The sequence below is a fragment of the Triturus cristatus genome, chromosome 1_1, assembly GCF_964204655.1.
Source record: "Triturus cristatus chromosome 1_1, aTriCri1.1, whole genome shotgun sequence".
NCBI classification, from domain to species: domain Eukaryota; kingdom Metazoa; phylum Chordata; class Amphibia; order Caudata; family Salamandridae; genus Triturus; species Triturus cristatus.
In genome coordinates, this window is record NC_140579.1 from 606000790 (window position 1) to 606144968 (window position 144179).

Here is a 144179-nt window from a genome sequence, read left to right on the forward strand (position 1 = left end):
AGCATTCTCAACCCCAGGTGGGCATTATCAATTTTTGGTGATGCCCTTTGGTCTGAAGAATGCACCTGCCACCTTCCAAAGGTTGGTGAATCAAGTCCTTACCGGGTTGGATGACTTTTGTGCAGCATATCTTGATGACATTGCTGTCTTTAGCTCCACCTGGGAGGATCACCTGATCCATCTGAAGAAGGTACTTGAGGCTCTGCAAAAGGCAGGCCTCACTATCAAGGCTACTAAGTGCCAGATAGGGCAGAGTAAGGTTGTGTACTTGGGCCACCTTGTAGGTGGGGGCCAAGTTCAACCACTGGAGAGTAAGATACAATCCATCAAGGACTGGTCCCCTCCAACCACCCAGACTCAAGTTCGAGCTTTCTTGGGCTTGACTGGGTACTACAGGAAGTTTGTTAAGAACTATGGGTCCATTGTGACTCCTCTTAATGATCTGACATCCAAGAAGATGCCCAAAAAGGTTCAGTGGACAGTAAGCTGTCAAAAGGCATTTGATGACCTGAAGAAGGCCATGTGCTCTGCACCTATCCTGAAAAGTCCTGACTACTCCAAAGAGTTTATTATCCAAACAGATGCTTCTGAGTTGGGTGTGGGAGCTGTGCTGTCACAACTTAATGTAAATGGTCAAGACCAACCCATTGCTTTTATTAGCAGAAGGTTGACCCCCAGTGTAGGAGAGTAGGGTTTGCTATCCTATGGTCACCCCAAATTTTTGCTTTTTGCTTCACTGGTTTTTGACATATTGAGGCTGTGGGCCTGCCAATCAGACCCCCAGCCTGCTGTTCTCTCTACTAAATTTACACTATGCACCCTAGGTGCATAACCAATTGGAAGTGGATCACCCTGTGAGCCCCTGTACCCGTGTACACTAGGTACCCAGGGCATTGGTGTATCTAAGGCCTACCAGGGGCTGAAGCATGTATTGTGCCACCCCTGGCCTGGCCTAACAAATTTGACACAACTGGCTGATCCCTCAGCTGGGGTAAGTTGGTGTAACCACCTCTTACTTAGGTGTAGTATACCTATACCTAACCTTAAATGGGACACCTGCTAACCTATAAGTCACTCCTATGGCAGGCCTTAACAATCCTGAAGGCAGAGTGCTTGGTTCCATGTGAGATGGTGCTCTGGCATGAGCTGAGCCTGTCTGCAGTGGTCGGAACCACTTCCTTCTACTGTTTCCAGATATCGTCATACCATATACTCTTAAGTGCATTATGAACCTCGCGGTTAAATGCTATATTTGGTTTGGCTTTATCAAACATGTCGAGTAAGGTGTCATTCGAATTGGAATACTAACCCCTCGCCAATTCTGGCGACGGGGTTAGCATTCCACCCTTCTAGAGGGACACGACATGTACAGTACCTGAAACCCGGGTAAAATCAGACATAGCCTCAGCTCCACAAAATGGATGCTGCCACCACAGACACAAGTCTGCCCTCCTGCTGCTGGGAGTCCTTCCAGCTTGGGAGGTGTGGACAAAGGGTTTCCTGCCAGGGGAGGTGCGTGCACCACCCCAGACAGGATTTTGTGTATTGGTCAGGTAGGGCTTGAAAGAAACCAGACATGCCTGTGGCTCACAAGGAGCCTCGGTGCATATGCCAGTTCAATCCGGTCCTGGGGCACACCAGTCCCGAGCCTGGGGCGAGCTGGACAAAGGATTGGGGGTGTAACCACCCCCCTTCCTGGTCCCACCCTTAGGGAGGGACCTAGCAGGTAGTCCGGCCCCTAGAATCCGCTTAAAGGTAGGAGCTGTGTCCTAAGACTTCAGACATCCTGGAATCAACTTGAAACTAAGAAGAAGACGGGAACTTTGACATTCTGCTGCACAGAAGACTGAAGGAAATCTCCCCTGTGGTCAGGGAGTGACCACCTTGCTAACGCAAGCACCATCCAGCGAATCAACGTCTGCTTTGCCGCCGCCTCCCGCCTCCCGCCGGAGCCCAGAGACTGACAAGACCTGGACCTCCAGACCTCTCACCGCCCGATCCACAGTCCCTGAAAAGAGGAGACCCGTGGAGGCAACGAGACACGTGGAGCCAGCCATCTTGAAACGACCACGACAAGCTGCAAGTGCAACAACCGAGGCTCCCTCCAAGTTGTGCTTTGGGATCTGAGAAGCCCAACCCTCGAGCAGCATCTGCACCAAAGGTGAGCCCTCCAGCATCTCCACGATCTGCGTGGGGCCCTTCTGCATTTTGCCACTCGATGCGCCTAACCGGTTGCTGGCCCGCTGGCTAGTGGCCATCTTGGCGACGAACTTCAAGAACTACACCGCTGGTCTGGTTGCTCCAGACTGGCCCTTGCTCCCCTTCAAAGGAGCAATCCCTCTGACCTTGCTGGTCAGAACCAATCAGCTTATTTCGTTTTCCACAACAATTTCTTTTGCCAAGGCTTGTTTGCTTCGATCAAGTCGCCGACAGCGCCGACAGCGAGAACCTGCGTGGGACAGCTCGTGAACCGACTCCTGGACGTCGTCGACCTTCAGGGACCACGTGGCTGCAGAGACAAGCTACACCTTTCTTCCTGTTTGCACCCGACATCGCCTGGTACCCACCTGGTGCCACGCTGGTCACTGGCTAGTGACTGTGAACACTGTCCCCTCTGCTTACAGGTCTTCTACAACTCCGATCCACTCTTGGATCCACCGCATCCCTTCCGGACCGACCGCCTGCAGCATCTTTGTCCACAGGCTCCATTGAACAGATAGAAGAAACCTGACGCACTTCGAGGCCTATGCACCTGCTTCCTGTGGGTGAGGTAAAGCTGGCATTCCGGTGCCCAAGTGTAGAGAATCATCTCTAGTGTCTGTGTTTCCAATCTTGAGTTCATAGTCCATCCGGAAGATCCTTTTTGCAGTAACTTTGTAACTTTTACGCACCCATTGAAAACCTATGGGAGCACGCGTGTGACTATTTGCTCTGCACACGCAACCCGTGGACCTCCTGGTCACTAACTGAAGTTAGCTCCTTGTAGGCCCAGCGATTCTAGAGGCCCTAGGCCTTTTCCCTTTTCTGTTCGTGGTACTTATACCACTATTTTAGTATATGGTTTGAGCGGCCACCAGGGCCTATCCATATAAAGTGCAACTTCTGTGTATTCTACTGTAATCTTGTTTGACAATTTGTGCTCCTGTGCTCATAAAGAGACTAGGGGTTACTTTGAGAAATAAATACATATATATTTTGAATATATATCTGTGTGGTGTCCTTTCATTGGTATAAAAGGGGGTTGCATTTGGTAAAACAGCTTGCTTAACACGTTTCACGAGTTTAGCCTCAAAGACTGCTTAGCCTACGCTACCACTAGGGCAGCTGGTCCAAAAAGGTTGACTTACAACCACACCATAAGGGTTGCTTGGCATGGTACAAGGTGGTCACTTTAACTAGTGAACATCATATACCAGGCCAACTTCTCACATTGATGAGCAGCGGTTGGATTTGAGCTTGCTGTGTTTTACCATTGTAATCTCTTGGTTACCAATTGAAAGATCACATAGGTACCTGTAGGTACATATAAAACAAGATTAGATATACTTAAGTTCTACTGAACTTAGTTGTTGTAGAGCAAAGGGAGTAGCACACCCTGACTACAACTACTAGATAGGTTTAGTAGGTAAACCCAAGTGTAGGTAGATTGCAACACATCCACCCACACTTAAGAGCAATGGCTGGGGCAGAGGGGTCCACTGTACCCATCTCTGTTGAGAGTGACCCCCAGAGGGCACCATCCATCTTTGCTACCCTTAATCAAAATGAGCTCAGGCAGTTGGCAAATATCAGGGGCCTTAAACAGCCCAAGAATCCTACTTCTGCTGAACTCAGGGAGCTTTTACAGGCTGATGAAGATCAGAAAGCTCTCAGGAAAGCCTCCCAGTTAGGCCCCTTAGGGACAGGAACAGGAGGCCCCCCTTCTGAAGATGCTACTGAAGTACCCCTTTCCAATAGCCATCCCTTAGATGAGAATCATACTACAGAGGAGGAAAGTGGTGGGGATACAGAAGGTAGTGAGGATGAATGGAGAAGTAGCCCAGTGCCAAGTGTTATACGTGGCCCAGCTAACTTAAGGCTACTGGGGACTGACAATGGGATCACCCCATTGGATCTCCCTAGTGGACTTAACCAGGGGCTTGGGAGGCAAAGGAATCACTCAGGTGACTAATGCTTCTCATGCCTCTAGAGGCTCTCAAGGTCACTCCAGGAGAAGGATGACCACCCCTCAGAGGAGGGAGCATGAGGCCAGGATGCAAGAAGCCCAGCTGAGGATCAGGAAGCAGGAGCTGGAAGTAGCCCTGATGGAAGAGAAACTGAGCAAAGCTAGGCAGCATAAAGAGAGTGGGTCTATACCCACTGGTGGCCGCATTGTCCCTAAGGACAAAGATAGGGTCTTTGACAATAGGAACCTGTCTAAGGTTGTGCCCCCCTACAAAAGTGGGGATGACATCCACAAATGGATGACTGCTCTTGAGAGAGCCTGCAAAGTGCAGCAGGTTCCTGAAGACCAGTGGGCAGCAATCCTCTGGCTCTCCTTTGAAGGAAGAGGCAGAGACAGACTCCTCACTACTAGAGAAGAGGATGTCAGAAATTACAGAGTCCTGAAGAGTGTCCTAGTTGATGGGTTAGGCTTAACCACTGAACAGTACAGGTTAATGTTCAGAGACACCCAGAAGACACAGACTCAGGAATGGTCTGAATACATTGAATGTGCCACTAAGGCTTTGGAGGGTTGGTTGCTGGGAAGTAAGGTATCTGATTATACAGGATTGTACAATTTGATGATGAGAGAACAGATTTTAAATAACTGTCAAAACCAGCAACTGCATCAACACTTGGTTGACTCTGATCTGACCTCTCCCCAAGAATTGGGAAAGAAGGCAGACAAATGGGTCGGAACCAGGGTTAAGCAAAAGAACCAGAACCAGGGCCAAGGGGGTGATCAGAGGAAAACAGACCAAAAGGGTGGAGATCAGAAATCTAAAGACCAGAAGTCTTCAACAGGGCCCCAAACTACTGCTAAAGAGGGTGGGTCCCAGCCTAAAGGGAAGAAGAAAGAAGGTCAAAAGAAACCCTGGTGCAATCATTGCAAGAATACAACTCACTGGACTAGTAATTGTAAAAAGGGTGGAGCCCCCAACACTGTTGCCCCTAAGGCACCTGCTCCCAGTACTACTGTTAGCAGTGTTGGTCCCCAGACAAAGGGTGTAGTGGGAATCACTATGGGAACTAAAGGAGATTCTGACTTAGACAGAACCCTGACACAGGCAGTCTTGATCTGTGATGGGGACATTGATTTGTCCCTGACTGTGAGCCCCAGTAACCTGGGCAAGTACAGACAGACTCCTTTAATTAATGAAAAAGTGGCTCAAGCCTACAGGGACACATGTGCCAGTGTCACTATGGTGACACCAGGCATTGTTGACCCTGGACAGTACATACCAGGTGAGAATTACCTGGTGACCAATGCCAGCAATGCCACTACTTCACATAGTGTGGCAGTTGTTAACTTCTCATGGGGAGGGGTAACTGGCCTCAAAAGGGTTGTGGTTAGTGCAGACCTCCCAGTAGAATGTTTGTTGGGCAATGACCTAGAGAGTTCTCTATGGTCTGAAGTGGAGTACAGGACACATGCAGAGATGTTAGGTATATCACCACATGTCCTTGCTGTGACCAGGTCACAGGCCAAAAAGTGCCTTACTGAACAACAGGTCTTGGATCCTGGAACAATGGACCAAGCACCTACCAAGAAGAAGAACAGGAGGGTCAAGGCTGTGCCTTCCCCCCTGCCTCAGAGTGATGATCAACCTTCCCAGGAAGCTGATCTAGAGGACCCTGAAGGAAGTGTCCCTGAAGAGCTTGAACCTGATCAGGTTGAGTTTCTGGGGACAGGGGGACCTTCAAGGGCTGACTTGAGGCAGGCTCAGTTATCCTGTCCCTCTCTTGAACCCCTCAGACAGCTGGCTGCTGCTGAGGCAGCTGGGAATGCTCAAGGTACCCATAAAGTGTATTGGGATGATGGGCTCCTTTATTCAGAGGCTAGAGACCCCAAGCCTGGTGCAACCAGGAGGTTGGTTATATCTCTGCAATTTAGGGGCTTCCTTCTTACCTTGGCCCATGATATTCCTTTAGCAGGACACTTAGGCCAGAATAAGACTTGGGACAGGCTTGTCCCTCACTTTCACTGGCCTCATATGAATGAAGATACAAAGGAGTTTTGTCGTTCCTGTGTGACCTGCCAAGCCAGTGGCAAATCAGGTGGCACAACAAAGGCCCCCCTAATACCACTACCTGTGGTGGGGGTCCCCTTTGAAAGAGTGGGAATAGATATAGTGGGTCCCATGGATCCTCCCACTGCATCTGGGCACAGATTTATACTGGTGGTAGTGGATCATGCCACCAGGTATCCAGAGGCAATTCCCCTTAGGACCACTACAGCACCTGTTGTGGCCAGGGCCCTGCTGGGAGTATTCTCCAGAGTGGGGTTTCCTAAGGAGGTGGTTTCTGACAGAGGTACCAACTTCATGTCAGGATACTTGACAGCTATGTGGAAGGAATGTGGTGTCAACTACAAGTTCACCACTCCTTATCACCCACAATGCAATGGGCTTGTTAAGAGATTCAACAAGACCCTAAAGGGTATGATCAAAGGATTACCTGAAAAGCTCAGGCGAAGATGGGACATTCTTCTACCCTGCCTTCTGTTTGCTTACAGAGAGGTCCCACAAAAGGGGGTTGGCTACAGCCCCTTTGAATTGTTGTTTGGGCACCCTGTAAGAGGCCCACTGTGTTTAGTGAAGGAAGGATGGGAGTTACCTCTCAAAAAGCCTAAACAAGACATAGTGGACTATGTACTTGGTCTCCGCTCCAGGATGGCTGAGTATATGGAGAAGGCATCCAAAAACCTTGAGCCAAGCCAGGCCTTACAGAAAGCTTGGCATGACCAAAAGGCTGTCTTGGTTGAGTTTCAGCCAGGACAGAAGGTATGGGTGTTGGAGCCATTGGCCCCAGCAGCACTCCAAGACAAATGGTCTGGACCCCATACAATCCTGGAAAAGAAGGGAGAGGTCACCTACTTGGTGGACCTAGGAACTCCCAGGAGCCCCCACAGGGTACTCCATGTTAACAGGTTAAAATCATATGTTGACAGGGCAGACATGGGCTTGCTCATGGCTACAGATGAGGGACAGGAGGAAGAGAGTGACCCTCTCCCAGACCTGTTGTCTCAGAACCCTGAAGATGGCTCAGTTGAAGGAGTGACCCTTGGAGGCAACGTCACTGCCCATCAGCAGACTGAATGTAGGCAAGTTCTACAATCATTTCAACATCTGTTTCCCTAATACCTAGCCAAACTGACTGGTGTACCCATGTGGTGGACACTGGTGACAGTCTGCCTGTAAAGAACAAGCTTTACAGATAACCTGACCACGTCAGGGACTGTATAAAGGCTGAGGTACATAAAATGCTGGAATTAGGTGTCATTTAACCCTCAGAGAGCCCCTGGGCTAGCCCAGTGGTTCTGGTCCCCAAACCTCACACCAAAGATGGCAAGAGAGAGATGTGGTTCTGTGTGGACTACAGGGGTCTCAATGCTGTCACCAGGACAGATGCACACCATATTCCAAGGGCACATGAGCTCATAGACAAACTAGCTTCTGCTAAGTTTTTGAGCACATTTGACTTAACAGCTGGCTATTGGCAAATCAGATTAGCTGAGGAGTCTAAGGCCAAAACAGCATTCTCAACCCCAGGTGGGCACTACCAATTTGTGGTGATGCCCTTTGGTCTGAAGAATGCACCTGCCACCTTCCAAAGGCTGGTGAACCAAGTCCTTACTGGGTTGGATGACTTTTGTGCAGCATATCTTGATGACATTGCTGTCTTTAGCTCCACCTGGGAGGATCACCTGATCCACCTGAAGAAGGCTCTTGAGGCTCTGCAAAGGGCAGGCCTCACTATCAAGGCTACTAAGTGCCAGATAGGGCAGAGTAAGGTTGTGTATTTGGGCCACCTTGTAGGTGGAGGCCAAGTTCAACCACTGGAGAGTAAGATACAATCCATCAAGGACTGGTCCCCTCCAACCACCCAGACTCAAGTTCGAGCTTTCTTGGGCTTGACTGGGTACTACAGGAAGTTTGTTAAGAACTATGGGTCCATTGTGACTCCTCTTAATGATCTGACATCCAAGAAGATGCCCAAAAAGGTTCAGTGGACAGTAAGCTGTCAAAAGGCATTTGATGACCTGAAGGAGGCCATGTGCTCTGCACCTATCCTGAAAAGTCCTGACTACTCCAAAGAGTTTATTGTCCAAACAAATGCTTCTGAGTTGGGTGTGGGAGCTGTGCTGTCACAACTTAATGTAGATGGTCAAGACCAACCCATTGCTTTTATTATCAGGAGGTTGACCCCCAGGGAGAAGAATTGGTCAGCTATTGAGAGGGAGGCCTTTGCTGTGGTGTGGGCCCTGAAGAAGCTGAGGCCATACTTGTTTGGCACTCACTTCAAGATTCAGACCGACCATAAGCCCCTCTTGTGGCTAAATCAGATGAAGGGTGAAAACCCCAAACTGCTTAGGTGGTCCATTTCCCTACAGGGGATGGACTTTACAGTGGAGCACCGGCCAGGTACTGACCATGGGAATGCAGATGGTCTCTCCAGGTACTTCCACTTAGGACATGAAGACGAGACTGGTCAAGACTAGTTTAATGTCCCTGCGTTTGGGGGGGGGTTGTGTAGGTGAGTAGGGTCTGCTATCCTATGGTCACCCCACATTTTTGCTTTTTGCTTCACTGGTTTTTGACATATTGAGGCTGTGGGCCTGCCAATCAGACCCCCAGCCTGCTGTTCTCTCTACTAAATTTACACTATGCACCCTAGGTGCATAACCAATTGGAAGTGGATCACCCTGTGAGCCCCTGTACCAGTGTACACTAGGTACCCAGGGCATTGGTGTATCTAAGGCCTACCAGGGGCTGAAGCATGTATTGTGCCACCCCTGGCCTGGCCTAACAAATTTGACACAACTGGCTGATCACTCAGCTGGGGTAAGTTGGTGTAACCACCTCTTACTTAGGTGTAGTATACCTATACCTAACCTTAAATGGGACACCTGCTAACCTATAAGTCACTCCTATGGCAGGCCTTAACAATCCTGAAGGCAGAGTGCTTGGTTCCATGTGAGATGGTGCTCTGGCATGAGCTGAGCCTGTCTGCAGTGGTCGGAACCACTTCCTTCTACTGTTTCCAGATATCGTCATACCATATACTCTTAAGTGCATTATGAACCTCGCGGTTAAATGCTATCTTTGGTTTGGCTTTATCAAAACATGTCGAGTAAGGTGTCATACGAATTGGAATACTAACCCCTCGCCAATTCTGGCGACGGGGTTAGCATTCCACCCTTCTAGAGGGACACGACATGTACAGTACCTGAAACCCGGGTAAAATCAGACATAGCCTCAGCTCCACAAAATGGATGCTGCCACCACAGACACAAGTCTGCCCTCCTGCTGCTGGGAGTCCTTCCAGCTTGGGAGGTGTGGACAAAGGGTTTCCTGCCAGGGGAGGTGCGTGCACCACCCCAGACAGGATTTTGTGTATTGGTCAGGTAGGGCTTGAAAGAAACCAGACATGCCTGTGGCTCACAAGGAGCCTCGGTGCATATGCCAGGGACCTAGCAGGTAGTCCGGCCCCTAGAATCCGCTTAAAGGTAGGAGCTGTGTCCTAAGACTTCAGACATCCTGGAATCAACTTGAAACTAAGAAGAAGACGGGAACTTCGACATTCTGCTGCACAGAAGACTGAAGGAAATCTCCCCTGTGGTCAGGGAGTGACCACCTTGCTAACGCAAGCACCATCCAGCGAATCAACGTCTGCTTTGCTGCCGCCTCCCGCCGGAGCCCGAGCCCAGAGACTGACAAGACCTGGACCTCCAGACCTCTCACCGCCCGATCCACAGTCCCTGAAAAGAGGAGACCCGTGGAGGCAACGAGACACGTGGAGCCAGCCATCTTGAAACGACCATGACAAGCTGCAAGTGCAACAACCGAGGCTCCCTCCAAGTTGTGCTTTGGGATCTGAGAAGCCCAACCCTCGAGCAGCATCTGCACCAAAGGTGAGCCCTCCAGCATCTCCACGATCTGCGTGGGGCCCTTCTGCATTTTGCCACTCGACGCGCCTAACCGGTTGCTGGCCCGCTGGCTAGTGGCCATCTTGGCGACGAACTTCAAGAACTACACCACTGGTCTGGTTGCTCCAGACTGGCCCTTGCTCCCCTCCAAAGGAGCAATCCCTCTGACCTTGCTGGTCAGAACCATCAGCTTATTTCGTTTTCCACAACAATTGCTTTTGCCAAGGCTTGTTTGCTTCAATCAAGTCGCCGACAGCGCCGACAGCGAGAGCCTGCGTGGGACAGCTCGTGAACCGACTCCTGGACGTCGTCGACCTTCAGGGACCACGTGGCTGCAGAGACAAGCTACACCTTTCTTCCTGTTTGCACCCGACATCGCCTGGTACCCACCTGGTGCCACGCTGGTCACTGGCTAGTGACTGTGAACACTGTCCCCTCTGCTTACAGGTCTTCTACAACTCGGACGTAAAAGAGAGAGAATTCCCATGCTCATACAAATCCTTGTAGTGGACAAAAAATTATTGACTGCTCTAATATATAAAAAAAGGGTTTTTATTTTGACAAATATTTTTCTGTGATCCTATATTCATAAAAAGCTATCATAACATATTCATTGTGACACAATCATTAAAAACATTATACAAGTCATTCAATTAAAAAGATAAAGACAATGTTACAGAATTACAATATTACAAGAATCCAAAGATGACCAGCATCATGGAGACAAACATATACGTAAGACACTGATTATGTTCTTTACCAATACACATCCATTGGGCTCAGCAGTACAGTTTATAGTTTCAATTTTGTACTTATTACTCTGTGCTGGTCTCAGGATTGTGTTTCCAGTAAAAGGCGTCGACGCGTTTCGATGGCTTTACCAAGTTACTGCCATCTTTATCAAGACAAAAATTTGTTGCTGTCTCCTGTATTCTTGAGTAGGTTTCTTTTATTCCTAAATGGAATAAATATATACTTTATTATAAATAACAACCATTACTCTTTACAAATGGTGTTAACATTGTTCCCTATATACTTAGATGAACCCTTATTCATCATATCCGGGTGCCATCTTGTTTTATTGTATCTGGGGAGGCAATGAATCTTAAAGCCTATCTTATTATTGAGATACTAGTTCTCAAGTGTCCTCCAATCTTATTATACCCAAAACACCTTATGTTATATTGCATGGTATTGCAACTATCCTGAATCCACTATTGTCCTTACAGACATTGTTTAAGTTAATTAGATATAACTTTAGGTTTCAGGATTGCTTCTAGCTCACCTTCTTTATTGATGGAAACGATATATGTTTTTCGATATATGGGTAGACAGATAAATAGTGTCCTCCGTTCTGTCATACGATCTTCTGATATGCTCAAAATATTGAATAAAAACGTCTTTCCGTGCTATAGTGATCTGCGTATCAAAAGAGGGGTATAAATGAAATTAGCTAATTGAAATACACATTTCTATATCTTTAAAACAACTGTTTTAGATAGTCTTACAGTGGTTTTTTAATTATTCTCTCATGCGGTTCATAGTTGAAAATTACCTCACATGTATGATGAGACCGGTTAATTATTGCCGGTTTTCTTTTCCTTGGATACGTATTAGTGATACCGAGTGACCATACCACCTCGGGGCCCAACACTGCAAGGTTCAAGTTCCTCCTTATTACTCGGGTGGGTCTAAAACAAAACAAACGTACAGTGTCTAATGAGTTTATCGCCTCTCGTAGGGTAGTGACACAAATACTCTACTCCTAACAGAACATCCATGCTATTTCGCCACTCCTTACCTTTGCTTTAATCTATCGCGGGTTCACGGCAGTCTCTGTTTTCGGTTACAATGATTCCCGTTAACGTTATCTTGCCTTCCGTATTTAGCTTATGTGTCCTATCATTTAATTGGGTAGATTAGACACGTGATGTGAGTTTCCCTGTATGCGTATTCGATAGGTGCTCGCATTAATGCATCACCACATGATTTTACGCGTTCCTATTGGGTTGTCTGCCCCCACGTGATATCGATGTTTTAAATCTATCTATCTTATTGGACTTTGGGTAAATAAGTGAATACATCACCGCATAGCAAACTCGTTCTCAACGTTCCTATTGGGTCATCTGTATTTACGTGATGACGATGTTTTTAATCTGACCATTCATATTGGGCTGGTTGCTCGCGTCTTTTTTTACGGCCTCTTGTTTGTGTATACACCGAATGTATACCTATTGTCAATAACCCAACTTTATTGTTAAAGTGCACACATACAATGTGAGTTCTAGTCTCTATTCGATCTACATTTTTGTGTACAACAATTATGTTTTAATGATCCTCCCAATGTCGAGACATAATCACAGTTACCACGCGCTATTCCAATATACTTGCTGAAGGGCTCCATATATGTGCTACATAATTATATTTTCTGTGTCTCTATCAAGTCTGTGTCTGATTGTCAATATCATAACTTTATCGATAGAATCCACACATACAATATAAGAACCAGATACTATTCGAAATGCATTTATATTGCAGCAACTTAATACGTGTTCCTCATGATGTCCAAAAAATGTAATTGCAATTTCGACGCGTTATCCAATTATGCCCAAAATACCCAAATACGTTGTAAGAACCCGAGTCTGTACGGTATGCATTTCTTTATACAACAACTTGATACATAGTCATCATGGTGTCAGAATATAATTGCAATCTTCACGCATTGTTCCAATATGGTAAATAAAGGGTTACATCTTTAAGGTACATCACTCTGGTTTTACACTCTATTCCTGTTGGAAATTATCACTCAAAATTGTACAAACATACTGATATAGTCGAATGAGAAAAATTCAGATATTCTATCTTGTCCTATGGCGTTTTTAGTAGAGTTATGTTATATTCGATTACTGTCCAGATATGCTGGTGACCGTATCCTGTCTGATTGTGCCTATAGGTATTCCACTTTTCAATATTTCATAATTAGCTTCATCCAGTCTTCTCTAGAGTTCAACCCCTTTTCCACTGTGTTCAGGTGGCATATATACCACTGTTCTCTTTTCTTTCTCACTGCATCCATATCACCTCCTCGTCTACTCATTGTAATTTTCTCCAGTATGAACCATTTAAAATCATTACAAATATGGTTCAATTTGCAGAAATGATCTACTAGGGGAGCATTGTCCTTTTTTGTTCTAATAGCGGACTTGTGTTCTAGGAGACGCACACGAAGTTCCCTACTGGTTTCCCCTACATAGCCCAATCCGCAGGGGCATGTTAGGAGGTAGACAATATTTTTGCTACGGCAGTTGTTTAATGTTGTGGTATTTAGATATTTGCCAGCAAACATCGTGTTTCTACCTTCCAAGCACTGGGCGCATATAGAGCATGTTCCACATTTATTATTGCCTCTTGCTTTCTCACCCCCTAAGGTGATTTGCTTTTCTGCTGCTCTTGGATAGGTTTTCACTAGTGAGTTTCTTATGGTTTTATTTCTTCTAAAAGAAAAGAGGGGTTTTGGTAACTGTGTTTCTGTGCCGTAGTTCAGAATCTTCCAGTTTCTGTTCACAATGTTTTTAATTTGGTTGCTTATATTAGAGAATTGAGTTACAAAGATCACTTTTCCTGTTGCTAGATTGTTTTTACTGATCTTAGGCTCAAATAAGCTATCTCTATTGTAGAACCTAGCCCTCTTCAATGAATTTTTGATCAATTTATTAGGATATCCTCTTGCTCTCAATTTTGCCTTCATGGTCTCTGCATGTAGGTGAAAATCTGAGATACTAGTACAGTTTCTTCGCAGTCTAAGAAATTCCCCAAAGGGGATATTATCTTTCTGTGAATGGGGGTGGTTGCTATTATACTGTAAGAGGGTGTTTTTATCCGTGGGCTTGGTAAAAAGTTCTACCTGAAGCTCACTGTTAATCTCCTTGATCTTAATATCTAAAAATTCAACACTCTGGTTGCTATAGTGAGCTGTGAATTTAAGATTAGGATCACCCAGATTTATCCATTCTAGAAATTCTGATAGCATTGTGCTGGAACCGTTCCATATGAAAATGATATCATCTATGTAACGGTGCCAGCACAAAACATTCTCAAAAAATGGGGCCATCTCATTAAATATATTGCGTTGCTCAAAGTCACCTACGTACAGGCATGCCAAACTGGGGGCGCAGGTGGCCCCCATACTGGTCCCTTTTGTTTGTAAATAAAGTTCATCTTTGAAAAGAAAAATATTATTTTTCAATACCATCTTCACGCAGGACATGATGAAATCCTTGTTACCCCCTTGAAGATCTTCTTCCTCTAATATGGTAGAGATAACTTCTATGGTATTATCTTGGGGGATGTTGGTATATAGGGCTTCAATATCCAGGGTGACCAACAGTTGGGTCACCCCGTTGAAGCCCTGCCCCTCAAAGATAGAGATGGCGTGAGCCGTATCTTTCAAGTATGACCTTTGTCTCTGCACTATCGGTCGCAAAAAGAAATCGACATACCTACTCAGTGGTTCCAGTACGGATCCAATACTGCTAACAATGGGCCTCATGGGTGGATCATGTACATTTTTATGGATTTTAGGCAATCCATAGATTGCCGGGATGACTGGATGTGAATTCCTAAGGAATTTGTATTCATTGTCACAAATCCAACCTTCCTCTCTTCCTTTTGTTAGGAGGGTATCCACTTCTTTTCTCAAAACCTCTTTTCTGGTGTTTTTAATGCGCTGGTAATGTTCTTTGAGTCCAAAAGTTTTCTCATTCTCATTTCGTAATCTGTTGAGTCTAGAATTACTACTCCCCCGCCTTTATCGGCTGGTTTCACTATTATGTCCACACAATCTTGTAAGTTTTTCAAGGCCTTTCTCTGGTTAATAGCCATGTTATTGTGGATATTATTTCGTGTGGTTCTTTTCATATTTTTTATCTCCATTTCAACTATTTTTTCAAAAACTTCCACATTTTTATCAACCTGAGCCAGACTGGGAGTAAATGTTGATTCAGGTTTAAAGCCAGATACATTCGAAACAGTGTTATATACTTTATCTTCAAAAAATTTATTTAAGCGTATTTTTCTGAAAAACTTTTTTAAATCACTTTCTAACTCAAACATATTATATGGAGCCGTAGGTGCAAAGCTAAAGCCCTTTTTAAGTACGTCCTGTTCATCTCTGTTAAGGGGTCTTTGCGATAGGTTTATAATAGGGAGTTCATCTACCAACACCAGAATAGAGGTTTTGAGAAAAGAAGTGGATACCCTCCTAACAAAAGGAAGAGAGGAAGGTTGGATTTGTGACAATGAATACAAATTCCTTAGGAATTCACATCCAGTCATCCCGGCAATCTATGGATTGCCTAAAATCCATAAAAATGTACATGATCCACCCATGAGGCCCATTGTTAGCAGTATTGGATCCGTACTGGAACCACTGAGTAGGTATGTCGATTTCTTTTTGCGACCGATAGTGCAGAGACAAAGGTCATACTTGAAAGATACGGCTCACGCCATCTCTATCTTTGAGGGGCAGGGCTTCAACGGGGTGACCCAACTGTTGGTCACCCTGGATATTGAAGCCCTATATACCAACATCCCCCAAGATAATACCATAGAAGTTATCTCTACCATATTAGAGGAAGAAGATCTTCAAGGGGGTAACAAGGATTTCATCATGTCCTGCGTGAAGATGGTATTGAAAAATAATATTTTTCTTTTCAAAGATGAACTTTATTTACAAACAAAAGGGACCAGTATGGGGGCCACCTGCGCCCCCAGTTTGGCATGCCTGTACGTAGGTGACTTTGAGCAACGCAATATATTTAATGAGATGGCCCCATTTTTTGAGAATGTTTTGTGCTGGCACCGTTACATAGATGATATCATTTTCATATGGAACGGTTCCAGCACAATGCTATCAGAATTTCTAGAATGGATAAATCTGGGTGATCCTAATCTTAAATTCACAGCTCACTATAGCAACCAGAGTGTTGAATTTTTAGATATTAAGATCAAGGAGATTAACAGTGAGCTTCAGGTAGAACTTTTTACCAAGCCCACGGATAAAAACACCCTCTTACAGTATAATAGCAACCACCCCCATTCACAGAAAGATAATATCCCCTTTGGGGAATTTCTTAGACTGCGAAGAAACTGTACTAGTATCTCAGATTTTTACCTACATGCAGAGACCATGAAGGCAAAATTGAGAGCAAGAGGATATCCTAATAAATTGATCAAAAATTCATTGAAGAGGGCTAGGTTCTACAATAGAGATAGCTTATTTGAGCCTAAGATCAGTAAAAACAATCTAGCAACAGGAAAAGTGATCTTTGTAACTCAATTCTCTAAAATAAGCAACCAAATTAAAAACATTGTGAACAGAAACTGGAAGATTCTGAACTACGGCACAGAAACACAGTTACCAAAACCCCTCTTTTCTTTTAGAAGAAATAAAACCATAAGAAACTCACTAGTGAAAACCTATCCAAGAGCAGCAGAAAAGCAAATCACCTTAGGGGGTGAGAAAGCAAGAGGCAATAATAAATGTGGAACATGCTCTATATGCGCCCAGTGCTTGGAAGGTAGAAACACGATGTTTGCTGGCAAATATCTAAATACCACAACATTAAACAACTGCCGTAGCAAAAATATTGTCTACCTCCTAACATGCCCCTGCGGATTGGGCTATGTAGGGGAAACCAGTAGGGAACTTCGTGTGCGTCTCCTAGAACACAAGTCCGCTATTAGAACAAAAAAGGACAATGCTCCCCTAGTAGATCATTTCTGCAAATTGAACCATAATTGTAATGATTTTAAATGGTTCATACTGGAGAAAATTACAATGAGTAGACGAGGAGGTGATATGGATGCAGTGAGAAAGAAAAGAGAACAGTGGTATATATGCCACCTGAACACAGTGGAAAAGGGGTTGAACTCTAGAGAAGACTGGATGAAGCTAATTATGAAATATTGAAAAGTGGAATACCTATAGGCACAATCAGACAGGATACGGTCACCAGCATATCTGGACAGTAATCGAATATAACATAACTCTACTAAAAACGCCATAGGACAAGATAGAATATCTGAATTTTTCTCATTCGACTATATCAGTATGTTTGTACAATTTTGAGTGATAATTTCCAACAGGAATAGAGTGTAAAACCAGAGTGATGTACCTTAAAGATGTAACCCTTTATTTACCATATTGGAACAATGCGTGAAGATTGCAATTATATTCTGACACCATGATGACTATGTATCAAGTTGTTGTATAAAGAAATGCATACCGTACAGACTCGGGTTCTTACAACGTATTTGTGAATTTTAGGCATAATTGGATAACGCGTCGAAATTGCAATTACATTTTTTGGACATCATGAGGAACACGTATTAAGTTGCTGCAATATAAATGCATTTCAAATAGTATCTGGTTCTTATATTGTATGTGTGGATTCTATCGATAAAGTTATGATATTGACAATCAGACACAGACTTGATAGAGACACAGAAAATATAATTATGTAGCACATATATGGAGCCCTTCAGCAAGTATATTGGAATAGCGCGTGGTAACTGTGATTATGTCTCGACATTGGGAGGATCATTAAAACATAATTGTTGTACACAAAAATGTAGATCGAATAGAGACTAGAACTCACATTGTATGTGTGCACTTTAACAATAAAGTTGGGTTATTGACAATAGGTATACATTCGGTGTATACACAAACAAGAGGCCGTAAAAAAAGACGCGAGCAACCAGCCCAATATGAATGGTCAGATTAAAAACATCGTCATCACGTAAATACAGATGACCCAATAGGAACGTTGAGAACGAGTTTGCTATGCGGTGATGTATTCACTTATTTACCCAAAGTCCAATAAGATAGATAGATTTAAAACATCGATATCACGTGGGGGCAGACAACCCAATAGGAACGCGTAAAATCATGTGGTGATGCATTAATGCGAGCACCTATCGAATACGCATACAGGGAAACTCACATCACGTGTCTAATCTACCCAATTAAATGATAGGACACATAAGCTAAATACGGAAGGCAAGATAACGTTAACGGGAATCATTGTAACCGAAAACAGAGACTGCCGTGAACCCACGATAGATTAACGCAAAGGTAAGGAGTGGCGACATAGCATGGATGTTCTGTTAGGAGTAGAGTATTTGTGTCTCTACCCTACGAGAGGCGATAAACTCATTAGACACTGTACGTTTGTTTTGTTTTAGACCCACCCGAGTAATAAGGAGGAACTTGAACCTTGCGGTGTTGGGCCCCGAGGTGGTATGGTCACTCGGTATCACTAATACGTATCCAAGGAAAAGAAAACCGGCAATAATTAACCGGTCTCATTATACATGTGAGGTAATTTTCAACTATGAACCGCATGAGAGAATAATTAAAAAACCACTGTAAGACTATCTAAAACAGTTGTTTTAAAGATATAGAAATGTGTATTTCAATTAGCTAATTTCATTTATACCCCTCTTTTGATACGCAGATCACTATAGCACGGAAAGACGTTTTTATTCAATATTTTGAGCATATCAGAAGATCGTATGACAGAACGGAGGACACTATTTATCTGTCTACCCATATATCGAAAAACATATATCGTTTCCATCAATAAAGAAGGTGAGCTAGAAGCAATCCTGAAACCTAAAGTTATATCTAATTAACTTAAACAATGTCTGTAAGGACAATAGTGGATTCAGGATAGTTGCAATACCATGCAATATAACATAAGGTGTTTTGGGTATAATAAGATTGGAGGACACTTGAGAACTAGTATCTCAATAATAAGATAGGCTTTAAGATTCATTGCCTCCCCAGATACAATAAAACAAGATGGCACCCGGATATGATGAATAAGGGTTCATCTAAGTATATAGGGAACAATGTTAACACCATTTGTAAAGAGTAATGGTTGTTATTTATAATAAAGTATATATTTATTCCATTTAGGAATAAAAGAAACCTACTCAAGAATACAGGAGACAGCAACAAATTTTTGTCTTGATAAAGATGGCAGTGACTTGGTAAAGCCATCGAAACGCGTCAACGCCTTTTACTGGAAACACAATCCTGAGACCAGCACAGAGTAATAAGTACAAAATTGAAACTATAAACTGTACTGCTGAGCCCAATGGATGTGTATTGGTAAAGAACATAATCAGTGTCTTACGTATATGTTTGTCTCCATGATGCTGGTCATCTTTGGATTCTTGTAATATTGTAATTCTGTAACATTGTCTTTATCTTTTTAATTGAATGACTTGTATAATGTTTTTAATGATTGTGTCACAATGAATATGTTATGATAGCTTTTTATGAATATAGGATCACAGAAAAATATTTGTCAAAATAAAAACCCTTTTTTATATATTAGAGCAGTCAATAATTTTTTGTCCACTACAAGGATTTGTATGAGCAAGGGAATTCTCTCTCTTTTACGTGGTTAGATGACCTTATTTCCCTTGTGAATTCTAAGGGGTCCCTCTCATTTATTTTACTACTTCTACAACTCCGATCCACTCTTGGATCCACCGCATCCCTTCCGGACCGACCGCCTGCAGCATCTTTGTCCACAGGCTCCATTGAACAGATAGAAGAAACCCGACGCACTTCGAGGCCTATGCACCCGCTTCCTGTGGGTGAGGTAAAGTTGGCACTCCGGTGCCCAAGTGTAGAGAACCATCTCTAGTGTCTGTGTTTCCAATCTTGAGTTCATAGTCCATCCGGAAGATCCTTTTTGCAGTAACTTTGTAACTTTTACGCACCCATTGAAAACCTATGGGAGCACGCATGTGACTATTTGCTCTGCACACGCAACCCGTGGACCTCCTGGTCACTAACTGAAGTTAGCTCCTTGTAGGCCCAGCGATTCTAAAGGCCCTAGGCCTTTTCCCTTTTCTGTTCGTGGTACTTATACCACTATTTTAGTATATGGTTTGAGCGGCCACCAGGGCCTATCCATATAAAGTGCAACTTCTGTGTATTCTACTGTAATCTTGTTTGACGATTTGTGCTCCTGTGCTCATAAAGAGACTAGGGGTTACTTTGAGAAATAAATACATATATATTTTGAATATATATCTGTGTGGTGTCCTTTCATTGGTATAAAAGGGGGTTGCATTTGGTAAAACAGCTTGCTTAACACGTTTCACGAGTTTAGCCTCAAAGACTGCTTAGCCTACGCTACCACTAGGGCAGCTGGTCCGAAAAGGTTGACTTACAACCACACCATAAGGGTTGCTTGGCATGGTACAAGGTGGTCACTTTAACTAGTGAACATCATATACCAGGCCAACTTCTCACACCCAGAGAGAAGAATTGGTCAGCTATTGAGAGGGAGGCCTTTGCTGTGGTGTGGGCCCTGAAGAAGCTGAGGCCATACTTGTTTGGCACTCACTTCAAGATTCAGACTGACCATAAGCCCCTCTTGTGGCTAAATCAGATGAAGGGTGAAAACCCCAAACTGCTTAGGTGGTCCATTTCCCTACAGGGTATGGACTTTACAGTGGAGCACCGGCCAGGTACAGACCATGGGAATGCAGATGGTCTCTCCAGGTACTTCCACTTAGGACATGAAGACGAGACTGGTCAAGGCTAGTTTAATGTCCCTGCGTTTGGGGGGGGTGTTGTGTAGGAGAGTAGGGTCTGCTATCCTATGGTCACCCCAAATTTTTGCTTTTTGCTTCACTGGTTTTTGACATATTGAGGCTGTGGGCCTGCTAATCAGACCCCCAGCCTGCTGTTCTCTCTAACTAAATTGACACTATGCACCCTAGGTGCATAACCAATTGGAAGTGGATCACCCTGTGAGCCCCTGTACCAGTGTACACTAGGTACCCAGGGCATTGGTGTATCTAAGGCCTACCAGGGGCTGAAGCATGTATTATGCCACCCCTGGCCTGGCCTAACAAATTTGACACAACTGGCTGATCACTCAGCTGGGGTAAGTTGGTGCAACCACCTCTTACTTAGGTGTAGTATACCTATACCTAACCTTAAATGGGACACCTGGTAACCTATAAGTCACTCCTATGGCAGGCCTTGACAATCCTGAAGGCAGAGTGCTTGGTTCCATGTGAGATAGTGCTCTGGCATGAGCTGAGCCTGTCTGCAGTGGTCGGAACCACTTCCTTCTACTGTTTCCAGATATCGTCATACCATATACTCTTAAGTGCATTATGAACCTCGCGGTTAAATGCTAGCTTTGGTTTGGCTTTATCAAAACATGTCGAGTAAGGTGTCATATGAATTGGAATACTAACCCCTCGCCAATTCTGGCGACGGGGTTAGCATTCCACCCTTCTAGAGGGACACGACATGTACAGTACCTGAAACCCGGGTAAAATCAGACATAGCCTCAGCTCCACAAAATGGATGCTGCCACCACCGACACAAGTCTGCCCTCCTGCTGCTGGGAGTCCTTCCAGCTTGGGAGACGTGGACAAAGGGTTTCCTGCCAGGGGAGGTGCGAGCACCACCCCAGACAGGATTTTGTGTATTGGTCAGGTAGGGCTTGAAAGAAACCAGACATGCCTGAGGCTCACAAGGAGCCTCGGTGCATATGCCAGTTCAATCCGGTCCTGGGGCACACCAGCCCTGGACCTGGGGCGAGCTGGACAAAGGATTGGGGGTGTAACCACCCCCCTTCCTGGTCCCACCCTTAGGCAGGGACCTAGCAGGTAGTCCGGCCCCTAGAATCCGCTTAAAGGTAGGAGCTGTGTCCTAAGACTTCAGACATCCTGGAATCAACTTAACCACAAAAAGAAGACGGGAACTTCGACGCTCTGCTGCACAGAGGACTGAAGGAAATCTCCCCTATGGTCAGGGAGTGACCACCTTGCTAACGTAAGCACCAACCAGCTATTGAACGTCTGCTTTGCCGCCGCCTCCTGCCGGAGCCCGAGCCCAGAGCCCGACAAGACCTGGACCTCCAGACCTCTCACCGCCCGATCCACAGTCCCTGCAAAGAAGGAACCCGTGGAGGCACCGAGACACGTGGAGCCAGCCATCTTGGAAGACCGACGACAAGCTGCAAGCGCAACAACAGAGGCTCCCTCCAAGTTGTGCTTTGGTTCCTGAGAAGCCCAACCATCGAGCAGCATCTGCACCAAAGGTGAGCCCTCCAGCATCTCCACGATCTGCGTGGGGCCCCTCTGCACTTTGCACCTCGACGCGCCTGCCCGGTCCCTGGCCCGTTGGCTAGTGGCCATTTTGGCAACGAAACTTGAAACTAACGACGCTGGTCTGGTTGCTCCAGACTGGCCCTAGCTGCTCTCCAAAAGAGCAGCCCCTCTGACCTTGCTGGTCAGAACAATCAGCTTTCCTCTCTTTCCACGACTCCTGCCTTTGCCAAGGCTTGTTTGCTTCTTTCGAGTCGCCGACACCGCCGACAGCGAGAGCCTGCGTGGGACAGCTCGTGACTCCTGGACGTCGTCGACCTTCAGGGACCACGTGGCTGCGGAGACAAGCTACACTTCACCACCTGTTTGCACCCGACATCGCCTGGTACCTACCTGGTGCCACGCCGGTCACTGGCTAGTGACTGTGAACACTGTCCCCTCTGCTTTCAGGTCTTCTACAACTCCGATCCACCCTTGGATCCAACGCAGCTCTTCTGGACCGACCGCCTGCAGCATCTTTGTCATCAGGCTCCATTGAATCGATAGAAGAAACCCGACGCACTTCGAGACCTATGCACCCGCTTCCTGTGGGTGAGGTAAAGCTGGCACTCCGGTGCCCAAGTGTAGAGAATCATCTCTAGTGTCTGTGTTTCGAATCTTGAGATCGTAGTCCAACCAGAAGACCCTTTTTGCAGTAACTTTGTAACTTTTACGCACCCATTGAAAACCTATGGGAGCTCGCGTGTGACTATTTGCTCTGCACACGCAACCCGTGGACCTCCTGGTCACTAACTAAAGTTAGCTCCTTGTAGGCCCAGCGATTCTAGAGGCCCTAGGTCTTTTCCCTTTCCTGTTCGTGGTACTTATACCACTATTTTAGTATATGGTTTGAGTGGCCACCAGGGCCCATCCATATAAAGTGCAACTTCTGTGTATTATAACATTGTCTTGTCTAACGATTTGTGCTCCTGTGCTCATAAAGAGTCTAGGGGTTACTTTGAGAAATAAATACATATATATTTTGAATATATATCTGTGTGGTGTCCTTTCATTGGTATAAAAGGGGGTTACATTTGGTAAAACAGCCTGCTTAACACGCTTTAACGAGTTTAGCCTCAAAGACTGCTTAGCCTACGCTACCACTAGGGCAGCTAGTCCGGAAAGGTTGACTTACAACCACACCATAAGGGTTGCTTGGCATGGTACAAGGTGGTCACTTTAACTAGTGAACATCATATACCAGGCCAACTTCTCACAAGGCCCGACCGCCTAAAACTTCTGCGTGGGTTCCCCCAGGTCTGCGTCACTCCAACTGACTAAAAATTTTTCCCTCCCTCTCTTAAGTAGCCCTAGGTCAGGTGACCACTCTCCAAGGCAGCAAAAGTAAAACCCCACCTTTCTTCTAGAAGGTTCCAGCACATTCCAGGAGCTTCCCCACTCTAGGTATAGGACAAAAAAGGCAGGCTGGTGTCGCATTGTTGTAGGGTCCCAGCCAACTCCTGGCAGCTAGGGTGCTACTAGAAAGGCCACTCCGCAGTAGCAGGGGCCTGTGGCAGCCATCTTAGGGGAAGAGAGCACCTGCACCTTAACACTGATTGGCAATGAAAAGGCGCCCAGAGACCTAAGTCCAACGCAAAAAGGAGGGTGGAAAAAAAATGAGGCAAGGGCAAAAATACAAGGGAAGACCACCCTAGGGCTGACAGGTCTAACAAGCAGTGTGCGGCGTGCAGCAGTGTGTGGCATGCAGCAGTGTGCGGCATGCAGCAGTGTGTGCCATGCAGTAGTGCGGCGTGCAACAGTGTGAGGCGTGCAGCAGTGTGTGGCGTGCAGCAGTGTGTGGCGTGCAGCAGTGTGTGGCGTGCAGCAGTGTGCGGCGTGCAGCAGTGTGCGGCGTGCAGCAGTGTTTTGTGTCGCATTGTACGGCGTGCAGCAGTGTGCGGCGTGTAGCAGTGTGCGGCGTGCAGCAGTGCGGCGTGCAGCAGTGTGAGGCGTGCAGCAGTGTGAGGCATGCAGCAGTGTGTGGCGTGCAGCAGTGTGTGGCATGCAGCAGTGTGCGGCGTGCAGCAGTGTTTTGTACAGCAGTGTGCGGCGTGCAGCAGTGTGCGGCATGCAGCAGTGTGCGGCGTGCAGCAGTGTGTGGCATGCAGCAGTGTGTGGCGTGCAGCAGTGTGTGGCGTGCAGCAGTGTGTGGCGTGCAGCGGCATGCAGCAGTGTGTCACGTGCAGCGGTGTGTGGCGTGCAGCAGTGTGTGGCGTGCAGCAGTGTGTGGCGTGCAGCAGTGCGTGGCGTGCAGCAGTGTGCGGCGTGCAGCAGTGTGTGGCGTACAGCAGTGTGTGGCATGCAGCGGCATGCAGCAGTGTGTGGGGTGCAGCAGTGTGTGGCGTGCAGCAGTGTGCGGCGTGCAGCAGTGTGCGGCGTGCAGCAGTGTTTTGTGCAGCAGTGTTTTGTGCAGCAGTGTGCTGCGTGCAGCAGTGTGTGGCGTGCAGCAGTGTGTGGCATGCAGCGGCATGCAGCAGTGTGTGGCGTGCAGCAGTGTGTGGAGTGCAGCAGTGTGCGGCGTGCAGCATTGTTTTGTGCCTCAGTGTGTGGCGTGCAGCAGTGTGCGGCATGCAGCGGTGTGCATTAGTGTGTGGCATGCAGCAGTGTTTCGTGCAGCAGTGTGTGGCGTGCAGCAGTGTGTGGCGTGCAGCGGCGTGAGGCATGCAGCAGTGTGTGGCATGCAGCAGTGTGTGTCGTGCAGCAGTGTGCGGCGTGCAGCAGTTACGTGTAGCAGTGTGAGGCATGCAGCACTGTGTGGCATGCAGCGACGTGCAGCAGTGTGCGGGGTGCAGCAGTGTGCAGCATGCAGCAGTGTGCGGCGTGCAGCAGTGTCCGGTGTGCAGCAGTGTGCGGCGTGCAGCAGTGTGCGGCGTTGTTCTGCTTGATTTTCCCGGCCTTCTTGTGTTAACAAGTGATTGAATGTGACTTCAGTCTCTTACCATTCAAGCCTAAGGGTTAGAGTAGTGAATGGAGCCTATTTACTAGGCACTTCGACATGATTCTGTGCTCTTCCCCATAGATCAGGGCTTGCACACATAGCCTAGGGGATAGATTTGTTAGTATTAGAGATAACCTGTCCTGTAGTGAGGGTATTTCATGGAGCTGTGCTGAATTCAGGCCTGGTAGGCCTCAAACGGGAGAGACTCCATCTTTCTTTCTGCTCCGGCAGCTTGGGATGCTTCTAGGTCAAAAGTAATGTTTTAGTTATGAGGTGTTATTCGTTTGGAGAGAACCGGTTCAGGCCGGCCCTTATCGAAGGATTGTATTTTTCTTCATGCCGAAGACACTACATCAGGCCGGCCGGCTGGGAACGTGTCCTTGGTACGGGGAGGTACAAGAATTTGGTGGGCGGCAGGTTACGGGCCGGAATTTTCCATGAGGAAATGCACCTCTATATTAGTGAAAGTCTGAGGCAGTTACATGTTCAGTCTGTAGGCGGCATCTTGCCGTTAGCAGTAAAGCTACTACTTATTCCAGGGAAGACAGACGCCATCTTGAAGGCGGAGAAGAACCGAGAGACAGATGCTTTCCTAACAGAATAGCCAGAGAGGAGAGAGTAGCCGATAAGGAAGAGGTCCCAGTGACTCGGAGAAGGGTGATTCCAGGCGAGCCGAGGCACAGACGAGAAGGGAGCCTAGATGACCACTGAGTGCAGGCTACATACTACTAAGGTGATGTCGACCCTTTCTTATTAGAGTGTACAACTTAATCTTTCACTTTTCTTTGCAGGTTATGTGTTATGTCGTAATGTTATGTGATTGTGTATGTAATGAGTAATAAAGTATCCAGTTTGTAGTGAACCAACATGTGCTGCGTGTTCTTGTATAAGAGGGTAGCCTATTCTTCTGGTCAGCTGCGGCTACATGAACAGATGTTAACCCTGATCAGGTAAGTGGTAACTGAATAGAGGAAAGAGGAGCCCCTCGAACCTGAGAACAGGCTATGCCCGAACTGGCAATCCTTGTGTGATCTGATGAATAGTGAGACTGATTCCCTTTTTGTATGTTATGGTGATCATAGGATGAACTATCGTATGAGACTGCCGTCTAGGTAGAGAGGTCTGGATTCGTAGGGGATCGCGAGGCCGCCAATTGTGCTGAGACTGCCGTCTGGGTAGAGAGGTCTGGGTTCGTATGGGACCGCGAGGCCGCCACTTGTGATACTGTCGTATGAGACTGCCGTCTAGGTAGAGAGGTCTGGATTCGTAGGGGATCGCGAGGCCGCCAATTGTGCTGATACTGTCGTATGGGCAGAGAGGTCTGGGTTCGTATGGGACCGCGAGGCCGCCACTTGTGATACTGTCGTATGGGCAGAGAGGTCTGGATTCGTAGGGGATCGCGAGGCCGCCGATTGTGCTGAGACTGCCGTCTGGGTAGAGAGGTCTGGGTTCGTATGGGACCGCGAGGCCGCCACTTGTGATACTGTCGTATGGGCAGAGAGGTCTGGATTCGTAGGGGATCGCGAGGCCGCCAATTGTGCTGATACTGTCGTATGGGCAGAGAGGTCTGGGTTTGTATGGGACCGCGAGGCCGCCACTTTTGATACTGTCGTATGGGCAGAGAGGTCTGGATTCGTAGGGGATCGCGAGGCCGCCGATTGTGCTGAGACTGCCGTCTGGGTAGAGAGGTCTGGGTTCGTATGGGACCGCGAGGCCGCCACTTGTGATACTGTCGTATGGGCAGAAAGGTCTGGATCCGTATGGGATCGCGAGGCCGCCGATTGTGAGGTCTTGGTATGCATAGTAGGAATCCCCTGTCCTTAGGTGATAGGTATATGTGGTTGCAGGATTGTAAATAGGTTCTAGGGAGGGGGTAACGTTCTGGCTGGGTTAGTGAGGCTCTGATGAGCGGGTTCTATCTGATCCGAAAACCCAAGCAGAACAGGCGTGCAGCAGTGTTTCGTGCAGCAGTGTGCGGCATGCAGCAGTGTGCGGCGTGCAGCAGTGTTTTGTGTCGCATTGTACGGCGTGCAGCAGTGTGCGGCGTATAGCAGTGTGCGGCGTGCAGCAGTGCGGCGTGCAGCAGTGTGAGGCATGCAGCAGTGTGAGGCATGCAGCAGTGTGTGGCGTGTAGCAGTGTGTGGCGTGCAGCAGTGTGCGGCATGCAGCAGTGTGTGGCGTGCAGCAGTGTTTCGTACAGCAGTGTGCTGCATGCCGCAGTGTGCGGCATGCAGCAGTGTGCTGCGTGCAGCAGTGTGCGGCGTGCAGCAGTGTGTGGCGTGCAGCAGTGTGTGGCGTGCAGCGGCATGCAGCAGTGTGTCACGTGCAGCGGTGTGTGGCGTGCAGCAGTGTGTGGCATGAAGCAATGCGTGGCGTGCAGCAGTGTGCGGCGTGCAGCAGTGTGTGGCGTGCAGCAGTGTGTGGCATGCAGCAGTGTGTGGCATGCAGCGGCATGCAGCAGTGTGTGGGGTGCAGCAGTGTGTGGCGTGCAGCAGTGTGTGGCGTGCAGCAGTGTGTGGCGTGCAGTAGTGTGCGGCGTGCAGCAGTGTGTGGCGTGCAGCAGTGTTTTGTGCAGCAGTGTGCTGCGTGCAGCAGTGTGTGGCGTGCAGCTGTGTGTGTCATGCAGCGGCATTCAGCAGTGTGTGGCGTGCAGCAGTGTGTGGAGTGCAGCAGTGTGCGGCATGCAGCAGTGTTTCATGCCACAGTGTGTGGCGTGCAGCAGTGTGCGGCATGCAGCGGTGTGCAGCAGTGTGTGGCATGCAGCAGTGTTTCGTGCAGCAGTGTGTGGCATGCAGCAGTGTGTGGCATGCAGCAGCATGAGGCGTGCAGCAGTGTGTGGCGTACAGCAGTGTGTGTCATGCAGCAGTGTGCGGCATGCAGCAGTTTCGTGTAGCAGTGTGAGGCATGCTGCACTGTGTGGCATGCAGCGATGTGCAGCAGTGTGCAACGTGCATCAGTGTGCGGCATGCAGCAGTGTGCTGCATGCAGCAGTGTCGTGCAGCATGCAGCAGTGAGTAATGCAGCAGTGAGCAGCAGTGTGTGGCGTGCAGCAGTGTGCGGCATGCAGCAGTGTGTGGCGTGCAGCAGTGTGTGGCGTGCAGCAGTGTTTCGTGTAGCATTGTGCTGCGTGCAGCAGTGTGTGGTGTGCAGCAGTGTGTGGCGTGCAGCAGTGTGAGGCATGCAGCAGTGTTTCGTGTAGCAGTGTGCGGCGTGAGGCAGTGTGCGGCGTGCAGCAGTGTTTCGTGCCGCAGTGTGTGGCGTACAGCAGTGTGCGGCATGCAGCGGTGTGCAGCAGTGTGTGGCATGCAGCAGGGTTTCGTGCAGAAGTGTGTAGCATGCAGCAGTGTGTGGCGTGCAGCGGTGTGAGGCGTGCAGCAGTGTGTGGCGTGCAGCAGTGTGCGGCGTGCAGCAGTTTCGTGTAGCAGTGTGAGGCATGCAGCACTGTGTGGCATGCAGCGATGTGCAGCAGTGTGCGACGTGCAGCAGTGTGCGGAGTGCAGCAGTGTGCAGCATGCAGCAGTGTGCTGCGTGCAGCAGTGTCGTGCAGCATGCAGCAGTGAGTAATGCAGCAGTGTGCAGCAGTGTGTGGCGTGCAGCAGTGTGCGGCATGCAGCAGTGTGTGCCGTGCAGCAGTGTGTGGCGTGCAGCAGTGTTTCGTGTAGCATTGTGCTGCATGCAGCAGTGTGTGGCGTGCAGCAGTGTGTAGCGTGCAGCAGTGTGTGGCATGCAGCAGTGTTTCGTGTAGCAGTGAGCGGCGTGCAGCAGTGTGCTGCGTGCAGCAGTGTGTGACATGCAGCAGTGTGCGGCATGCAGCAGTGTGCGGCGTGCAGCAGTGTGCGGCGTGCAGCAGTGTGTGGCATGCAGCAGTGTGTGGCGTGCAGTGGCATGCAGCAGTGTGTGGGGGGCAGCAGTGTGCAGCATGCAGCAGTGTGAGGTGTGCAGCAGTGTGTGGTATGCAGCAGTGTGTGGCGTGCAGCAGTGTGCGGCGTGCAGCAGTGTGTGGCGTGCAGCAGTGTGCGGCATGCAGCAGTGTGCGTCGTACAGCAGTTTGAGGCGTACAGCAGTGTGTGGCATGCAGCAGTGTGTGGCGTGCAGCAGTGTGTAGCGTGCAGCAGTGTGAGGTGTGCAGCAGTGTTTCGTGTATTAGTGTGAGGCGTGCAGCAGTGTGAGGCGGGCAGCAGTGTATGGTGTGCAGCAGTGTGTGTCGTGCAGCAGTGTTTCGTGTAGCAGTGTGAAGCATGCAGCACTGTGTGGTGTGCAGCGGTGTGCAGCAGTGTGCGGCATGCAACAGTGTGCGGCATGCAGCAGTGTGAGGCGTGCAGCAGTGTTTCGTGTAGCAGTGTGAGGTGTGCAGCAGTGTGAGGCGTGCAGCAGTGTGTAGGGTGCAGCAGTGTGTGGCATGCAGCAGTGTGCAGCATGCAGCAGTGTGTCGCGTGCAGCGGTGTGTGGTGTGCAGCAGTGTGTGGTGTGCAGCAGTGTGTGGCATGCAGCAGTGTGCGGCGTGCAGCAGTGTGTGGCGTGCAGCAGTGTGTGGCGTACAGTGGCATGCAGCAGTGTGTGGGGTGCAGCAGTGTGTGGCATGCAGCAGTGTGTGGCATGTAGCAGTGTGCGGCGTGTAGCAGTGTGTTTCGTGCAGCAGTGTTTCATGCAGCAGTGTGCGGCGTGCAGCAGTGTGAGGCGTACAGCAGTGTGTGGCAGGCAGCAGTGTGTGGCGTGCAGCAGTGTGTGGCGTGCAGCAGTATGAGGCATGCAGCAGTGTTGCGTGCAGCAGTGTTGCGTGCAGCAGTGTGAGGCGTGCAGCAGTGTGAGGCGTGCAGCAGTGTATGGTGTGCAGCAGTGTGCGGCGTCCAGCTGTGTATGATGTGCAGCAGTGTGAGGCATGCATCACTGTGTGGTGTGCAGCGTTGTGCAGCAGTGTGCGGTGTGCAACAGTGTGCGGCGTGCAGCAGGGTGCGGCGTGCAGCAGTGTGTGGCATGCAGCAGTGTGTGGCGTGCAGCAGTGTGTGGCGTGCAGCGGCATGCAGCACTGTGTGGCATGCAGCAGTGTTTCGTGTAGCAGTGAGCGGCGTGCAGCAGTGTGCTGCGTGCAGCAGTGTGTGACATGCAGCAGTGTGCGGCATGCAGCAGTGTTCGGCGTGCAGCAGTGTGCGGCGTGCAGCAGTGTGTGGCATGCAGCAGTGTGTGGCGTGCAGTGGCATGCAGCAGTGTGTGGGGGGCAGCAGTGTGCAGCATGCAGCAGTGTGAGGTGTGCAGCAGTGTGTGGTATGCAGCAGTGTGTGGCGTGCAGCAGTGTGCGGCGTGCAGCAGTGTGTGGCGTGCAGCAGTGTGCGGCATGCAGCAGTGTGCGTCGTACAGCAGTTTGAGGCGTACAGCAGTGTGTGGCATGCAGCAGTGTGTGGCGTGCAGCAGTGTGTAGCGTGCAGCAGTGTGAGGTGTGCAGCAGTGTTTCGTGTATTAGTGTGAGGCGTGCAGCAGTGTGAGGCGGGCAGCAGTGTATGGTGTGCAGCAGTGTGTGTCGTGCAGCAGTGTTTCGTGTAGCAGTGTGAAGCATGCAGCACTGTGTGGTGTGCAGCGGTGTGCAGCAGTGTGCGGCATGCAACAGTGTGCGGCATGCAGCAGTGTGAGGCGTGCAGCAGTGTTTCGTGTAGCAGTGTGAGGTGTGCAGCAGTGTGAGGCATGCAGCAGTGTGTAGGGTGCAGCAGTGTGTGGCATGCAGCAGTGTGCAGCATGCAGCAGTGTGTCGCGTGCAGCGGTGTGTGGTGTGCAGCAGTGTGTGGTGTGCAGCAGTGTGTGGCATGCAGCAGTGTGCGGCGTGCAGCAGTGTGTGGCGTGCAGCAGTGTGTGGCGTACAGTGGCATGCAGCAGTGTGTGGGGTGCAGCAGTGTGTGGCATGCAGCAGTGTGTGGCATGTAGCAGTGTGCGGCGTGTAGCAGTGTGTTTCGTGCAGCAGTGTTTCATGCAGCAGTGTGCGGCGTGCAGCAGTGTGAGGCGTACAGCAGTGTGTGGCAGGCAGCAGTGTGTGGCGTGCAGCAGTGTGTGGCGTGCAGCAGTATGAGGCATGCAGCAGTGTTGCGTGCAGCAGTGTTGCGTGCAGCAGTGTGAGGCGTGCAGCAGTGTGAGGCGTGCAGCAGTGTATGGTGTGCAGCAGTGTGCGGCGTCCAGCTGTGTATGATGTGCAGCAGTGTGAGGCATGCAGCACTGTGTGGTGTGCAGCGTTGTGCAGCAGTGTGCGGTGTGCAACAGTGTGCGGCGTGCAGCAGGGTGCGGCGTGCAGCAGTGTGTGGCATGCAGCAGTGTGTGGCGTGCAGCAGTGTGTGGCGTGCAGCGGCATGCAGCACTGTGTGGCATGCAGCAGTGTTTCGTGTAGCAGTGAGCGGCGTGCAGCAGTGTGCTGCGTGCAGCAGTGTGTGACATGCAGCAGTGTGCGGCATGCAGCAGTGTTCGGCGTGCAGCAGTGTGCGGCGTGCAGCAGTGTGTGGCATGCAGCAGTGTGTGGCGTGCAGTGGCATGCAGCAGTGTGTGGGGGGCAGCAGTGTGCAGCATGCAGCAGTGTGAGGTGTGCAGCAGTGTGTGGTATGCAGCAGTGTTTGGCGTGCAGCAGTGTGCGGCGTGCAGCAGTGTGTGGCGTGCAGCAGTGTGCGGCATGCAGCAGTGTGCGTCGTACAGCAGTTTGAGGCGTACAGCAGTGTGTGGCATGCAGCAGTGTGTGGCGTGCAGCAGTGTGTAGCGTGCAGCAGTGTGAGGTGTGCAGCAGTGTTTCGTGTATTAGTGTGAGGCGTGCAGCAGTGTGAGGCGGGCAGCAGTGTATGGTGTGCAGCAGTGTGTGGCGTGCAGCAGTGTTTTGTGTAGCAGTGTGAAGCATGCAGCACTGTGTGGTGTGCAGCGGTGTGCAGCAGTGTGCGGCATGCAACAGTGTGCGGCATGCAGCAGTGTGAGGCGTGCAGCAGTGTTTCGTGTAGCAGTGTGAGGTGTGCAGCAGTGTGAGGCGTGCAACAGTGTGTGGGGTGCAGCAGTGTGCGGCATGCAGCAGTGTGCAGCATGCAGCAGTGTGTCGCGTGCAGCGGTGTGTGGTGTGCAGCAGTGTGTGGTGTGCAGCAGTGTGTGGCATGCAGCAGTGTGCGGCGTGCAGCAGTGTGTGGCGTGCAGCAGTGTGTGGCGTACAGTGGCATGCAGCAGTGTGTGGGGTGCAGCAGTGTGTGGCATGCAGCAGTGTGTGGCATGTAGCAGTGTGCGGCGTGTAGCAGTGTGTTTCGTGCAGCAGTGTTTCATGCAGCAGTGTGCGGCGTGCAGCAGTGTGAGGCGTACAGCAGTGTGTGGCAGGCAGCAGTGTGTGGCGTGCAGCAGTGTGTGGCGTGCAGCAGTATGAGGCGTGCAGCAGTGTTGCGTGCAGCAGTGTTGCGTGCAGCAGTGTGAGGCGTGCAGCAGTGTGAGGCGTGCAGCAGTGTATGGTGTGCAGCAGTGTGCGGCGTCCAGCAGTGTATGATGTGCAGCAGTGTGAGGCATGCAGCACTGTGTGGTGTGCAGCGTTGTGCAGCAGTGTGCGGTGTGCAACAGTGTGCGGCGTGCAGCAGGGTGTGGCGTGCAGCAGTGTGTGGCATGCAGCAGTGTGTGGCGTGCAGCAGTGTGTGGCGTGCAGCGGCATGCAGCACTGTGTGGGGTGCAGCAGTGTGTGGAGTGCAGCAGTGTGTGGCGTGCAGCAGTGTTTTGTGCAGCAGTGTGCTGCGTGCAGCAGTGTGTGGCATGCAGCAGGGTGTGGCATGCAGCGGCATGCAGCAGTGTGTGGCGTGCAGCAGTGTGTGGAGTGCAGCCGTGTGCGGCGTGAAGCAGTGTGTGGCATGCAGCAGTGTGTGGCATGCAGCAGTGTGCGGCATGCAGCAGTGTGCGGTGTGCAGCAGTGTGTGGCATGCAGCAGTGTTTCGTGCTGTGAGAAGTTGGCCTGGTATATGATGTTCACTAATTAAAATGACCACCTTGTACCATGCCAAGCAACCCTTATGGTGTGGTTGTAAGTCAACCTTTTCGGACCAGCTGCCCTAGTGGTAGCATAGGCTAAGCAGTCTTTGAGGCTAAACTCGTTTAGGCATGTTAAGCAAGCTGATTTACCATATGTAACCCCCCTTTAAACCAATGAAAGGACACCACACAGATATATATTCAAAATATATATGTATTTATTACTCAAAGTATCCCCTAGACTCTTTATGAGCTCAGGAGCACAAATCGTTAAACAAGAAAGTATTACAATATACGAAAGTTGCACGTTATATGGATAGGCCCTGGTGGCCGCTCAAACCATATACTAAAATAGTGGTAGAAGTACCACGAACAGGAAAGGGAGAAGGCCTAGGGCCTCTAGAATCGCTGGGCCTACAAGGAGCTAACTTTAGTTAGTGACCAGGAGGTCCACGGGTCGCGTGTGCAGTGAGGAAAGTTACACGCGGGCGCCCATAGGTTTTCAATGGGTGCGTAAATGTTCAAAAGTTACTGCTAGAAGGGTCTTCTGGTTGGACTACGAATTCAAGACTTCAAACCTAGACATTAGAGATGTTACTCTACACTTGTGCACCGGAATGCCAGCTTTACCTCACCCACAGGAAGCGGGTGCATAGGGCTCGAAGTGCGTCGGGTTTCGTCTATCTGTTCAATGGAGCCTGACGACAAAGATGCTGCAGGCGGTCGGTCCAGAAGAGATGCGGTGGATCCTAGGATGGATCCGAAGTGTAGAAGACCTGTAAGCAGAGGGGACAGTGTTCACAGTCACTAGCCAGTGACCGGCGTGGCACCAGGTAGGTACCAGGCGATGTCGGGTGCAAACAGGTGAAGAGGTGTAGCTTGTCTCTGCAGCCACGTGGTCCCTGAAGGTCGACGACATCCAGGAGTTGGTTCACGAGCTGCCCTACGCAGGCTCTCGCTGTCGGCGGTGTCGGCGACTCAGAAGAAGCAAACAAGCCTTGGCAAAAGCAGGAGTCACAGGAAGTGAAGAAAGCTTTTAGCTCTGACCAGCAAGGTCAGAGGGGCTGCCCCTTTGGAGGGAAGCAGGGGCCAGACTGGAGCAACCAGACCAGCATCGTAGTTTTTCAAGATGGTCGCCAAGATGGCCACTAGTCAACGTACCAGTAACCGGTTAGGCGCATCGAGTCGCGAAGTGCAGAGGGGCCCCACGCAGATCGTGGAGATGCTGGAGGGCTCACCTTTGGTGCAGAAGCTGCTCGGATGTTGGGCTTCTCAGGACCCAAAGCACAACTTGGAGGGAGCCTCTGTTGTCGCGCTTTCAGCTAATCGAGTGTCTTTCAAGATGGCTGGCTCCACGGGTCTCGGTGCCTCCACGGGTTCCTTCTTTTCAGCGACTGTGGATCGGGCGGTGAGAGGTCTGGAGGTCCAGTTCTTGTCGGTCTCTGGGCTCGGGCTCCTGCGGGAGGCGGCGGCAAAGCAGATGTCGATTCGCTGGATGGTGCTTGCGTTAGCAAGATGGTCACTCCCTGACCATAGGGGAGATTTCCTTCAGTCTTTTGTGCAGCAGAACGTCGAAGTTCCCGTCTTCTTCTTAGTTTCAAGTTGATTCCAGGATGTCTGAAGTCTTTGGACACAGCTCCTACCTTTAAGCGGATTCTAGGTGCCGGACTACCTGCTAGGTCCCTCCCTAAGGGTGGGACCAGGAAGGGGGGTGGTTACACCCCCAATCCTTTGTCCAGCTCGCCCCAGGTCTGGGGCTGGTGTGCCCCAGGACCGGATTGAACTGGCTTATGCACCGAGGCTCCTTGTAAGCCCCAGGCATGTCTGTTTCCTTTCAAGCCCTACCTGACCAATACACAAAATCCTGTCTGGGGTGGTGCTCGCACCTCCCCTGGCAGGAAACCCTTTGTCCACGTCTCCCAAACTGGAAGGACCTCCAGCAGCAGGAGGGCAGACTTGTGTCGGTGGTGGCAGCGTCCATTTTGTGGAGCTGAGGCTATGTCTGGTTTTACCCGGGTTTCAGGTTCTGTACATGTCGTGTCCCCCTAGGAGGGTGGAATGCTAACCCCGTCACCAGAATTGGCGAGGGGTTAGTATTCCAATTCGTATGACACCTTACTCGACATGTTTTGATAAACCCAAACCCAAGATAGCATTTAACCGCGAGGTTCATAATGCACTCAAGAGTATGGTATGGCGATATCTGGAAACGGTAGAAGGAAGTTGTTCCGACTACTGCAGATAGGCTCAGCTCATGCCAGAGCACCATCTCACATGAAACCAAGCACTCTGCCTTCAGGATTGTTAAGGCCTGCCATAGGAGTGACTTATAGGTTAACATGTGTCCCATTTAAGGTTAGGTATAGGCATACTACACCTAAGTAAGAGGTGGATACACCAACTTACCCCAGCTGAGTGATCAGCCAGTTGTGTCAAATTGCTAGGCCAGGCCAGGGGTGGCACAATACATGCTTCAGCCCCTGGTAGGCCTCAGATACACCAATGCCCTGAGTACCTAGGGTACACTAGTACAGGGGCTCACAGGGTGATCCAGTTCCAATGGGTCATGCACCTAAAGTGCATAGTGTCAATTTAGCATAGAGAACAGCAGGCTGGGGGTCTGATTAGCAGGCTCACAGCCTCAATACGTCAAAAACCAGTGAAGCAAAAAGCAAATATTTGGGGTGACCATAGGATAGCAGACCCTACTCTCCTACACACCCCCCCCCCCCAAACGCAGGGCCATTAAACTAGCCTGGACCAGTCGTGTCTTCATGTCCTAAGTGGAAGTACCTGGAGAGACCATCTGCATTCCCATGGTCTATACCTGGCCGGTGCTCCACTGTAAAGACCATCCCCTGTAGGGAAATGGACCACCTAAGCAGTTTGGGGTTTTCACCCTTCATCTGATTTAGCCACAAGAGGGGCTTATGGTCGGTCTGAATCTTGAAGTGAGTGCCAAACAAGTATGGCCTCAGCTGCTTCAGGGCCCACACCACAGCAAAGGCCTCCCTCTCAATAGCTGACCAATTCTTCTCTCTGGGGGTCAACCTTCTGCTAATAAAAGCAATGGGTTGGTCTTGACCATCTACATTAAGTTGTGACAGCACAGCTCCCACACCCAACTCAGAAGCATCTGTTTGGACAATAAACTCTTTGGAGTAGTCAGGACTTTTCAGGATAGGTGCAGAGCACATGGCCTTCTTCAGGTCTTCAAATGCCTTTTGACAGCTTACTGTCCACTGAACCTTTTTGGGCATCTTTTTGGATGTCAGATCATTAAGAGGAGTCACAATGGACCCATAGTTCTTAACAAACTTCCTGTAGTACCCAGTCAAGCCCAAGAAAGCTCGGACCTGAGTCAGGGTGGTGGGAGGAGACCAGTCCTTGATGGATTGTATCTTACTCTCCAGTGGTTGAACTTGGCCTCCACCTACAAGGTGGCCCAAGTACAAAACCTTACTCTGCCCTATCTGGCACTTAGTAGCCTTGATAGTGAGGCCTGCCTTTTGCAGAGCCTCAAGTACCTTCTTCAGGTGGATCAGGTGATCCTCCCAGGTGGAGCTAAAGACAGCAATGTCATCAAGATATGCTGCACAAAAGTCATCCAACCCAGTAAGGACTTGATTCACCAACCTTTGGAAGGTGGCAGGTGCATTTTTCAGACCAAAGGGCATCACCACAAATTGGTAGTGCCCTCCTGGGGTTGAAAATGCTGTTTTGGCCTTAGACTCCTCAGCTAACCTGATTTGCCAATAGCCAGCTGTCAAATCAAATGTGCTCAAAAACTTAGCAGAAGCTAGTTTATCTATGAGCTCATCTGCCCTTGGAATAGGATGTGCGTCTGTCCTAGTGACAGCATTGAGTCCTCTGTAATCCACACAGAACCTCATCTCTCTCTTGCCATCTTTGGTGTGAGGTTTGGGGACCAGAACCACTGGGCTAGCCCAGGGGCTCTCTGAGGGCTCAATGACACCCAAATCCAGCATCTTGTGTACCTCAGTCTTTATACAGTCCCTGACATGGTCAGGTTGCCTGTAAAGTTTGTTCTTCACAGGAAGACTATCACCGGTGTCCACCACATGGGTACACCAGTCAGTTTGAATAGGTATCAGTGAGAACATATGCTGAAATGATTGTAGAACTTGTCTACATTCAATTTGCTGATGCTCAGTGAGGTTGCCTCCCAGGGTCACTCCTTCAACTGAGCCATCTTCAGGGTTCTGAGACAACAGGTCTGGGAGAGGGTCACTCTCCTCCTCCTGTCCCTCATCTGTAGCCATGAGCAAGCCCATGTCTGCCCTGTCAACATATGCTTTTAACCTGTTAACATGGAGTACCCTGTGGGGACTCCTGGGAGTGACTAGGTCCACCAAGTAGGTAACCTCTCCCTTCTTTTCCAGGATTGTATGGGGTCCAGACCATTTGTCTTGGAGTGCTGCTGGGGCCACTGGCTCCAACACCCATACCTTCTGTCCTGGCTGAAACTCAACCAAGACAGCCTTTTGGTCATGCCAAGCTTTCTGTAAGGCCTGGCTTGCCTCAAGGTTTTTGGATGCCTTCTCCATGTACTCAGCCATCCTGGAGCGGAGACCAAGTACATAGTCCACTATGTCTTGCTTAGGCTTTTTGAGAGGTAACTCCCATCCTTCCCTCACCAGACATAGGGGTCCTCTTACAGGGTGCCCAAATAACAATTCAAAGGGGCTGTAGCCAACTCCTTTTTGTGGGACCTCTCTGTAAGCAAACAGAAGGTAGGGTAGAAGGATGTCCCATCTTCGCCTGAGCTTTTCAGGTAATCCTTTGATCATACCCTTTAGGGTCTTGTTGAATCTCTCAACAAGCCCATTGCATTGTGGGTGATAAGGAGTGGTGAACTTGTAGTTGACACCACATTCCTTCCACATAGCTGTCAAGTATCGTCACATGAAGTCGGCACCTCTGTCAGAAACTACCTCCTTAGGAAACCCCACTCTGGAGAAGACTACCAGTAAGGCCCTGGCCACAACAGGAGCTGTTGTGTTCCTAAGGGGAATTGCCTCTGGATACCTGGTGGCATGATCCACTACCACCAGTATAAATCTGTGCCCAGATGCAGTGGGGGGATCCATGGGACCCACAATATCAATCCCCACTCTCTCAAAGGGAACCCCCACCACAGGTAGTGGTATTAGGGGGGCCTTTGTTGTGCCACCTGATTTGCCACTGGCTTGGCAGGTCACACAGGAGCGACAAAACTCCTTGGTATCTTCATTCATGTGAGGCCAGTGAAAGTGAGGGACAAGCCTGTCCCAAGTCTTGTTCTGGCCTAAGTGTCCTGCTAGAGGAATATCATGGGCCAAGGTAAGAAGGAAGCCTCTAAATTGCAGAGGTATAACCAACCTCCTGGTTGCACCAGGTTTTGGGTCTCTAGCCTCTGAATAAAGGAGCCCATCATCCCAATATACTTTATGGGTACCTTGAGCATTCCCAGCAGCCTCAGCAGCAGCCAGCTGTCTGAGGGGTTCAAGAGATGGACAGGATAACTGAGCCTGCCCCAAGTCAGCCCTAGAAGGTCCCCCTGTCCCCAGAAACTCAACCTGGTCAGGTTCAAGTTCTTCAGGGACAGTTCCTTCAAGGTTCTTGAGATCATCCTCCTGGGAAGACTGATCATCACTTGGAGGCAGGGGGGACGGCACAGCCTTAACCCTCCTGTTCTTCTTCTTGGAAGGTGCTTGGTCCATTGTTCCAGGATCCAAGACCTGAGGTTCAGTAAGGCACTTTTTGGCCTGTGACCTGGTCACAGCAAGGACATGTGGTGATATACCTAACATCTCTGCATGTGTCCTGTACTCCACTTCTGACCATAGAGAACTCTCTAGGTCATTGCCCAACAAACATTCTACTGGGAGGTCTGCACTAACCACAACCCTTTTGAGGCCAGTTACCCCTCCCCACAAGAAGTTAACAATAGCCACACTATGGGAAGTAGTGGTATTGCTGGCATTGGTCACCAGGTAATTCTCACCTGGTATGTACTGTCCAGGATCCACAAAGCCTGGTGTCACCATAGTGACACTGGCACATGTGTCCCTGTAGGCTTGAGCCACTTTTGTATTAATCAATGGAGTCTGTCTGTACTTGCCCAGATTACTGGGGCTCACAGTCAGGGACAAATTCATGTCCCCATCACAGATCAAGACTGCCTGTGTAAGGGTTCTGTCTAGGTCAGAATCTCCTTCAGTTCCCATAGTGATTCCAACTACACCCTTTGTCTGGGGACCAACACTGCTAACAGTACTACTGGGAGCAGGTGCCTTAGGGGCAACAAAGTTGGGGGCTCCACCCTTCTTACAATCACTAGTCCAGTGAGTTGTATTCTTGCAAGATTTGCACCAGGGTTTCTTTGGACCTTCTTTCTTCTTTCCTTTAGATTGTTGGGACCCACCCTCATTAGTACTAGTTTGGGGCCCTGGTGAAGACTTCTGGTCTTTGGATTTCTGGTCGTTACCCTTTTGGTCTGTTTTCTTCTGATCACCCCCTTGGCCCTGCTTCTGGTTCTTTTGCTTAACCCTGGTTCTGACCCATTTGTCTGCCTTCTTTCCCAATTCTTTAGGAGAGGTCAGATCCGAGTCAACCAAGTGTTGATGCAGTTGCTGGTTTTGGCAGTTATTTAAAATCTGTTCTCTCATCATCAAATTGTACAATCCTGTATAATCTGAAACCTTACTTCCCAGCAACCAACCCTCCAAAGCCTTAGTGGCACATTCAACATATTCAGACCAGTCCTGAGTCTGTGCCTTCTGGGTATCTCTGAACATTAACCTGTACTGCTCAGTGGTTAAGCCTAACCCATCAACCAGGACACTCTTGAGGGCTCTGTAGTTTCTGACATCCTCCTCTCTAACAGTGAGGAGTCTATCTCTGCCTCTACCTTCAAATGAGAGCCATAAGATTGCTGCCCACTGGTCCTCAGGAACCTGCTGTACTTTGCAGGCTCTCTCAAGAGCAGTCATCCATTTGTGGATATCATCCCCACTTTTGTAGGGGGGCACAACCTTGGACAGGTTCCTATTATCAAAGACCCTATCTTTGTCCCTAGGGACAATGCTGCCACCAGTGGGTATAGACCCACTTTCTCTAGGTTGCCTACCTTTGTTCAGTTTCTCTTCCATCAGGGCTACTTCTAGCTCCTGTTTCCTGATCCTCAGCTGAGCTTCCTGCATTCTGGCCTCATGCTCCCTACTCTGAGGGCTACTTCTAGCTCCTGTTTCCTGATCCTCAGCTGAGCTTCCTGCATTCTGGCCTCATGCTCCCTCCTCTGAGGGCTGGTCATCCTTCTTCTGGACTGACCCTGAGAGCCTCTAGAGGCATGAGAGGCATTAGAGTCACCTGAGTGATTCTTCTGTCTCTCAAACCCCTGGTTAAGTCCACTGGGGAAACTCGATGGGGGGAACCCATTGTAATTCCCAAATAGTCTTAAATTAGCTGGGCCAAGTATAATACCTGGCACTGGGCTATTTCTCCCATCAGAATCACTACTATTATCAGACTCATCCCCCTTGTCATTCTCGTCCCTATGCTGATCCTCATCCTCTGTAGTCTGATTCTCACCTAAGGGGTGACTGTTAGGAAGGGGTGCTTCAGTAGCATCTTCAGGAGGGCCTCCTGTTCCAGTCCCTGAGGGGCCTAACTGGGAGGCTTTCTTGAGAGCTCTCTGATCTTCATCAGTTTGCAAGAGTTCTCTGAGTTCAGCAGAGGTAGGGTTCTTGGGCTGTTTAAGGCCCCTACAATTAGCCAACTGCCTGAGCTCGTTCTGGTTTAGGATAGCAAAGATGGATGGTGCCCTCTGGGGGTCACTCTCGACAGAGGTGGGTTCCTTGGACCCCTCTGCCCCAGCCATTGCTCTTAAGTGTGGGTGGAAGTGTTGCAACTACCTACACTTGGGTTTTCCTACTAAACCTATCTAGTAGTTGTAGTCAGGGTGTGCTACTCCCTTTTCTCTACAACAACTAAGTTCAGTAGAACTTAAGTATATAACTAACTTGTTTTATATGTACCTAAAGGTACCTGTATGATCTTTCAATTGGTAACAAAGAGATTACAGAGGTAAAACAACAGCAAGCTCAAATCCCAACCGCTGCTCACCAATGTGAGAAGTTGGCCTGGTATATGATGTTCACTAATTAAAGTGACCACCTTGTACCATGCCAAGCAACCCTTATGGTGTGGTTGTAAGTCAACCTTTTCGGACCAGCTGCCCTAGTGGTAGCGTAGGCTAAGCAGTCTTTGAGGCTAAACTCGTTTAGGCATGTTAAGCAAGCTGTTTTACCATATGTAACCCCCCTTTATACCAGTGAAAGGACACCACACAGATATATATTCAAAATATATATGTATTTATTACTCAAAGTATCCCCAAGACTCTTTATGAGCAGAGGAGCACAAATCGTTAAACAAGAAAGTATTACAATATACGAAAGTTGCACTTTATATGGATAGGCCCTGGTGGCCGCTCAAACCAATACTAAAATAGTGGTATAAGTACCACGAACAGGAAAGGGAGAAGGCCTAGGGCCTCTAGAATCGCTGGGCCTACAAGGAGCTAACTTTAGTTAGTGACCAGGAGGTCCACGGGTCGCGTGTGCAGTGAGGAAAGTTACACGCGGGCGCCCATAGGTTTTCAATGGGTGCGTAATTGTTCAAAAGTTACTGCTAGAAGGGTCTTCTGGTTGGACTACGAATTCAAGACTTCAAACCTAGACATTAGAGATGTTACTCTACACTTGTGCACCAGAGTGCCAGCTTTACCTCACCCACAGGAAGCGGGTGCATAGGGCTCGAAGTGCGTCGGGTTTCGTCTATCTGTTCAATGGAGCCTGACGACAAAGATGCTGCTGGCGGTCGGTCCAGAAGAGATGCGGTGGATCCAAGGATTGATCGGAAGTGTAGAAGACCTGTTAGCAGAGGGGACAGTGTTCACAGTCACAAGCCAGTGACCGGCGTGGCACCAGGGAGGTACCAGGCGATGTGGGGTGCAAACAGGTGAAGAGGTGTAGCTTGTCTCTGCAGCCACATGGTCCCTGAAGGTCGACGACGTCCAGGAGTCGGTTCACGAGCTGTCCCACGCAGGCTCTCGCTGTCGGCGGTGTCGGCGACTCAAGCAGGAGTCGCAGGAAGTGAAGAAAGCTTTTAGCACTGACCAGCAAGGTCAGAGGGGCTGCTCCTTTGGAGGGAAGCAGGGGCCAGTCTGGAGCAACCAGACCAGCGTCGTAGTTTTTCAAGATGGTCGCGAAGATGGCCACTAGTCAACGGACCAGTAACCGGTTAGGCGCGTCGAGTCGCGAAGTGCAGAGGGGCCCCACGCAGATCGTGGAGATGCTGGAGGGCTCACCTTTGGTGCAGATGCTGCTCGAATGTTGGGCTTCTCAGGACCGAAAGCACAACTTGGAGGGAGCCTCTGTTGTCGCGCTTTCAGCTAGTCGAGTGTCTTTCAAGATGGCTGGCTCCACGGGTCTCGGTGCCTCCACGGGTTCCTTCTTTTCAGGGACTGTGGATCGGGCGGTGAGAGGTCTGGAGCTCCAGTCCTTGTCGGTCTCTGGGCTTGGGCTCCGGCGGGAGGCGGCGGCAAAGCAGACGTAGATTCGCTGGATGGTGCTTGCGTTAGCAAGATGGTCACTCCCTGACCATAGGGGAGATTTCCTTCAGTCTTCTGTGCAGCAGAACGTCGAAGTTCCCATCTTCGTCTTAGTTTCAAGTTGATTCCAGGATGTCTGAAGTCTTTGGACACAGCTCCTACCTTTAAGCGGATTCTAGGGGCCGGACTACCTGCTAGTTCCCTCCCTAAGGGTGGGACCAGGAAGGGGGGTGGTTACACCCCCAATCCTTTGTTCAGCTCGCCCCAGGTCTGGGGCTGGTGTGCCCCGGGACCGGATTGAACTGGCATATGCACCGAGGCTCCTTGTGAGCCTCAGGCATGTCTGTTTCCTTTCAAGCCCTACCTGACCAATACACAAAATCCTGTCTGGGGTGGTGCTCGCACCTCCCCTGGCAGGAAACCCTTTGTCCACGTCTCCCAAGCTGGAAGGACTCCCAGCAGCAGGAGGGCAGACTTGTGTCTGTGGTGGCAGCGTCCATTTTGTGGAGCTGAGGCTATGTCTGGTTTTACCCGGGTTTCAGGTTCTGTACATGTCGCGTCCCCCTAGGAGGGTGGAATGCTAACCCCGTCGCCAGAATTGGCGAGGGGTTAGTATTCCAATTCGTATGACACCTTACTCGACATGTTTTGATAAAGCCAAACCCAAGATAGCATTTAACCGCGAGGTTCATAATGCACTCAAGAGTATATGGTATGACGATATCTGGAAACGGTAGAAGGAAGTTGTTCCGACTACTGCAGACAGGCTCAGCTCATGCCAGAGCACCATATCACATGAAACCAAGCACTCTGCCTTCAGGATTGTTAAGGCCTGCCATAGGAGTGACTTATAGGTTAACATGTGTCCCATTTAAGGTTAGGTATAGGCATACTACACCTAAGTAAGAGGTGGATACACCAACTTACCCCAGCTGAGTGATCAGCCAGTTGTGTCAAATTGCTAGGCCAGGCCAGGGGTGGCACAATACATGCTTCAGCCCCTGGTAGGTCTCAGATACACCAATGCCCTGAGTACCTAGGGTACACTAGTACAGGGGCTCACAGGGTGATCCAGTTCCAATGGGTCATGCACCTAAAGTGCATAGTGTCAATTTAGCAGAGAGAACAGCAGGCTGGGGGTCTGATTAGCAGGCCCACAGCCTCAATACGTCAAAAACTAGTGCAGCAAAAAGCAAAAATGTGGGGTGACCATAGGATAGCAGACCCTACTCTCCTACAGTGTGCAGCAGTGTGCGGCCTGCAACAGTGTGTGGCATGCAGCAGTGTGAGGCATGCAGCAGTGTTTCGTGTAGCAGTGTGAGGCGTGCAGCAGTGTGAGGCGTGCAGCAGTGTATGGTGTGCAGCAGTGTGCGGCGTGCAGCAGTGTGTGGCATGCAGCAGCATGCAGCAGTATGCAGCAGTGTGTGGGGTGCAGCAGTGTGCGGCGTGCAGCAATGTGCAGCTTGCAGCGGTGTGCGGCGTGCAGCAGTGTGTGGCATGCAGCAGTGTGTGGCGTGCAGCAGTGTGCGGCGTGCAGCAGTGTGCGGCGTGCAGCAGTGTGCGGCATGTAGCAGTGTGTGGCGTGTAGCAGTGTGTGGCGTGCAGCAGTGTGTGGCATGTAGAAGTGTGTGGCGTGTAGCAGTGTGTTCCGTGCAGCAGGGTTTCGTGCAGCAGTGTGTGGCGTGCAGCAGTGTGCAGCGTGCAGCAGTGTGAGGCATACAGCAGTGTGTGGCATGCAGCAGTGAGTGGCGTGCAGCAGTGTGTGGCGTGCAGCAGTGTGAGGCATGCAGCAGTGTTTCGTGTAGCAGTGTGAGGCATGCAGCAGTGTGAGGCGTGCAGCAGTGTGCGGCGTGCAGCAGTGTGCGGCGTGCAGCAGTGTGTGGCATGCAGCAGTGTTTCGTGTAGCAGTGTGAGGCATGCAGCACTGTGTGGTGTGCAGCGGTGTGCAGCAGTGTGCGGCGTGCAACAGTGTGCGGCATGCAGCAGGGTGCGGCGTGCAGTAGTGTGTGGTGTGCAGCAGTGTGTGGCGTGCAGCAGCATGCAGCAGTGTGTGGGGTGCAGCAGTGTGTGGCGTGCAGCAGTGTGCGGCATGCAGCAGTGTGTGGCGTGCAGCAGTGTGGCATGCAGCAGTGTGCGGCGTTCATCAGTGTGTGACGTGCAGCAGTGTGTGGTGTGCAGCAGTGTGCTGTGTGCAGCAGTGTGTGGCGTGCAGCAGTGTGTGGCGTGCAGCGGCATGCAGCAGTGTGTGGCGTGCAGCAGTGTGTGGAGTGCAGCAGTGAGCGGCGTGCAGCAGTGTTTTGTGCAGCACTGTGTGGCGTGCAGCAGTGTGCGGCATGCAGCAGTGTGCGGTGTGCAGCAGTGTGTGGCATGCAGCAGTGTTTCGTGCAGCAGTGTGTGGCGTGCAGCAGTGTGTGGCGTACAGCGGCGTGAGGCGTGCAGCAGTGTGTGGTGTGCAGCAGTGTGTGTCGTGCAGCAGAGTGCGGCGTGCAGCAGTTTCGTGTAGCAGTGTGAGGCATGCAGCACTATTAGTACTCCCGAGGCGGAAGCCGGGAGCGTGTCATGTTATGCTTTTAAAGATTGAGTGTTTGTAGTTTTCTTGTGTTTTTAAACTCACTCTGTATCTGGTAACCTCGCTGCGGAAGCAGCACTTACTTCTGGCACAGCTGACCCGAGCGTTGTCAAGGATACAGACGCCACTTGTGGACGCCATTGCCGGCGTGCACCGAGGCCACGCCCCCTCTGAGGCCACGCCCCCCCCCGCCCAGTTAAAAGCATCGAGAACGAGCTCCCTCATAGAATTAGCACTCCTGAGGCGGAAGCCGGGAGCGTGTCATGTTATGCTTTTAAAGATTGAGTGTTTGTAGTTTTCTTGTGTTTTTAAACTCACTCTGTATCTGGTAACCTCGCTGCGGAAGCAGCACTTACTTCTGGCATAGCTGACCCGAGCGTTGTCAAGGATACAGACGCCACTTGTGGATGCCATTGGCGGCGTGCACCGAGGCCACGCCCCCTCTGAAGCCACGCCCCCCCCGCCCAGTTAAAAGCATTGAGAACGAGCTCCCTCATAGAATTAGTACTCCTGAGGCGGAAGCCGGGAGCGTGTCATGTTATGCTTTTAAAGATTGAGTGTTTGTAGTTTTCTTGTGTTTTTAAACTCACTCTGTATCTGGTAACCTTGCTGTGGAAGCAGCACTTACTTCTGGCACAGCTGACCCGAGCGTTGTCAAGGATACAGACGCCACTTGTGGACGCCATTGACGGCGTCCACCGAGGCCACGCCCCCTCTGAGGCCACGCCCCCCGCCCAGTTAAAAGCATCGAGAACAAGCTCCCTCATAGAATTAGTACTCCTGAGGCGGAAGCCGGGAGCGTGTCATGTTATGCTTTTAAAGATTGAGTGTTTGTAGTTTCCTTGTGTTTTTAAACTCACTCTGTATCTGGTAACCTCGCTGCGGAAGCAGCACTTACTTCTGGCACAGCTGACCCGAGCGTTGTCAAGGATACAGACGCCACTTGTGGACGCCATTGCCGGCGTGCACCGAGGCCACGACCCCTCTGAGGCCACACCCCCCCTAACTCTCCTCTTGTATAAAATGTGTCTTTGGAGGAAGCGCAGCAGACGAGCGCAGCGGGCGCGCCGTCAGCGCGCCGAAGTCGCGTCTAAGGCAAGCCCGTCTGCGCCCGTCCGCGCCACGGCGGGCCTAGGGCCAGCTACCCTGGTCTCCTCCACCCATCCTAGGATATCATACTCCAGAGACTTCTTGATGCAACTACACCGGCCTCCTCAGCCCCTTTGTACGTCTATTCTTCATGGTGTGAGTTCTTTTACTTATTGTGCGCATTGCCTGTATAAATTCACCCCAGTGTTGGAAATTCATCCGCCCCGGACCGTCATCAAGATGGCCCTGCTAAATTGCAGATGCCTGCCCAAACATAGTAATGAACTCTTCATGCTTTTAGAAGAAGAGCAATTTGAGATATTATTTCTCACGGAGACGTGGCTCACCCCAGACTCTGATCCCGACCTGGTGTTGGCATTGCCGCAGGGATATCTTATACAACACCTAGATCGAGTGAAGGGAAAGGGGGGAGGGATAGCCATTATCCATAAGGAACATCTCTCATGCAGATTTCGGGACAGTCCTTTATTGAACTGTGAAAATGTCCAGTTTAGTATTCAATTGTCCCCCTGCAATTCACTCTCAGGAGTCCTTATTTACCGCCTCCCAGGAGCCTTGGGCCATTTTTGTAGTTCCCTTGTGGAATTCTCTACAGCTATGGCAAGCACTCTGTCTAACCTACTTGTCCTAGGGGATTTTAATATCCACATTGATAAGGGGGAGGACAACACCGCATCAGAGCTGCTCTTAGACCTTGCCACCCATCACCTCCACCTTCAGAATGACCAACCTACACACAGTCATGGTCATCTACTGGACCCTATTTTCTGTAACATTAACACCCTGAAAACCAACGCACCGATTCCTCTGCCCTGGTCTGACCACAGGCTCATTCCCTTTAGTTGGGAGATCCCGCTCATCGTTCCTCCCACTTTGTCTCCCGGCAAACCGGCACGTCCCTGGGCTAAACTAGACCCCAATAAATGGGAATATATCTTGGACCTCTCCAAGCCCAGCTTTGCTAGTGATCCCATCACAGCGGATGCAGAGTTTTCATCTTGGATAGAAAATTCCCTTAATACCATTCTTCCCTACAAACCTTATCGTATAACCCGCAAAAAAACTTCCGCCCCATGGTTCACCCATGAAACCCGCCTCTTGAAGAAACAATGTAAAAGGGCTGAAAGAACTTGGCGGAAAGATTTCGACCCCAAAAGCAAGACGGATTATAGATTGGTTATCCTCAATTATAAAAAAGCCTTGAAAAACTCCCAAACTTTGTTCTTTCAAGAGAAAATTAATAATGCATCCTGCTCTTCGAGGGAGACCTTTTGCATTGTAAAACTCCTCCTGAAAACCCCGGAGCCCGCTTGTCCATCTGTCCTCACAGACAACCACTGCGATAAGCTGGCCACGTATTTTGACCAAAAAATACAAAACATCCTGCAGCAGCTTCCGCCCATCCCTCAGGATCTATTTCCCACATCCCTAACACAAGCCCAGAACCTCAATTCAAGACTGGAGACGTTCACTCCCATAAGTAAGGAAACCTTGGCCCCCATCCTTCAATCTCTTAAAAGTGGCTCACCTTCTGACCCCGCACCAGTCAAAATCCTAAAGCAAGTAACATCCTCCATTTCCGAGCCTTTGGTCCACCTGATTAATGCCTCATTGACACTCGGTGTGGTCCCCCCTAGCTGGAAAAAGGCTAAGGTCAGAGCATTATTAAAAAAATCTAATCTAGACCCCCTTAACCTAGGCAATTTCAGGCCCATTTCGCTCCTCCCCATCATCAGTAAAATGACAGAAAAATTCATAAACATCCAGCTTTCCCATTACCTGGAATTGAATAAATTACTTAAACCATGTAGGAGAGTAGGGTCTGCTATCCTATGGTCACCCCAAATTTTTGCTTTTTGCTTCACTGGTTTTTGACATATTGAGGCTGTGGGCCTGCCAATCAGACCCCCAGCCTGCTGTTCTCTCTACTAAATTAAAACTATGCACCCTAGGTGCATAATCAATTGGAAGTGGATCACCCTGTCAGCCCCTGTACCAGTGTACACTAGGTACCCAGGGCATTGGTGTACCCAAGGCCTGCCAGGGGCTGAAGCATGTATTATGCCACCCCAGGCTTGGCCTAACAATTTGACACAACTGGCTGATCACTCAGCTGGGGTAAGTTGGTGTAATCACCTCTTACTTAGGTGTAGTGTACCTATACCTAACCTTAAATGGGACACATGTCAACCTATAAGTCACTCCTATGGCAGGCCTTAACAATCCTGAAGGCAGAGTGCTTGGTTCCATGTGAGATGGTGCTCTGGCATGAGCTGAGCCTGTCTGCAGTGGTCGGAACAACTTCCTTCTACTGTTTCCAGATATCGTCATACCATATACTCTTAAGTGCATTATGAACCTCGCGGTTAAATGCTATCTTTGGTTTGGCTTTATCAAAACATGTCGAGTAAGGTGTCATACGAATTGGAATACTAACCCCTCGCCAATTCTGGCGACGGGGTTAGCATTCCACCCTTCTAGAGGGACACGACATGTACAGTACCTGAAACCCGGGTAAAATCAGACATAGCCTCAGCTCCACAAAATGGATGCTGCCACCACAGACACAAGTCTGCCCTCCTGCTGCTGGGAGTCCTTCCAGCTTGGGAGGTGTGGACAAAGGGTTTCCTGCCAGGGGAGGTGCATGCACCACCCCAGACAGGATTTTGTGTATTGGTCAGGTAGGGCTTGAAAGAAACCAGACATGCCTGTGGCTCACAAGGAGCCTTGGTGCATATGCCAGTTCAAACCGGTCCTGGGGCACACCAGTCCCGGGCCTGGGGCGAGCTGGACAAAGGATTGGGGGTGTAACCACCCCCCTTCCTGGTCCCACCCATAGGGAGGGACCTAGCAGGTAGTCCGGCCCCTAGAATCCGCTTAAAGGTAGGAGCTGTGTCCTAAGACTTCAGACATCCTGGAATCAACTTAAAACTAAGAAGAAGACGGGAACTTCGACGCTCTGCTGCACAGAGGACTGAAGCCAATCTCCCCTGTGGTCAGGGAGTGACCACCTTGCTAACGCAAGCACCATCCAGCGAATCAACGTCTGCTTTGCCGCCGCCTCCCGCCGGAGCCCGAGCCCAGAGACTGACAAGACCTGGACCTCCAGACCTCTCACCGCCCGATCCACAGTCCCTGAAAAGAGGAGACCCGTGGAAGCACCGAGACACGTGGAGCCAGCCATCTTGAAACGACCACGACAAGCTGACAAGTGCAACAACCGAGGCTCCCTCCAAGTTGTGTTTTGGGATCTGAGAAGCCCAACTCTCGAGCAGCATCTGCACCAAAGGTGAGCCCTCCAGCATCTCCACGATCTGCGTGGGGCCCTTCTGCATTTTGCCACTCGACGCGCCTACCCGGTTGCTGGCCCGCTGGCTAGTAGCCGTCTTGGCGACGAACTTTACGAAATACACCACTGGTCTGGTTGCTCCAGACTGGCCCTTGCTCCCCTCCAAAGGAGCAGTCCCTCTGACCTTGCTGGTCAGAACCATCAGCTTATTTCATCTCCTACAACAATTGCTTTTGCCAAGGCTTGTTTGCTTTGATCAAGTCGCCGACACCGCCGACAGCGAGAGCCTGCGTGGGACAGCTCGTGAACGGACTCCTGGACATCGTCAATCTCCAGGGACCACGTGGCTGCAGAGACAAGCTACACCTTTCTTCCTGTTTGCACCCGACATTGCCTGGTACCCACCTGGTGCCACGCCGGTCACTGGCTAGTGACTGTGAACACTGTCCCCTCTGCTTACAGGTCTTCAACATCTCCGATCCACTCTTGGATCCACTGCATCTCTCCCGGACCGACCGCCTGCAGCATCTTTGTCTTCAAGCTCCACGGAACAGATAGAAGAAACCCGACGCACTTCGAGGCCTATGCACCCGCTTCCTGTGGGTGAGGTAAAGCTGGCACACCTGTGCCCAAGTGTAGTATTACATCTCTAGTGCCTGTGTTCCAAATCTTGAGTTCCTAGTCCATCCGGAAGATCCTCTTTGCAGTAACTTTGTACTTTTTACGCACCCATTGAAACCTATGGGAGCACGCGTGTGACTATTTGCTCTGCACACGCCACCCGTGGACCTCCTGGTCACTAACTGAAGTTAGCTCCTTATAGGCCCAGCGATTCTAGAGGCCCTAGGCCTTTTCCCTTTTCTGTTCGTGGTACTTATACCACTATTTTAGTATATGGTTTGAGCGGCCACCAGGGCCTATCCATATAAAGTGCAACTTCTGTGTATTCTACTGTAATCTTGTTTGACGATTTGTGCTCCTGTGCTCATAAAGAGACTAGGGGTTACTTTGAGAAATAAATACATATATATTTTGAATATATATCTGTGTGGTGTCCTTTCATTGGTATAAAAGGGGGTTGCATTTGGTAAAACAGCTGGCTTAACACGCTTCACGAGTTTAGCCTCAAAGACTGCTTAGCCTACGCTACCACTAGGGCAGCTAGTCCGAAAAGGTTGACTTACAACCACACCATAAGGGTTGCTTGGCATGGTACAAGGTGATCACTTTAACTAGTGAGCATCATATACCAGGCCAACTTCTCACATTGGTGAGCAGCGGTTGGATTTGAGCTTGCTGTGTTTTACCATTGTAATCTCTTGGTTACCAATTGAAAGATCACATAGGTACCTGTAGGTACATATAAAACAAGATTAGATATACATAGGTTCGACTGAACTTAGTTGTTGTAGAGCAAAGGGAGTAGCACACCCTGACTACAACTACTAGATAGGTTTAGTAGGTAAACCCAAGTGTAGGTAGATTGCAACACATCCACCCACACTTAAGAGCAATGGCCGGGGCAGAGGGGTCCACTGTACCCATCTCTGTTGAGAGTGACCCCCAGAGGGCACCATCCAGCTTTGCTACCCTTACCCAAAATGAGCTCAGGCATTTGGCAACTCTTAGAGGCCTTAAACAGCCCAAGAACCCTACCTCTGCTGAGCTCAGAGAACTCTTGCAAAATGATGAGAATCAGAAAGAACTCAAGAAAGCTTCCCAGTTAGCCCCCTTAGGGTCAGGAACGGGAGGCCCCCCTTCTGAAGATGCTACAGAGGTACCCAGTTCCAATAGCCATCCCTTAGATGAGAATCATACTACAGGGGAGGAAAGTGGTGAAGATACAGAAAGTAGTGAGGATGAAGGGAGAACTAGCCCAGTGCCAAGTGTTATACTTGGCCCAGCTAAACTAAGGCTATTGGGGATTGACAGTGGATTTACCCCATTGGATCTCCCCAGTGGACTTAACACAGGGCTTGGGAGGCAAAGGAATCGCTCAGGTGACTCCAATGCTTCCCATGGCTCTAGAGGCTCTCAAGGTCACTGCAGGAAAAGGATGACCACCCCTCAGAGGAGGGAACATGAGGCCAGAATGCAGGAAGCCCAGCTGAGGATCAGGAAGCAGGAGCTAGAAGTAGCCCTGATGGAAGAAAAACTGAACAAGGCTAGGCAACCTAGAGAGAGTGGGTCTATACCCACTGGTGGCAGCATTGTCCCTAAGGACAAAGATAGGGTCTTTGATAATAGGAACCTGTCTAAGGTTGTGCCCCCCTACAAAAGTGGGGATGACATCCACAAATGGATAACTGCTCTTGAGAGAGCCTGCAAGGTACAGCAGGTTCCTGAAGACCAGTGGGCAGCAATCCGCTGGCTCTCCTTTGAAGGAAGAGGCAGAGACAGACTCCTCACTGTTAGAGAAGAGGATGTCAGAAATTACAGAGTCCTGAAGAGTGTTCTGGTAGATGGGTTAGGCTTAACCACTGAACAGTACAGGTTAATGTTCAGAGACACCCAAAAGACACAGACTCAGGACTGGTCTGAATATATTGAATGTGCCACTAAGGCTTTGGAGGGTTGGTTGCTGGGAAGTAAGGTATCTGATTTTACAGGATTGTATAATTTGATGATGAGAGAACAGATTTTAAATAACTGTCAAAACCAGCAACTGCATCAACACTTGGTTGACTCTGATCTGACCTCTCCCCAAGAATTGGGAAAGAAGGCAGACAAATGGGTCAGAACCAGGGTTAAGCAAAAGAACCAGAACCAGGGCCAAGGGGGTGATCAGAAAAAACAGACCAAAAGGGTGGAGATCAGAAATCTAAAGACCAGAAGTCTTCAACAGGGCCCCAAACTACTGCTAAGGAGGGTGGGTCCCAACAACAGTCCAAAAAGAAGAAAGAAGGTCCAAAGAAACCCTGGTGCAATCATTGCAAAAATACAACTCACTGGACTAGTGATTGCAAAAAGGGTGGAGCCCCCAACACTGTTGCCCCTAAGGCACCTGCTCCCAGTACTACTGTTAGCAGTGTTGGTCCCCAGACAAAGGGTGTAGTGGGAATCACTATGGGAACTGAAGGAGATTCTGACTTAGACAGAACCCTGACACAGGCAGTCTTGATCTGTGATGGGGACATTGATTTGTCCCTGACTGTGAGCCCCAGTAACCTGGGCAAGTACAGGCAGACTCCTTTAATAAATGAAAAAGTGGCTCAAGCCTACAGGGACACATGTGCCAGTGTCACTATGGTGACACCAGGCTTTGTGGACCCTGGACAGTACATACCAGGTGAGAACTACCTGGTGACCAATGCCAGCAATGCCACTACTTCACATAGTGTGGCAGTTGTTAACTTCTCATGGGGAGGGGTAACTGGCCTCAAAAGGGTTGTGGTTAGTGCAGACCTCCCAGTAGAATGTTTGTTGGGCAATGACCTAGAGAGTTCTCTATGGTCAGAAGTGGAGTACAGGACTCATGCAGAGATGTTAGGTATATCATCACATGTCCTTGCTGTGACCAGGTCACAGGCCAAAAAGTGCCTCACTGAACCTCAGGTCTTGGATCCTGGAACAATGGACCAAGCACCTACCAAGAAGAAGAACAGGAGGGTCAAGGCTGTGCCTTCCCCCCTGCCTCAGAGTGATGATCAGCCTTCCCAGGAAGCTGATCTAGAGGACCCTGAAGGAACTGTCCCTGAAGAGCTTGAACCTGATCAGGTTGAGTTTCTGGGGACAGGGGGACCTTCAAGGGCTGACTTGAGGCAGGCTCAGTTATCCTGTCCCTCTCTTGAACCCCTCAGACAGCTGGCTGCTGCTGAGGCTGCTGGGAATTCTCAAGGTACCCATAAAGTGTATTGGGATGAAGGGCTCATTTATTCAGAGGCTAGAGACCCCAAGCCTGGTGCTACCAGGAGGTTGGTTATACCTCTGCAATTTAGGGGCTTCCTTCTTACCTTGGCCCATGATATTCCTTTAGCAGGACTCTTAGGCCAGAATAAGACTTGGGACAGGCTTGTCCCTCACTTTCACTGGCCTCATATGAATGAAGATACAAAGGAGTTTTGTCGCTCCTGTGTGACCTGCCAAGCCAGTGGCAAATCAGGTGGCACAACAAAGGCCCCCCTAATACCACTACCTGTGGTGGGGGTCCCCTTTGAAAGAGTGGGAATAGACATAGTGGGTCCCATGGATCCTCCCACTGCATCTGGGCACAGATTTATACTGGTGTTAGTGGATCATGCCACCAGGTATCCAGAGGCAATTCCCCTTAGGACCACTACAGCTCCTGTTGTGGCCAGGGCCCTGCTGGGAGTATTCTCCCGAGTGGGGTTTCCTAAGGAGGTAGTATCTGACAGAGGTACCAACTTTATGTCAGGATACTTGACAGCTATGTGGAAGGAATGTGGTGTCAACTACAAGTTCACCACCCCTTATCACCCACAATGCAATGGGCTTGTTGAGAGATTCAACAAGACCCTAAAGGGTATGATCAAAGGATTACCTGAAAAGCTCAGGTGAAGATGGGACATCCTTCTACCCTGCCTTCTGTTTGCTTACAGAGAGGTCCCACAAAAAGGAGTTGGCTACAGCCCCTTTGAATTGTTGTTTGGGCACCCTGTAAGAGGCCCACTGTGTTTAGTGAAGGAAAGATGGGAGTTACCTCTCAAAAAGCCTAAGCAAGACATAGTGGACTATGTACTTGGTCTCCGCTCCAGGATGGCTGAGTATATGGAGAAGGCATTCAAAAACCTTGAGGCAAGCCAGGCCTTACAGAAAGCTTGGCATGACCAAAAGGCTGTCTTGGTTGAGTTTCAGCCAGGACAGAAGGTATGGGTGTTGGAGCCAGTGGCCCCAGCAGCACTCCAAGACAAATGGTCTGGACCCCATACAATCCTGGAAAAGAAGGGAGAGGTCACCTACTTGGTAGACCTAGGAACTCCCAGGAGTCCCCACAGGGTACTCCATGTTAACAGGCTTAAAGCATATGTTGACAGGGCAGACATGGGCTTGCTCATGGCTACAGATGAGGGACAGGAGGAAGAGAGTGACCCTCTCCCAGACCTGTTGTCTCAGAACCCTGAAGATGGCTCAGTTGAAGGAGTGACCCTTGGAGGCAACCTCACTGCCCATCAGCATACTGAATGTAGACAGGTTCTACAATCATTTTCACATATGTTTTCCTTGATACCTAGTCAAACTGACTGGTGTACCCATGTGGTGGACACTGGTGACAGTCTGCCTGTAAAGAACAAGCTTTACAGACAACCTGACCATGTCAGGGACTGTATAAAGGCTGAGGTACATAAAATGCTGGAATTAGGTGTCATTGAACCCTCAGAGAGCCCCTGGGCTAGCCCAGTGGTTCTGGTCCCCAAACATCACACCAAAGATGGCAAGAGAGAAATGAGGTTCTGTGTGGACTACAGTGGTCTCAATGCTGTCACCAGGACAGATACACACCCTATTCCAAGGGCAGATGAGCTCATAGACAGACTAGCTTCTGCAAAGTTTTTGAGCACATTTGACTCAACAGCTGGCTATTGGCAAATCAGATTAGCTGAGGAGTCTAAGGCCAAAACAGCATTCTCAACCCCAGGTGGGCACTACCAGTTTGTGGTGATGCCCTTTGGTCTGAAGAATGCACCTGCCACCTTCCAAAGGCTGGTGAACCAAGTCCTTACTGGGTTGGATGACTTTTGTGCAGCATATCTGGATGACATTGCTGTCTTTAGCTCCACCTGGGAGGATCACCTGATCCACCTGAAGAAGGCTCTTGAGGCTCTGCAAAGGGCAGGCCTCACTATCAAGGCTACTAAGTGCCAGATAGGGCAGAGTAAGGTTGTATATTTGGGCCACCTTGTAGGTGGAGGCCAAGTTCAACCACTGGAGAGTAAGATACAATCCATCAAGGACTGGTCTCCTCCAACCACCCAGACTCAAGTTCGAGCTTTCTTGGGCTTGACTGGGTACTACAGGAAGTTTGTTAAGAACTATGGGTCCATTGTGACTCCTCTTAATGATCTGACATCCAAGAAGATGCCCAAAAAGGTTCAGTGGACAGTAAGCTGTCAAAAGGCATTTGATGACCTGAAGGAGGCCATGTGCTCTGCACCTATCCTGAAAAGTCCTGACTACTCCAAAGAGTTTATTGTCCAAACAGATGCTTCTGAGTTGGGTGTGGGAGTTGTGCTGTCACAACTTAATGTAGATGGTCAAGACCAACCCATTGCTTTTATTAGCAGAAGGTTGACCCCCAGAGAGAAGAATTGGTCAGCTATTGAGAGGGAGGCCTTTGCTGTGGTGTGGGCCCTGAAGAAGCTGAGGCCATACTTGTTTGGCACTCACTTCAAGATTCAGACCGACCATAAGCCCCTCTTGTGGCTAAATCAGATGAAGGGTGAAAACCCCAAACTGCTTAGGTGGTCCATTTCCCTACAGGGGATGGACTTTACAGTGGAGCACCGGCCAGGTACTGACCATGGGAATGCAGATGGTCTCTCCAGGTACTTCCACTTAGGACATGAAGACGAGACTGGTCAAGGCTAGTTTAATGTCCCAGCGTTTGGGGGGGGGGTGTGTAGGAGAGTAGGGTCTGCTATCCTATGGTCACCCCAAATATTTGCTTTTTGCTTCACTGGTTTTTGACATATTGAGGCTGTGGGTCTGCCAATCAGACCCCCAGCCTGCTGTTCTCTCTACTAAATTAAAACTATGCACCCTAGGTGCATAACCAATTGGAAGTGGATCACCCTGTCAGCCCCTGTACCAGTGTACACTAGGTACCCAGGGCATTGGTGTACCCAAGGCCTGCCAGGGGCTGAAGCATGTATTATGCCACCCCAGGCTTGGCCTAACAATTTGACACAACTGGCTGATCACTCAGCTGGGGTAAGTTGGTGTAATCACCTCTTACTTAGGTGTAGTATACCAATACCTAACCTTAAATGGGACACCTGGTAACCTATAAGTCACCCCTATGGCAGGCCTTAACAATCCTGAAGGCAGAGTGCTTGGTTCCATGTGAGATGGTGCTCTGGCATGAGCTGAGCCTGTCTGCAGTGGTCGGAACAACTTCCTTCTACTGTTTCCAGATATCGTCATACCATATACTCTTAAGTGCATTATGAACCTCGCGGTTAAATGCTATCTTTGGTTTGGCTTTATCAAAACATGTCGAGTAAGGTGTCATACGAATTGGAATACTAACCCCTCGCCAATTCTGGCGACGGGGTTAGCATTCCACCCTTCTAGAGGGACACGACATGTACAGTACCTGAAACCCGGGTAAAATCAGACATAGCCTCAGCTCCACAAAATGGATGCTGCCACCACAGACACAAGTCTGCCCTCCTGCTGCTGGGAGTCCTTCCAGCTTGGGAGGTGTGGACAAAGGGTTTCCTGCCAGGGGAGGTGCATGCACCACCCCAGACAGGATTTTGTGTATTGGTCAGGTAGGGCTTGAAAGAAACCAGACATGCCTGTGGCTCACAAGGAGCCTCGGTGCATATGCCAGTTCAAACCGGTCCTGGGGCACACCAGTCCCGGGCCTGGGGCGAGCTGGACAAAGGATTGGGGGTGTAACCACCCCCCTTCCTGGTCCCACCCATAGGGAGGGACCTAGCAGGTAGTCCGGCCCCTAGAATCCGCTTAAAGGTAGGAGCTGTGTCCTAAGACTTCAGACATCCTGGAATCAACTTAAAACTAAGAAGAAGACGGGAACTTCGACGCTCTGCTGCACAGAGGACTGAAGCCAATCTCACCTGTGGTCAGGGAGTGACCACCTTGCTAACGCAAGCACCATCCAGCGAATCAACGTCTGCTTTGCCGCCGCCTCCCGCCGGAGCCCGAGCCCAGAGACTGACAAGACCTGGACCTCCAGACCTCTCACCGCCCGATCCACAGTCCCTGAAAAGAGGAGACCCGTGGAGGCACCGAGACACGTGGAGCCAGCCATCTTGAAACGACCACGACAAGCTGACAAGTGCAACAACCGAGGCTCCCTTCAAGTTGTGTTTTGGGATCTGAGAAGCCCAACTCTCGAGCAGCATCTGCACTAAAGGTGAGCCCTCCAGCATCTCCACGATCTGCGTGGGGCCCTTCTGCATTTTGCCACTCGACGCGCCTACCCAGTTGCTGGCCCGCTGGCTAGTAGCCATCTTGGCGACAAACTTTACGAAATACACCACTGGTCTGGTTGCTCCAGACTGGCCCTTGCTCCCCTCCAAAGGAGCAGTCCCTCTGACCTTGCTGGTCAGAACCATCAGCTTATTTCATCTCCTACAACAATTGCTTTTGCCAAGGCTTGTTTGCTTCGATCAAGTCGCCGACACCGCCGACAGCGAGAGCCTGCGTGGGACAGCTCGTGAACCGACTCCTGGACGTCGTCAACCTCCAGGGACCACGTGGCTGCAGAGACAAGCTACACCTTTCTTCCTGTTTGCACCCGACATTGCCTGGTACCCACCTGGTGCCACGCCGGTCACTGGCTAGTGACTGTTAACACTGTCCCCTCTGCTTACAGGTCTTCAACATCTCCGATCCACTCTTGTATCCACTGCATCTCTCCCGGACCGACCGCCTGCAGCATCTTTGTCTTCAAGCTCCACGGAACAGATAGAAGAAACTCGACGCACTTCGAGGCCTATGCACCCGCTTCCTGTGGGTGAGGTAAAGCTGGCACACCTGTGCCCAAGTGTAGTATTACATCTCTAGTGCCTGTGTTCCAAATCTTGAGTTCCTAGTCCATCCGGAAGATCCTCTTTGCAGTAACTTTGTACTTTTTACGCACCCATTGAAACCTATGGGAGCACGCGTGTGACTATTTGCTCTGCACCCGCCACCCGTGGACCTCCTGGTCACTAACTGAAGTTAGCTCCTTATAGGCCCAGCGATTCTAGAGGCCCTAGGCCTTTTCCCTTTTCTGTTCGTGGTACTTATACCACTATTTTAGTATATGGTTTGAGCGGCCACCAGGGCCTATCCATATAAAGTGCAACTTCTGTGTATTCTACTGTAATCTTGTTTGACGATTTGTGCTCCTGTGCTCATAAAGAGACTAGGGGTTACTTTGAGAAATAAATACATATATATTTTGAATATATATCTGTTTGGTGTCCTTTCATTGGTATAAAAGGGGGTTGCATTTGGTAAAACAGCTGGCTTAACATGCTTCACGAGTTTAGCCTCAAAGACTGCTTAGCCTATGCTACCACTAGGGCAGCTAGTCCGAAAAGGTTGACTTACAACCACACCATAAGGGTTGCTTGGCATGGTACAAGGTGATCACTTTAACTAGTGAGCATCATATACCAGGCCAACTTCTCACAAACCATCTCAGACGGGTTTTCGTCCCGGTCAGGGCACGGAAACAGCTATGGTGACAGTGGTCGAGGAGGCCAGGAAGATCATGAATTCAGGAGGATCAGTGGCAGTGATCCTCCTGGATCTCAGCGCGGCCTTCGACACTGTCAATCACCAAACCCTGGTCCAGCGACTCAGTGATCTTGGGATTACGGGTGTCGCCCTGACCTGGTTAAAATCCTTCCTTCATGATCGCTCATTCCAGGTGATCGAGGGTGGCTGTACATCCGGAGAGACCCTTGTACGTTGCGGAGTACCGCAGGGCTCCTCGTTGAGCCCCACGCTCATCAACGTGTATATGGCCCCTTTGGAAAAAATAGTCACCCCCCATGGGATTAAACTACTAACGTATGCGGACGACACCCAGCTGGTGGTCTCCCTTTCTCAGCAGGAAAACCCTACCACCAACCTTTATTCCTGTCTGAAAGAAATAGTCAGTTGGATGGATAGCTCACACTTGAAGCTCAACAGCGACAAGACGGAGATACTGGTATTGGGGAACCAGGCGCACTTTCAACCAGAATCTCTATGGCCTCCATGCATGGGCAAGCCTCCTACCCCTAAAACAGAGATTAAAAGCCTAGGACTATGGCTTGACCAAAATCTCACCATGCACACTCAAGCTAGGAAAACTGCAGGGATCTGCTATGGGCTCCTGCGATCTTCCCGAAAAATTCTGCCACTACTCCCTTTTCCATCAAGGAAACTCCTTATCCAAGGTCTCATTTTGTCACGCTTGGATTATGGTAATGCTCTCTTTCTGGGTGCCCCGCGGAAAGTCACTACCAAATTGCAGGTGGTGCAGAACTCAGCCGCAAGGATACTCACCAACACCAAGACCCGGTGCTCGGCCAAGACAGCTATCAAAGCACTTCATTGGCTACCCGTGGTAGAAAGAGTACAATTTAAGGCACTTTGTCTTACGTACAAAATCCTCAATGGCAAGGCCCCTCCCATCTTTAAAGATCTGGTGACCCCCTACACCACTCTTAGACCTCTCCGTTCCTCTAATGCTCGTCTAACTCTTACACCCAAGATTAAGCGAGCACGATCAGGAGGTCGGCGCTTCTCTTATAATGCCTCCAAATTATGGAACTCCCTCCCTCCCGACATTCGTGCGCAGCCCAACCTGTTGGCCTTTCGAAAATCTTTGAAAACCTGGCTGTTCCGATGAAACCCCCCTCGACTTCATCTGTACTTATTCAGCGCTGGGACGCTCACGGGCAGCTATGCGCTTTAGAAATCTAGTAACATTAACATTAACATTAACATTAACTGTGTGGCATGCAGTGGCGTGCAGCAGTGTGCGACATGCAGCTGTGTGCGGAGTGCAGCAGTGTGCGGCATGCAGGAGTGTGTGGCATGCAGCAGTATGCGGCATGCAGCAGTGTGTGCAGTGCAGCAGTGTGTGGTGTGCAGCAGTGTTTTGTGTAGCATTGTGCTGCGTGCAGCAGTGTGTGGCGTGCAGCAGTGTGTGGCGTGCAGCAGTGTGTGGCATGCAGCAGTGTTTCGTGTAGCAGTGTGCGGCGTGCAGCAGTGTGCTGCGTGCAGCAGTGTGTGGCATGCAGCAGTGTGCGGCATGCAGCAGTGTGTGGCGTGCAGCAGTGTGTGGTGTGCAGCGGCATGCAGCAGTGTGTGGGGTGCAGCAGTGTGTGGCATGCAGCAGTGTGCGGCGTGCAGCAGTGTGTCGCGACAGCGGTGTGTGGCGTGCAGCAGTGTTTCATGTAGCAGTGTGAGGCATGCAGCACTGTGTGGTGTGCAGCGGTGTGCAGCAGTGTGCGGCATGCAGCAGTGTGAGGCGTGCAGCAGTGTTTCGTGTAGCAGTGTGCGGCGTGCAGCAGTGTGAGGCATACAGCAGTGTGTGGCATGCAGCAGTGTGTGGCGTGCAGCAATGTGTGGCGTGCAGCAGTGTTTCATGTAGCAGTGTGAGGTGTGCAGCAGTGTGAGGCATGCAGCAGTGTGAGGCGTGCAGCAGTGTATGGTGTGCAGCAGTGTGCGGTGTGCAGCAGTGTGTGGCGTGCAGCAGTGTGTGGCGTGCAGCAGTGTGAGGCATGCAGCACTGTGTGGTGTGCAGCGGTGTGCAGCAGTGTGCGGCGTGCAACAGTGTGCGGCATGCAGCAGTGTGAGGCGTGCAGCAGTGTTTCGTGTAGCAGTGTGAGGCGTGCAGCAGTGTGAGGCGTGCAGCAGTGTATGGTGTGCAGCAGTGTGCGGCATGCAGCAGTGTGTGGCATGCAGCAGTGTGTGGCATGCAGTGGCATGCAGCAGTGTGTGGGGTGCAGCAGTGTGAGGCGTGCAGCAGTGTATGGTGTGCAGCATTGTGCGGCGTGCAGCAGTGTGCGGCGTGCAGCACTGTGTGGTGTGCAGCAGTGTGCAGCAGTGTGCGGCGTGCAACAGTGTGCGGCATGCAGCAGTGTGAGGCGTGCAGCAGTGTTTCGTGTAGCAGTGTGAGGCGTGCAGCAGTGTGAGTCGTGCAGCAGTGTATGGTGTGCAGCAGTGTGCGGCGTGTAGCAGTGTGTGGCATGCAGCAGTGTAGGAGAGTAGGGTCTGCTATCCTATGGTCACCCCAAATTTTTGCTTTTTGCTTCACTGGTTTTTGACATATTGAGGCTGTGGGCCTGCCAATCAGACCCCCAGCCTGCTGTTCTCTCTACTAAATTTACACTATGCACCCTAGGTGCATAACCAATTGGAAGTGGATCACCCTGTGAGCCCCTGTACCAGTGTACACTAGGTACCCAGGGCATTGGTGTATCTAAGGCCTACCAGGGGCTGAAGCATGTATTATGCCACCCCTGGCCTGGCCTAACAATTTGACACAACTGGCTGATCACTCAGCTGGGGTAAGTTGGTGTAACCACCTCTTACTTAGGTGTAGTATACCTATACCTAACCTTAAATGGGACACATGTCAACCTATAAGTCACTCCTATGGCAGGCCTTAACAATCCTGAAGGCAGAGTGCTTGGTTCCATGTGAGATGGTGCTCTGGCATGAGCTGAGCCTGTCTGCAGTGGTCGGAACAACTTCCTTCTACTGTTTCCAGATATCGTCATACCATATACTCTTAAGTGCATTATGAACCTCGCGGTTAAATGCTATCTTTGGTTTGGCTTTATCAAAACATGTCGAGTAAGGTGTCATACGAATTGGAATACTAACCCCTCGCCAATTCTGGCGACGGGGTTAGCATTCCACCCTTCTAGAGGGACACGACATGTACAGTACCTGAAACCCGGGTAAAATCAGACATAGCCTCAGCTCCACAAAATGGATGCTGCCACCACAGACACAAGTCTGCCCTCCTGCTGCTGGGAGTCCTTCCAGCTTGGGAGGTGTGGACAAAGGGTTTCCTGCCAGGGGAGGTGCGTGCACCACCCCAGACAGGATTTTGTGTATTGGTCAGGTAGGGCTTGAAAGAAACCAGACATGCCTGTGGCTCACAAGGAGCCTCGGTGCATATGCCAGTTCAATCCGGTCCTGGGGCACACCAGTCCCGGGCCTGGGGCGAGCTGGACAAAGGATTGGGGGTGTAACCACCCCCCTTCCTGGTCCCACCCATAGGGAGGGACCTAGCAGGTAGTCCGGCCCCTAGAATCCGCTTAAAGGTAGGAGCTGTGTCCTAAGACTTCAGACATCCTGGAATCAACTTGAAACTAAGAAGAAGACGGGAACTTCGACGCTCTGCCGCACAGAGGACTGAAGCCAATCTCCCCTGTGGTCAGGGAGTGACCACCTTGCTAACGCAAGCACCATCCAGCGAATCAACGTCTGCTTTGCCGCCGCCTCCCGCCGGAGCCCGAGCCCAGAGACTGACAAGACCTGGACCTCCAGACCTCTCACCGCCCAATCCACAGTCCCTGAAAAGAGGAGACCCGTGGAGGCACCGAGACACGTGGAGCCAGCCATCTTGAAAAGACCACGACAAGCTGCAAGCGCAACAACCGAGGCTCCCTCCAAGTTGTGCTTTGGGATCTGTGAAGCCCAACCCTCGAGCAGCATCTGCACCAAAGGTGAGCCCTCCAGCATCTCCACGATCTGCGTGGGGCCCTTCTGCATTTTGCCACTCGACGCGCCTAACCGGTTGATGGCCCGCTGGCTAGTGGCCATCTTGGCGACGAACTTCAAGAAATACACTGCTGGTCTGGTTGCTCCAGACTGGCCCTTGCTCCCCTCCAAAGGAGCAGTCCCTCTGACCTTGCTGGTCAGAACCATCAGCTTATTTCGTTTTCCACATCAATTGCTTTTGCCAAGGCTTGTTTGCTTCGATCAAATCGCCCACACCGCCGACTGCGAGAGCCTGCGTGGAACAGCTCGTGAACCGACTCCTGGACGTCGTCGACCTTCAGGGACCACGTGGCTGCAGAGACAAGCTACACCTTTCTTCCTGTTTGCACCCGATATCGCCTGGTACCCACCTGGTGCCACGCTGGTCACTGGCTAGTGACTGTGAACACTGTCCCCTCTGCTTACAGGTCTTCTACAACTCCGATCCACTCTTGGATCCACCGCATCCCTTCCGGACCGACCGCCTGCAGCATCTTTGCCCACAGGCTCCATTGAACAGATAGAAGAAACCCGACGCACTTCGAGGCCTATGCACCCGCTTCCTGTGGGTGAGGTAAAGCTGGCACTCCGGTGCCCCAGTGTAGAGTATCATCTCTAGTGTCTGTGTTTCCAATCTTGAGTTCATAGTCCATCCGGAAGATCCTTTTTGCAGTAACTTTGTAACTTTTACGCACCCATTGAAAACCTATGGGAGCACGCGTGTGACTATTTGCTCTGCACACGCAACCCGTGGACCTCCTGGTCACTAACTGAAGTTAGCTCCTTGTAGGCCCAGCGATTCTAGAGGCCCTAGGCCTTTTCCCTTTTCTGTTCGTGGTACTTATACCACTATTTTAGTATATGGTTTGAGTGGCCACCAGGGCCTATCCATATAAAGTGCAACTTCTGTGTATTCTACTGTAATCTTGTTTGACGATTTGTGCTCCTGTGCTCATAAAGAGACTAGGGGTTACTTTGAGAAATAAATACATATATATTTTGAATATATATCTGTGTGGTGTCCTTTCATTGGTATAAAAGGGGGTTGCATTTGGTAAAACAGCTGGCTTAACACGCTTCACGAGTTTAGCCTCAAAGACTGCTTAGCCTACGCTACCACTAGGGCAGCTAGTCCAAAAAGGTTGACTTACAACCACACCATAAGGGTTGCTTGGCATGGTACAGGGTGGTCACTTTAACTAGTGAACATCATATACCAGGCCAACTTCTCACAAGCAGTGTGTGGAGTGCAGTGGCATACAGCAGTGTGTGGGGTGCAGCAGTGTGCGGTGTGCGGCGTGCAGCAGTGTGTCGCGTGCAGCAGTGTGTCGTGTGCAGCGGTGTGTGGCGTGCAGCGGTGTGTGGCGTGCAGCAGTGTATGGCGTGCAGCAGTTTGCGGCGTGCAGCAGTGTGTGGCATGCAGCAGTGTGTGGCATGCAGCGGCATGCAGCAGTGTGTGGGGTGCAGCAGTGTGAGGCGTGCAGCAGTGTGAGGTGTGCAGCAGTGTATGGTGTGCAGCAGTGTGCGGCGTGCAGCAGTGTGTGGCATGCAGCAGTGTGTGGCGTGCAGCGGCATGCAGCAGTGTGTGGGGTGCAGCAGTGTTTCGTGCAGCAGTGTACGGCATGCAGCAGTGTGCGGCATGGAGCAGTGTGCGGCGTGCAGCAGTGTGAGGCATACAGCAGTGTGTGGCATGCAGCAGTGTGTGGTGTGCAGCAGTGTGTGGCGTGCAGCAGTGTTTCGTGTAGCAGTGTGAGGCGTGGAGCAGTGTGAGGCATGCAGCAGTGTGAGGCGTGCAGCAGTGTATGGTGTGCATCAGTGTGCGGTGTGCAGCAGTGTGTGGCGTGCAGCAGTGTGTGGCGTGCAGCAGTGTGAGGCATGCAGCACTGTGTGGTGTGCAGCGGTGTGCAGCAGTGTGCGGCGTGCAACAGTGTGCGGCATGTAGCAGTGTGAGGTGTGCAGCAGTGTTTCGTGTAGCAGTGTGAGGCGTGCAGCAGTGTGAGGCGTGCAGCAGTGTGAGGCGTGCAGCAGTGTGAGGCGTGCAGCAGTGTGAGGCGTGCAGCAGTGTATGGTGTGCAGCAGTGTGCGGCATGCAGCAGTGTGTGGCATGCAGCAGTGTGTGGCATGCAGTGGCATGCAGCAGTGTGTGGGGTGCAGCAGTGTGCGGCGTGCAGCAGTGTGCGGCATGCAGCAGTGTGTGGCGTGCAGCAGTGTGTGGCATGCAGCAGTGTGCGGCGTGCAGTGGCATGCAGCAGTGTGTGGGGTGCAGCAGTGTGCGGCGTGCAGCAGTGTGTGGCGTGCAGCAGTGTGTGGCATGCAGCAGTGTGCGGCGTGCAGCAGTGTGTGGCGTGCAGCAGTGTGTGGCATGCAGCGGCATGCAGCAGTGTGTGGTGTGCAGCAGTGTGGCGTGCAGCAGTATATGGTGTGCAGCAGTGTGCGGCATGCAGCAGTGTGTGGCGTGCAGCAGTGTTTCATGTAGCAGTGTGAGGCATGCAGCACTGTGTGGTGTGCAGCAGTGTGCAGCAGTGTGCGGTGTGCAACAGTGTTCGGCATGCAGCAGTGTGAGGCGTGCAGCAGTGTTTTGTGTAGCAGTGTGAGGCGTGCAGCAGTGTGAGGCATGCAGCAGTGTATGGTGTGCAGCAGTGTGCGGCGTGCAGCAGTGTGTGGCATGCAGCAGTGTGTGGCGTGCAGCGGCATGCAGCAGTGTGTGGGGTGCAGCAGTGTTTTGTCCAGCAGTGTGCGGCATGGAGCAGTGTGCGGCGTGCAGCAGGGTGAGGCGTACAGCAGTGTGTGGCATGCAGAAGTGTGTGGCGTGCAGCAGTGTGTGGCGTGCAGCAGTGTAAGGCGTGCAGCAGTGTTTCGTGTAGCAGTGTGAGGCGTGCAGCAGTGTGAGGCGTGCAGCAGTGTATGGTGTGCAGCATTGTGCGGCGTGCAGCAGTGTGCGGCGTGCAGCAGTGTTTCGTGTAGCAGTGTGCGGCATGCAGCACTGTGTGGTGTGCAGCGGTGTGCAGCAGTGTGCGGCGTGCAACAGTGTGCGGCATGCAGCAGTGTGAGGCGTGCAGCAGTGTTTCGTGTAGCAGTGTGAGGCGTGCAGCAGTGTGAGGTGTGCAGCAGTGTATGGTGTGCAGCAGTGTGCGGCGTGTAGCAGTGTGTGGCATGCAGCAGTGTGTGGAGTGCAGTGGCATACAGCAGTTTGTGGGGTGCAGCAGTGTGCGGTGTGAGGCGTGCAGCAGTGTGTCGCGTGCAGCAGTGTGTCGCGTGCAGCGGTGTGTGGTGTGCAGCGGTGTGTGGCGTGCAGCAGTGTGTGGCGTGCAGCAGTTTGCGGCGTGCAGCAGTGTGTGGCGTGCAGCAGTGTGTGGCATGCAGCGGCATGCAGCAGTGTGTGGGGTGCAGCAGTGTGTGGCATGCAGCAGTGTGCGGCATGCAGCAGTGTGCGGCGTGCAGCAGTGTGAGGCATGCAGCAGTGTGTGGCGAGCAGCAGTGTGTGGCATGCAGCAGTGTGTGGCATGTAGCAGTGGGTTTCGTGCAGCAGTGTTTCGTGCAGCAGTGTTTCGTGCAGCAGTGTGAGGCGTGCAGCAGTGTTTCATGTAGCAGTGTGAGGCGTGCAGCAGTGTGAGGCATGCAGCAGTGTATGGTGTGCAGCAGTGTGTGGCGTGCAGCAGTGTGCGGCGTGCAGCAGTGTTTCATGTAGCAGTGTGAGGCATGCAGCACTGTGTGGTGTGCAGCGGTGTGCAGCAGTGTGCGGTGTGCAACAGTGTGCGGCATGCAGCAGGGTGCGGCGTACAGTAGTGTGCTGCGGGCAGCAGTGTCGTGCAGCATGTAGCAGTGAGTAAGGCAGCAGTGTGCAGCAGTGTGTGGCGTGCAGCAGTGTGTGGCGTGCAGCAGTGTGTGGCGTGCAGCAGTGTTTCGTGTAGCATTGTGCGGCGTGCAGCAGTGTGCGGCGTGCAGCAGTGTGCGGCATGCAGCAGTGTGCGGCGTGCAGCAGTGTGTGGCGTGCAGCAGTGTGTGGCGTGCAGCAGTGTGTGGCGTGTAGCAGTGTGCGGCGTGTAGCAGTGTGCGGCGTGTAGCAGTGTGCAGCATGCAGCAGTGTGCGGCGTGCGGCAGTGTTTCATGCAGCAGTGTGTGGCGTGCAGCAGTGCGCGGCGTGCAGCAGTGCGGCATGCAGCAGTGTGCGGCGTGCAGCAGTGTGCAGCGTGCAGCAGTGTTTCATTCAGCAGTGTGCGGCGTGTAGCAGTGTGCGGCGTGCAGCAGTGTGCGGCATGCAGCTGTGTGCGGCGTGCAGCAGTGTGTGGCATGCAGCAGTGTGTGGCGTGCAGCGGCATGCAGCAGTGTGCCGCGTGCAGCAGCGTGCGGCGTGCAGCAGTGTGAGGCGTGCAGCAGTGTGTGGCATGCAGCAGTGTGTGGCGTGCAGCAGTGTGAGGCGTGCAGCCGTGTTTCGTGTAGCAGTGTGAGGCGTGCAGCAGTGTGAGGCATGCAGCAGTGTGTGGTGTGGAGCAGTGTGCGGCGTGCAGCAGTGTGTGGCATGCAGCAGTGTTTCGTGTAGCAGTGTGAGGCATGCAGCACTGTGTGGTGTGCAGCGGCGTGCAGCAGTGTGCGGCGTGCAGCAGTGTGCGGCATGCAACAGTGTGCAGCGTGCAGCAGGGTGCGGCATGCAGCAGGGTACGGCGTGCAGCAGGGTGCGGTGTGCAGCAGGGTGCGGTGTGCAGCAGTGTGTGGCTTGCAGCAGTGTGTGGCATGCAGCAGTGTGTGGGGTGCAGCAGTGTGTAGCGTGCAGCCGTGTTTCGTGTAGCAGTGTGAGGCGTGCAGCAGTGTGAGGCGTGCAGCAGTGTGTGGTGTGCAGCAGTGTGCGGCGTGCAGCAGTGTGTGGCGTGCAGCAGTGTTTCGTGTAGCAGTGTGAGGCATGCAGCACTGTGTGGCGTGCAACGGCGTGCAGCAGTGTGCGGCGTGCAGCAGGGTGCGGCATGCAGCAGGGTTCGGCGTGCAGCAGGGTGCTGCGTGCAGCAGTGTGCTGCGTGCAGCAGTGTCGTGCAGCATGCAACAGTGAGTAATGCAGCAGTGTGCAGCAGTGTGCGGCGTGCAGCAGTGTGCGGCATGCAGCAGTGTGTGGCATGCAGCGGCATGCAGCAGTGTGCGGCCTGCAGCAGTGTGAGGCGTGCAGCAGTGTGGCGTGCAGCAGTGTGTGGCGTGCAGCAGTGTGTGGCGTGTAGCAGTGTGCGGGTAGCAGTGTGTGGCATGCAGCAGTGTTTCGTGCAGCAGTGTTGTAGGAAGGTGGATAGCTGACTATGGTTTCCCCCAATTTTTTGCCTAGTGTCTAGCTGGTTTTTCGACTTAGTTGGCCTGTGATCCTGCCATTCAGGATCTCAGCCTATCTGCTCTCTCTTTAAAATGGACTCCATGTACCCTAGGTGCATAACCCATTGGGACTAGATCACCCTGTGAGCCCCTGTACCAGTGTACACTAGGTACCCAGGGCATTGGTGTATCTAAGGCCTACCAGGGGCTGAAGCATGTATTGTGCCACCCCTGGCCTGGCCTAACAAATTTGACACAACTGGCTGATCACTCAGCTGGGGTAAGTTGGTGTAACCACCTCTTACTTAGGTGTAGCATAACTATACCTAACCTTAAATAGGACACATGTTAACCTATAAGTCACTCCTATGGCAGGCCTTAACAATCCTGAAGGCAGAGTGCTTGGTTCCATGTGAGATGGTGCTCTGGTATGAGCTGAGCCTGTCTGCAGTGGTCGGAACAACTTCCTTCTACCGTTTCCAGATATCGTCATACCATATACTCTTAAGTGCATTATGAACCTCGCGGTTAAATGCTATCTTTGGTTTGGCTTTATCAAAACATGTCGAGTAAGGTGTCATACGAATTGGAATACTAACCCCTCGCCAATTCTGGCGACGGGGTTAGCATTCCACCCTTCTAGAGGGACACAACATGTACAGTACCTGAAACCCGGGTAAAATCAGACATAGCCTCAGCTCCACAAAATGGATGCTGCCACCACAGACACAAGTCTGCCCTCCTGCTGCTGGGAGTCCTTCCAGCTTGGGAGACGTGGACAAAGGGGTTCCTGCCAGGGGAGGTGCGAGCACCACCCCAGACAGGATTTTGTGTATTGGTCAGGTAGCACTTGAAAGAAACCAGAATTGCCTGAGGCTCACAAGGAGCCTCGGTGCATATGCCAGTTCAATCCGGTCCTGGGGCACACCAGCCCCGGACCTGGGGTGAGATGGACAAAGGATTGGGGGTGTAACCACCCCCCTTCCTGGTCCCACCCTTAGGAAGGGACCTAGCAGGTAGTCCGGCCCCTAGAATCCGCTTAAAGGTAGGAGCTGTGTCCTAAGACTTCAGAAATCCTGGAATCAACTTACTACAAAGAAGAAGACTGGAACTTCGACGCTCTGCTGCACAGAGGACTGAAGGAAATCTCCCCTATGGTCAGGGAGTGACCATCTTGCTAACGCAAGCACCAACCAGCTATTCAACGTCTGCTTTGCCGCCGCCTCCTGCCGGAGGCCGAGCCCAGAGCCCGACAAGACCTGGACCTCCAGACCTCTCACCGCCCGATCCACAGTCCCTGCAAAGAAGGAACCCGTGGAGGCACCGAGACACGTGGAGCCAGCCATCTTGGAAGACCGACGACAAGCTGCAAGCGCAACGACAGAGGCTCCCTCCAAGTTGTGCTTTGGGTCCTGAGAAGCCCAACCACCGAGCAGCATCTGCACCAAAGGTGAGCCCTCCAGCATCTCCACGATCTGCGTGGGGCCCCTCTGCACTTTGCATCTCGACGCGCCTGCCCGGTCCCTGGCCCGTTGGCTAGTGGCCATTTTGGCGACCTATTTTGAAATCAACGATGCTTGTCTGGTTGCTCCAGACTGGCCCTAGCTGCTCTCCAAAAGAGCAGCCCCTCTGATCTTGCTGTTCAGAACAATCAGCTTTCCTCTCTTTCCATGACTCCTGCCTTTGCCAAGACTTGTGTGCTTCTTTCGAGTCGCCGACACCGCCGACAGCGAGAGCCTACGTGGGACAGCTTGTGAACCGACTCCTGGACTTCGTCGACCTTCAGGGACCAGGTGGCTGCGGAGACAAGCTACACCTCATCACCTGTTTGCACCCGACATCGCCTGGTACCTACCTGGTGCCACGCCGGTCACTGGCTAGTGACTGTGAACACTGTCCCCTCTGCTTTCAGGTCTTCTACAACTCTGATCCACTCTTGGATCCACCGCATCTCTTCTGGACCGACCGCCTGCAGCATCTTTGTCATCAGGCTCCATTGAATCGATAGAAGAAACCCGACGCACTTCGAGACCTATGCATCCGCTTCCTGTGGGTGAGGTAAAGCTGGCACTCCGGTGCCCAAGTGTAGAGAAACATCTCTAGTGTCTGTGTTTTGAATCTTAAGATCGTAGTCCATCCAGAAGATCCGTTCTGCAGTAACTTTTAAACTTTTACGCACCCATTGAAAACCTATGGGAGCCCGCGTGTAACTTTCCTCACTGCACATGCGACCCGTGGACCTCCTGGTCACTAACTGAAGTTAGCTTCTTGTAGGCCCAGCGATTCTAGAGGCCCTAGGCCTTTCCCCTTTCCTGTTCATGGTACTTATACCACTATTTTAGTATATGGTTTGAGTGGCCACCAGGGCCCACCCATATAAAGTGCAACTTCTGTATATTATAACGTTGTCTTGTTTAACGATTTGTGCTCCTGTGCTCATAAAGAGTCTAGGGGATACTTTGAGAAATAAATACATATATATTTTGAATATATATCTGTGTGGTGTCCTTTCATTGGTATAAAGGGGGGTTGCAATTGGTAAAACAGCCTGCTTAACACGCTTTAACGAGTTTAGCCTCAAAGACTGCTTAGCCTACGCTACCACTAGGGCAGCTAGTCCGAAAAGGTTGACTTACAACCACACCATAAGGGTTGCTTGGCATGGTACAAGGTGGTCACTGTAACTAGTGAACATCATATACCAGGCCAACTTCTCACATTGGTGAGCAGCGGTTGGATTTGAGCTTGCTGTGTTTTACCATTGTAATTTCTTGGTTACCATTTGAAAGATCACATAGGTACCTGTAGGTTCATATAAAACAAGATAGATATACTTAAGTTCTACTGAAGTTAGTTGTTGTAGAGCAAAGGGAGTAGCACACCCTGACTACAACTACTAGATAGGTTTAGTAGGAAAACCCAAGTGTAGGTAGATTGCAACACATCCACCCACACTTAAGAGCAATGGCTGGGGCAGAGGGGTCCAATGTACCCATCTCTGTTGAGAGTGACCCCCAGAGGGCACCATCCATCTTTGCTACCCTAAACCAAAATGAGCTCAGGCAGTTGGCAAATATCAGGGGCCTTAAACAGCCCAAGAACCCTACCTCTGCTGAACTCAGGGAGCTTTTACAAGCTGATGAAGATCAGAAAGCTCTCAAGAAAGCCTCCCAGTTAGGCCCCTTAGGGACTGGAACAGGAGGCCCCCCTTCTGAAGATGCTACTGAGGTACCCCTTTCCAATAATCACCCCTTAGATGAGATTCATACTACAGAGGATGAAAGTAATAGGGATACAGATGTTAGTGGGGATGAAGGGAGAACTAGCCCAGTGCCAAGTGTTATACGTGGCCCAGCTAAACTAAGGCTATTGGGGACTGACAATGGGATCATCCCATTGGATCTCCCCAGTGGACTTAACCAGGGGCTTGCGAGGCAGAGGAATCACTCAGGTGAGTCTAATGCTTCTCATGCCTCTAGAGGCTCTCAAGGTCACTCCAGGAGAAGGATGACCACCCCTCAGAGGAGGGAACATGAGGCCAGAATGCAGGAAGCTCAGCTGAGAATCAAGAGACAGGAGCTAGAAGTAGCTCTGATGGAAGAGAAACCGAGTAAGGCTAGGCAACCTAGAGAGAGTGGGTCTATACCCACTGGTGGCAGCATTGTCCCTAAGGACAAAGATAGGGTATTTGACAATAGGAACCTGTCCAAGGTTGTGCCCCCCTACAAAAGTGGGGATGACATCCACAAATGGATGACTGCTCTTGAGAGAGCCTGCAAAGTGCAGCAGGTTCCTGAAGACCAGTGGGCAGCAATCTTATGGCTCTCCTTTGAAGGTAGAGGCAGAGATAGACTCCTCACTGTTAGAGTGGAGGATGTCAGAAACTACAGAGCCCTGAAGAGTGTCCTGGTTGATGGGTTAGGCTTAACCACTGAACAGTACAGGTTAATGTTCAGAGATACCCAGAAGGCACAGACTCAGGACTGGTCTGAATATGTGGAATGTGCCACTAAGGCTTTGGAGGGTTGGTTGCTGGGAAGTAAGGTGTCTGATTATACAGGATTGTACAATTTGATGATGAGAGAGAAGATTTTAAGTAATTGTCAAAACCAGCTTCTCCATCAACACCTGGTAGACTCAGATTTGACCTCTCCCCAAGAATTGGGAAAGAGGGCAGATAAATGGGTCAGGACCAGGATCAGGCCTAAAAACCAGAGTGGTGACCAAAAGAAAGATACCACCAAGCCTCAAGAGAAGGGTGGGGATAAAGCAAAAGAGAAATCTTCCTCAGGGCCCCAAAAATCCACACATGGTGGTGGGTCCCAAGCTCCCTCCTCTACCACAGCTAAAAAGCCTTACTGCCATGAATGTAAAATTCCTGGGCATTGGAAAACTGACAGCAGTTGCCCAAAGGCTAAAAACAAAACTGTTCCTCCAATTACTCCTGACACACCACCTATTACTGTCAGCAGTAATCCCCCAGGTGGTGGGAGTGCCCCCAGAAATCTGGGTGGGTTTACTTGGGGAACACAGGGGGACCCTGGCTTAGCCAATTCCCCTACAGCAACTACTCTTGTCTGTGATGGTGGCATGGGGTTTGCCAACTTCACTGCCTGTCCCAACACTTTGGGTAGGTACAGACAGGAGCCCTACATCAATGGTACAAAAGCTGAGGCCTACAGAGACACTGGATCTAGCATCACTATGGTGGCCCATTGGCTAGTTCCCTCTGAGCAGCTTTTGCCTGGTTTCTACTACCAGGTAACTAACATTGATGGCAAACAGAACAGTCATCCCATGGCAAAGGTGTGTCTCAGCTGGGGAGGTGTCACTGGCCCTAAAAGGGTGGCAGTGTCCCCAACCTTGCCTGTAGACTGCTTACTGGGGAATGACTTGGAACTCTCAGCTTGGGCTGGAGTTGAACAAGACACCCATTCTAAAATGGTAGGCCTTCCACAAAAGGGTAGTGGGGTTGTGCCATTCACAACCCCTGTCCACATAGATTTCCTCCCTGGAAAGGTTGGAAGGGCAGTGGTAGCCACAGCCCAGGCACAGACAGACTTCCCTGTAGAGACTGGCAGAGCTGTGACAGTTACAGCTCAAACACAAACTGAGTGCCCCCCTGAAAAGGTTGGCAAGGCTGTAATGGTCTCAGCCTATACTCAGACTGACATAGGTGTAGTGAAGCCTGAAACTATGGATCACTCCACACAAACAGAGAGTAGTGGGGAGGAAGAAAGGTCTCCCTCTCCCCAGGCATTAGGAAAAGGTCAGCCTCCCCAGGGATCTGACCCCACCCCTTGTGAAGGAACTGCCCCAGAGGTAGCCAGGCCTGGCCTGGCAGAGCCTCTGATGTCAGTGGCCCCTTCCAAGGTGGGACCCAGTCTGGTGCAGGTAGCCTGCCTCTCTCTACCCTGCCTAAGTCAGCCCAGGGCTGCAGAGGTCAGGGAGGCCAGTGGACCCCAAGAGGGCCCCTGTCCACAAGAACCCCCCCATCAAAAGAATGAGGATTGCCTGACTAGTAGCACTAGCCAGGTGATGGGTAAAAACATTCCTGAGGGATCTCCTTTACAGGTAGTTAGGGACCTCCCCCAGAGGGATTCTGTTGGGCACAGGCAAACATGGGACCTTAGGGCCCCAAACCTGACCTGTCCCTACAGTAAGCCCACAAAAGTGACCCAGCCTCCAGCTTTAGGTAGCCAGAGGCTGACCCTGAGAGCACAGTGCAACTCAGCTAAAGAGAGAAAGGCATCCATGGTGGAGGATGATTTGAGGAAGCTGCGGCCTCACTTTGAGGACCCTCACTTCAGTACTCCATCTCTACACCAGCCTTTTACTTTGCAAAGACACACCAAAGGTAGAGATTCCCTATGGTGGAGACCCTATGATACCTTTAGGGTGAGGGATTGCTTAGTGGAGCATGAGACAGGGGGTAACCATGCCAGTGCTGGTTCTTCCTTATATGGCCACTTGGGCAATAGAGGCTTACCTGGTCAAGGACAGCCTTATCTCCCTTCGTTTGGGGGGTGGGGGGTTGTGTAGGAAGGTGGATAGCTGACTATGGTTACCCCCAATTTTTTGCCTAGTGTCTAGCTGGTTTTTCGACTTAGTTGGCCTGAGATCCTGCCATTCAGGATCTCAGCCTATCTGCTCTCTCTTTAAAATGGACTCCATGTACCCTAGGTGCATAACCCATTGGGACTAGATCACCCTGTGAGCCCCTGTACCAGTGTACACTAGGTACCCAGGGCATTGGTGTATCTAAGGCCTACCAGGGGCGGGGGCGTGGCTTGGCTGCAGAGCGGAATGGCTGCCTGAAACCGCAGCTCCGCCGATCGAGCGAATAAATCCGACATTTATCGGCTTCACTGGTGTCTGGGCTCGGACCTCTCGACCCTGGAAGGGTGCTTGGAGTGTCTGCCCCACCCGCCGTAACTTCTGGACCCGTTGCTGGAGCTGTAGCGGTGAGCGGCCTGGTGGAAGCGGAGTGACGAGGCGGCCTGGAACTCACACAGGCGCCGGGGGCTGGCGTGAAGCTTGGCCCGAGAGCGGGGCGTGCAGTGGGGCGGCGGCATATCGATCGGCTCGGCCTACGGAGCACAGCCTGCCCACCACATTCCCCCGCAGCTGGAATCGGGGTGCGGAGACAGCGAAAGCCGGCGCAGCGGACCGCTGCTGCAAATGCAGAGGTGAGACGAGGGGAGGAATCGGTGATTCACTGCAGGACGCCACGGAGTCAAGAGACGGACGCCTGTGTCAGCGGTAGGCGGGAACTGCTGGGCCGGGGGTCAGAGGGGCGCCGATCCCGACCTCGTGGAGTGAGAGGCCACGGATCGCCTGGACTTCACTCGCGCCATTGGAAACTGAGGCGGACCCGGAGGTGCCGGATGAAGGGCGGCCATTTTATTTAGGGCCGGCTGCGTGGCGATCGCCTGCTATCGGGGGCCCCAGGGCGCCGCTCTGAGGGACGTGATCAGCTGCGGGGTCCTTCCCAGGCCTTGAGGCGGAGCCGGAAAGTACACGCTGTGGAGCAGTGACCCCTGATGTGGCGACTGAACCGTTAGTGGTGCCGGGGATCGGCTGGCTCTGGCTCTGGCACCTGATTGCGAGGTGTGTGCTCCCCTCCTGGCGGACGCTCCGCTGGGTGGCTGCCCGGATTGAGGCCGAGGGCGCGGCTGCTGGCAACCGGGAGCGCTGAGCGGCTCAGACCTGTGGGACGGCGGGGGAGCCACTGCACAAAAGCCGGTCCGGGGCTGGGGGGCTCGCATTGTGACTGCCCCCGTTTGGATCGCTGCATTACGGGTATACCCCGAACCAGTGGAAATAGCCCCCTGGGCTGCTGGGGACGTCTGCCCTTCCCGCTGCCTACCGTGGAAACCTGGTGAGAGGTGACCTGTGCCGTGAGAGGAGCTTGTGGTTCGGCTGCCCGCGCCGACGGATTGCGCTGGGAGGTAGCCATGGGCAAGCCAGACATGCGACAGCCGAGACTCACGTTCGACAAGACCAAGCAGAAAACGTCGGACCAAGAACATCGGGACGCCGAGGCTGCGCGAGGCGAACAGAGTGGCTCCCAGGACGCGGACATTAAATTAATGTTTCAAGAGCTGAAGGTGAGCCTACAGGGCATAGATGGCAAAATGGCAGCGCTGGCGGCACGAATGGACAGTATTACGTCTCGTGTGGACAAACAAGAAGGCAGAGTAGAGGCGCTTGAAACGCGAGTGGCCGACGCGGAAGAAAGCCAGACCGACCTTGTCACAAAACTGCGGGGCATGGATAAAGTCCTGGCGCTCATACAGCAAAAAAATGAGGACTTGGAAGCGCGCTCGAGGCGCAACAACGTCCGCGTCACGGGAGTGGCGGAAACAACGGACATCACGAACATGGAACAATATGTCGAACAGATGTTGAGAGACCTGTTTGGTTCGGGTTTATCACCGATGTTCCTAGTTGAGAGGGCGCACCGAACGTTGGGGCCAAGGCCTAAACCAGGAGCACCGCCTAGGCCTATCATTGCGCGCGTCTTAAATTATAGGGACCGAGACACGATATTGCGAATGGCAAGAGACATGAAAGACGTGCAATATAAAGGCAACCACATCGCAATATACCCTGATTACACTATGCAAGTACAGGCCGCTCGAAGAGAATTTATGCCAGCGAAAAAACTCTTCCAGCAAACGGGAACGAAATACTCCCTAATATACCCTGCGAAGCTCCGGGTACAGGGTCCCGGAAAACCATCTTTCTTCTTGGACGCAAAGGCGGCTCTGCAATATGCAAAGCAACTGGCGAGAGACCAGAAGAATCAAGCACCTGCAGTGGGGCCGGACCTGCGGGACAGGCTAAGTGATGTTGAATAAGTTGCCCTGTGTGGTTTCAGATATGCCGCTATGTTTTGCCTGTCCTGGCCGATTCGGGACCTAGTGACTGTATGGTATGTGGGAGGGTTGTTTCATGCCGCTGGGAGGGTGACTTGTAAGATTGCGGGTTTGGGAAAGGGAGGTCCTCGAGCCGCCACGCTAGGTCAGCGCTCGATCACCCTGTCAAAAGTACGGGGTTAGTGGGTGGCCAACCTGCGTACCTCAGGGGATGATTCCCACTAATCGGTTACGACCACTGGCTGTAGTTACAGCTTTACTGGTAGGGAGGGTGACCTGGGGGGACATTGCACAACCTAATTGGGGGGTTGGAGTGGGTGGGGATTGGGCTGACTTGAGTTTGGGGGGGGTATGTTGGGGTTTGTGTGTTTTACGATGTTGAGTCGGAAGAGGCGAGATATGGTGCTGCAACGCAAGCCGTACACTGTTCACTGCTTTGTCGGCAGTCATTTAGCTTACTGTGCTCTGGCCATCTCCACGCATGGTGGCCCGCTGGGCCGGCAGGGTATGTTTTGCATTTCAGTGGGGAGTGGCCGGACGGCTTGACGCACGGAACAGGTCTGCTGTTTGAACGAGATTTTTTCGTATACCTGTCGCTGTGAAGAGCATAACATGTATTACTTGGAATGTTCGAGGTATGAATGATAGGCGCAAAGCGAGATTGGTGCAGGCCTTCCTACTCCGAAAAGACGTAGACATCTGCCTCCTGCAGGAGACGCATTTGACAGCTAATGCTGCGCAGCTGCTCAGACATAATAGATGGGGAGAGGTAATTCATGCACCTTATTCTAACTACTCCAGAGGGGTGGCGATACTAATTAGAAAGGGTCTCCACTGGACGACGCATGAGGAAATCAAAGACACGGAAGGCAGATACATTCTACTAGTGGGTTCGCTGTGCGGCGTGAGAATGACACTGGTGAATGTGTATGGCCCGAATGACGATAACCCAGAGTTCTACGGGGAATTATGGCACAAGGTGCAGGCCCGCAGACCGGCAGCGATATTGTGGGGGGGGGACTACAATGTGGTAATTTCAGATACCATGGATAGACAGGGCACAACTAGAGAACATCACCCCAGGGCATCAGAGGCGCTCGGCTACATTATGCAGGATGCAGGGCTGGTGGACTCCTGGAGGACGCTGCACCCCGGGGTCCGCGCGGGTACGTGTATAACAACTCATAGAGCGGCCTGGTCCAGACTGGACTACTGGTTGCTGTCCAGAGACTTGCACTCGACAGTGTTAGTGGTGACCCACTTGCCGCGGTCTCTCTCTGACCATGCCCCGGTATGCCTAACAATGACCACACCGCCACAGTACATTCAGCCGTTTAGCTGGAGGTTCCCCTCCCGGGCGCTGCGCGACCAAGTCTTCCAGCAGGCTCTGCGGGAAAGACTGGAAGAGTACTTTGCAATTAACGAGGGCTCTGTGGATTCGCCAGGCATGCTTTGGGAGGCTTGTAAGATGGTGGCGAGAGGGCACTGCATGTCGCTCAAAACAGGAGTGCTGAGATCCATAAGAGATACATTGAGTAGGTTAGAAACTGAACTTGCGCTACTGGAGACTGAGTTGCTAGAAGCCCCGTCTGATAGATTGCGTGCAGACTTTAGGTCGAAGCTTACCAGGTATCAAGAGGAGGCAGACAGGGAGGTTGCGTACTTGTCTAAAGATTATCAAGCCAGAAGGTATGGGGAAGGTGACCGTGCCGGACGCACACTAGCGAACATGCTGCGTGCGCCGCGAGGGTCGGATCATATCCTCGAGCTACAGGGGGCAGGGGGTGGCGTGGTACGAGAGCCACCGGCTATACTGGCAACGATGACAGACTATTACAGGGACTTGTACACCTCTATGGTGACACCTGAGGACACGGTGCTAAGCGAATATCTGGACACCATAGCTCTAGCGTGGTTCAGTAATAACGCTAGGCAATATATGGACTTGCCATTCACGCAAGAGGACATACGTGCGATAAAAGCCGCTCTGCCACTCAGCAAGGCACCGGGCCCTGACGGGCTGACGGCGGCCTTCAACAAAGAATATGCAGACCTCCTGGTCCCGAGATTGCATAGAGTGTTTGAGGAGGCGGTAGAAAAGGGAATCCTCCCCCAGTCGATGCGAGAAGCGTTAATTATCATGCTGCTTAAACCTGGTAAGGACCCCGTAAGCCCAGACTCATATCGCCCACTTTCGCTAATCAACCTCGATGCCAAAATATACGCGAAGCTGCTCGCCGACCGCTTGAAATATATCCTGCCACAGATAGCGCTGTCCGATCAGTCGGGATTTGTAATGGGGAGGTCAACTTCCCACAACTTGAGAGTATTGTTTGGGCTCCTGCATTATCTGGATCCCAAGGTGCAGGCCGCAGCTGCATTGCTGGATGCCACTAAGGCATTCGACTCCCTGGAGTGGAAATTCCTACGGACGTTATTCACTCGCATGGGGTTTAGCCCATCAATTGCCAGGCGTTATGGCATACTTTATAATGATCCGACGGCTCGGGTGCGGGTAAATGGTCAGATGTCTGCCCCGATCTCCATAACCCGAGAGACTCGGCAAGGTTGCCCGTTGTCGCCGTTGCTATTTGCTATTGCGACGGAGCCGCTGGCGGCCCGCTTGCGACAACATCATACTCAGCGCAGTATTGGATTCACGTCGCGGGGCCTACTCATATCTATGTATGCCGACGACATCACCATATACATGTTGAATCCGTCGGAGAATTTCGATCCGCTGATGAGAGAGGTGACACGCTACAGTGGTCTCACAGGCATAGATATAAACTGGTCAAAGTCGGCAATGTTCCCACTGACGGATGGTACGAGAAAATGCCACACGGAATTTCCGATCGACTGGGTCACGGACGAGGTCAAGTATTTGGGCATAAGGTTGAGCCGCTCGGTTCAGGATATATGGCTGGCCAACTTTGGGGTGGCCGTGGAGTGGCTGGAGAGCAAGGTGAAAAGATGGAAAGCGCTGCCGCTGTCTTTGACGGGCCGCATAGCTGTTGCAAAGATGGTGGTTGTGCCTAAATTTCTCTATTTGTTTGCAAACATCCCCGTGCCCCTCACGAAGGCATTCTTTTGCCGACTCCGCTCGGCCATGATTGAACTGGTCTGGGGGGGCAAGCAGCCCAGGGTAGCGTGGAACCTCCTCACACTCCCCTTCCGTCAAGGGGGCCTTGCCGCCCCGGACTTTGAGCTGTATGCGTATAGTGCACAGGCTCAATACTTGCATTACTGGCATCACCCGATCCCTTACCAGCCTCACGTGGCAGTAGAGATGGACGTGGCGGCTCCCTGTCCCCTTCGGACAGCGGTGTACCAGCGATACAAACGCTCCCAGGAGGACATTGACACCGTTGAGATGGTGCGCTGGGCTTGGTCGAACATTGCTAAGCGTGCGGGAGTAGGAGACTTATACGCGCCGAGTATGCCCCTTGCGGCTAATCCACTGCTGGGTCCGTTGACAGACGCGGCGGTGGTGCGAAGGGCGCAGGCCTGTGGCCTGAGGGTTGCGGGAGACTTGTATCCGGACGATACCTTCCTTACAGTGCAGGATATGGTACCAGCGCCTGAACCGACGGCATCGGAGCTCCTTTTGTACTACCAACTGCGGTCGGCCTGTGAACACAGGTACCCTATGTTCCCGGATGCTCCGCCGACACTTGCAGCTTTGGAGAACATACTCTCAAACTCCTCCTCGCGAAAACTGATTACACGCATCTATAGGACTACTCAAAACGCAACGCCTGTTGCACAAGCGGATTCCAGGTCCCTGTGGGAGGGTGAAGCGGGTATACATATCACGGAGAAACAGTGGGAGTATTGTTGTTCCCAACTCGAAAACCTATCACCCAATTATAGACTGCGGTTGGTACATTTTAACTATTTACACAGGACCTACCGTACGCCCATGCAACTGTTTAAAATGGGGCTGCGGGCCGATGCGAATTGTTGGAGATGTGGCGAGCGGGAGGCTACGTTCTACGACCTCGTTTGGGTGTGTGGACCAGTACATAGATTCTGGGTTGCAGTCTTCGATACCATAGGACAGATCGTAGGTACGGCGATGATACTGGACCCACTTGTGGCCCTCCTGGGATTTGTGAGAAATGTGCCTAAAGTGTCGCGTAGACTTGTGGCCCTTTTACTGTTGCTTGCCAAGCGCCAAATAGCGATACACTGGAAGAAAAAGGCTCCGCCGAAAGCGGCGGCCTGGGTAGGAGCGGCGGTGTACTGTAGGGAGCAACTGACTTCCTACTGGGACCAGATGCCACAGCGTTCTAGGCCCGTAGACATATGGCAGCCGTTGGTGGATTGGTTGGCGAGAGCAGAAGTGTCGGAGGATGACTGAGGGGATGGGTTGTGGGTCTGGCACAGTGGCGCGCTGGTATGTGACTGCGTTGTGAGACGCACAAGTGGGCCGCCTGATATACGTGTTCTGGAGGCTGAGGTGCGCCTTGCGTGGGGGAGCTGTCTGGTGGCTGCGCCGACATGGCACCATGTGGTCGTAGCGTGGCGGCAGTTGTGACATTTCTCCTTGTCATTGATCGCTTTCTTTCGACTCTTGCTCACTGTTAGTTTTGTTGAATATTGATTAGCGTAAATTAATGTAGTGCTGCTCAACTGAACGATCAGAATCACTCGGGCGGTGGGCCGCTATGTGACCGAGCTGCCTGCCTCCGGGTTGTTGGCTGAATAGCAGTGTACAATTTGATGGAACAATAAAGGTTTTTGAAAAACTTAAAAAAATAAATAAAAAAAAAGTTTCTGCTGCAGCTCGTATAACCCTATCTTTGTATTTTATATACAATAGAGCAGTTATTCCCCCTGTCTATATATCCAAGTTTTCCCCTTCCTCTTCTCCTTTATGCTGGTCCTTTTCTAAATTTGCCGGCACTTTGACACATCATCTTTATGAATGTTCCAATGTATTGAGTTTTTGGAAATCTGCTTGGTCTACTTGCATGAAAATCTTTAATTGTGATATTATATTATCATTACAAAATGTTTTTCTAGGTTCCTCCTCACCCGACTTTGATGACTCCACTTCTATTTCTTTATTATTCGACCTATTTATTGCATTAGCGTTCAAAGTTATTTTTTCAGCGTGGAAAGATAACTCCAAAGTATCTTCATTGACTTGGTGGAACTTTATTTGTGATGAACATAGAATTGCTAATGTCTCTGCTTCTATTCTGTCTCAGAAAATCAAATCTGACCTTCTTTGGCTACCATTCACATCTTACCTTTCTACACATGCTCCTATGCCTTAATTTTCTTTTCTTTCTACTCTCTTACAAGGTTTTTAGAATATTTTGTATCCTTTTTCATTCCCTCACTCCTCCTCTACTTCCCTTTTTCCTTCTTCTTTCTCTTCTTTCTTTTTCCTTTTTTTGTTTTGTATTTTGCACTTCCAAATTAATTGATTAATTATTGTTTGTAATATGGTTTTTAGTTCTGTGATTGTTTTTGCTCTTGTTCATTCTTGATAATTCAATAAAAATGTCTTAAACAAAAAAAAAAAAAAAAAAAAGGCCTACCAGGGGCTGAAGCATGTATTGTGCCACCCCTGGCCTGGCCTTACAAATTTGACACAACTGGCTGATCACTCAGCTGGGGTAAGTTGGTGTAACCACTTCTTACTTAGGTGTAGTATACGTATACCTAACCTTAAATGGGACACATGTTAACCTATCAGTCACTCCTATGGCAGGCCTTAACAATCCTGAAGGCAGAGTGCTTGGTTCCATGTGAGATGGTGCTCTGGTATGAGCTAAGCCTGTCTGCAGTGGTCGGAACAACTTCCTTCTACCGTTTCCAGATATCGTCATACCATATACTCTTAAGTGCATTATGAACCTCGCGGTTAAATGCTATCTTTGGTTTGGCTTTATCAAAACATGTCAAGTAAGGTGTCATACGAATTGGAATACTAACCCCTCGCCAATTCTGGCGACGGGGTTAGCATTCCACCCTTCTAGAGGGACACGACATGTACAGTACCTGAAACCCGGGTAAAATCAGACATAGCCTCAGCTCCACAAAATGGATGCTGCCACCACAGACACAAGTCTGCCCTCCTGCTGCTGGGAGTCCTTCCAGCTTGGGAGATGTGGACAAAGGGTTTCCTGCCAGGGGAGGTGCGAGCACCACCCCAGACAGGATTTTGTGTATTGGTCAGGTAGGGCTTGAAAGAAACCAGACATGCCTGAGTTTCACAAGGAGCCTCGGTGCATATGCCAGTTCAATCCGGTCCTGGGGCACACCAGCCCCGGACCTGGGGCGAGCTGGACAAAGGATTGGGGGTGTAACCACCCCCCTTCCTGGTCCCACCCTTAGGGAGGGACCTAGCAGGTAGTCCGGCCCCTAGAATCCGCTTAAAGGTAGGAGCTGTGTCCTAAGACTTCAGACATCCTGGAATCAACTTACTACAAAGAAGAAGACGGGAACTTCGACGCTCTGCTGCACAGAGGACTGAAGGAAATCTCCCCTATGGTCAGGGAGTGACCATCTTGCTAACGCAAGCACCAACCAGCTATTCAACGTCTGCTTTGCCGCCGCCTCCTGCCGGAGCTCGAGCCCAGAGCCCGACAAGACCTGGACCTCCAGACCTCTCACCGGCCGATCCACAGTCCCTGCAAAGAAGGAACTCGTGGAGGCACCGAGACACGTGGAGACAGCCATCTTGGAAGACAAACGACAAGCTGCAAGCGCAACGACAGAGGCTCCCTCCAAGTTGTGCTTTGGGTCCTGAGAAGCCCAACCACGGAGCAGCATCTGCACCAAAGGTGAGCCCTCCAGCATCTCCACGATCTGCGTGGGGCCCCTCTGCACTTTGCATCTTGACGCGCCTGCCCGGTCCCTGGCCCGTTGGCTAGTGGCCATTTTGGCGACCTAGTTTGAAATCAACGATGCTGGTCTGGTTGCTCCAGACTGGCCCTAGCAGCTCTCCAAAAGAGCAGCCCCTCTGATCTTGCTGGTCAGAACAATCAGCTTTCCTCTCTTTCCACGACTCCTGCCTTTGCCAAGGCTTGTTTGCTTCTTTCGAGTCGCCAACACCGCCGACAAGGAGAACCTGCGTGGGACAGCTCGTGACCCGACTACTGGACGTCGTCGACCTTCAGGGACCACGTGGCTGCGGAGACAAGCTACACCTCATCACCTGTTTGCACCCGACATCGCCTGGTACCTACCTGGTGCCACGCCGGTCACTGGCTAGTGACTGTGAACACTGTCCCCTCTGCTTTCAGGTCTTCTACAACTCCGATCCACTCTTGGATCCACCGCATCTCTTCTGGACCGACCGCCTGCAGCATCTTTGTCATCAGGCTCCATTGAATCGATAGAAGAAACCCGACGCACTTCGAGACCTATGCACCCGCTTCCTGTGGGTGAGGTAAAGCTGGCACTCCGGTGCCCAAGTGTAGAAAAACATCTCTAGTGTCTGTGTTTTGAATCTTAAGATCGTAGTCCATCCAGAAGACCCTTTCTGCAGTAACTTTTAAACTTTTACGCACCCATTGAAAACCTATGGGAGCCCGAATGTAACTTTCCTCACTGCACACACGACCCGTGGACCTCCTGGTCACTAACTGAAGTTAGCTCCTTGTAGGCCCAGCGATTCTAGAGGCCCTAGGCCTTTCCCCTTTCCTGTTCGTGGTACTTATACCACTATTTTAGTATATGGTTTGAGTGGCCACCAGGGCCCATCCATATAAAGTGCAACTTCTGTATATTATAACGTTGTCTTGTTTAACGATTTGTGCTCCTGTGCTCATAAAGAGTCTAGGGGATACTTTGAGAAATAAATACATATATATTTTGAATATATATCTGTGTGGTGTCCTTTCATTGGTATAAAGGGGGGTTGCAATTGGTAAAACAGCCTGCTTAACACGCTTTAATGAGTTTAGCCTCAAAGACTGCTTAGCCTACGCTACCACTAGGGCAGCTAGTCCGAAAAGGTTGACTTACAACCACACCATAAGGGTTGCTTGGCATGGTACAAGGTGGTCACTGTAACTAGTGAACATCATATACCAGGCCAACTTCTCCCAAGTGTTTTATGCAGCAGTGTACGGCGTGCAGCAGTGTGCGGCGTGCAGCAGTGTGTGGCATGCAGCGGCATGCAGCAGTGTGTCGCATGCAGCAGTGTATGACGTGCAGCAGTGTGCGGCGTGTAGCAGTGTGTGGCGTGCAGCAGTGTGTGGCGTGCAGCAGTGTGCGGCATGCAGCAGTGTGTGGCGTGCAGCAGTGTTTCGTGCAGCAGTGTGTGGCGTGCAGCAGTGTGTGGTGTGCAGCAGTGTGTGGCGTGCAGCGGCATGCAGCAGTGTGCGGCGTGCAGCAGTGTGAGGCGTGCAGCAGTGTGTGGCGTGTAGCAGTGTGTGGCGTGCAGCAGTGTGAGGCATGCAGCCGTGTTTCATGTAGTAGTGTGAGGCGTGCAGCAGTTTGAGGTGTGTAGCAGTTTGCGGCGTGCAACAGTGTGTGGCATGCAGCAGTGTTTCGTGTAGCAGTGTGAGGCATGCAGCACTGTGTGGTGTGCAGCAGTGTGCAGCAGTGTGCGGCGTGCAACAGTGTGCGGCGTGCAGCAGGGTGTGGCGTGCAGCAGGGTGCGGCATGCAGCAGGGTGTGGCGTGCAGCCGGGTGCGGCATGCAGCAGTGTCGTGCAGCATGCAGCAGTGAGTAATGCAGCAGTGTGCAGCAGTGTGCGGCTTGCAGCAGTGTGTGCTCTTCAGCAGTGTGTGGTGTGCAGCAGTGTTTCGTGTAGCATTGTGCAGCGTGCAGCAGTGTGTGGTGTGCAGCAGTGTGTGGCATGCAGCAGGGTGCGGCGTGCAGCAGGGTGCGGCATGCAGCAGTGTGCGGCGTGCAGCAGGGTGCGGCGTGCAGCAGGGTGCTGCGTGCAGCAGTGTTGTGCAGCATGCAGCAGTGAGTAATGCAGCAGTGTGCAGCAGTGTGTGGCGTGCAGCAGTGTGCGGCTGTCAGCAGTATGTGGCGTGCAGCAGTGTTTCGTGCAGCAGTGTTTCGTGCAGCAGTGTTTCGTGCAGCAGTGTGCAGTGTGCAGCAGTGTGCTGCGTGTAGCAGTGTGTGGCGTGCAGCGGTGTGTAGCAGTGTGCGGCATGCAGCAGTGTGCGGCGTGCAGCAGTGTGCGGCGTGCAGCAGTGTGCTGCATGCAGCAGTGTCGTGCAGCATGCAGCAGTGAGTAATGCAGCAGTGTGCAGCATTGTACGGCGTGCAGCAGTGTGCAGCGTGTAGCAGTGTGCGGCGTGCAGCAGTGTGAGACATGCAGCAGTGTGCGGCGTGCAGCAGTGTGCGGCATGCAGCAGTGTGCGGCGTGCAGCAGTGTGCGGCGTGCAGCAGTGTGTGGCGTGCAGCAGTTTGCGGCATGCAGCAGTGTGAGGCGTGCAGCAATGTGCGGCATGCAGCAGTGTGAGGCGTGCAGCAGTGTGTGGCGTGCAGCAGTGTGTGGCATGCAGCAGTGTGTGGCGTGCAGCAGTGTGTGGCGTGCAGCAGTGTTTCGTGCAGCAGTGTGTGGCGTGCAGCAGTGTGCAGCGTGCAGCAGTGTGTGGCATGCAGAGGCATGCAGCAGTGTGTGGCGTACAGCAGTGTGTGGCGTGCAGCAGTGTGCGGCGTGTAGCAGTGTGTGGCGTGCAGCAGTGTGTGGTGTGCAGCAGTGTGTGGCGTGCAGCAGTGTGTGGCGTGCAGCAGTGTTTCATGCAGCAGTGTGTGGCTTGCAGCAGTGTGTGTCGTGCAGCGGCGTGCAGCAGCGTGCGGCATGCAGCTGTGTGCAGCATGCAGCAGTGTGCGGCATGAAGCAGTGTGCGGCGTGCAGCAGTGTTTTGTGCAGCAGTGTGCGGCGTACAGCAGTGTGCGGCATGCATCAGTGTGCGGCGTGCATCAGTGTGTGGCGTGCAGCAGTGTGTGGCGTGCAGCAGTGTGAGGCATGCAGCAGTGTGTGGCGAGCAGCAGTGTGTGGCGTGCAGCGGCATGCAGCAGTGTGCGGCGTGAAGCAGTGTGCGGCGTGCAGCAGTGTGCGGCGTGCAGCAGTGTGAGGCGTGCAGCAGTGTGTGGCTGTTAGACCTGGCACCATTGGCGTGGGTCACCCTTCCATTTTTGTCTGTGCCTCAATGTATTTTTTGTGCTGGTGTTAGCTGCTCAGGGCCCTGTGACACTGCCATCCAGTGCCACAGGACAAGTGCTCCCTATGGTAAAATGTATTATGTGAATTGACTTCCATGTTTGGCTTATTTGGTTTACTATCAGTCCCTAGTAGAGTGCACCAGGGGTGCCAAGGGCTTGTATATCCAAATGCTGCTAGTGGGCTTGCAGCACTGGTTGTGCCACCCCCAGAAGCAGCCTGGTAAAATGTGTCTAACGTCTGCCATTGCAGAAATTGCATGCAGTCTGGTACTGTCATGCTGACTGGGCAAGTGTCCCCACTTGCCTGTCCCTAAACCTTCCCTTACCTTCATATTAGTCACCCCTTTGGTAGGCCCTAGGGCAGGGCGCATTGTAAGGATAAGGTAGGACATGCCCTGAGGTGTGTGGCATGTCCTAATAGTGAATTACAGCCATTTTCGTTTCTCACTATTGTAAGGCTACCTGCTCTCCATAGGCCATAATGGGCTGCTAGATTATAACACTCTATAATCCTAGCAGGCTCAGGAAGCCTGGTAGAAATTCATGTTTAGTATGCCTGAACTCAGAATAATAAAATACATCTTTTAGCAAAGGTTATTTTAATATCCTGGGTTTGCAAAGGCTACTTTTAGAAAGTTAGCCTTTGCGTACCTAACCATCTCAGTCCGCCTCTGGAGGGGAGGGGCTGTCTTCTTTGTGTGTAGCTTGAGTGACAGGGCTGGGAAGTTCCAGGAGACAGGCTGGGGCTTCCAGGTGGTGAATAGAGAGATTACACCAGGATGGGTGGGAGGAGTGCACCTTGACTCTGAATAGGGCAGTGCTCTGCCACCACAATGCTGGCTCCACCCCCTGGGGAGCGTCTGATGTCTCTGCCCTGCCTGCTGAAAGAAGAAGCCAGAGTCCCAACAACAAAGTGCTACTCACTGAAAAGAACTGGACTGGGATTATGCAAGGGCCCCCCTGGCCTGTAAAGACAAAAGAAACTTGGTATAAATGTAGAAGCCCTGCTCCTAAGAAATCAGATCCTGATTGAACCACGAAGAAACTCTGCCTGACCAGAAGGACCTGGAAGAAGCTGAAGGAGGAGTAACTTTCCCTGACCTGGGGGATTGGCCTGCAGTTGGTGCTTTGCTGAGAAAGGAGAGGAAAAGACTGAAAGAGACTTTGCACTTTGTTTTTTAACAATCTCCAAGGGCTTGGAAGAAGAGCTTGCCCCCTGAACTGAGTCCCAGGACCATTGGACTCATCTGCCTTCCAAAATTGAGTTGCCTGGACGATTTGTGCTTGTTTCCCACTGGATTTGGCCCCAGTACGCCTCGTACCCCATCCGCCGCGAAGCCGTGTCTTTGCCGCCCGGCACCATGCGTCTACGCTGATCCAAAAGCGTTAGTACGCGCCGTATCCCTCCCGGCCGCATTGCACCTAACCTTCCCCGCCGATTCGAGACGTACAACACTGGCTGCCGAACCCTGTATGCCGGACCTGAGCTCCATCGTCCCGCAGGTACGGTCCGTACGTTGCTAAAGTACTGCATCGTGCCGTACTCAGAGCCGAGAAGCCGCAGTACGCTGATCCTCCCTGTTAGAAATGGGATTTCTGGTTGGCTAGGGCTTGCGCCAAAGCCAGGCAGAAACCACCACTCTAGTCAGGGCTGGGGAGTTACAAGCCAAAGATAACCCCTGCTCACCCCCTTGGTAGCTTGGCACGAGCAGTCAGGCTTATTCCGGAGGCAATGTGTAAAGCGTTTGTGCGCGCACCCAGCAACAACACCCAAGGCCCACCACAAAGGAAACTCCACACAAGGTATTATATAAAAATAGCCTTTGTATTATACCAAAACACATTAGATAATCTTCACACAATTTACACTGTGCCAACTGGCACTGGGCAGAATTTTACAAGGGACTATTTACACGGGACAGGGCCACATGGACCACTGTCAGAATTAGCACAAATCACCAATTTGTACATATAGGACATATACTAACTGTAACACAAATTAGCACGGTAGAGCACAACCAGTAACTACTGGCGCAATAATGACCTCAGCGTCATCACACTAGCTTCAGGTATAAGCCCTATCCTGCATCCATCACAGGGGCATAAACACATTATGCAATTTCTCAGTAGTTTAATGCATTAGACCTAACCACCTAAGTATAACTACTCTAGGGGCGTACATCACACGGGGAAGTACAATCTCCCTAACACCAACCTAAACAGGTAACACAACCTCCTAGGCAGAAATGACCACATTTAGAGGTATAAAACACAGGGTGCGCAAAACATGCTATACATAGTACATTTCCTAGCACCCAATCACATTAGCATGAATCCCAACAACACCTCAATCACATTAGGGTCCAGGTCGCACCAGAACCTAAACGTAGCAGCTGCCCACTACTTGCTGGGCAGCTGGGGACAAGCACAGGGCCTAAACGCTGCAGCTGGCACTAAGTGCTGCGCAGCTGTGGAAGTAAAATGAGGCATGGGCTCTCAAATGGTCCTTGACACACTGTCACAACGTGGGAGCCACCTAGGCTCTAGAAACAACATGTCCCCCAGTACTGTGGAGCCACACGGGGCTCCTAAAATCAATCTGCGCCAAACGTTGGAGCCATCTCTGGGCTCTAGAAACAATTAATTTGCCTCAGTCACGTTGGAGCGCACTAGCCCTCTAAAACAAACAATGCGGGGGACGTTGGAGCCCTCTAGGCTCTATAAACAATTTTGCCCGTCGTTGGAGCAGCAGAGGTTCTGAAACTAACATAGCCCTAGCTGGAGCGGCCCACTGGCAGACGGGCCGCTCGGACTATGTGCCTCATCTGGCACACACAAACGGGAGAGGGCATGTTGGAGTGGCCCACTGTCAAGCGGGGCCGCTCAGCACTGGCACTAGTGCCTCTACCTCTCGCCCTCCCCCTCCCCACAGGCAGCACCACTCACCGGGCTGCCACTCCAGAGGCAGGACTCCTCCGGACTTCTCGGGTGCGGCTTCTCCACTTCGCCCGGGCCCCCTCCTGGGACCCGGGACTTCAGCGTGGAGCCTGCACGGCTTCGGCTGGCGAACCCGTCTCCCTCCCTCCAGGACGAGGAGGGGGGGGGGGCGGAACTGGAGCCCGCAAAGCTCCCTTTCTCCCCATGCTTCACCCGGGCCCCCGCCTGGGACCCGGGACTTGTTTACCGGCACTCGAGGAGGCGGGGTAGGCTCCCGTCCTCATCACGCAGCCACGCTTCACCCGGTCCCCCATCTCGGGACCGGGACTTTGTAGATGGAGCCTGCGAGGCTCCGGGACTTCCTCCCATGGAAATGGCAGCACTTCTGCTTCTGTCCCGCGGCCCGGCCACAACCAGGCGGGCCGCGGGCGGCAGCGGTGATCTTCGGCAGCAATGAGGGGTAGGCTCCCTCGATGGAGAAACAGTCCACAAGCGGGGTGGGCACCCGTGCAACATACAAATCTACGGCGGTCATGCGGGGTGGGCACCAGCATTGGAAATAGAATTACAATAAGCCGACAGGCGGCTGGGTAGGCTCCCACACGGTGCAGCCATTACGGGGGAATCCCTACACTGGGGATTCCCCCTGGGGACAAGGACGGCAGCTGAGCGCTGCAGAGCATGCACGCTCTTCTTCCTGGCAAAAATTGCGATAAAAAGCTCCCAGGGCGCTAGAAGGCTGTTGCAAAGGTCCTGGGGCAAGGGAAATAAAGCAAGTCGCCCTAAAAGTCCTGGAGGCATCAAGGGGGCAAGGCAGGGCCCAGGGGCCAGCACACAGGGCCCTCCAGCAGGGAGGCAACCCCCATGGGGGTCCCTCCTGGGTCCCACCAGCAGCGAGCCCCCTCCTGTCAGGATCCAAAGCAGAACATTTTGTAAGGGGACACAGCCCCTTTTTATACACATAATACCTTTGTCTCAAGGTGCAGGGGAGGGGCGGACCAGATGCAACTGATTCTTGAGCACTTTGTTTTGCTCAGCCCCTCTCCCTATTCACAGGACAGGCCAGGGTCATCAGTCGCACCACAGGGGGCGGAGCCAGCATTGTGTGGGGAAAGCCCAGCCCTATTCAGGTCCTAGGTGTACTCCTCCCACCCATCTGGCTGCTGATCTCCCTATTCACCATTGGGTGACTCCTCCTGACTCTGGGGATTCCCTAGCCCATCACATGACCCCAGCCAGCCAATCACGGGCCAGGCAGTCACTGCACATTTATGCCAGCGTCTAGAAGTGGCACTTCTACACTAGCTACATTGATGCCGCACACATCATCGCGCAGCATTTCATCACACGAGTCCGCACATACCAAACTCGCACCTGCACTCCCCACGCATCAGGAACTACTAGGGATACATATATTCTCCCATGCATTCCTATGGGAGGGCAGGTCAGTCTCACTCAATGTAACCCAGAGCGCACGCACTTTACACTGGGACACAGTGTTAAAGCGCCTAGAGGCCTAAATCCACTAGTACAACAGGAAAAAGGCTAGGATGATGCAAAAAGTTCTAGGGGTGAACTTTGCAGAAGGGCCAAGTCCAACACAACACCCTTGCAGCCAAAACGCAGGGCAGACCAATCACCACCGTGATGGTCTTCCCTGCTTGGGGCGATAGAACACGGACGCAGGCCCGCACTGCAGGGACACTCTCCGGTTCTACGCCATTCTGAATCAACATGGTTCCATCTGAAAAAAAACAACCGGAAAAAACTCAGGCCCAACTAGGCTACCCCACTGGTACTACCTAGTTGTCCACGGCCAGGACCAGGCCCTAGGCCACCCAGATACCACTGGTACTTGCCAAACCCAGAGTGGGGGGTAGTAACCCCTGGCATACAAGCCATTCTCCACTCTCCCTCTCAGTGTAGTTCCCAACTACCACTGATCCTTCAACCTAGGGTCCGCACCCTCAGGCTGACCAGAGGTCACGGGCAAGAATGCCCCACCCTACCTCTACTTCTGGGGTTTCGCACCCTCCCAGGGAAGCACCCACCAGAACACAACTCTCCCACCAGTTCAGGACCTCTCTCCACCAACTGGTCTACCACCTGGGATCCAAGGGGTCAGAGGCGAGGACTCCCTCCCTCTGCACCCCCTTCCACTGTAGAGCAGGGTCTCTTCACTTAAGATGAGCCCCACCTGCCCTCAGGACTACAGCTGCCCTTACGTCCAGATCCGGAAACACCGACTACTGGCTCCCCAACCGAGGGACATACCCTTTGGTCAGATGCCTGGCGAACCAGGACTTAACGAGGGTGACACATAACTAATGGGTCGTGTGACAGTCTGCCTGGCGCTGATCTCACAACCTCCTGTCCATCTGACAGTGCGTGCAGACCCCCCAGGACAGAAGTGGCGACACCACGGTCACTCAGTGGCGACTCAGCCCTCCCGGCTGGTCCCTGACCTACTGGTTCCCACTGGGGAATCCCTCCACCTCTCACCCCTCCCTCTGGACTTCCGCACCCTCCCAACTGGAGCGGTACCGCCAGACACCAGGACTACTGGAGCTCTGATTACAGACACTCCACGTCCTCTAGACACTGGGAGATCCTCCTCAAATGACCTATTGGTCCAGCCTAGGCCCCCGACCTGATGTTCCCTAAAGAAACCATGCAGGCCCTGAGACTGGGTTTCGGGCACCTGGAGACACGCAGTCCCACTCACTCCTTCTCCCCAGAGTCAGGACGTGAGCCCCTACACCGAGACCTAGCTGGGCTACTCTGAACCTCTTCCACCACACTGGGCTGGAAGACACCTCAGCCACTCCTTTTGGAATCACTCCCCAATGCAAGCTCCCTATTTCAGTGAACTCACACCCAATCAACCAGCAAGCTCCTTATTTCAGAGAACTCACACCATCCATCCACACACACACCACCCAGACTGGTAAGACAGTTTCTACCGCCCCTGATTTCTCAACCTGACCACCACGTGACACAGGTACCATTACTCCGGGAACTGGGAATGGGACATTCACATTCATCCAGCGCATTACACATTCATCCCCAAACCCCTCCCAAGGCTGGTAAGACAGTTTATACCGCTCCTGATTTCTCAACCTGACCACCACGTGACACAGGTACCATTACCCCGGGAACTGGGAATGGGAATACATGCACTGGACACACATCTGCTGCCACCACTGGATCCCACTGTAGGAGAGTAGGGTCTGCTTTCTATGTTCACCCCCACTTTTTGCTTTTGCTCTACTGGTTTTCGACTTAGATGTGGCTGTGGGCCTGCTAATCAGACCCACAGCCCTGCTGTTCTCTCTCTAAATTAATACTATGTACTTTAGGTGCATAACCCAATTGGATAGGATCACCTTATTGGCCCCTGTACAGTGTACCTTAGGTACCCAGGGCATAGGTGTACCCTAGGCCTACCAGGGGCTGCAGCATGTATTATGCCACCCCTGGCCTGGCCTTCCATTATGACACAACTGGCTGATCACTCAGCTGGGCCAAGGTCGTGTAATCACCCCTTGCTTAGGTGTAGTATTCCTATACCTACCTTATATATAGACACATGTGTACCTATCAGTCACTCCTATGGCAGGCCTTAACAATCCTGGAGGCAGAGTGCTTGGTAACATGTGAGATAGTGCTCTAGCATGAGCTGAGCCTGTCTGCAGCTTTCGGAACCATGTCCTTATAGCTGTTCTATGATATAGCCTACCATATACTCTTAAAGTGCCTTATAATCTTAAACGGTTCTGGTAGCTATGGTTTGGCTTTATCAAAACATGTCGTGTAAGGTGTCTAACACTTTGGAATAATACCCCCATCACATTTCTGGTGATGAGGATATTCTCCCTCCCTTCTAGAGGGAGAAGACATGTTGAAACCTACTTACCCGGTTAAAGTTAACCAGAGCCCCTGTGTAGGAAGGTGGATATCTGACTATGGTTACCCCCAACTTTTTGCCTAGTGTCTAGCTGGTTTTTCGACTTAGTTGGCCTGAGATCCTGCCATTCAGGATCTAAGCCTGTCTGCTCTCTCTTTAAATTGGACTCCATGTACCCTAGGTACATACACAATTGGTAAGGATCACCTTATTGGACCCTGTATAGTGTACCCTAGGTACCCAGGGCATAGGTGTACCCTAGGCCTCCCAGGGGCTGCAGCATGTATTATGCCACCCCTGGTCTGGCCTTCCAATTTGACACAACTGGCTGATCACTCAGCTGGGGTAAGTTGGTGTACCCACCTCTTACTTAGGTGTAGTATGCCTATACCTAACCTTAAATGGGACACATGTTAACCTATAAGTCACTCCTATGGCAGGCCTTAACAATCCTGAAGGCAGAGTGCTTGGTTTCATGTGATATGGTGCTCTGGCATGAGCTGAGCCTCTCTGCAGTAGTCGGAACAACTTCCTTCTACCGTTCCCAGATATCGCCATACCATATACTCTTAAGTGCATTATGAACCTCGCGGTTAAATGCTATCTTTGGTTTGGCTTTATCAAAACATGTCGAGTAAGGTGTCATACGAATTGGAATACAAACCCCTCGCCAATTCTGGCGACGGGGTTAGCATTCCACCCTTCTAGAGGGACACGACATGTACAGATCCGCTAACCCGGGTAAAATCCGACATAGCCTCAGCTCCACAAAATGGACGCTGCCACCACCGACACAAGTCTGCCCTCCTACTGCTGGGAGTCCTTCCAGCTTGGGAGACGTGGACAAAGGATTTCCTGCCAGGGGAGGTGCGAGCACCACCCCAGACAGGATTTTGTGTATTGGTCAGGTAGGGCTTGAATAAAATCAGACATGCCTGAGGCTCACAAGGAGCCTTGGTGCATATGCCAGTTCAAACCGGTCCTGGGGCACACCAGCCCCAGACCTGGGGAGAGCTGGACAAAGGATTGGGGGTGTAACCACCCCCCTTCCTGGTCCCAACCTTAGGGAGGGACCTAGCAGGTAGTCTGGCCCCTAGAATCTGCTTAAAGGTAGGAGCTGTCGCCTAAGACTTCAGACATCCTGGAATCAACTTGAAACTAAGAAGAAGACGGGAACTTCGACGTTCTGCTGCACAGAAGACTGAAAGAAATCTCCCCTATGGTCAGGGAGTGACCATCTTGGTAACGCAAGCACCATCCAGCAAATCGACGTCTGCTTTGCTGCCGCCTCCTGCCGGAGCCCGAGCCCAGAGACTGACAAGACCTGGACCTCCAGACCTCTCACCGCCCGATCCACAGTCCCTGCAAAGAAGGAACCCGTGGAGGCACCGAGACACGTGGAGCCAGCCATCTTGGAAGACACTCGACAAGCTGCAAGCGCAACAACAGAAGCTCCCTCCGAGTCGTGCTTTGGGTCCTGAGAAGCCCAACATCCGAGCAGCATCTGCACCAAAGGTGAGCCCTCCAGCATCTCCACAATCTGCGTGGGGCCCCTCTGCACTTTGCGACTCGACGCGCCTACCCGGTCCCTGGCCCATTGGCTAGTGGCCATCTTGGCAAACCTTTTTGAAAACTACGATGCTGGTCTGGTTGCTCCAGACTGGCCCCTGCTTCCCTCCAAAGGAGCAGCCCCTCTGACCTTGCTGGTCAGAGCTAACAGCTTTCTTCGATTCCTGCGACTCATGCTTTTGCCAAAGCTTGTTTGCTTCTTTTGAGTCGCCGACACCGCCGACAGCGAGAGCCTGCGTGGGACAGCTGGTGAACCGACTCCTGGACGTCGTCGACCTTCAGGAACCACGTGGCTGCAGAGACAAGCTACACCTCTTCACCTGTTTGCACCCGACATCGCCTGGTACCTATCTGGTGCCACGCCGGTCACTGGCTAGTGACTGTGAACACTGTCCCCTCTGCTTGCAGGTCTTCTACACTTCCGATCCACCCTTGGATACACCGCATCTCTTCTGGACCGACCGCCTGCAGCATCTTTGTCGTCAGGCTCCATTGAACAGATAGACGAAACCCGACGCACTTCGAGCCCTATGCACCCGCTTCCTGTGGGTGAGGTAAAGCTGGCACTCCGGTGCACAAGTGTAGAGTAACATCTCTAATGTCTAGGTTTGAAGTCTTGATTTCGTAGTCCAACCAGAAGACCCTTCTAGCAGTAACTTTTGAACTTTTACGCACCCATTGAAAACCTATGGGAGCCCGCGTGTAACTTTCCTCACTGCACACGCGACCCGTGGACCTCCTGGTCACTAACTAAAGTTAGCTCCTTGTAGGCCCAGCGATTCTAGAGGCCCTAGGCCTTTTCCCTTTCCTGTTCGTGGTACTTATACCACTATTTTAGTATATGGTTTGAGCGGCCACCAGGGCCTATCCATATAAAGTGCAACTTCTGTATATTGTGATACTTTCTTGTTTAACGATTTGTGCTCCTGTGCTCATAAAGAGTCTAGGGGATACTTTGAGTAATAAATACATATATATTTTGAATATATATCTGTGTGGTGTCCTTTCATTGGTATAAAGGGGGGTTGCATATGGTAAAACAGCTTGCTTAACACGCCTAAACGAGTTTAGCCTCAAAGACTGCTTAGCCTACGCTACCACTAGGGCCGCTGGTCCGAAAAGGTTGACTTGCAACCACACCATAAGGGTTGCTTGGCATGGTACAAGGTGGTCACTTTAATTAGTGAACATCATATACCAGGCCAACTTCTCACACCCAGCATCACAAAATGGATGCTGCTGTGTGAGACCTGTCAGCCCTAGGGTGGTCTTCCCCTGTATTTTTGATCGTGCCTTATTTTTTTCCACCCTCATTTTTGTGTTGGACTTAGGTCTCCGGGCGCCTTTTCATTGCCAATCAGTGTTAAGGTGCAGGTGCTCCCTTCCCCTAAGATGGCTGCCACAGGCCCCTGCTACTGCGGAGTGGCCTTTCTAGTGCACCATAGCTGCCAGGAGATGGCTGGAACCCCACAACAATGTTGCGACACCAGCCCGCCTTTTTTGTCCCATACCTAGAGTGGGGAAGCTCCTGGAATGTGCTGGAACCTTCTAGAAGAAGGGTGGGGTTTTACTTTTGCCGCCTTAGGAGGTGGTCACCTGACCTAGGGCTACTTAACAGAGGGAGGGAACTTTTTCTAGTCAGTTGGAGTAACGCACACCTGGGGACCCCACGCAGGAGTTTTAGGCGGTCGGGCCTAGGCAGGGACTTATGCCTCTGAAGGTGACAGGGTTTAGGCACTGCCCTTTAAGTGAGTGAGGGATCCTGTCCTACCCACTGATCTAGCCCAGCGATAGGGAAACCCGGGGGCCATCTGCCAAGCTGACTAGGAGGGAACTAGTCACCAACTCCACCCCCCCCCCCCCCCAAGGAACAGAACTCCTAAGGGCGAGAACCAACTGCGCCACTAAGACTGCTGAAACGAAATACTGAAGTTGATTGCAGGAACTTAATACTGAAGCTTACTGCTGAGAGCTACTGCTGAAACTGAAGACTGCAACTTATTCTCAAAGACTCCCTACTGGACTGCTGGGGGATCGACCAGGTACTAGCGCTGTGACCCCTGCGCTCCCCGACCTTGCCTGGGATCCCCCCTAGTCAGTCCTGTACCAGGCGCCGGTCGCCAAAGTCACCCCTTAATTTCTGCCACCCCCCCCGGGTGTGGGGATTCGAGGCGCACTCACCGCTGCAGCCCAGAGCCGGGAAACTGCCCCTTGTCGTCACCTGAGCCCGCGGAGAAGCCCGGTCCCCGCGGCTGCCGTCGTAGCCGAAGAATCGCGACCCCCCCCCAGCGCCGGGAAGGCCTCGTTGGGCCCAGGCGTCTTGCCGCGGCCGCGTAGGCCTGAAGCCAAGCACTCGCATCACCTGACGGGGGCGAACTGCCAAACGCCGCCCCCGCCGTAGTGCCATTGGTTGGTTGGGCCGCGCCCCCGCAGACCGCACTGCCATTGGCAGCTGTGGGCGCGGACCTCTGCAGCCGCGAGGAAATCCCTGGAACCCGGCGGAGCTCCCAGGCCACGTCTGGCCCGTCCGGGAGCCCCGCGCCATCCCCCTTCGACCTGGACATCGCCGGGAGGGAGCCGAAGTGTGCACTGCCCAGACACGAGTGCCGGAGCAGACGGCCGTGACCCGCGAGGGTCGAAGAATCAGGTAACCCCTGGGGGAGGCGGGCGGAAGGCTGGAGAGAGGCCCTGGACTCGCCCCTCCCCCGGGGAAGTGCTCCGTAAGCCGGGTGGGCCTCCACTGACCCCGACGAGGGAATAGGCCGACCCGGGCCCCTCGCCCCTGCCGGGCTCCCTAACTGACCCGCCTGCCACCGTGAAGCTCGGAGTACTGGCCCAGAACCCTTGCCCCCAGCACCTCTCGCCCTCTGAAGGGCTCCCGGAGAATACTGTGAGCCCCGTTGTGGAACTAGGGGCTCCGCTGAAGCGCCAGTCCCGAAGCGCTCTGGATATTTGGAGACACCACTTCACTGGAGGGCCTATGTACAGCGCTGGGTTACATGTCCGGCTTTGAGGCGCTATTAGGTTGCCAGGTATAGCGCCACGTTCTATGCATTGCTGTGAGGCGCTATTAATTTGCCATGTGTAGCGCTATGTGCCATGTCATGCTGTGAAGCGCTATTCAAATGTTGTGTGCAGCGCTATGCTCGTAGGCCTGCTTTAACGCGCTATTCAAATGCTATGTGCAACGCCATGTCGCTAGGCCATATTTTAACGCGCTAGAGGTTGGCTATGTGCAGCGCTATGGTCCTAGGTCTGATTTAAAGCCTTATTCAATGGCTATGTGTAGCGCTATGTTCCTATACCTGATTTTAAACGCTGTTCAGCTGCTGCGCGCAGCGCTATGTTTGACCTCTGTGTTTGATGCTCCCCCAGGATCACCAGGTGGCCCGCTTGGGTTCCTTACCAGGTTTAATGTATTCAGGTATTGCCCCGTGAAATGTAATGACATGCTTTTGAACCTGACGTTTTAAAGGTATTCCGGTATTGCCAATTGAAACCTAATGCACTGCTTTTGAATCTAACCTGATTTAGATAAACTGATTGATTTTCATTGAACATACTGTGTGGTGTCAGTTATTGCGTGCGCTTCCTGCTTCAGGGGTTGTGTGTGCTGTATGGTTGCTTCACACGTAAGCCTTCGGGTGCCCAACCGCTCGAGTCACATTACCCCCTTAGGGCCTGGTGACCCCAGGTCCTACATGCTGCAACGACACAAGTCTGACCTCCTGCTGCTGGGAGTGATCCCAGCACGGGAGGCTTGGACAATAGGTTTTCTGCCTTGGGAGGTGCGAGCACCACCCCAGACAGGCCTTAGTGTATTGGGGCAGGGAGGGATGAAAGAAACGAGACACTGCCTGGGGCACACAAGGTGTCCCATGCATAGTCCAGTTCAAACCGGTGCTGGGGCACTCCAGCCCCAGTCCTGGCGCAAAACTGGACAAAGGGAAGGGAGTGTAACCACCCCCCTCCCAGGTTCCACCCATAAGGCGTAACCTAGCAGGCAACCCATCCCCCCAGATTAGTATAAGTGTGGTAGCTGGGCCCCAGGAGATTAGATTATCCTGAACCTGCAACTTGAACAGAAACTCTGGACCTTCGACATTCGACGAAAGAAGAAGACTGAAGAATCTCCCTTGTGGCCAAGGAGTGGCCACCCTGTGCGAACAGGCACCATCAAGAGACTTACCCTTTGCTTTGCTGAAATTCTACGAGGGACCAACTGCAGAGCCTGACCAGAGCCTTGACTTCCAGACTTCTCCGACCCTAATCCACATCCACAGCCGAGCTGAGATCCGTGGAGGCGAGGAGAGACGTGGGACCGGCTACCTGGAAAAAGTGGCGAGTATCTTCCAGCACAGCTTCTGAGGTATCCTCGAGGTTGTGCACCAGGGATTGAGAAGCCCCAACCACAAGCACCATCTGCACCGAAGATCAGCCCCCCACACTCCACGAGTCCTGCGTGGGGCCCTTCGGCATTTTCCTGCTTGCCGCGTCTGTCCGGCTGCTTGCCCGTTGGCTAGCAACCTTTGCGACGACACACCTTAAATTTTCCACTGCTGGTTTGGCTCCTCCAGACTGGCTCCTGCTCCTCTGTGTAGTGATCAAGTCCACACAGTTGAGATGATTTAGAGAGGTTTATTTGAAGATGGTACAAGATCATAGGAAGACCATAAGTAGATCAGATAAAGATCAAGATAAGACCAGAGTAAGACCCCACCAGGAGCAGCCAGCAGGCAGCTCAGCCCAGTCAACTGTAACTTCTCTGACAGATCCCCAACATTCTGACAGCATCATCACCTCAACATTCCACTTGTGGTAGAATAGCATTGTATTAACATTAACAGGATATAACATAGCCCCCTTTCTCATACGGGAAAACAAAAAGCTGGAAACTGAAAAGGAGAACCAGAGAAAGAGAAAACAAAAAGATTATGCAAAAGCAAAAAGAACAACAATGAGAGAATCATTCATCAAAAGAATAGCAGTGTGAGAACAACAAGAAATCAAAACAAGAAAACAAACATAGAAACCATCCTCCCTTCTTACACAATAGCGAAGAAGCATCAACGTAAGAGTAAAGGATAAAAGAAAGCACAAAAGACATCCCCAAAACACACCCACTGGCCAGAACAGGAATGAAATGGAGGCTGAAAATGGAAAACTAACAGAACAGAGGGCTACAGGCAGCGACGAACGCAGAGGAAAGAAACACAACAGAAAAGCATATGAAAGTCCAGAAACCACAAGAGACATCAGAGGAGAACAACAGAACGAAACAGAGAATAAAGAAAACAAGAAAGATGAGGAAAAATATACGGGTAATCCTCACCTACAAAAAAAACACCATCATCAATACAAATTTAATATACAATGTAAAGACAACAGTGCATAATAAAATTCATAACTATATGAGAGGTTCGGGAGGACTATAACCCAAAAACACGCCCTAGAAATATAAGACAAACAGCAGTAACAGATAGGGCTAAGACCCATAGGAACATAGTCCTTGTAAAGTTGACATCTAGAAAACTAAGCAAGATTGAGTGATGTCAAAAAAACTCGGATATGGATAGGAACCCATATGGTAAGAACAGAAAGTGTTTGGGTAAGAACCCGCACTGATGCAATAGGACTGTAACCTTTGCATGGGAAAAAAACAGTGTATGGGTGAGAACCCATGTACTGAATGCAAAGGGGCTTAACCCTTGCATGGCTCCCAGGAGGGAGAATCGAGTTGTGCACAAAAAAAAAATACACCCTATGTAGAGTAAAAAGATAGAACGAGAGGTGCCTTTGTAAGGACAACTAGTGTGGAACTTCCACAGAGTGCACTAAGGCAACATAAACGTTACCTTTTCGGGTAGGAACCCGTATGCATGGGTAGGAACCCATGGCCATAGTAGTCATAAAACAATAAACACGGCAGAGAAATGAAGATACTAGCAGTAGAACTTGATTGAAAGCCACCTGTGTCCTCAGACATAGACTCCATTTGCTGGTGAAAAAAAAAATACAACTGCGATGCTTCGAAAATGTACCTCAGTCCAACGAGAGTCTGAACAGCAGAGCGTCACGAGAGTCTTAACTGCAGAGCGTCCCTTCCCTTTGGTAGAACACAGACTTCCGTAGTCGCAAGCATCTCCACGTTATCGATGCGTGATAAGGTAGGCAACTTGAAGGGACCACTTTCCGAAAAACACAGGAAACCAAACGTAGCCGATCTGCCAAACCTAAAATGGCAGCACGCTTAAAGACGCCGCACCGGATGGCTTGCGGCATAAGCGTACGCCCAAACGTCATCCACAGGACCGAGAATGAAGAAAACACATACGTCATGGGAGACATCACGGAGGGAACGAAGGTATGGAGAGGCTGAGCGTGATGTGAGTGTGCGCGCGTTGGGAGGCTCGTGTAGATTTTGAATGGCAACGCTTCAACTGCCATGTCGCTGCACCAACCCCTGAAGTATCAAAATTAAAAAACAAAAGTCCCCCGCTGACCAAATAATGTAAAAAAAATGATTTGCTGCATGGTAAAAACGAGCTGAGTTTTAGCTGTAAATATCAAATGACAAAATGTCAGAAGTCGCAAAACGCTGCAGAAAATAACACCAGGTGTCAGGGAAAACACACTCTCAATGATGATGGTGCCCACGGCAGAAGCAGGAGGAAGTGGCACACAAGGCTTTGAATGAGAAAGTAAGAAGGCTTACCCTCACTGAAGGTACAATACAAGTAGAGGTAGCAGTGAGCAAGCTGCATTATTCCTTTCCAGAGTGCAGACGTTGATAAATGGCAGGCTACGCAGATTAGAGTCAGACACACACTTCTTCCAGACAGTGCAGACGTTAATGAGTGGCAGGCTTGCCCTCACGTTAGTGGGCTTACCCTCAGTTGGATGTACAGCACAGGCCGCGTAGAATTAGTGGGGAGTAGACATCCCAAGTTTGAATGAGCAGCTCCAGAAGCAGCACTTCCCCAGATGCATAGGTACAACTGGCAGACTGTTGTGGGCGACCGATGGGAGGTCACTGGTGGGGTCAGGATGCCAGTTGGGGTACCTTGACTTGAGTTGCAGAAGGTTCTTTATTTTAAGTTGCTTGAAGTCCTTGAAGAGGTGACAGAAGTAGGTTCTTTAAAGATTGTCGCCAAAATTCTGTAGTGATCAAGTCCACACAGTTGAGATGATTTAGAGAGGTTTATTTGAAGATGGTACAAGATCACAGGAAGACCATAAGTAGATCAGATAAAGATCAAGATAAGACTAGAGTAAGACCCCGCCAGGAGCAGCCAGCAGGCAGCTCAGCCCAGTCAACTGTGACTTCTCTGACAGATCCCCAACATTCTGACAGCATCATCACCTCAACATTCCACTTGTGGTAGAATAGCATTGTATTAACATTAACAGGATATAACACTCTGTAAACGAGAAGCACCCCAGACCTTCCTGGTCTGCACCAGAAGCAAGTCCTCCATTCTTCGTGGGTTCCGCTTGCCAAGGCTTGGTGGGTCCCAGTTCGACTTCGACGCCGCCGACAGCAAGAGCCTTCGTGGGACAGCTCGCCTCCTGGTCCTGGTCGTCCTCGACGTCTCCTGGTACCCGTGTCTGCTGCGACAAGCTTCACCTCTTCACCTGCAATCTCCCGACATCGCCTGGTTCCTTCCTGGTTCCACGTGGTCCCTGGCTAGTGACCCAGACTCTGTCCCTTCTGCTTGCAAGTATCCTTCCTTCTTGATCCCGGCCTTGGGATCCACCGGACACTCTTCAGTGACTGCCTGTCTGCATCTTTCCTTCAGGCATCCATAGGAGTCGACGACGAAACCCGACGCAAGTTCACACCTATGCACCCGCAGCCCGTGGGCTAGGTAACTTGGGTACTCCGGTGCCCATCAGGGTATTGACTATTTTAGTGTCTAGTTCTCAAGTCTCGACTTCCTAGCTACTCCAGAAGTGTCCTAAATCTTATTAATTCTAAACTGTACTATTTCTATCGATTATACGCATTACGCGTGAGTGTTTCCACTCTGCACCTGAATCCCGTGGGCCTCCCACTTCCTAACCTTGGGTAGTATAGTGTAGCTCGAGCGATTCCCTAGGCCTAGGCCTATCCTATTTCCGTGACAGTGGTTCTTATACCACTTACTTAGTATATGGTTTGCGTGGCCCCTAGGGCCTAACTGTATTACTTACCTGTGTGACTTAATGTATGCTTAAATAAGACTGTGTTGTACTTACCTCGAATCTCATAAAGAGTGCTGAGGGTTTGGCTAGAATAAATACATTCTATTTTTATATATATCTGTTGTGGTGTCCTTTCATTTGGTATTCAAGGGATTACATATGGTATAACAGCTGGCTTCACATGCCATTCAGAGTTTAGCCTAAGACTGCTCTTGTCCATGCTACCACTAGGATAGCTGGTCTATAAGGTTGACTTTACAACCAATCACCATAAGGGTTGTTTGGACTGATACAGGGTGTACACTAGAACTAGTGACATCATTATCAAGCCAACTTCTCACACCCACCCTTACTGGTGAATCCAGAAACACATTTCCACAGAAATGACACTTAAAAACAAACTTAGAACAATAATCCCTATACCATGTGACTATCTAAATGCAGAGTTTTGTAGTGCAGCCAGTTGCTGCTGCGGTACTGCGCAAACGCAAGTCCTAATCCCACCGCTGATCACCAATGTTAGAAATGGGATTTCTGGTTGGCTAGGGCTTGCGCGAAAGCCAGGCAGAAACCACCACTCTAGTCAGGGCTGGGGAGTTACACGCCAAAGATAACCCCTGCTCACCCCCTTGGTAGCTTGGCACGAGCAGTCAGGCTTATCCCGGAGGCAATGTGTAAAGCATTTGCGCGCGCACCCAGCAACAACACCCAAGGCCCACCACAAAGGAAACTCCACACAAGGTATTATATAAAAATAGCCTTTGTATTATACCAAAACACATTAGATAATATTCACACAATTTACACTGTGCCAACTGGCACTGGGCTGAATTTTACAAGGGACTATTTACACGGGACAGGGCCACATGGACCACTGTCAGAATTAGCACAAATCACCAATTTGTACATATAGGACATATACTAACTGTAACACAAATTAGCACGGTAGAGCACAACCAGTAACTACTGGCGCAATAATGACCTCAGCGTCATCACACTAGCTTCAGGTATAAAACCTATCCTGCATCCATCACAGGGGCATAAACACATTATGCAATTTCTCAGTAGTCTAATGCATTAGACCTAACCACCTAAGTATAACTACTCTAGGGGCGTACATCACACAGGGAAGTACAATCTCCCTAACACCAACCTAAACAGGTAAAACAACCTCCTAGGCAGAAATGACCACATTTAGAGGTATAAAACACAGGGTGCGCAAAACATGCTATACATAGTACATTTCCTAGCACCCAATCACATTAGCATGAATCACAACAACACCTCAATCACATTAGGGTCCAGGTCGCACCACAACCTAAACGTAGCAGCTGCTCACTACTTGCTGGGCAGCTGGGGACAAGCACAGGGCCAAAACGCTGCAGCTGGCACTAAGTGCTGCGCAGTTGTGGAAGTAAAACGAGGCATGGGCTCTCAAATGGTCCTTGACACACTGTCACAACGTGGGAGCCACCTAGACTCTAGAAACAACATGTCCCCCAGTACTGTGGAGCCACACGGGGCTCCTAAAATCAATCTGCGCCAAACGTTGGAGCCATCTCTTGGCTCTAGAAACAATTAATTTGCCTCAGTCACATTGGAGCGCACTAGCGCTCTAAAACAAACAATGCGGGGGACGTTGGAGCCCTCTAGGCTCTATAAACAATTTTGCCCATTGTTGGAGCGGCGGAGGTTCTGAAACTAACATAGCCCTCGCTGGAGCGGCCCTCTGGCAGACGGGGCCGCTCGGACTATGTGCCTCATCTGGCACACACAAACGGGAGAGGGCATGTTGGAGCGGCCCACTGTCAAGCGGGGCCACTCAGCACTGGCACTAGTGCCTCTACCTTGCGCCCTCCCCACAGGCAGCACCACTCACCGGGGGACTCCTCCGGTCTTCTCGGGGGCGGCTTCTCCACTTCGCCCGGGCCCCCTCCTGGGACCCGGGACTTCAGCGTGGAGCCCGCACGGCTTCAGCTGGCGAACCCGCCTCCCTCCCTCCAGGACGAGGAGGGGGAAGGGGGGGCGGAACTGGAGCCCGCAAAGCTCCCTTTCTCCCCATGCTTCACCCGGGCCCCCGCCTGGGACCCGGGACTTGTTTACCGGCACTCGAGGAGGCGGGGTAGGCTCCCGTCCTCCTCATCACGCAGCCACGCTTCACCCGGTCCCCCATCTCGGGACCGGGACTTTGTAGATGGAGCCTGCGAGGCTCCGGGACTTCCTCCCATGGAAATGGCGGCACTTCCGCTTCCGTCCCGCGGCCCCGCCCACAACCAGGCGGGCCGCGGGCGGCAGCGGCGATCTTCGGCAGCAATGAGGGGTAGGCTCCCTCGATGGAGAAACACAGTCCACAAGCGGGGTGGGCACCCGTGCAACATACAAATCCACGGCGGTCATGCGGGGTGGGCACCCGCATTGGAAATAGAATTGCAATAAGATGACAGGCAGCGGGGTAGGCACCCACACGGTGCAGCCATTACGGGGGAATCCCTACGCTGGGGATTCCCTCTGGGGACAAGGACGGCAGCTGAGCGCTGCAGAGCATGCACGCTCTTCTTCCTGGCAAAAATAGCGATAAAGCGCTCCCAGGGCGCTAGAAGGCTGTTGCAAAGGTCCTGGGGCAAGGGAAATAAAGCAAGTCGCCCTAAAAGTCCTGGAGGCATCAAGGGGGCAAGGCAGGGCCCAGGGGCCAGCACACAGGGCCCTCCAGCAGGGAGGCAACCCCCATGGCGGTGCCTCCTGGGCCCCACCAGCAGCGAGCCCCCTCCTGTCAGGATCCAAAGCAGAACATTTTGTAAGGGGACACAGCCCCTTTTTATACACATAATACCTTTGTCTCAAGGTGCAGGGGAGGGGTGAACCAGATGCAACTGGTTCTTGAGCACTTTGTTTTGCTCAGCCCCTCTCCCTATTCACAGGACAGGCCAGGGTCATCAGTTGCACCACAGGGGGCGGAGCCAGCATTGTGTGGGGAAAGCCCAGCCCTATTCAGATCCTAGGTGTACTCCTCCCACCCATCTGGCTGCTGATCTCCCTATTCACCACTGGGTGACTCCTCCTGACTCTGGGGATTCCCTAGCCCATCACATGACCTCAGCCAGCCAATCACGCGCCAGGCAGTCACTGCACATTTATGCCAGCGTCTATAAGTGGCACTTCTACACTAGCTACATTGATGCCGCACACATCATCGCGCAGCATTTCATCACACGAGTCCGCACATACCAAACTCGCACCTGCACTCCCCACGCATCAGGAACTACTAGGGATACATACATTCCCCCATGCATTCCTATGGGAGGGCAGGTCAGTCTCACTCAATGTAACCCAGAGCGCACGCACTTTACACTGGGACACAGTGTTAAAGCGCCTAGAGGCCTAAATCCACTAGTACAACACAGGAAAAAGGCTAGGATAATGCAAAAAGTTCTAGGGGTGAACTTTGCAGAAGGGCCAAGTCCAACACTCCCCGTACGCTGTACGGCGCTGTTGGACTTTGCCCTTTTTGCAGGGTCATCCCTAAACTTTTTGCCTTCCTCCTGCATTTTTTCTGACCTGGTGTTGGCTGTTTTATGACTCTGGGCACCTTACCACTGCTGATCAGTGCTAAGGTGCATATGCTCTCCCTATGTTAAAATGTATTATGTGAATTGACTTCCATGTTTGGCTTATTTGGTTTACTATCAGTCCCTAGTAGAGTGCACCAGGGGTGCCAAGGGCTTGTATATCCAAATGCTGCTAGTGGGCTTGCAGCACTGGTTGTGCCACCCATAGAAGCAGCCTGGTAAAATGTGTCTAAGGTCTGCCATTGCAGAACCTGCATGTAGTCTGGTACTGTCATGCTGACTGGGCAAGTGTCCCCACTTGCCAGTCCCTAAACCTTCCCTTACCTTCATATTAGTGACCCCTATGGTAGGCCCTAGGGCAGGGTGCATTGTAAGCATGAGGTAGGACATGCCCTGAGGTGTGTGGCATGTCCTAATAGTGAATTACAGCCATTTTCGTTTTTCACTATTGAAGGCTACCTGCTCTCCATAGGCCAGAATGGGCTGCTGGAATTACTACACGCTGTAATCCCAGCGGACTCACAGAGCATGGTAGAAAGTCACGTTTAGTATGCCTGAACTCATAATTGAATATGCTACTTACCAGTATGCATCTGTTCTTGGCATGTAGGGCTGCTGACATTCATATCTGTGCATAGATCGCCGCCTAGTGTTGGGTCCGGATGATTGCACATTGTTGTCCTGGAAGAGTCTTCGAAGTATCACGAGATAGGTGGCTCCTCCCCTGGACTACAGTGCGCATGGGCATCCTCTCCATCCTTAGATTGTTTTTCGCCATTGTGGCAGTGATGGAGTAGATACAGTAAGTGATGACCATGCTATACAGTAATTCTGAGTGCTGAAGCCGCTACAGGCGCCGGGGAGGAGGGTGGGCGATATGAATGTCAGCAGCCCTACATGCCAAGAACAGATGCATACTGGTAAGTAGCATATTCAGTTTGAGGCATGTGGGCTGCTGAATTCATATCTGTGCAAAGATTATATAGCAGTCCCTCCATTAGCGGCGGCTGCCCGTGCCAGCTGCAGCAGTCTGAAAAAGAGTTTTGAGAACAGCCTGTCCTACAGCTGCCTGCTGTTTTGAGTGTACATCTACACAGTAGTGTTTGGTAAATGTATGTATAGTGGACCATGTGGCTGCTCTACATATTTCCTGTAAAGGAATGTTTCCTAGGAAAGCCATGGACGCCCCTAACTTTCGTGTTGAGTGGGCTCGTGGGGGAATCGTTAATGTGCGTTTAGCTTTTTGATAGCAAATTTGAATACATTTAACGATCCATCTGGCTATCCCTGCTTTGGAAATGGCGTTGCCCTTGTGTTGTGGAGAAAAGGCAACGAAAAGTTGTTTTGTTTTCCTAAAATCCTTTGTTCTGTCTATATAGTACATGAGGGCCCTCTTTACATCTAGTGTATGGAGCATTCTCTCTGCGACATTTTGTGGACTTGGAAAGAAAACAGGCAGTTCAATAGTCTGATTCATGTGGAACTGCGATATCACTTTAGGCATGAATTTGGGGTTGGTACGTAGTACAACTCTGTTTGCGTGAACCTGTATGAATGGCTCTTGAATGGTTAGTGCCTGGAGTTCACTAACTCTTCTTAACGAAGTGATTGCCACTAACAAAGCTACTTTCCAGGTGAGGAATTGAATCTCACATGAATGGAGAGGTTCAAAAGGTGGACCCATTAATCTGGTGAGGACCACATTGAGGTTCCACACTGGTGCCGGTGGGTGTCTTGGGGGAATTACTCGTTTGAGTCCCTCTAAGAAGGCTTTGATGGCAGGCACTCTGAATAAAGAGAGGTGCTGCCTGTTTTGAAGATAGGCTGCTATTGCGGTTAAATGTATACGTATGGAGTTGTATGCCAGATTGCATCGGTATAAGTGTAAGAGGTAACAGATGATGTTTTGAGTGGATGCGTCCAGCGGGTTAATGTCATTGTTGTTGCAGTAAATGACAAACCTTTTCCATTTAGCCGCATAGCAAGCTCTGGTTATGGGTCTTCTGGCCTGCTTGATGATATCCATACACTCAGGTGGCAGGTTTAGGTAGCCAAACTTAAAGACTTCAGGAGCCAGATTGCCAGATTCAGCTGTTGCAGATCTGGGTGCTGAATTTCGTCATGGTTCTGCATTAAAAGTGCGGGTGTGATCCGCAGCCTTTGATGCGGCACCACGGAAAGTTCTAGAAAGGTGGTGTACCATGGTTGGCGTGCCCATGTTGGAGCGACTAGGATGAGTGTCAGTGAGTGTTGTCGCAGTTTGCGTGCCACTAGCGGTATTAATGGCGCTGGGGGAAAAGCGTACGCAAATCTGCCGGATCAGATCATCCATATCGCATTGCCCTGTGACTGCGGATGTGGGAACCTGGCGGCAAAGCTTTGGCATTTTGCGTTTTCGTTTGTGGCGAATAGGTCTATCTCTGGATGACCCCACTGTTGGAAGTACGGCTGGAGTACTGACGGATGTAGCTCCCACTCGTGCATCTGGTGGCTGTGTCTGCTGAGCAGATCCGCCATCTGGTTGTTCTTGCCCGGGAGGTGTTCCGCCATGAGGAATATGTTCCTCTGAATGGCCCACTTCCACATGCTCTGAGCCAGATGAGACAACTGTGGAGAGTGTGTTCCTCCCTGCTTCTGTATGTAGTACATGGCAGTCATGTTGTCCGTCCGGATCAACACGACTTTGTTGCATAAGTGTACTTTGAATGCCTTCATGGCTAGGAAGATTGCCATCAATTCCAGAATGTTGATGTGCATCTTCTTTTGCTGTGTCGTCCATAGTCCCTGCACTGTGTAATTGAGTACATGAGCTCCCCATCCCTGGAGAGAGGCGTCCGCTGTCAGTATTATTTGCGGAACAGGCTCTTGGAACGGTCGGCCCTTGCAAAGGTTTTGTGGATTCCACCAATGCAGAGAGTTGTATGCCCGACCGCTCATCAACTGTAGGTCTTTTAATTGTCCGTGAGCCTGATTCCATTGACGTGCTAAGCACTTCTGAAGTGGGCGCATATGTAGTCTTGCGTGCGGGACTATGAAAATGCAGGAGGCCATCATGCCTATCAACTGCATGAACACTCGCGCTGGAAGGGAGTGTTGAGGTTTGAACTTTGTGATCAGCAGTTGCATGCTGTTGATCCTCACTAAATTTGGCTGAGCTGTGGCTGTCAGAGTGTTTATGGTCGCACCCAGGTACTGTCGTACGTGTGCGGGTTGAAGATGTGATTTTGGGTAATTTAGTGAGAATCCCAGACTGTGAAGAAGGTGAATGGTGAGGGACATGTGGCTGGCACATTGCTGGGCTGACTTTGCCTGAACAAGCCAGTCGTCCAGGTAAGGGAAGACATGAATGTGCTTTCTCCGTAGATGTGCAGCCACTGTCGCTAGGCACTTGGTAAAGACCCTGGGTGCCGTCGTTACTCCGTAGGGGAGAACTTTGAACTGATAGTGATGCCCCTGAATAGTGAACCTGAGATATTTTCTGTGAATGTCTGACAGAATATCGACGGACAGAAAATCGACCTACAAAAATATCGACACAAAAATATCGATGACAAGAATATCGAGATCCTATCTACAACATGGTAAGTACAAAAATATCGAAAATAAAATATAGAATGTCAAAAATATCGTTATTAAAAATATAAAGTATTTTTTAGTTAAAAACAAATATGTAAAATAAACCAAATAATACTTATAAATAAAATAAACATAATTAAATATATGTTATAATGTTTAAAATTAATAATTAATATATATAATGTAATAAAACATTAATTAAACATATACATATAATATATAATATATATACTTACTTAATAATACATTTTAATAATTATTTCAATAACTTATAACTTGTTAAAAATTATTATAAATTACAAATACATCATACACGTAAAACAATAACATGAATAAAAATTAAATAATTATATATAACACATTAAAAAAATTACATTTAATTTGAATATTGTTAAAATTATTTATATATTACATTAGCTAAAATAATACAAAAAATATTAAATAGCACCGACAATAAAACTACTACTCCAGCTCCAAAAAAAAACAGTAAAGAAAATGTTGGATAGCGTAGAGCTAAAAATTACTATTTCCACTCCAGGGAGTGTAACAATAGGGAAAGTGTTGGATAGCGTAGGGGTAAAAATTACTATTCCCACTCCAGAGAGTGCAACAGTAGGGAAAGTGTTGGATAGCGGAGGGGTAAAAATTACTATTCCAACTCCAGAGAGTGCAACAGTAGGGAAAGTGTTGGATAGCGTAGGGGTAAAAATTACTATTCCAACTCCACAGAGTGCAACAGTAGGGAAAGTGTTGGATAGCGTAGGGGTAAAAATTACTATTCCCACTCCAGAGAGTGCAACAGTAGGGAAAGTGTTGGATAGCGTATGGGTAAAAATTACTATTCCCACTCCAGAGAGTGCAACAGTAGGGAAAGTGTTGGATAGCGTAGGGGTAAAAATTACTATTCCAACTCCACAGAGTGCAACAGTAGGGAAAGTGTTGGATAGCGTAGGGGTAAAAATTACTATTCCCACTCCAGAGAGTGCAACAGTAGGGAAAGTGTTGGATAGTGTAGGGGTAAAAATTACTATTCCAACTCCAGAGAGTGCAACAGTGGGGAAAATGTTGGATAGCGAAGGGGAAAAAATTACTATTCCCACTCCAGAGAGTGCAACAGTAGGGAAAGTGTTGGATAGCGTAGGGGTACAAATTACTATTCCAACTCCAGAGAGTGCAACAGTAGGGAAAGTGTTGGATAGCGTAGGGGTACACATTACTATTCCAACTCCAGAGAGTGCAACAGTAGGGAAAGTGTTGGATAGCGTAAGGGTAAAAATTACTATTCCAACTCCAGAGAGTGCAACAGTAGGGAAAGTGTTGGATAGCATAGGGGTAAAAATTACTATTCCCACTCCAGAGAGTGCAACAGTAGGGAAAGAGTTGGATAGCGGAGGGGTAAAAATTACTATTCCAACTCCAGAGAGTGCAACAGTAGGGAAAGTGTTGGATAGCGTAGGGGTAAAAATTACTATTCCCACTCCAGAGAGTGCAACAGTAGGGAAAGTGTTGGATAGTGTAGGGGTAAAAATTACTATTCCAACTCCAGAGAGTGCAACAGTGGGGAAAATGTTGGATAGCGAAGGGGAAAAAATTACTATTCCCACTCCAGAGAGTGCAACAGTAGGGAAAGTGTTGGATAGCGTAGGGGTACAAATTACTATTCCAACTCCAGAGAGTGCAACAGTAGGGAAAGTGTTGGATAGCGTAGGGGTACACATTACTATTCCAACTCCAGAGAGTGCAACAGTAGGGAAAGTGTTGGATAGCGTAAGGGTAAAAATTACTATTCCAACTCCAGAGAGTGCAACAGTAGGGAAAGTGTTGGATAGCATAGGGGTAAAAATTACTATTCCCACTCCAGAGAGTGCAACAGTAGGGAAAGAGTTGGATAGCGGAGGGGTAAAAATTACTATTCCAACTCCAGAGAGTGCAACAGTAGGGAAAGTGTTGGATAGCGTAGGGGTAAAAATTACTATTCCAACTCCACAGAGTGCAACAGTAGGGAAAGTGTTGGATAGCGTAGGGGTAAAAATTACTATTCCCACTCCAGAGAGTGCAACAGTAGGGAAAGTGTTGGATAGCGTAGGGGTAAAAATTACTATTCCAACTCCACAGAGTGCAACAGTAGGGAAAGTGTTGGATAGCGTAGGGGTAAAAATTACTATTCCCACTCCAGAGAGTGCAACAGTAGGGAAAGTGTTGGATAGCGTATGGGTAAAAATTACTATTCCCACTCCAGAGAGTGCAACAGTAGGGAAAGTGTTGGATAGCGTAGGGGTAAAAATTACTATTCCAACTCCACAGAGTGCAACAGTAGGGAAAGAGTTGGATAGCGGAGGGGTAAAAATTACTATTCCAACTCCAGAGAGTGCAACAGTAGGGAAAGTGTTGGATAGCGTAGGGGTAAAAATTACTATTCCAACTCCACAGAGTGCAACAGTAGGGAAAGTGTTGGATAGCGTAGGGGTAAAAATTACTATTCCCACTCCAGAGAGTGCAACAGTAGGGAAAGTGTTGGATAGCGTAGGGGTAAAAATTACTATTCCAACTCCACAGAGTGCAACAGTAGGGAAAGTGTTGGATAGCGTAGGGGTAAAAATTACTATTCCCACTCCAGAGAGTGCAACAGTAGGGAAAGTGTTGGATAGCGTATGGGTAAAAATTACTATTCCCACTCCAGAGAGTGCAACAGTAGGGAAAGTGTTGGATAGCGTAGGGGTAAAAATTACTATTCCAACTCCACAGAGTGCAACAGTAGGGAAAGTGTTGGATAGCGTAGGGGTAAAAATTACTATTCCCACTCCAGAGAGTGCAACAGTAGGGAAAGTGTTGGATAGTGTAGGGGTAAAAATTACTATTCCAACTCCAGAGAGTGCAACAGTAGGGAAAATGTTGGATAGCGAAGGGGAAAAAATTACTATTCCCACTCCAGAGAGTGCAACAGTAGGGAAAGTGTTGGATAGCGTAGGGGTACAAATTACTATTCCAACTCCAGAGAGTGCAACAGTAGGGAAAGTGTTGGATAGCGTAGGGGTACACATTACTATTCCAACTCCAGAGAGTGCAACAGTAGGGAAAGTGTTGGATAGCGTAAGGGTAAAAATTACTATTCCAACTCCAGAGAGTGCAACAGTAGGGAAAGTGTTGGATAGCATAGGGGTAAAAATTACTATTCCCACTCCAGAGAGTGCAACAGTAGGGAAAGTGTTGGATAGTGTAGGGGTAAAAATTACTATTCCAACTCCACAGAGTGCAACAGTAGGGAAAGTGTTGGATAGCGAAGGGGTAAAAATTACTATTCCAACTCCAAAGAGTGCAACAGAAGGGAAAGTGTTGGATAGCGTAGGGGTAAAAATTACTATTCCCACTTCAGAGAGTGCAACAGTAGGGAAAGTGTTGGATAGCGTAGGGGTAAAAATTACTATTCCAACTCCAGAGAGTGCAACAGTAGGGAAAGTGTTGGATAGTGTAGGGGTAAAAATTACTATTCCAACTCCACAGAGTGCAACAGTAGGGAAAGTGTTGGATAGCGAAGGGGTAAAAATTACTATTCCAACTCCAAAGAGTGCAACAGAAGGGAAAGTGTTGGAAAGCGTAGGGGTAAAAATTACTATTCCCACTCCAGAGAGTGCAACAGTAGGGAAAGTGTTGGATAGCGTAGGGATAAAATTTACTATTCCAACTCCAGAGGGTGCAACAGTAGGGAAAGTGTTGGATAGCGTAGAAGTTAAAAATAACATAGTTATAAATAAAATAATTATTTAAAATAATTAGTGATTTAATTATTAAATAACTCAAAATTATTTACAAATACCAATAAATAATTATTACAAACATAACTACCAAAGAATAATTAATTAACAATACATTAATAATAAATACCAATAAATAATAAATAATAAATATTAATTACCAAATAATAAATAATAAACGATAAAATATTTTTCATAAACAAAAACATATGAATTATTAAAAAGTAAATACCAATTAAAATATATTTAACCATTTAAAAAATATATACCGCAAAATAATAATTATGAAACATTAATTACCAATTAAAAAATATTGAACTATTAAATATTTTTCATATGCCAAAATAATAAATATTACACATTAATTACCAATTAATAATTACTTATTAATATATTAATTAGAAATATCAATGCATAATATTTAATTATATTTAATTCACAATTAATGATTAATCAACAATTAATTATTTTTCATAACCAAAATATTATAATTTAAAATGTTTACCAATTAATAATTATTGTCCAATTCATTAATTATCAATACCCAACAACTAATTTAATAATTACTTAATTAGATTTCAATTACTTCCAACACTATTCCCCAATATACGCACCACACACTCCACTAATAAAATATTACACTTAACATAATTATCAATTAATCAACTAATTAAAACTAATTGCCAATTAATAAACATTAATTACCAATTAATATTTAATTAACAATAATATAATTATCAATACCAATAAATGAAAATAAATTATTAATTAATTACAATTAAATTACTTCCCACCCTATTCCCCTATAAACCCACAACCCGCTACAGAACTTAAACGCAAACATTTATTAAAATCAATTTATAATTCCTAAAAATGTATAATTAATTCCATATAATTAAATTACTTCCCACCCTATTCCCCTATAAACCCACAACCCGCTACAGAACTTAAACGCAAAAATTAATTAAAATAATTTATAATTCCTAAAAATGTATAATTAATTCCATATAATTAAATTACTTCCCACCCTATTCCCCTATAAACCCACAACCCGCTACGGTACTAAAACACAAATTTGACTTAAAAAACCATTGTTAACATATAAAAATTGTATACATATATGTTAAAACCAGTAGAACACTTAACTAAAAACATATAACACATACATATTAAATACATAATAAAATACATAACAATAATATAAATATCGATATTAGTAACATCAATATTAGTAAAATCGATATATTTGATGTCGATATTACTAACTTCGATATTACTAACATCGATATTAAAATACTTACCTTAGGATCGATATTCTGTCCATAGATATTATTGACATCGATATTCTGTCCCTTCGATATTTAAAACTCGATATTTGTGTAGGTAGATATTTTAGTTTCGATATTTTGGCTGCTCACCATTTTCTGTGCGATGGGTGTATGGGTATGTGGAAATACGCATCTTTCAAGTCCAGTGTGGCTAGGAAGTCTCCCTGACTGAGTAGCGGTAGAACCTGCTGTAGGGTGAGCATATGAAAATGCTCTGATAGACTGTAGTGGTTGAGGGGTCTCAGGTCTAGTATAGGTCTGAGAGAACTGTCCTTTTTGGGGATTAAGAAGTACAGAGAGTACACCCCTGTCCCCTGTTGGTTGATGGGCACGACTTCTATTGCACCTTTTGCAGCATACTTAGTACCTCCTGCTGCAATAATGCCAAGTGCTCTACGGACATAGGACGGTGCTTTGGCGGTATGTTGGGTGGAGTGGACGTTAATTCTAGACAGTAACCGTACTGGATAATGTCCCTGACCCACCTGTCTGTGGTGATGGTTTTCCAGACTGACAGGAACTGCTGGAGTCTCCCCCCGACAGGTGTTATGTGGTTGGGGGGCAGGGAGAAGGCGTCACTGTTTGTTTTTGGGGAGGACCTGGTGTTGCCGTACCCACGTCCTCTGCCTTTGGTGCTGGATCCACGATATCCACCTCTAGTGGTTTTATCATAGTTACTTTGCGTGCCCCCTTTATTGTACTGCTGCTGGGACCCCTGACCTCTAGCTGCTCCTCTATTCCCGGGGCGACGAAAGGAGCCACTGCGAAACTGCTGCGACTGCAGAGCCCCCATTGATTTTGCAGTTTCAGTGTCTTTCTTAATTTTTTCGAGGGTAGTGTCAACCTCAGGGCCAAATAAATAGTCTGGGTTGACCAGTTGATTTAAGATATTGTTCTGAATCTCAGGCTTGAAGCCTGAGATTCTCAACCATGCGTGCCTCCTCAACATGACGCTTGTGTTGATCGCCCTTGCTGCAGTGTCGGCTGCATCCAGTGCGCATTTGATGGACGCATTTGTAAGGAGTTGTCCCTCTCTGATAAGGAGCTCATCTGCCTCTTTGTATTCATCTGGCAAATGTTGTAGCAGTGATTCTAGTGTGTCGTAGTGGGACCTATCATAACGGGCCAGGAGTGCCTGTGTGTTGGCAATGCGCCAGATGGTTGCCGCTTGCGCTGCTATCCTTTTGCCTGATGTCTCCAGCACTTTGGACTCCTTGTCGGGGGGAGGAGCATCACCCGTTGTTTCTGAATGGGCTCGTTTGCGAGCATTAGCAACAACCATGGAGTCTAAAGGTAACTGACCCCTAATGTACATAGGGTCTCCGGGTGCAGGCTTGTATTTCTTTACGATTCTGGGGTTCAGCACCCGTGCCCTGGTTGTTTCTTTAAAAATGTCTTTTGCAGGTTTTAGAACTCCCTTCAACATTGGCAGAGTTTTGACGGTTTTCTCAGAGGAGGCGAAAGTGTCCACTAAGAAATCTTCTTCTACAGTGTCAGAATGGAGTTCCACTCCATGATTGGCAGCAGCCCGTTCTATGAGGGCATTAAAGGCAGCAGTGTCCTCTGTGGGAGATGTCTTTATATTGTAAAGCTGCGTGTCAGGAGTATCTGGTGCGTTACCCTGGTCGGTGGGGTCATCCCATGCCTGATATGGGTCTTGCAAGTGATCATCAGGATCGATATCCCCAGGGTAGGTGGTATCATCCCCTATATAGTCCTCTCCTGCGTCTGCCTCTGAATGCGTAGGAGAAAAGGACGGCGGATCCTGAAGGAAGGGTTGAAAGTGTTCATGAAGCACTGGTGCGGAACCTGCCGGCAATTTGTGTTTCAGAGGAATTTTGTATGAGTCCAAGCCCTTCTCTGGCGTGATTTTCCGCTTGCGGAGCATCAACCTACCCGTGTCGCCGTCGATAAAGTGTGCCTGTGAAGGCTCGATATCGGTTTGTCCAGTGGATAGTGACTGTGTTTGGCGGACACGTGTCCGAATTTCGAACATCTTCGGTGCCTTGGGTGGCGGCAATCCAAATGTGATGTGCGCCGGCGCCGAGTGTGATTTTGCAGCCTTGTGCGTTTCGGGACCCGACGTAGAGTGGAGGGTTGCCCGGTCTCTGATGCGTTGCAACGATGTTGAGACCTGTTGCAAGGTGAACGCAGATGGCGCCTTGGAACCGATCGGCACCTTGGAGGTAGGCGTCGAAGCGGCATCCGACTTATTTCCAGTCTTTGGGTCGTCGATCCGAAGGGAGGTATCGACGCTCGTCGGAGTCGACGATTTGGCAGACGCCGCCGTCTTCGATGTCGACGCAGACGGGTCGACCACCTTGACCTTGGTGGGTTGGGCCGTAATCTTCGGTGCCATAGGCCGAGGTGCCTTGTGGGGACCGAGGGCCTTCTTCTTTGGCTCGGCGCCGGGACCCGTCGCGGTGAGCTCGGCACCGAAATCTCGTTTGGTGCGTTCGGTGCCGATGACCTGTTCCGGCGTCGAAGGAGTGGAGGGCTTCGAGGCCTTCGATCCGATCGCAACCTGTTTCACTTTCGGTTTCGATGTAACCAGTGCGACGGACGGTTTCAGTTTCACTGAAGGGAATCCAGTCGTCTTCGATATTAATGGCTCCTGTGAAATGTTCGAGGCCGGGCCTTGAGGCGGGGCTGAAGAACCGTGTGACTGATCTTGGGTAAGGCCCGCAGGCGATCCCTCGACCTGAGCCTTATGACGACTTAGGTGCCAATTCCGATCGGAGCCTTTTCTCCGTCCGACTCGTACCCGGTGCGAAATCCACACGAAAATGCAAGTACGATTCCTACGGAAACACCATTTCTGTACGAATCGAACAAAACACCGACCGAACAGAATCGAAACACAATTCCGATCCTGAAAAGCGCCGACCTGACGTCGGTACGCATCCAGCCTACGTTTCACGAACCAGGAAGTACGATTCGAACCGACGTCATCCCGCACGGAAAATATTTACCGGCTGCCAAAAACTGCCGGGAAATCAGGACGACACACGCAAGGAGCAGCTGGACGCGACGAACAGACATGGACCCGAACCTACGTGCCATCCCTGCCCTCCTAGCAGTCCACCTGGCGTACAGGAACCGACGCAGACGCCGCAGAAGGTCAGCACAACAACCAGGGGCAAAGGGGGGGGCAGGGGCAGGACACACAACACCAACACATGGTACCAAATCACACATGGCCTGGACATACCTGACCATCAGGGCCTGGTCACTTCCAGGGGGTGGGGGCGAGGCCAGCAACGCAAGCGTCCGCCACAACGGAAGTGGATGGTCACGCGAACCGGTACGTACCCTACCCAGGCCGCAAGAGCGTGGGTACGGAACGTACCACACGTCCCCCTACGTCACTCCATCAATGGCGGTATGGCCCGTACCCACGTCAGAAAGGCCTTGGTACGGCTCGTACCAGCATTGCTGGGGTCATGTAGGGGTACGCGTGGTACGACCCGTAGCCACGCCCCCAAGGCCTGTGTACGGTGCGGACCCCACGGCACCGCAACAATGGGGGGACGCACCGTACCCACCCACCAAAGGCATGGGTACGGGCCGTACCCAGGCACGCAGAGCGTGGGTAGGGGTATGTACGAACCGTACCCCCACCCGTGGAAGTACGGCCCGTACCCCCACCCGTGTATGTACGCCCCGATCCCCCACCCCAGCAGTGTATGTACGCCCCGACCCCCCACCCGTGTATGTACGCACCGAACCCCCACCCCAGCAGTGTATGTACGCCCCGAACCCCCACCCGTGTATGTACGCACCGAACCACCACCCGTGTATGTACGCCCCGAACCCCCACCCCAGCAGTGTATGTACGCCACGACCCCCCACCCGTGTATGTACGCACCGAACCCCCACCCCAGCAGTGTATGTACGCCCCGAACCCCCACCCGTGTATGTACGCACCGAACCACCACCCGTGTATGTACGCCCCGAACCCCCACCCCAGCAGTGTATGTACGCCCCGACTCCCCACCCGTGTATGTACGTACCGAACCCCCACCCCAGCAGTGTATGTACGCCCCGAACCCCCACCCGTGTATGTACGCACCGAACCCCCACCCCAGCAGTGTATGTACGCCCCGAACCCCCACCGTGTATGTACGCACCGAACCCCCACCCCAGCAGTGTATGTACGCCCCGACCCCCCACCCGTGTATGTACGCACCGAACCCCCACCCCAGCAGTGTATGTACGCCCCAAACCCCCACCCGTGTATGTACGCACCGAACCACCACCCGTGTATGTACGCCCCGAACCCCCACCCCAGCAGTGTATGTACGCCCCGACCCCCCACCCGTGTATGTACGCACCGAACCCCCACCCCAGCAGTGTATGTACGCCCCGAACCCCCACCCGTGTATGTACGCACCGAACCACCACCCGTGTATGTACGCCCCGAACCCCCACCCCAGCAGTGTATGTACGCCCCGACCCCCCACCCGTGTATGTACGCACCGAACCCCCACCCCAGCAGTGTATGTACGCCCCGAACCCCCACCCGTGTATGTACGCACCGAACGCCCACTCCAGAAGTGTATGTACGCCCCGAACCCCCACCGTGTATGTACGCACCGAACCCCCACCCCAGCAGTGTATGTACGCCCCGACCCCCCACCCGTGTATGTACGCACCGAACCCCCACCCCAGCAGTGTATGTACGCCCCGAACCCCCACCCGTGTATGTACGCACCAAACCACCACCCGTGTATGTACGCCCCGAACCCCCACCCCAGCAGTGTATGTACGCCCCGAACCCCCACCCGTGTATGTACGCCCCGAACCCCCACCCCAGTAGTGTATGTACGCCCCGAACCCCCACCCGTGTATGTACGCACCGAACCCCCACCCCATCAGTGTATGTACGCCCCGTACCCCCACCCGTGTATGTACGCACCGAACCACCACCCGTGTATGTACGCCCCGAACCCCCACCCCAGCAGTGTATGTACGCCCCGAACCCCCACCCGTGTATGTACGCACCGAACCCCCACCCCAGCAGTGTATGTACGCCCCGAACCCCCACCCATGTATGTACGCACCGAACCACCACCCGTGTATGTACGCCCCGAACCCCCACCCCAGCAGTGTATGTACGCCCCGAACCCCCACCCGTGTATGTACGCACCTAACCTGCAATAAGAATGGTGTGTGCCTAACACCCCCAGCAGTGCCCAGACATAGGAGGGGTGGGTGCAGAGTCCTCCCAGCAGTGCCCAGACACAGGAGGGGTGGGTGCAGAGTCCTCCCAGCAGTGCCCAGACACAGGAGGGGTGTGTGTAGAGTCCTCCCAGCAGTGGCCAGACGCAGGAGGGGTGGGTGCAGAGTCCTCCCAGCAGTGGCCAGACGCAGGAGGGGTGGGTGCAGAGTCCTCCCAGCAGTGCCCAGAGACAGGAGGGATGGGTGCCTAACACTCCCAGCAGTGCCCAGAGACAGGAGGGGTGGGTGCCTAACACTCCCAGCAATGCCCTGAGACAGGAGGGGTGGGTGCAGAGTCCTCCCAGCAGTGCCCAGACATAGGACAATATACCCCATCAACAAGTTCAGTGACCAACAAGGGTGATACCCCAGATGCAGGTGGAGCCATCGCTGAGCCAGCATGGCTATATTGAAAGGCAACCCTCACACATCCAGGAAATGTAGACACAGCACAGCACAGCATTTGGGAGACACCCTGCAGGGAAAATGGCCTGCTCCACAGAGGATGGAACACACCTTGGGACAATGTCACCATACAGTGAGAGCAAACATGACCAAATACCATTGGCAGAGACCTTTGTGATGGCACGCAGATGGCAGGGTACACCCCATGAGCAGCACACTCCAACATTTCACAGACCCCTAACACATTATCACCACCCCAACTCAGGGAGCACCAGCACCAACAGCAAGTCCAGGAAAGCATCAGTGTGCAAAACCAAAAGAAAATGCTTTATTCAGCAGGAAAATATCTCTGAGAAAATGTCCACTATGTACAAGGGCCATGGGCCAGGCCAGCAGCAATGTCCGGGGGGGGGGTACACATCGGGACGTGTGTCCCCTAGAATGCCTGCACAGTTCACATGTCCATTTCATCCACAGAAGAGGGGGCATCAGGGGGGAGGGTGGAAACAGGCACCGCAGGGACAGGAGGGGCAAGGGTAGGTGTTGTGGGTGCAGGGAGGGATGATTCTGTCACAGGGGGGGTGCCAGCGCCAAAGGTGGAGGACAGAATGGCGCTGCACACGTCGGCAAGTTCCCCCAGCGACTCCCCCGCACCCAATCGAACCACAGACCCCAAGGAGGGGGGGGGGGCAGAGGGATGGGTCGCAGCGCCACTGGGGGAGGGTGTGGACAGGGTGGGGGACTCAACTCCCCTGGCCAGGTCCCGCCTCCACCGCTTGCGGGGTGGTGTCATCCTGGGGCTGGGGGGCACACTTGCAGTGGATGATGCTGTCACCGACTGTTGGCCAGGAGAGCTAAGGGGAGTGGATTTGGAGGGAGTGGGTTGTGTGGACTGCGGACTCCCACTGTGGCTGCGTGTTGTACGTTTCCCCCCCGACCCAGTGGGTGTGCCTTCCTCACCCTGTGTGTGCGTGACAGGAGGTGTGCGCTTCGACTTCCCTGGTGGTGTGGTGCCTGTGTCTGTTGGGGTGCGTGCACGCTGACGTCTGGATGTGCGTGGGACAGGCACGGGAGTGGGAATTGTGGATGGTGCAGGGGTAGGGGGGGGTAGGCAGCGCTGCAGGAGATACAGTGCTGCAGTCAGTGTGGAGTCTATGGACCTCAGCAACTGCCGTTGGTCAGACTGCGCAGCCGACATGCCCTCCATGTATGCCTCCATCTGGGTCAGCACCTGGGTGTGGGCATGGAGTACATTTAGCATCGCAGTCTGACCAACCTGCAACTGCCTCAGGATGTCCACAGACTCCGCACTCACCGCAGCAGCGGTGCCTGGCAGGAAGGAGACATGTGGGGACCGAGCACGGAGGGAAGGGCCACGAGCACGTGGGAGGCCGGTGATGGAAACTGAGGTGGCGGGGGGATGTGGAGGGCTGCCTTCAGCTGGGTGGGCAGACTCCGCCACCTCTGGGAGCTCAGCCTCGGACCCGTCTGCGTAATAGTCTGTGTTGGCAGTCAACAGGTCCTCTGCCTCACTCCCCTCGGCCTCCGTGCCACTCCATGTGCCAGACAGGACAGCACTGCTGGCACTGGTGCTCAATCCCTCCTCCCGGTCCGTGCTAGTGTCTCCTTCCGTGTCCCCCGGCGATGCTGTGGGCAAGGTGAAGAGACAGGAGATAATCAGACACCTGTACACATATGTCACATGAGTCAAATATACATAGGTCACATTGCATAGCCTGAAAAGCAACAGGAGTTACACCTACAAAACTATGTACACATGTAGGCCATGGAACACACAGTTTGTCGACCCACCATGCCACTGAGAAACAATGGAGAGCATGACACAACAGCAAATCACTTCACTTCAAATTTTACAGAGGAGCCAGCCTCTGGGGACAAATGTGCACAGCATCTGCACCACACTGCGTCGTCAAAAAGGGATGAGCAGGAATCATATCCATTTACTCTTGGCACATGCTGCAAAGGCAATACATGAAACCATGCCAAACATGACTGGGTCACTGCACCTTGAGCGTATGTCCAGTCAAACATCACACACAGGCCAAACCCAGCAAGGAGGATGGAGCTTTTGACATGTAGGCCTTGTACGCACAAACCACCCACACCTGAGACAATCTCATTGAGACGGAGAAAGTATGTACACCTCTTACTCTGGGATGAAAACACATGGCCTCCACTAATTCATGACTGTACACACACTGCCCCTGGTGCGCCTGTCCACACATCATTGACAAGCAAACATCATCAGATTGTCTTAACAACACACACAGGTAATGCCCACTGTGAGTATGCACAAGCAAAATGGGTCCCCCTGTACAGTGGACACATGTAGCAACCTGTAGGTCATAACAGTTGAGCCCAGGGTACAATGCCACCCTACCCAACCCCTGGCGAAGACACAGTGAATGTCCATATTGTTGGATGACGCACATGATACCTAGGAAGAGGTGCCCCAGGGCACAGTAGTGCCCACACTCCTCCATGGTCCAGGATGGACATGACTGCAAATTAAGCAACCGTCCCTGCACTTAGCAGGCCTCCCACTCAGGCACATCATGTCAGAGGGCACACAATTGGACATGCATGCTGGAAGGCTGTACACTTTGGAGACACACCCCTATGTCGTGATTCACAAACATTGCCAAGTGACATGGACCCCACAATGACTGAAATTGGCCATGGCACACGCAAGGTCCCCAGACCTGTGACACATCACCCCCACACATGATGCTGCTAGCATTGGGCACCAGCATTAACTGCCTGCCTAAATAACCTTGTGCAAGAGTGGCTACACACAGACCAGGGAACACATGGCAAGGAGGGGAAGGGAGGGAGTGAGAACAGCACCGGGCTACTTTGGGGACAAGTTGACGCACTGCACAACCAAACCCTGGCAGTGTATCCATGCAACTGCGCACTTACATTGGCTGGGGACACACAACTGACACACATGTACCTACCCCCTTCCTGCTGCTGCTTCTCCTGTAGGCGCCTGTCCATATCGGGGAAGACCACCGCCAGCACACGCTTCTGGATGTGGGTCAGACGACGGCGCCCACGGTTCTTACGGCTCTCAGGTGAGTCCCCCAGCAGGAGCCGTGCAATCCTCCTCGTCCAGCACCGGATGTCCTGCCAGCGTTTCCTCACCTGAGACAGGCTCCGCCTCCGACCCTCTGTACCCCTCACGGCACTGACGGCTTCCCTCCAGATCTCCCCCTTGGCAATGGCGCCTACCTGTGAGGATGCAAAAGTGAGAATACATTAATCCACATGAGCAAAGACACAGAGACACACATATAGAACAATCCTCTTTATGAACAGGCCATGGTATGCATGCAACAAATTGCACCTTTGTCATAGGGACATAATCCACTGTGGAAGGCCAAATGCACTACGTGCCATTGAAAGTACACGGGTGGCATGAGGGGTACCACACACTCACTGACCAGGGATCACACTGTGCCTCACAGGCTACACCAGGATTATGTACAGCACCTCACAGCAGTCACCTGCCCCAGCACACTGATGCTACCTCAGCAGAGTACACAGACACACACAGGTACAGGACAATCACATGGCATTGCCAACTGCGGGTACACATCTCACTCTGCCCATGTGCCAGTAGACGGGGGGTGTCACAGGTGTGGGGCTGGCTCAGCACGGCATGCACACAGCACTGCTCCCTGCTCACATCGGATGGCCAGGCTATATCCATCCCTCATGCTGCTTGTGTGCAACACTCCCCATATGCACTCACCCACATGACAGGGGACTTACACACACACCAATGTGCAGGGGACGAACACGGCCTTTGGACACTCACAGCACAGGTACACTGAACAAACACACATCCATGGGTACTGACACCTGTCACACTGGGGGGAACACAGGATCACATCAGGACTGTGGAAACAACATCCCCAGGAGGAGTATGCAGGCAGAATGTGGCATGCACCATGCATTCATTGTCACAGTAGGCACTATGCAAGTGAGGAGTGCACACAGGAAACACAGCATGCTCTGCATGGGTGACATGAGGCCTTCCACACCCTGGGACCCACTCTAAACAACAGTGCATGTCTGTCACACATGGACACAATGCCAGAAGTCACTGTCACACAAAAGGGGCACAGTCTAAGCTAGTGGAGTCTGCACTCACCTGAACCCCTGGTCGACCATACAGGCTCTGGAACTGTGGGAGGATCACATCTATCAGGGCAAGGTTCTCCTCCTGGGTGAATGGCTGTGACCTCTCTACAGTCCTGGACATGGTGCCAGAGGAATCACTATCAGCAGCAGTGGTCATGGATGAATGGATGTGCAGGCAAGTGCTCTCTCATGGGACCTGGCTGCCTTATATATGCCTGGCTGGCCTGTTCATGTACAGGAGTACAGATTGATTGGTCAGTCACATTTGCATCCTACGTTTCATCCAATCCCTTCAAACCTACCCCAGTGTGTGGCTTAGCATGGTTTCAGTTTTGATGATGATGTCAAGTCAACATCCACTTTGCAACAATGTAGATTCTTTCAAACTGACTTCTGCTGGGCACCTGGTGCTCAAATTCAAAAATCTAACTCAGTCTCCATGGCAACCATCATGCATTTAGGCCCTTATACTTGTCCCTCATGTGTCCCCTATGTGTTTTCATACATTTACACACAGGTACGGTGCGTTCCACGCCCTAGGGCACCCCACAAGCAGTGATACGGACCGTACACGCGCTTGTACGGTCCGGATCACAATATGGGCGCTGGCGTATGCGTACGCCACAGTAGTACGGACTGTACACGCGCTTGTACGGTCCGGATCACAATATGGGCGCTGGCGTATGCGTACGCCACAGTAGTACGGACTGTACACGCGCTTGTACGGTCCGGATCACAATATGGGCGCTGGCGTATGCGTACGCCACAGTAGTACGGACTGTACACGCGCTTGTACGGTCCGGATCACAATATGGGCGCTGGCGTATGCGTACGCCACAGTAGTACGGACTGTACACGCGCTTGTACGGTCCGGATCACAATATGGGCGCTGGCGTATGCGTACGCCACAGTAGTACGGACCGTACAAGCGCGTGTACAGTCCGTACTACTGTGGCGTACGCATACGCCAGCGCCCATATTGTGATCCGGACCGTACAAGCGCGTGTACAGTCCGTACTACTGTGGCGTACGCATACGCCAGCGCCCATATTGTGATCCGGACCGTACAAGCGCGTGTACAGTCCGTACTACTGTGGCGTACGCATACGCCAGCGCCCATATTGTGATCCGGACCGTACAAGCGCGTGTACAGTCCGTACTACTGTGGCATACGCATACGCCAGCGCCCATATTGTGATCCGGACCGTACAAGCGCGTGTACAGTCCATACTACTGTGGCGTACGCATACGCCAGCGCCCATATTGTGATCCGGACCGTACAAGCGCGTGTACAGTCCGTACTACTGTGGCGTACGCATACGCCAGCGCCCATATTGGCCCAGGGACCCTATACACGCACTCAGAGCGTATGTACGGTGCGTTTCACACCTGTCAGTGGTGACAGGCGGCACACAGACAGGAATGGAGCGGTCAGATTTTGCCAAGGGTGGACACCAATGCATTGTCTGTGCAATACCACATGTGTGTGACACAGGTGTGTCAGGATGTGATGTGGCACTTTACCCCTGAGGTGTGGGCAAAGCATATGTACGATGAGCTGTGTACACATGTCGTGTGTGATGGTGCGCATTGTACCACACATCCCCTGCACTCCTTTGACATGTGTGCATGTCATACACACTAGTGGAGCCATGAGTCACTTGCATGTCCTAGTCACGGACACCCGCACCTGTCCCCTGATGCCAGGTACACGGAATATTACACATGACATGTGTATGGCTGCGTTGCACGCTGCAACCATGTCATGTGTGTGGCATGTGTTTCCATGATTTTGCTGTAGGTGTGTGGTCCAATGTTGCTGCTGCCAACATGTGTCTGTGTGTAGATGGCCATGGCACACTGTTCCGCACACCAGCCCACATATGTGATCTGCCATGAGGTGTGTATGTATGCAACTACACGGAGTATCAAAACAAGTACATATCCACATGCTCTCTATGTATGTTCTGTCTCGACATGTACTCCTCCAAGGCAATGTGTGTGGCCTGTCCTTTTCCTATGACATGTGACCAGTGCATATCGCATCCACCAACCTGTCTGTACCATACGCATACTACTTCTGCACATGTGTGGATGTCTGTGAATCCTGTGATGCGTGTGCATGTTCACTTACACTGGCCCACAGCTAGTCTCATGCCATGTCATCGTGAGCTTGCCCCACTCCGTTAGTGGCTGTCCCTTGGTAGGAGTGTCACCTGACTGGCGTACGTGTCCAGGAAATGTGGCACAGACCTGACTCAGAATGTGGCATTTGTGTATTGGCTGTGTAACATGTGCTCAGTGCATTGACAATGTCGTTGTACAGTGCTCACTCTTCGGTGTTCCTTCCATTTCACTGCAGGGCTCCGCCTCTCCCTCGACGTATGCCAGACATGGCTGCCCTGCATGAACGGGACTGTATACGCCGCTACAGATTCAGCCAACGGTTGATTGATGAGTTGACTGGCCGGCTGGAAGCACAACTCCTCCCGCGCCACAGGTATCCCAGTGCACTGACACCCAAGTTGAAGGTGATGGCAGCCCTACATTTCCTTGCCACGGGTACGTTCCAACATACCATTGCTGACGTCGGGGGCATGTCCCAGACGATGTTCAGCCGTGTTCTGCATGATTTCTTAGAGGCCATGTTGGTTCACCTGGATGAGTACATTAAATTCCCAATTCGTGAGCAGTTGACAGATGTCAAGCGTGAGTTCTATGCCCTGGGAGGGATGCCCCATGTCATTGGGTCCATAGATGGGACACATGTTGCGTTGGTACCACCACAGGCACAGGAGGTGGTGTATAGGAATCGCAAACATTATCACTCCATTAATGCCCTTGTGGTGTGTCTGTCCAACATGGTGATTTCACATGTCTGTGTTCGCTTTCCAGCATCAGCACACGATGCCTTCATCATGAGGCGTAGCAGGCTGCCTGAAATGATGCAGCAGCTGCGGAACGAGCGAGCATGTATTGTTGGTGGGTAGACTCTGGCAGTTCAGTGTTTGGCGTCATCTTCCAATCTCACTGCCTGTGCTGACACACTTCTGTCCATGATGTTTCCTTGTAGGGGACGCTGGCTATCCCAACATGCCATGGCTGATGACGCCTGTCCGCAACCCCAGCACGGCTGCCGAGCACCGCTACAACAACGCCCATGGGCGGACCAGGAGAGTCATTGAGAGGACGTTTGGACTTCTGAAGAGCCGATTCTGGTGCCTCCACAAGACCGGCGGAGCACTCCCATATGCCCCGGTGAAGGTGTGCAAGATCATCATCGTCTGCTGCATGCTGCACAACATGGCAGTGGAGGAAGCTGTTCCACTCATACTGGATCAAGATGACCAGGACCATCCACCCGTGGAGGATGAAGGCCTTGGTGACGGGGCAAGTGATGTGGAGGAGGAGGAGGCTGTGGAGGACATGCGGAGTCGGCTCATACGCAACTTCTTTGCTTAGTGGTGAGTTCCAGTGTCTGAGTGTGCACGCATTGGGCCGTGTGTGGCATGTGTTGCATTGTGTGTGTCCATCTGCATGTCTGCCAAGTGAGTCAGTGGTGTGTATTGAAGTGTCACTCGAGTGATGGCGCAATGGAAGGATGTTGTCAGAGAGTCATCATTGTCACCTGTCATGTTGACAACATGATACGTGTTGAGTACATGCTTGCGGATGTGCTCCTTTGGGCTGACTCCTTGTGTGTCTCTCTTCCACAGGTCCATGGGCATGCTGTCTGCTGGTGGCATTGTTGTGCTCCTGCTACTCCTCATGAACACAGCAACATGTGCTGATTCTGCGTCACATTCACGGGCAAGTTTGGAAATCTCCTTAGGGTAAGGGATGCCTCACGGCGTTTTGGGTGTGTACATTGTTTGTAGTCTGTGTGCACTTCTCCGGTTCATGTGTGGTCAATTTGCATACATGTGGATCCTACATGGGGAACATGACATGGGGCAGGCTTCACCTGGAGCCATGGTCAGACTTGGTGACTGTCATGTGTCAGGGGGTTGGGGATTGTGATGAGGCCATCAATGTGTGTAACACTGGCCTCGGAAACATACAGGTTGCACCGGGTTGACATGGTGTGTGATTGCCCTATCAGGGCCTCAATGGTGTATAGCAGCCTCTCCGTGGCAGCAGGGGGTGTTTAGCTGTTATCCATCACTTGTGTGCCAGTTCAATGGAATACCAGCATCTGTGTTGCAATGGGGGGTGCCAGTGTTGCTCCCACATGTTCATCCACATGACCTGTGTATGTGTTGACAGAGTATCATTGTCATTCCAACACACATGACTAATAAATTTGTCCCTCTGTCTCCAAGGTGCCTCTTCCCTGTCAATGGTGGCCTGTTGCCACTATGCGTGCGGCATGTCTGGCATAGTTTTCAGAGGTGGTGCATATGTGTCTATGTGTAGAGTGACAAGATGCTAGCGGTTTGTCAGGGAGTGGAAACTGTCTTATGCACAAGATGCACAGTTCCATCCACCTCAAGGCAAGAGAGACCATCCCCTAGGGCAACTATAACATCCGTGTCGAATCCTACCCTGCAGTCTACGGACATGTGCCTTACGACTCCCATGATACTTGTCCATATCCGGAGTGCATCTGCACAGCTCTGCTACTGCATCGGGCAACCAGGCCACATCAACGTCCAAACGGGATGGGGGGAATGATTCACAGCCAGCTGCAGGATGTCCTTCTCGATCCACGCCCACACTCATGATGCAGCACACAACCCCAACACAACCATGTGGCACTGTGATCCAAAACTGCATTCTGGCATCTCCATGCATCCAACCTTGGCCTAGCCACCATTCTCAACATCCGCCTGACGCAAGCATGCAGGACATGGTAGGGACACATGTCTAGACATACCTGGGAGCGGCAAGCCAGGTCACTCCACATGATCCCTGACCTCTGCGCATGACTGTTGCTCCCCTGAATGTGTCTGTAGCCACAGTTGTGCGGGAACCACTCAGCTGGTTGGGCCCAGCACAGGTGAGTATGGTACTCCATGTCTGTATCAGATGATACATTGGGACCCATGTGTGTCCTGGGCAAGACTGAGACCCCACGGTTTGGATGGTTGGAGTTAATTCTGAGATCAGGCATGCTTTGACTTTACGACACACACATGAATTGTAATAATGCAGAATCACGGCATCATCTTGTAAGTGTGATTAATTTATTTGTGGTGGGGTACGGGTTTGTGGGGATGACAAGAGGTGCACAGCGGGAGTGTAGAATCCAAAGTTCACTGGGGTAGTTGGTATCCTTGCCGTAGCAAAATGTCAGAGTCCATGCCACAGTCTTTGTCAACATAGGTCAGACAGTGACCTGCAAGTCCATGTGGCAGAGGATGTCATGTGCTCCTATTGGGCCAGAGGGCCAGGTGCCAGGCCAGGTGACCTGGGAGATGGTGATGTTCTGCTGACTCTCACAGTCTTTTTCGTGGACGACCCACCTTCCTGCGGGGACCCTCGGAAGCAGGCCGTGACGATGTCTGTGACGCTCCGTCGGATGAATCCTCCTCCTCCTGATCCCTCCCTGTGTCTGGTAATGGCCTTCGTCTGGTGCCACAGGGAGGGTTGCCCATGTTGTCGGCAATCCGACGGAGTACACCGGTCATTTGGGTTTGCACCGCCACGAGCTCAGCCTGTCTATCCTCCATCCTTCCTTGGTGTTGCAGCTGACAGGCATGTTGCTGGGCCTGCAGGGTCTTCATCTCCTGGAGGGTCCCCTTGATGTCATTGAGGGTGGACGCAATCTGGTCCATGCCCCTGGTGTCACGCCGGTATGTATCCAGGATGTTGCTGACCTGGGACACTACCGGGTCCTGAGCTCCCTGGTCAGGTTCGCGCCTCCGCCGTCCTCCACTCCTGCCACCCCTGCCCACGTGCACCTGGCCTGCCGTTGTGGGCGCATCGGGTCTCCGGGACCCCTGAGGGATGGCATCTGCGTTGCCGCCTGCCTCCTCCTGGGTGCCCAGAGGACTGTGTCCCTCCTGGGCAGACTGGCTGGGTGGTCGTGTGCGGGCAGGGCTCCTGGACATCTCCTGGGATGTGGCAGGAATGGGGGTGGTGGTTGGCACAGTTGTACCTGACGCAGGTGCTGCAGGTGGTTGGACACCAGAGGGGCCAGGTTGGTCTGGGTCATCCACGGAGTGGTGAGAGTCGTCGCTGGCGGTGGGGTCCTCATCCCGCAGGGCCTGGTCCTGTGAGACTTCCCCCCCAGTGTTGGGGGGTGATCGTCGACGTTGACCTGTGTGTGAGAGAGACAATGTTAACAGTGTTACATGTGGCATCCATGTTTCATGCATTTCTGATTTGGCACTCTTCCTCTGGGTAGTTGGATCTGTCTTGCATTCCTCTCACAGTGCACTTGTGCATGGGTATGTCCCTTGGCCACAGCTGTCAGGGCTTTTGCATGTGTGACACAATCTTAGTTGATGCATCTATTTGGGTACACAGTCAGCAGTGTGGTGTGCGGGCGTAGCGAGCCATGCAGAGGCGTCTTACGTGTTGCACTGTACGTGGCCAAATGGTGTTTTGCCAAGGCAATTTGATGTTGCAGGTAGGTGACTGAAGCATTTGTGACAGGGTTCTTACCGACACAGTGGGTGGGTATACTGGGTGTGTGGTTAGGTCTGTGCCTGCAGCACGGATGGACTCGTGCACAGATTGACACATGGACCGGTCTTCATCTACGGTAGGGGGGGGTTGAGGCACTGCCAGACCTTGTCTGCATGCACATAGTCCACCGGCTGACAAGTGGACATGGCCACACCACCCAAGGGTGATTTGGTCTCCCTGTGTCTCCCTTCCTCCCTCCCTCTGTCACCCTTCTCCCTCTGTCGGTCTCCCTCTGTCACCCTACTCCCTCCCTCTGTCTGTCTCCCTGTGTCCCCCTCTGTCTCCTTCCCTCTCATTCCCCCTCTCCCTCCCTCTATTTGTCACCCTCTGTCACCTCAGGCCAGCTTCCTGGGCACACACAGTTAGCCGGTCTTTGAATGGCCATTGGCTTGTTCATGTGAGTTAGTTCCTGTTCTCCGGGCACCCATTGGGCAGTGTGTCTGAGTGTAGGCTGCTGCTGTGGCGGTGTGTGCTGAGACTCTATCAGAGCGATGCATCTTCATTGTCTGCTGTTATGTGCAAATTGTGCCTTCAGACCCATGTCATCCTGCATGGCAGCCACCATTTGCAGGCAAGACAGTACTGTGTGGGTACACATAGTTTGTATGGCTGTGCCCTGGGCCATATGGGCTGAGGGCATTGTTGTGTGCTTGTGAGTTGCTCAATGTTAGTTTTGATGCCCCCACTCCCAGCATCGGCCACATCCTGTGTTGTGTTGGTGTTTTGTGTGGCCTGTGACTTGGCATGGCCCTGATTGATGCATGGGGCATGGAGGCGCTAGTGGCATGTGTGTGTTTGTGGAGTGTTGTTGTGTCCGGTGGTTGCTTGGGGGGGGTGGCATGCATGATTGATTGTGTATGTCATCCCCCCCATGTGAGGTGAGTTGTTTGTGTACTCACCAGGGTCTGGGAGTCCTGGTAGTCCGTGTAGTCCCTCCACCGCCAGCCTGGACATCACCTTCTCCTCCCAGGGATGGTATTGTACCGGTCTGGGGGGCGGCCCTCCTCCAGTGATGTTCCCCTGGTTGTGATTGTCAGTCATCTTCCTCTTGACCGTCCTCCGCAGATCGTACCACCTGGATTGGCACTCGTGCCTGGTCCTTCTGGTGGTCCCAACAGCATTCACAGAATCAACAATCCTCTGCCACATGGCCGTTTTTTCGGATATGCTGGTCTGTCTGACCAATGTCCCAAAGAGCTGTGGCTCGACTCTGAGGATTTCGTCGACAAGGATCTCCAGCTCCTCCTTTGTGAACTTTGGATTCTTGGTGGTGGACATGGCGTGGGGTGTGGGTGTGGATGGTTGTGGGGGTGTGGGTGTGGATGGTTGTGGGTGTGTGGGTGTGGTAGTGGAGGTGTGTGTGTGAATGTGATGAGGGGGTGTTTGTGTAGGTGGTTGTGTGAAGGTATGCAAGTGTGAGGTTCAAGTATGGTGGTGTGGGTCGTCTGTGGGCTCTGGCAGCAGTGGGTCTGTTGCAAAGGCTCATGGTTTGTGTGTGTGGTCCATTTTTATTGGTCCATTTGTGGGTGTGGCTGTGTTTGAAATTTGTGTGGGTGTGTTATGAGGAGTGATTGAGTTTTGGGCCTCTGTTTGGCAGTTTGGCAGTTGCAGGTCAGTGTATGTGATGTTTGTGGGGTTGTTGGGCATGTTTGGTGGTGTGGGGAAACTCTAATTGACTCTCCTTGTGTAAATATGGTTTGTCCTGGTTCAGTACGTGTGTTTTTGGCGTCAGTACGGTCCGTACATGCACTGGTGGGGGTACGGTCCGTACATTCCCTGGTGGGGTGTAGGTACGGCCGTACTTCCACGGGTGGTGGTTCATTGCGTACATACACGGCTGGGGGTTAGGTGCGTACATACACGGCTGGGGGTTAGGTGCGTACATACACGGGTGGGGTGGGGGTTCGGTGCGTACATACACGGGTGGTGGTTGGGTGCGTACATACACGGGTGGGGTGGGGGTTCGGTGCGTACATACACGGGTGGGGGTTCGGTGCGTACATACACGGGTGGGGTGGGGGTTCGGTGCGTACATACACGGCTGGGGGGGGTTCGGTGCGTACATACACGGGTGGGGGTTCGGTGCGTACATACACGGCTGGGGGGGTTCGGTGCGTACATACACGGGTGGTGGTTGGATGCGTACATACACGGGTGGGGTGGGGGTTCGGTGCGTACATACACTGCTGGGGTGGGGGTTCAGTGCGTACATACACGGGTGGGGGTTCGGTGCGTACATACACGGGTGGGGTGGGGGTTCGGTGCGTACATACACGGCTGGGGGGGTTCGGTGCGTACATACACGGGTGGGGGTTCGGGGCGTACATACACTGCTGGGGTGGGGGTTCGGTGCGTACATACACGGGTGGGGGTTCGGTGCGTACATACACGGGTGGGGGTTCGGGGCGTACATACACTGCTGGGGTGGGGGTTCGGGGTGTACATACACTGCTGGGGTGGGGGTACGGGCCGTACTTCCACGGGTGTGGGTACGGTCCGTACATACACTGGTGGGGGTTCGGTGCGTACATACACGGGTGGGGGTTCGGGGCGTACATACACTGCTGGGGTGGGGGTTCGAGGCGTACATACACTGCTGGGGTGGGGGTTCGGGGCGTACATACACTGCTGGGGTGGGGGTATGGGCCGTACTTCCACGGGTGTGGGTACGGTCCGTACATACACGGGTGGGGGTTCGGTGCGTACATACACGGGTGGGGGTTCGGGGCGTACATACACGGGTGGTGGTTCGGTGCGTACATACACGGGTGGGGGTTCGGGGCGTACATACACTCCTGGGGTGGGGGTTCGGTGCGTACATACACGGGTGGGGGTTCGGGGCGTACATACACTGCTGGGGTGGGGGTTCGGGGCGTACATACACTGCTGGGGTGGGGGTACGGGCCGTACTTCCACGGGTGTGGGTACGGTCCGTACATACACGGGTGGGGGTTCGGTGCGTACATACGCGGGTGGGGGTTCGGGGCGTACATACACTGTTGGGGTGGGGGTTCGGGGCGTACATACACTGCTGGGGTGGGGGTTCGGGGCGTACATACACTGCTGGGGTGGGGGTACGGGCCGTACTTCCACGGGTGTGGGTACGGTCCGTACATACACGGGTGGGGGTTCGGTGCGTACATACACGGGTGGGGGTTCGGGGCGTACATTCACTGCTGGGGTGGGGGTTCGGGGCGTACATACACTGCTGGGGTGGGGGTACGGGCCGTACTTCCACGGGTGTGGGTACGGTCCGTACATACACGGGTGGGGGTTCGGTGCGTACATACACGGGTGGTGGTTCGGTGCGTACATACACTGCTGGGGTGGGGGTTCGGTGCGTACATACACGGCTGGGGGGGTTCGGTGCGTACATACACGGGTGGGGGTTCGGGGCGTACATACACTGCTGGGGTGGGGGTTCGGGGCGTACATACACTGCTGGGGTGGGGGTACGGGCCGTACTTCCACGGGTGTGGGTACGGTCCGTACATACACGGGTGGGGGTTCGGGCATACATACACGGGTGGGGGTTCGGGGCGTACATACACGGGTGGGGGTTCGGGGCGTACATGCACTGCTGGGGTGGGGGTTCGGTGCGTACATACGCGGGCGGGGGGGTGGTGGGGTGTTCGGCGCGTATGCGGGCACATGTCTCCATGGTTGCTATGGGAGTTCGGTTCGGACGGTGTTTTTTGCGTACGGTTGTGAAATGGTGAGGACGGGAGGGATCGTACTTGCGCTGTCGGACTTTATTTTTCCGCACGGTGGGTTTTTCGACCGGGGACGTGTGGGCAAATCTTCCCAATGCGATTCGTATGGACTTTTTTCCGTTCGAATCGTACTTGGCAGTTTGTACGCTACTTTGACGATTCGGACGGAAAAAAATCCGGATACGAGTCGGACGGGGAATTTTTTTACCGGATCGGAATTGGCACCAAAGTCTCTCGGCCTCCGTATCGATGGGTTGGCCTAGCTCTTCGCTGGAGCTATCTTCCTCGGCCCCAAGGGCCTCATTGTAGTCTCCTACCTCTTCGACGACGTCTTCGCCCTCAAAGATCACCTCATCGTCGTCTTCCGATCGGAGTCATGTTCGGAAGCGTGGCTGGAGTCTACGTCTTCTACGCTCTCGGCGTCTTCGTCCTCGATGCTAAAGATGTTGGCCGGGGCAGGCGCCGATTGCTGTGCCTCCAATCTCGCTGCCCGTCGATTCCAGAGAGTCTTCTTCGAGCGGAACCGGGCGCAGGCCATACATTTCGACTCATCGTGATTTGGTGAGAGACATTTGTTGCATACCGGATGGACGTCGATGTGTGGGTATTTCGCGTGGCATAAAGGACATCTCTTGAAGGGAGTCCTCGATTCCATCGTCGATCGAAGTTCGATGTTCGGACCAAAGCGGATCCGAAAAGCGTGAAGAAGGTGCTAAAACACAAAATAAACTGGTCGATACCGAACGGGAACAGTACCGACGAGATCTAAAGGCCTTTTGGCCTTAAACTAAAGTTTCCGAACTTGAGCTAAGATAAGCACATCCGAACCCAATGGCGGAAAAAACAATCTAAGGATGGAGAGGATGCCCATGCGTACTGTAGTCCAGGGGAGGAGCCACCTATCTCGTGATATTTCGAAGACTCTTCCAGGACAACAATGTGCAATCATCCGGACCCAACACTAGGCGGAGATCTATACACAGATATGAATTCAGCAGCCCACATGCCTCGAACAATAAAATACTTCTTTTAGTAAAGTTATTTTAATATCCTGCATTTGTAAATACTACTTTTAGAAAGTTAGTATTTACTGACCTGGCCATTTCAGTCCGCCTCTGCTGTGTGTGTGTGTTCTGCCTAGTAACAGTAAAGGAGCAGGGCTGGGGAATTCCAGGAGACAGGCTGGCTGCCAGGTGGTGGGTAGAGAGATTACACCAGGATGGGTGGGAGGAGTACACCTTTGACTCTGAATAGACCTGTGCTCTGCCACCACAATGCTGGCTCCGCCCCCTGTGGAGCGGCTGATGTCTCTGCCCTGCTGCTGAAAGGAAAGAGCAGAGTCACCACAACAAAGTGCTCCAAAACTGGACTGAGCCAGGCCCAGGCCCCCTGGCGACAAAGAACAAAAGAATTGTGCTATAAAAGAAGGAGCCCTGCTCCTAAGAAATCAGATCCTGATTGAACCACGAAGGAACTCTGCCTGACCAGAAGGACCTGGAAGAAGCTGAAGGAGGAGTAACTTTCCCTGACCTGGGGGATTGGCCTGCAGGTGGTGCCTTGCTGAGAAAGGAGAGGAAAAGACTGAAAGAGACTTTGCACTTTGTTTTTCAACTATCTCCAAGGGCTTGGAAGAAGAACTTGCCCCCTGAACTGAGTCCCAGGAGCAAAATTGAGTTGCCTGGACATTCTGTGCTTGTTTCCCGCTGGATTTGGCCCCAGTACGCCTCGGACACCATCCGCCGCGAAGCCATGTCTTTGCCGCCTGGCACCGTGTGTCTACGCTGATCCAAAAGCGTTTGTACGCACCGTATCCCTCCCGGCCGCATCACACCTAACATTCCCCGCCGATTCGAGACGTACATCACTGGCTGCTGAACCCTGTAACCCGGACCCAAGTTCCATCATCCCGCAGGTACGGTCCATACGCTGCTAACGTACTGCACTGTGCCGTACTCAGAGCCGAGAAGCCGCAGTACGCTGATCCTCCCCGTACGCTGTACGGCGCCGAGAAGTGTCGCCGCCTATCCGCACTGAAGGTACGGCTCGAACGCCGAACGCCACGGACTCTGCAAGCTGATCCGGGCCATCCGCACGTATCACTGAAGGTCCCGTACCAACGCCGCGTACCGACGCCGCGACCCGACCAGACCGAATACGCTGCCGAACTACGACCCGGACCCATCAACTTGTCCCGCACTGTCCGTCGCGGACCCCACGAACTTAAGGTACTTTGTTCTGTTCGCACCGCAGCGTGCGCGTCACGGACCCCGGAGTCCGCACCGAATGTTTGACTCGTACTTTCTTTGTTTTTGATACGGACGAGTCGCACACCCAGGTACGAACCGTACAAAGCCTAAAAAGAATTGAGTAAAAGAAGCCTATTTTTGCATTTTAAGCCTTTCTACAAGAACATTGAAATAATACTGTGGTCATTTCTAAACGTTATTCTGGTCTTGTGCTAAGCCTTATATAAAGAAACCTATTTTTGATACAACCTTGACTGGTGTCCATTTGTGGTGTGTCATTGTATTACTGTATGTGTTCACAAATGCTTAACCTATGACGCCCTGAGAATAGTCTTGACTGCTTGCGCCACACTACCTAAAGGGTGAGCAGGGGTTATTTGAAAGGGTGATCCCCTTATCCTGACTTACAATTGAGAGTCCCTGCTTGTCACAAGTGTATACCTGTGCCAACTAGAGACCCCCATTTCTAACATTGGTGGTCAGCGGTGAGGATTTGAATTTGCATTTGTGATTCATGTACAGTGATTGAGTGAACGCCACGTAGTGAGTTCAGACCGATAACGCAGCCACACAGTATTGATTTTTGTTTTGCTAAAGAATCTCCACTTTAAGAAACCATGCCTAGCTCAGTCAATGGAGGCGGGGCGTCCTCTATATTCTCTGGGGTTGATGACATAGATTGGGAGGAGAGGGCACTGCTGAAGTGCACCAATAAAGTCTTGAAAGGATACCTCTCCAAGTACAGAATTAGCCAAACTGGATTGAAAAACAAGGATCAGTATACAGAGGCGCTGAGGGCCTGGTACAAATCCAAGTTCCCAGAAAATGTGCTGGAGGTGATGCCCCCAGAAGGTGCTTCTAAGCCTGGCAGAGGCCTGTCGCCAGAGAAGATGGCCGACAGGAGGGCTGCAAGAGCACATGAAGTGGAGATGGCAAAACTGAGAATGGAAATTGAAAGACAAAGGCTTGCCATGGAGCATGAAGTAAGAATGAGGGAGTTGGATCTCGAGGCCAAGAGTTTAGACAACTCTCTGTAAGACCTGGGGTCACCAAGCCCTAAGGGGGTAACGTGACTCGAGCGGCTGGGCACCCAAAGGCTTTTGTGTAAAGCGACCATACACCACACACAACCTCTGAAGCAGGGAACGCACACAATAAGGGACGCCACACTGTAGGGTTTATGCAACAACTCAAGTTTATCTAAGCAGATGGGCATAAAGACAGTTCATTATACGTAAATGCAATTCATTAGATGTAAATGCAGTTCATTATATGTAAATGCAATTCATTAGATGTAAATGCAGTTCATTATATGTAAATGCAATTCACTAGAGGTAAATGCAGTTCATCATATGTAAATGCAATTCACTAGAGGTAAATGCAGTTCATTATATGTAAATGCAATTCACTAGAGGTAAATGCAGTTCACTACATCGGTTAGCATCTGTTGCACTATATTCACCAGCAATTCCCTTTGAGGCCCTAGGCCACCCTGGTATAACTTAACATCCGATGTACGGACTGGGAATCGTAGCGCCACCCCTGGGGTCTAGTGGGGGGCTCAGGGCCGACCTCGCGGGCTTCCCGCCCCTCTGGTACCCTTAGCGCCTCAGTGGGCGGTTACCGCGCTACTCGCAATAACTGCACCGTGAATCCTTGTGAGCAGAGCCTGCGGACATAGCGTTACTCGTAATAAGTGAGCATCGAACACTTCAGAGCAAAGCCTGCGAACATAGCGTTAATCGCAATAATTGAGCATTGAACACTTCAGAGCAAAGCCTACGAACATAGCGTTACTCGTAATAATTAAGCATTGAACACTTCAGAGCAAAGCCTACGAACATAGCGTTACTCGTAATAATTAAGCATTGAACACTTCAGAGCAAAGCCTACGAACATAGCGTTACTCGTAATAATTAAGCATTGAACACTTCAGAGCAAAGCCTGCGAACATAGCGTTAATCGCAATAATTGAGCATTGAACGCTTCAGAGCAAAGCCTGCGAACATAGCGTTAATCGCAATAATTGAGCATTGAACACTTCAGAGCCAAGCCAGCGAACATAGCGTTACTCGTAATAATTAAGCATTGAACGCTTCAGAGCCAAGCCTGCGAACATAGCGCTACTCGTACTAATCAAGCTTCAAGTACTTCTGTGCAGTTCGTGGGGCACAACGCTGCTCGACAGTCTCGGAGGCGCGGGGCAATCCCTCGGCAGGGTGTCAAAGTCTTGAGTGAACGGGGGGAGGGAACTCCCTCGGAGGGGGAATCCGGGTGTCAGGGTGCGGTGCCGCTCCCGGTCTGTAGGGGGCGCACCGGGTCCGTCCCAAGCCTCCCGGCTTACCTTGATCTCGACGTCTGGAGGCGTCCGACCCAGCTCCGGACTCCGCAGTAGCTCCTTCCGCGACGGGCCAGGCCACGGCCTTACACACCTCTGCATGCAACTGCCACGGCGGCGACAGGGCCCCGGGCTTCTCCGCGGGCCACGCTGGGGTGATGGTGCACACTTCAGGCTTCCGGGCCGCAGCGGTGAGCGCGCTCTGGTCCCCGCACACACAGGGGGGGGGTCAAATTAAGCGGGAGAGCTCTGCGCTCAACGGGGATGGATGCCGGAGATCCCAGGCCAGGTCAGGGGCGCAGGGGTCTCAGCGCCAGTACCTGGTTGATCCCCAGTCGTTCCGCAATCAGCTTTAGCGTAAAGTTTCAGTGTTCAGGTTCGACATGAAGTCTCAGCATTCAGGTTCAGCATGCAGTCGTGACACGAGGTCTCAGCATTCAGTTTCAGCATTCAGGTTCAGCATGCAGTCGTGACATGAGGTCTCAGCATTTAGTTTCAGCATTCAGCGGTGACCTGAAGTCCTGATGGCGCAGATATTTCCGGCGCCCTTGGGGGGTTCTATTCCTGGGGGGTAGGGATTGAGATGGCGACTAGGTCCTTCCTAGTCAGGCTGGGCAGAGGCTCCCTGGGTCCTCCTACTGCTGGGCAAGATCAGTGGGCTTTACAGGATCCCTCACTCACTTAAGAGGCAGCACCTAAATCCTGTCACTCTCAGAGGCATAAGTCCCTGGCTAGGCCCTACCGCCTAAAACTCCTGCGTGGATTCTCCAGCTCTGCTTTACCCCACTGGCCAACTGACTAGAAAATGTTCCCTCCCTCTGTTAAGTAGCCCTAAGTCAGGTGACCTCTATCCAAGGCGGCAAAAGTAAAAACACACCTCCCTTCTAGAAGGTTCCAGCACATTCCAGGAGCTTCCCCATTCTACCTATGGGACAAAAAAGGAGGGCTGGTGTCGCAACATTGTTGTGGGGTTCCAGCCAGCTCCTGGCAGCTAGGGTGCTACTAGAAAGACCACTCTGCAGTAGCAGGGGCCTGTGGCAGCTATCTTGGGAGAAGGGAGCACCTGCACCTTAACACTGATTGGCAATGAAAAGGCGCCCGGAGACCTAAGTCCAACATCAAAATGAGGGTGGAAAAAATGAGGCACGATCAAAAATAGAGGGGGAGACCACCCTAGGGCTGACAGGTCCAACACTCTCCCTCTGGTGGCAGCAATATTGAGTTTTATAGTGCTGAGAGAGTAGTACGCACACCCAGAGATGTGGCGCCTGACTTGAAGGAGGGGGTTAACATACACCAGGAGGTTCAAGGGCATGAGGTAGCTCCAGTAGTGCGCAGTATCCCTGAAGGGAATAGGGTAACTGGCGCAGGGGTTCATAGTCCTAGTGGAGGGAGGGACACTCTACTGACTCTAGCTGAGAGGTACAGGGAGAGGGGTTCCCCCAAAATTGAAGTCCTGGTGGGTGAGTGTGAAGACCGCCCAGAAGAGTGTGGGTTGTGTGACAGAGACAGTCAGATACTGTCTAGCCAGTCTCAGGAAAGTGGTGTGGAGTACGTGTGTGAGGCACTGGATGGTAAGGTGAAGGATAGTTTGGTTAACCCTGCTAGGGGGCTGTGTGATCCAATTGTGGGAGAACATATTGTAAGTCCCTGTTTTCCAGAGCTATGCCAACACCTGTGTGAGGGTGAGTTCTCTGACCGCAGAGAGCCCACATTGGAGGCAGACCTTTTGGTGGATTCCAGAGGGTCTGGAGAGGCATTGGGGAGTGACCCCGTGGGGAGTGGCTCAGGTATCTTCCAACCCAGAGTGGTGGAAGTGGTGCAGATTAGCCCAGCTAGGTCCCATGGTAACGGGAGGGGTGTAGGGGCTCACGTCCTGTCTCAGTGGAGAAGGAGTGATTGTGGGGCTGCGTGCCCCCAGGTGCCCGAAACCCAGTCTCAGAGCCTGGATGGTTCCTTAAGGGAACACCAGGCGGGGAGCCTAGGCTATCCTGATGGTCCGCCCGTTGAGAAGGATTCCCTAGTGTCTAGTGGACGGGGAGTGTCTGTAAGCAGGCCTCCCTCGGTTCTGGTGTCTGGCAGTACCGCTCCAGTTGGGAGGGTGCAGAAGTCCAGAGTGAGGGGTGAGAGGGGGAAAGAGTCCCCAGTGGAAGAACCAGTGGGTCAGGGGCCAGCCAGAAGGGCTGCGTCACCAGTGAATGACCATGGTGACACCACTTCTGTCCTGGGGGATCTTCAGGCACTGTCAGATGGACAGGGGTAAGAGAGATCAGCGCCAGGCAGACTGTCACACGACACACGAGTTATGTGTCACCCTCAGGGGGGCATGCGTGCTCCCCGGGAAGTCCTGGTGCGCCAGGCGAGCGTTCAACCGCATGGGTTGGACCCAGGGTTGGGAAGCCAGGTTCAGGTGTTGTGTGACCTGGAGGGTGGGACCACTGTAAGCAGTGTCCTGACCCATGGTGCTTCTAGGGGTACCACGCCAGTTGGGAGTGGGCAGTACTCTGGAAGGGGGTGCAGAGGGAGGGAGTCCTCGCCTCTGACCCCGGCTCAACTGAAGGGTTTAGAGGGCCAGGTTCAGGGTGTCCCCCCTGACCTGGACGCCCAGTTGCAGGATAGAACCCCTGAACTGGTGGGCGAATTGCGCAGGACACCTGCCCCAGGTGCCCTGGCAATTCTGGAAGGGGGTACCACTCCAGGTGGGAGGGTACAGAGCCCCAAGAGGGAGGACCGGGTGTGGGAGAGGCCACCCCAGTCTTTAGTCCAGCCGCCGGGTACAGTCCTGGGGCTGGTGGGTCAGTGCCAGGATGTCATACCTGACCTGACAAGGGGGAGAATGGACCAAGGGTGCCAAGCACCTGGGGCTACTGCCCCCCGCTCCCTGGCACCACAGAGGTTTGAGAGCCCTGAGAGGCATACAGCCTGCGTCTCATCCCTGACTACTGTCAGTGGCCACTGTAGCATTTTGCTATCTGTCTGTTGGGACACACCTGTGGGCCAGTTAAGGTTAGGTGCTGCACAGGTGGTGTCCACAGGAGAGGAGAAGGGTTCCCCAGGGATTGGCTTGGTGGGCCCTGAGAGTATGGACAGAGGGATTCCAATAGGTTCAGATTGGCGTAGAACTGGAGTCTGCTCCTGCAGTTGCGGGCCAGGTCCTTGTTCTATCGCCCCAAGCAGGGAAGACCATCACGGTGGTGATTGGTCTACCCTGCGTTTTGGCTGGAAGGGGGTTGTGTTGGACTTGGCCCTTTTTGCAGGGTCATCCCTAAACTTTTTGCCTTCCTCCTGTATTTTTTCTGACCTGGTGTTTGCTGTTTTATGACTCTGGGCACCTTACCACTGCTGATCAGTGCTAAGGTGCATATGCTCTCCCTATGGTAAAATTAATTATGTGAATTGACTTCCATGTTTGGCTTATTTGGTTTACTATCAGTCCCTAGTAGAGTGCACCAGGGGTGCCAAGGGCTTGTATATCCAAATGCTGCTAGTGGGCTTGCAGCACTGGTTGTGCCACCCATAGAAGCAGCGTGGTAAAATGTGTCTAAGGTCTGCCATTGCAGAACCTGCATGCAGTCTGGTACTGTCATGCTGACTGGGCAAGTGTCCCCACTTGCCA